General features: G+C 37.6%; 3 protein-coding genes and 4 long non-coding RNA genes across 72 annotated transcripts in view; 2 read left to right on the top strand and 5 right to left on the bottom strand.

Annotated features, from left to right (window-relative positions):
* Positions 1-8,804, bottom strand: part of LOC148864560 (uncharacterized) — a 22,578-nt gene extending 13,774 nt beyond the window's left edge. For 2 of the 5 annotated variants that reach the window (XR_016109342.1, XM_088975524.1), the window contains exons 1-2: positions 8,472-8,804; positions 7,415-8,321 (exon numbers count right to left, since the gene is read on the bottom strand). Coding sequence is in view for 2 of the 5 variants with exons in the window: in XM_088975524.1 (XP_088831650.1) it covers positions 7,422-8,267 (846 nt within the window). In the remaining 3 variants the exon portion in view is untranslated. Of the gene's footprint in view, positions 1-7,414; positions 8,432-8,471 lie in introns of those variants that run through there. The other 3 variants (XR_016109344.1, XM_088975525.1, XR_016109343.1) reach the window with 2 other exon arrangements.
* A 12,000-nt stretch (positions 8,805-20,804) lies between these two features.
* Positions 20,805-41,536, top strand: LOC148864558 (uncharacterized). 43 transcript variants are annotated; one of them, XR_016110123.1, is made up of 8 exons: positions 20,855-21,784; positions 25,162-30,330; positions 30,487-30,526; positions 30,636-30,689; positions 30,842-34,521; positions 38,329-38,431; positions 38,585-40,952; positions 41,083-41,536. It is a non-coding gene; the product is annotated as an uncharacterized LOC148864558 (long non-coding RNA). The 43 variants fall into 43 exon arrangements; XR_016110131.1 differs by having other exon boundaries at positions 25,162-32,557; positions 32,884-33,735; positions 33,892-34,094; positions 34,247-34,521; XR_016110138.1 differs by having other exon boundaries at positions 25,162-33,735; positions 33,892-33,931; positions 34,041-34,094; positions 34,247-34,521.
* LOC148864559 (uncharacterized) lies at positions 25,061-35,382 on the bottom strand. The gene is made up of 2 exons (XR_016110154.1): positions 35,236-35,382; positions 25,061-25,095 (listed from the first exon to the last, which is right to left on the bottom strand). It is a non-coding gene; the product is annotated as an uncharacterized LOC148864559 (long non-coding RNA).
* Positions 41,537-80,956: 39,420 nt separating the features above from the next.
* LOC148864557 (dual specificity protein kinase YAK1 homolog) lies at positions 80,957-128,201 on the top strand. Of its 11 annotated transcripts, none has more exons than XM_088977125.1 (17): positions 80,957-81,323; positions 93,401-93,554; positions 93,678-93,787; positions 93,922-93,991; positions 94,147-94,229; positions 94,336-94,400; positions 94,523-94,563; positions 95,055-95,177; positions 95,585-95,735; positions 95,915-96,029; positions 96,121-96,203; positions 96,309-96,383; positions 111,154-111,228; positions 111,423-112,252; positions 126,518-126,631; positions 126,871-127,172; positions 127,327-128,201. In XM_088977125.1, the coding sequence occupies exons 6-16, from the start codon at positions 94,368-94,370 to the stop codon at positions 127,127-127,129; spliced, it is 1,899 nt and encodes a 632-aa protein (XP_088833251.1). In that variant the 5' UTR covers positions 80,957-81,323; positions 93,401-93,554; positions 93,678-93,787; positions 93,922-93,991; positions 94,147-94,229; positions 94,336-94,367; the 3' UTR covers positions 127,130-127,172; positions 127,327-128,201. The 11 variants fall into 11 exon arrangements, with proteins under 11 accessions (XP_088833251.1, XP_088833248.1, XP_088833245.1 ...); XM_088977122.1 differs by having other exon boundaries at positions 126,458-126,631; XM_088977119.1 differs by having other exon boundaries at positions 94,322-94,400.
* A 2,224-nt stretch (positions 128,202-130,425) lies between these two features.
* On the bottom strand, positions 130,426-134,915 carry LOC148864556 (uncharacterized). Of its 3 annotated transcripts, XR_016110293.1 has the most exons (7): positions 134,713-134,915; positions 134,483-134,565; positions 133,791-133,872; positions 133,388-133,471; positions 132,103-132,193; positions 131,803-131,864; positions 130,426-130,642 (listed from the first exon to the last, which is right to left on the bottom strand). It is a non-coding gene; the product is annotated as an uncharacterized LOC148864556 (long non-coding RNA). The 3 variants fall into 3 exon arrangements; XR_016110294.1 differs by lacking the exon at positions 133,791-133,872 and having other exon boundaries at positions 131,803-131,867; XR_016110292.1 differs by lacking the exon at positions 133,791-133,872.
* Positions 134,916-135,103: 188 nt separating this feature from the next.
* LOC148864555 (uncharacterized) lies at positions 135,104-139,218 on the bottom strand. Of its 8 annotated transcripts, none has more exons than XM_088979591.1 (7): positions 138,463-139,218; positions 138,230-138,295; positions 137,679-137,736; positions 135,964-136,081; positions 135,689-135,873; positions 135,466-135,584; positions 135,104-135,342 (listed from the first exon to the last, which is right to left on the bottom strand). In XM_088979591.1, exons 1-4 carry the CDS (start codon positions 138,598-138,600, stop codon positions 136,011-136,013), a joined length of 333 nt encoding a protein of 110 aa, XP_088835717.1. In that variant the 5' UTR covers positions 138,601-139,218; the 3' UTR covers positions 135,104-135,342; positions 135,466-135,584; positions 135,689-135,873; positions 135,964-136,010. The 8 variants fall into 8 exon arrangements, 4 of the variants coding, with proteins under 4 accessions (XP_088835717.1, XP_088835716.1, XP_088835718.1 ...); XM_088979590.1 differs by having other exon boundaries at positions 135,513-135,584; XR_016110290.1 differs by lacking the exon at positions 137,679-137,736.
* Positions 139,219-139,826: 608 nt separating this feature from the next.
* LOC148864554 (uncharacterized) lies at positions 139,827-140,897 on the bottom strand. The gene is made up of 2 exons (XR_016110295.1): positions 140,469-140,897; positions 139,827-140,347 (listed from the first exon to the last, which is right to left on the bottom strand). It is a non-coding gene; the product is annotated as an uncharacterized LOC148864554 (long non-coding RNA).
* Between the last annotated feature and the right edge of the window lie 3,282 nt (positions 140,898-144,179).

Raw genomic sequence — 144,179 nt, 5'->3', positions numbered from 1 at the left:
CTTTTTCTGAAGGAGGTCAAAATTGTTGATTTTCTTTAAGCTGGCTTCCCACACAAAAAAATACCCTGGTAGGGATATGAGCACACCAGATTCTCTTGTAGGGGTACTGATCATTAGTTTGTTCTTCCCTAACTAAAGCTTTGAAGCAAGATTTGGTTGAAAACTTACCTGATGGGTGAAGGGTCCAAACAAGGTCAGGGGAATTTTGTGAGAGTAGACCTCTCTTCGGGTGTGCAAGAAGCTAGAGATTTCACTAATTTCTGGGTCCCTTAGAGGTCTCCTAAGGGTTAGATTCCAGTTGAAGTAAGAAGGGGAGGGGGGTAAAACCTAGGATATGGAAGCTTCTTGGTTTAAGGTAAGGCTGAATAGGCGAGGGAAGGAGTTAGCTAAAGTAGAATTACCCCACCACAGGTCAGTCCAAAACTTTATTCTGTCACTCTTTCCCACTTTGTGTCTGATAAAGGATATGAAAAAATTGTAAGTCAAGATTATACCTTTCCAAGGGTGGGTGTCTTTGATTCGATTCAAGTGAAGCTTGCTATCCCAACCGTTGGCGTGCTTCCCGTATTTGCTAGTGATTACAGCAGTCCATAGTACAGTTGGCTCTAGAGGAAATCGCCACAACCATTTACTAAGAAGAGCCGTGTTTCATTCTTTCAAATAACCTACTCCCAAACCTCCATTCTCCTTTGGTTTGCTAACCTGAGACCACTTCACAAGGTGTGAGCCCCTTCCCCCCCCCCCCTCCTTCCCAAATAAAGTTTCTCTGAAATTTTTCTAACTGAATGGCTATCTTGTTGGACATACGGAAGATGGAAAGGTAGTAGGTGAGGAGGTTTGCCAAGGATGCTCTAACTAGAGTGAGCCTCCCCCCTTTTGACAAGTAGTTTCTTTTCCATGTGGCTAGTTTCTTCTCACATTTTTCTAGAATTGGATCCCAAAAGCTTTGATTTTCCGGGTTCCTTCCAAGAAGCATCCCCAGATAGGAGAAGGAGAGATTCTCTGCTTTGCATCCCAAGATCTCTGTGAAGCTATTCAAGGTTTGAGCCTCTGCTAGATTTATGCCAGCAATACTGCTCTTTGAGAAGTTTACTTGCAGTCCAGACATCCATTCAAAACAGGTGATGACCCTATTCAGATTTGACACATAAACTTCATCAGTTCTAGAAAAAAGATAGTGTCATCAGCAAACTGAAGATGAGATATTTGGGTGGCTTCCCGTCCAATTTCAAATCCTATCAATAGTCCAAGAGAGACTGCCTTATTCACCAGTTGGCTGAAAATTTCTGTGACTAGAGTAAAAAGCAATGGGGAGAAGGGGCATCCTTGTCTTAGGCCTCTACTAGCATTAAAGTATCCTTTTGGCTACCCATTTATTAGAACTGAGAACCAGGTGGAACTTATGCATCCCTCAACCCACTGAATCCACTTGTTTCCAAAACCCATTAGTCTCATAGTTTCCATGAGGCACTCCCAATCTACTTTATCATACACTTTTTCCAAATCGAGTTTCACAATCAAACCTAGTTTTCCATTCATCTTCCTCTCTTCAACGCATTCGTTTGCTATTAGAGTGTTGTCGATTATTTGATGCCTTTTGATGAAAGCAAATTGATTCGGGAATATGATTTCACCTAAAACTTTCTTCAATCTTTCAGCTAAAACCTTTGCTAAAATTTTGTACACTCCCAATCAAACTGATAGGTCTATACTCTTTTGGTTCTAAAGTACCCTTTCTCATGGGAATCAGGCATATGAAATTGGAATTGTTTCCTTTGTTTACAATGGTTGAATGATAGAAATCATTAAATACCTGCAATAAATCTGAATTAATGATGCTCCAACATGTCTGGTAGAAAAGAATTGATGAGCCATTAGGGCCAGGGGCTCTATCTCCGTCCATGCTAAAAACTGCATCCTTTACTTCTTGTTCTTGAAACTCACTTTCTAGCCACAATTTGTTCTCCTCGGACAATTTTAGACCTTCCCAAGAGTTTAAAGAGTTTTCTGTTTTCTTTCTTTGCATAAAGATCTTTGAAGAAGTGTAAGAAAGTTTCAGAAATTTCCTCAGGGTTCTCCACTTCTCGATGCCCAAATTTTTATTTTGAAAAAATATTTCTTTTCCGCCTACCAGATGCATAAATATGGAAGAACCTGGAGTTATTGTCCCCCTCCTTTAATCATCTGACCCTAGATCTTTGTCTCCAGTAAACTTCTCTCCTTATTACCTTTTCTCATTCTTTTCTAAGCTCAAATCTTCTCCTTCTTTCATTTTCCTCTAGCTGGCCAATCTACTCCTTCTGATCTAAATCCTCCAATTTAGATAAGAGTGCTGATTTCTCTTCCTTGAGTACTTTAAACTCCTCTTTGGCCCATTCTTTTAATTTTCTTTTTACAAATTTTAATTTTTCTAGAAATCTGTACCCTGGCCACCCTTCTAACTTACATTCCCCCCACCATAAAGCAACTTTTTTGCAGAAGTCTTTGTGTTCCGTCCAGAAGTTTTCCAGCCTGAAAGGGGTTTTCCCTCTAATCTCCAAGTCTGTACTTAAGGTGATAGGCCAGTGGTCAGATGTACATCGGGGGCGGATCTCCTGACAGGTCAAGGGATAATGGGCTTCCTAATCTGAAGTAACTAGGAATTTGTCCACCCTACAACTTAAGGCATTCTCCTGCATGTTCGACCAAGTAAAGATACAATTCCTTAATGGGAGGTCATGTAGCCTATGTCTGGAAATAAAGTTGGAGAACTCATGCTTCTGTTGACCCTCTTCCCCTTTGAGTGTTCCTGACTGAATCTCATGACGTTAAAGTCTCCTCCCACAACCCAGGGAAACTCATCATGTTCATGCAAGGAATCCAACTCTTCCCAAAACCTTTTCCTATTTGATGGATCATTAGGGCCATAAATTGTTGTTAAAATCCAGGTGAAATCATCTGCCTTGTTTGTGAAAAGAATTGAAAGGGAGAATTCGCCTCTGTCCACTTCCACTCCTGTAACCACGTCTTCTCTCCACATGACAAGGATCCCTCCTGATGTGCCTATGGCTGAAAGGGCAGCCCATTTTCTGCCTCTTAAACCCCATGTTGCTCTGATTAACTTCCTGTCCTCCACTTCTTTTTTTGTTTCTTGTAACAGAATGATGTCAGGATTCTCTCTTCTAAGGGTATCTTTTACTAAGCTTCTTTTGTTTCGCCACCCAGCACTCTTACATTCCAGCTCAGGATTTTCATCTTGAAACTCTGTTGGTCTTACCCTTACCTATTCTTCTACTCCCTTCTCCTGCAAATTCCAACTTTTTTATCCCCCATTGTAGCCTCTTTAATTCCCTACTTAGTCCCTTTTTCAACTTTTTCTGTGATTCTGATAACTCCCTGTCAGCTCCCTTACCTCTTTTATTGATCCATCCTTTGTCGGAGGCCTTGCCAGCTTCACATTGCTGGAGGCTAGATTTTTTGCCATCTCATTGACTTCATCAGCATCCTGTTCCCTCCTAGGTCAACTGACTAGAACATTAGACAAAGATGTTGGACCCAAAACCTCCGCATAATCACCTTTGTTTGAGAGAGCCGTTTGATGGGATAGCTTGCCACCTGAACCTGGAACACAGCAGGGGTAACAGTAAGAAGGTGAGTTGCGATAATGATAACAGCAAGAAGAAAATTTTGGGTTTGACAAGGGAATGGAGTTAGAGAGGTTTGCAAGCTAGTTTTGAGGTAAGTTTCTTCCCCGTCTAGCCTCAAAGCTTTTGCTGGTGGAGAGAGTCCTGTAATCTAGATCTACCAAGCAGACGTCCTCCAATAAATCTACACTTCCCCACGCTTCTCTTTCTGAAAAGAGGGCTTTGGATCTGTTGAGAGCTATCTCCTAAGTGTCCACCTGTGATTTTGTCCTGTAAGTGCTCATGTCTTCATCCGACTCTGATTCTTCTTCTCTAGAAGAGCTTGGGTTTGAGTTCTGCAACGGTGTTGGGGGTCGGTGAATTTCCTTTCTGTGATTAATTGGACTTGGGGGAGTTGCATGAATGTTTATTTCGCTGAAGGTTGGTGTCGAAAGACAATCTCCCTGGTCCGAAGGTGAGGGACAGCACGATTACTTGATGGGTTTCTTGACCAAGTTGGGTTCGGGCATCCGATGGCGCTTCGCAGCACATGGGTCCATAAGAGATGGCTCTGTAGCGGGCTTTGGGGCAAGGGTCTCAGCTCCCTTTTAAAATTTGAATTTTTATCCATTTCGAGTTCTTGGAAAAAAACATATCTCCTCCTTTATATTTACCTGACAAGGAAATGTTATCTTTCTTCCTTGCTTTGTACGTCTCTGCATAGGTCACCACCTTCTTGTCGTTCCTATCACATAAGCTTCCTGCGGCGGCCACAGGCTCATCTACGACAACAAGATTACCCCAAGTTCACGAGTCAAAGCTCCAGGTTGACTCAGCAGTTGGAGAAGAAGCCTTTGTTTTTTCCTCTACATCGATCATGGCAAAAAACCACAAATTTATGTCAAGGATTGGTTTCAGTCGGGGTATGGAATGAACTCCCCTGTCTTTCACCTTCAAGCGAGCGCACCTCAGTTCCGACCAATCTTTGGTTTTGGGGTCAATCTCTTCTAACCCTCCACATAAGCTTCCAATCAAGGAGAAGACCTCATCCGACCACAAGTGGAACAGGAGGCCATGAACTAGAATCCACCCATCAAACTTTAATCTAGAGGGGACGGAGTTAAACGTCGGCCACCATCGATCAATCTTCACCCACCTGCCATAAACGAGAATCTTCTCCAACCTCACCCAAGTGGAAACCAAATCTTCAGAAGAAGCAAAACCCACTACTCTGTTACTGGAGAAGGGGTGGAGATGCAAGAGTTTTGGGGAGTGAAGTTTAGTTGTAATTCCTAGCTCAACCTCATTCCAAATTAGGTCATCTATTTTGGAGAATACAAAGGCATTTTTCCATTTGCCGAAGGGTCTCAGTTGATTGACTATGGATATGTGGGCTGAACCGCCGGCCTTAACGACTCTTGCTCATTGACGCTAAGGATGGAAGGTCTCCTTTTACGGAGACTTCAAAAGTTTGGAGACCAAGATGTTGGAGAACTAGGTTGAGCACTTCAACGAACGATTTCCACCCTGATTTTCTTGCTTTTCAAAGGATGCAAATGGTTATGAGTTTCTGAGCGAGTTCCTAGCAGCTTAAACGGATGAACCTACCCCATTTGTTTTCGTTTCGTTGAAGAAGAAGCACCTTCCCTCTATGTGCATGCTTACGATCTTTTACCATAGATTTTTTATCTTTGATTGCCTCTCAAAGGAAATTTTCGACCAAGCCCCTCTACCTCTCTCAGTTAAAACCAAACTACCATCAAGTTTATGGATTGTTGATTCAAATTCAAAAGTTTTAGATCCTATTGCTATTAAACGGCGCATGGTTCGGCGTCGATGTTAACAATCGCCGGGTTTGGCTCTGGTGTTAACAGTCGCCGGTTCACATGGATGCATAGGGTAATTGGTTAACCCTTTGCGAATTGCAAATTGAAGATGCTAATGAGCAAAAAAGATTAAGCAGCAGTTCATGAAACTTTCGAATTCGAATAGAAAGAAGTACTTCAAGATAAGAGTTGGCCCATGAATTCTGTTCAAAATCATGAAGCTGAATTTGCATATGGTGTTGGCCATATTAATCAAGTGAAGGGACTTGCCTTCACTAACAGTGAGAGAGATGCTCACTATTTGTGAGTTTGGGGCTAGGAGGATTTCTTGCCCCGGTTTTGTTTTCAATTCAAAGAAAACCTGATACAAGTAGATTGGTGAATTAAAGTAGAAAGCCAGGTGTACTCTATCCTATTTAGCATATATCTGATTTTTATTGAAATAATTCCCAAAACAAACATTGTTTTATTTGTTTATATGATACATGTGCCTTTGTATATTTACATTTTAAATAAGATAGGGCTCAAGAACTGAACTTTGATACATGAATGCTGGTTTTGTAATTTGTACTATTGTATTTGTGGTCTCCATTACATGTTTGGGAGTCTAAAGATACTGTTTTATATTCAATTTCTTTTGAATATCATAAATGTAGTCCAAGACTTATAACTGACAAGTAAGACACGGTGAGCTAATAAGCTCAAGTTAAACCATTGTTGCCAATGAGAGAAGGGGGCATTGTAAGGGTGAGTTAGAGGTTTTTCTATTGAACCAGTTAGGATGTAGCACAATTGTAACTTAACATACCCATTGAGCATTTGAGCACATCTTGGGTAAAGCAATAGTGATAAGAGTTGTGTTTCTTAACTTAATTTTCATAATATTTTGATGATTAAGTGTTCAATTCAAATATGAGAATGAGATTCTACTCAATTTTCTATAATCTAAACTGCAAAAGTAAACAGAGAATTCTACTATGTTTTTTTTTCAAATTAGAATAATAGTCTTGACTCTTGATACCCACCTTTGGGGTTCCGAGCTAAACTGTAATTTTGTATCAGCACTCATGTACTTTTTGCTTTAGCTTATGTGTTTTCTGTTTGGAGAGGCAGCACCTCGCACCTTTCCAAGGGACTGTTCATGTAATCTCTGTTTGATCTAATGAAAATAAGAAATTTTATCTATCAAAAAATAAAAACTCTCTGAATCTCTGATAAACAGCTGCAGTATGAACCCCCCCCCCCATTATTCTAAACCATTAGCATCTTTACCATGCAATGTGGCAATAGAAAGTGTTAATGGAGGACTCTGACCGTGTGCATTTTTAGAAACTCCAAACAATTTACCCATATGAACAGAAGTGAGTTTTGAGAGATTACTTAGGCGGACGAGACTCTATGATTGATGTATAAGCTAGCAAAACTCAATGCTGAAAAATGTGCACCCTAAGGCTATGCTTGGTTTGAAGGAAAAAGTAGGGAAAGGAAGGGAACCTTAGGGAAACCTATACAAGGCTTGTAAAGGTTTCCCTACATTTCCAATTTTCCATTCCTTTCCCTACTTTTTCATTCAAACCAAACACAGCCTAAATGAATATGAAAATATACAAAGTTTTTTAACTCATATGTAGAATATTTTTGTGGAAGAAGATAATTAAATGATCATTATTAGTCACAGAAAGAAAGTGAGGTGCCACCATGTACAACGGAGAGCTAAATATGGAACCCACAACCATATACACAACAAAATGATTAGTTGGTCACGATCACGAAGGAATTGAAATAAAGATAGATTATTAGAAGGTAGAGGTTTCATTTAATTTTCAGCACCTCACAGAAAGAAACTGAACTTCAAAGGTATTGGATCAAGATAGAATCAAACAATATAAACGTATGCACAAAAAGTAGAGTAAATAACCAGATAATAACCCTCCCACCGCAACCTTGTAAGAAAAAGGCATGCAATTGAAGAGAAAAGAAGCATACCGAATCACTATTGCTGCGGCTGATTCTGCTGTTGCTGCTGAGGGTTTGGCGGTGGCGGCATACCTGGGCGAGGTGGGCCAAAAACAGGAACACCGCCTGGTGGAGGAGGCATCCCAGGGCGTGGCGGCGGGGGAGCTGGCATACCCGGTCTAGGTGGAGGTGGCGGTCCTCTCATCATCTGCGGTGGTGGAACCATGGGCCGCTGCCCAAACTGTGGTGGCGGCATAGGGAACGGGCCAGGCGGTGCTCCACCAGGTCTTGCAGCAGCAAACTGAGCAGGCATAGGAGGTGGTGGTCCCCGTGCCATTGGTGGAGGCTGTCCAGGGAAGCCAGGCAGCTGTCCAGGAGGGCGAATCACAGGAGCAGGTGGATAAGTCATTGGTGGCGCAGACACCTGAGGAACTGGTGGTCGTGATATCTGAGGCTGCATCATTCCAGGAGCAGGCCCACCAACGCCACGAACAGGCCCAGCAAGCCCAGGCTGTGCCTGAACAAGCGGCGCAGTCGGAATTCCTCTGCCCGCAGCGCGGCCAATTCCGGGACCCGCCATTGCAGCAGCACCAACAGCCTTGGCACGATTCTCATCAGGAGGAGGTGGCCCTTCGACGGTCATGGAGACAACCTCTTCACCCCGGAGAAGAACAAGGCCTAGGGTTCTCCGTTCTTCACGCTCTTCATTCTTCTTTCCTTTTGCGGGTGGGAGCTTCCGAAACTCCTCACAATCGCCGAGGACAAGATTCATGTGGCGGTCGAAGGCCATGAACTTTCCAACTAGCTGACGACCATCATGAATCGTCACGCGCATCCTGTAGTTGATGTACTGGAGCATCTTTGAACTCTTGGACATCGACATTGTTACTCGATTGGGTTATTCTTCTTCTGCTTCTTCACTCTCAAATCCTTGCGCCTGTTGAAGTAATAGAGGATAAAACTAGAAATGAAAACTTGGAATTCTGCGACAAAAAAAGTTTTAACTTAAAAAAAAAAAAAAGTGTAGTACAAAAAAAGGGCGGGAACGAGATCTAGGGTTTGACAGAGAGAAAGAGAGACACTCAACAGTCTCTGCGGCAAGAGCCCAATGGCGAGGCCCCCCAGTAGCGTGACTGGAAAAATAAAAATAAAAACTCGGATCGATTTGCTGCAAATCGGACCGGTTTGGTCCGATCGAAATTCAATCAAAACTCGGATCGCATCACTTTTGCGACTCTCCAGGCTAAGCACCAAGCCACCAATCGGTTGGCGGGAGTGGAAAAGAGGAAAAGAGAAGGCCTCGATCCGCTGCAAAAAAAAGAAGCCTCGAGAAGAAAAGAGTTCTCTCCCCAGAAATCTCCATCTGAGTTTGACACGTGAGGGCGCTAATCCACTCACACGAGTAGATTTCATTTAGCGCAAAAAGAAAGTATCGATTCCATAATAATATATGTATACATAGATAGATTATATTATATAGTAATATAGGCCACATCAACAGCCATATCTTTCTCCAATTCCCTCTTTTCACATTTCTCTTTAATGTTCTCAATTCTATAATCGTGAGGGAGAAGGCAACTTCCTAATCTTACGAATATACAACCATAGGAAACCTATCACAATGGTTTCCTACTCCTTCCCGCTCCTAAACTCAAATTCATATAAAACTTGTTAACAATCTTTTTGAAGAAAATTACCAAGTACCAAGCATCCATTGTTTCATTTTGTTGCTGGTCATAATAGGCCAAGGGCAACATTGCCAAATCGTTTCCGAGTAGGGGTGTGGTTGAGTAATCCGAGGCCTAGGGTGGCCGAGGGTTGGTAGGCCAGTTTTGCAAGGAGTAAAAGAGAGAACGTCATAGGCCCTAGGTTGATGCCCGAGGTAAGAACTCCAACGGTCAAGTTAGTACGGGTGCAGCGCAAGGTGGACGAGGCCTGAGGTGGAAACACTTAGACGATGCCATAAAGAAAGTTAAGAGTTTTTAGGTCCAGATTCCATATGTTTACCTTGAGGGGTAGGAATGGCAACAGGGAAGGTTTGAGGCGGGGCACCACCTCCCCGTCCCCGCCCTGTCCTTGTTTAGGGTCGAGGAAAATCCACCCGTTCGGGGGGGAGGGGGGAGGGGGGCGGGGCCCCGGTTTTACGAGGGAAATTGCCATCCCTATTGAGCGGGTTGCCCCCTATTTATACTTGAGGCCGCCTGGAGGTAGGTGGGCTCGAACTATCAGGATGCGGTCCAACCCCAAAGGAGCACGGTCATCCGAGGTCATCAAGTGCGGCCACACCATTTGCTCTGGGTTGCATGTTGACATTTGCTCTAGACAAGCCCTGATTGGGTCCACTCTGAGTACCGCCACCAAATATGTGCACCGTGTTATTGGTCAAGACCATTTGCACCTACATCATTTGCCCCCCACTCTCGAGGCCATGATGGAGGTCTCACCTTGAAACCTCGGCTTCAGCTGAAGAGAGTGTGTCGTTTGTGCTCAGAGGTGTCACTAAGGCCTATCCGGTGAGGGCCTCGGTTGAGGTTAATACCATGTCCTCACTAGGGGGCGACGAAGGGCTCCCTTTGTCGAGGGCTTTGACCTTAGCCTCGACTTGTCGAAGATATCTTTATCACTACCTGCGGTGGCGTCGACTTGGTCTCCGTTCTTCTCCCCAAGGGGTGCCATGGAAGTATCCGCCATCAAGAGGTCTCGGCTTCGGCATCAGGTTCATCTAGCTCTGGTACGTACCAGACACGAATGAAAGGGCGTTTGCCCCTCGGTCCTATCTTATGCTAGTGCTGAGGTGAGTATACGTGAGGCGTCGGCCTCTGCTGAGGTTGCCGAGGGATTACTTATTGTCTAGTGATCATGATTTAGTTGTGTGTGGAGCGGATCTCACTTTGCTACTAATAGGTTATGACCCGTCAGGGGACGGATCTCGATGACCGGCGCAGATCGTGTGCATCACGGGTTCCTATGTTAGCAAGGAAGAACCGTGTTCAGGACGGGCTCCAAGTTGGAGCCATATGCAGGATGGGTCGTACCATCGTGCCCGTAGGAGAGACAAGAGTCAAGTGAGCCGGGTTATGAATTTCCTGGTTTGGTGTCACTAGGCGAACTGGTCGATGTGGCAAGGAGACTGGTCGGCTCGCTCGACGTACTTTCATCTTCCCAAGGTGAGCGACGTGTGTTGATCGCTAGATAGAACTACAAAGGCGGCCATTGTGTAGCTGTTGGATTAGAGGCAATTTGGTCGTCCATTTTCCTTTAAATAGGGGCCTTAGTGGCATTCGCTTCTACCATTTGCTTTCAGGCTCCCTTGCTTCCAAGTGCCCCTGTTTCCCAGTGCCTTTGCATCCGAGAGACCTCGGCTTTCCTTAGAGTCTTCTAGACTTCGTATCGTTAGGTAAAGAACCCCTTCAGCACCCATGTCTTACTCAGACTCCAACCCAAAATGCTATGAACTCCCAGACTTCTAGAGGGCGAGCTCCTTCCGAATTTCGTCTGCTGCCAATTGCAGAAGGGGCGCGCCAAGTGAGCCCGAGGCTTGAGGTTGAGGTGTTGAGAGAGAGGACTGCCCAGGTGGGTGTTGAATGCAGCCGAAGGGGGGGGATGAATCTCCCAATGAGAGCGTTGGATCTACGAGGCTGAGGGAAGTCGAGGGGTCTCCACGGTCACCTGATGTGGTTGAGGGCAAAGAAGTCCCTGAGGACGGCAATCGACTATTCGGACTGAGGGGTGAACATAGGGCATCTATCACGCTCGGAGCAGGGCAATGTTCTTGACTTTGAGCAGGTGAAGACCTATCGAGGAGGTACTACATCCCTCGGTCTTGCAGGCTTAGGGTTCCTGGAACCAATGATCGGTCGTGGACGTCGGAGGAGGGGGAGATTTGCATTTGCCAGCATTTATTAGAATTTGGCCTTAGGTTTCCTCTCATCCCCAAGCTGTTGAGGTGGTACGACATCTCCATTAGCCAACTAGATCCTAATGCCCTTAGGACCATCATTGCCATGCTGGTGGTGGCTTGGCTCCGAGACATAGAGCTTTCCCAAACGATCTTTCGTGCCATGTTTGTGTCGATACCTCACCCTCACGAGGACGGCATATACTATTTTTAGTCTTGGAAAGGCCAATCAGTTGACAACCCTTCGTTTGTGCACCACTGGAAGAGCAAACTCTTCTTTATCTGTTATCCTGAGGGTTGGTCGTTTAGGTCAGAATGGGGGAGATGCACTTAGCCACCGAGAAACCCATGCCTTTCCTTCGAGACAATGAAGCTGACGTAATGACCCACATTCTCGTGCTGGGGACGATCCAGGCCAAGCCTCTATTGGAGGAGGAGCTTCTCTTGGTTTTTGTCGAGCTCAAACCCGCCCACCTCGGTAGGAGAAGTCCTATTGTCAACTTTTAACACGTCAATCTTTCATTTTTTTTCTTAGAGGTACCGACACGTGTTTCGTTTTCTTGCAGAGATGCCAATTTATGAAAATCAGTTGTTGTTGAAGAGGGCCCAGGCTAAGAAGAAATCATAAGGCGAGGGCACGTTAAGGAGGTAGACGCTGAGAGGAACTGTGCCGATCGAGAAGATGCCTCGACCTCATGCTCTAACTAACACGGGAGCTGACCTGAAGAAAGGTGAAATCCATCATATGGATGATCGAACCATGCTGGATGGTTGGGCGAATTTTCAAAAATTTTCTTTCAACCTTACAGGAATTGCATTCGCAGTTTTAAAAAAGTTGCATTTTTTTATGATCGATCTTGCACCGAAATCGGATCAGATTTGAAATAAAACAAGAGGGAGAAGTATACTTGTAACGGATTCCACAAATGTAGCTCCCAAATTGGTAGTTCACGCCCAAATTGGATCCCAAAACCAGCTTCCACTGAAGATGACACAACTTGGAGTGAAGCTGGTTCAGCAAAGCAGTTTTCAGTCAAACTGCAATCAAACTGTATGGATCAAACAATGGAGGTGAGCACAGCTTTTCTTTGTAATTTTCTTGCAAAAATCATAGGTATAACTGATCAAGATCATTCCAAAGAATTGGAGGTCGAACTAGGGTTTCTAGGCGGCAAGAGCAGAGAGAGCTAAAAGAATAGAGTATTGAAGCAATTCAGTATCTCTTTTCTTAATCTTTAAGAAGCACCACTCCTAATGGAATTATGAGGTTTGTAATCAAAACTTTTATTTGGATTTGGACTCCATCAGTTGATTGGTCTTATCCTCTTATGAGAATGGGTGCTCCAAACCCATATTCGCCCAAATCACATTAAGCAGTCATGTGACCACTTGATTAATCATATTAATCAAGGGCTTTAGGCCCATTAACTAAGTAGCTCACATCCCAAGAGAGTTGCTATCCCATTTTAGTTCAATTTGTATGGCGTGGGACCCCAACAATGATCTCACATAAGCTCATATGGGTTCGACGCAGCCGAATTCACTGCCAAATGTAGTGAACCCCTAAGTCCATCAGTATGGGCTCAAAATGGGCCTAACATTTACAGTTAAATGATCATTGAGTTCAGTCATCCTATGAAACCCCAAAGATAATGGACTTAAGTAAGATATAGCCCATCAAGTAAAAACCCTTAATGGTCTCTTACACGTAACCTTTCTGCCCATAATGATTATACATTGTCCGATAGGGAAGGACATCTCCCCTGACTGCAAGGTGCAGTATTGCACTTTCTACTCGGATGGGTCCCGAGAATTTAAACATTTTTCTTAAAACATAATATATATACATACATATAAATATATATTTGAAAAACAAATCTCAAACACGGTTGAAATCAACTGCCATCAGTTTTGGTTTCTACTAGAGATAGTGAAGTTTCGATCATTCACTTTGTCCGACAAAAGGGCTGATCATATCACTATGATCACTCACTAAAGTTAATTTTCAGACTGTCCCAACAAACCCGGGTTTTGACCCCCAAAGGATCTCACTGATTAGCATATCAAAGACAACCCGATCTGACACCCAATTCAGTACCATAATCAAGTCTAGGGGTTATGTGTAACTTTTCAGTTTTGCCCATCAATCTCCAAGGTCCAGGGCATAATTGAAAAATGGTTTGGGTTCAATGTTAAAATCAAACACACACTACATGTGCTTCGGGTCTAACCCTAGAACATTAGTGTCAGCCTTGGCAGGATAAACTCTAAAAGTTTGTCAAACTGTTAAGAACATTCTAAACTAACATGAGTCTCGTAAGTGTCTAGTTCAAGGGATAATTTCACAGAAACATACCAATTACAACATGAAACAATAATGTACTTTTATTCATTTACAATAATTGTTTTTATACATCAAATTAATTGGAGCTAAGGGCATACACTATCTAACACAACCAAGGTAAGAGGCCGACCAAGGAGAGCCATCAGCAAGAGACTAGTTAGAAGAGGCCAACTGATGCACCTTAACTCCCTCCAGAGAAGAGGTTGGCACACAAGGACCTCCCAACCAAGGGCGTTGCGCGAGGGAGAGAGGTCACTGTTGCACCGAGGGGGATGCGATAGAGCCTTCTTCTACCCCTCCGTCTTTATCTGCCCCCAGAGATCTATCAAATAGGGGGATTCCCTTGACACTAAGGGGGTCGGGAGAGCTATGATCAAGGGAATGATCCCATAGGGGGATCGTCTGGCCATGATGAACGGGAATCCCCTCACCCTCCGAGACCACGACCTAGACCATTTGGTCAAGGTAAGCTTTTCTCTTCGTTACTTCTCTAGTTGGTGCTTTTTTCGTTATTTTTTTTGCTTCAATTTTCTACTGAGGATATTTTCATTGCATGTTTGTCGGTACTTCGTCGGTTTGGGTGACCGGGTCGGGCTCCTCCTCAATCACTTTAAGAAGGTTGAGGATAAGAAAGAGCGGCTCGAGGTGTGGGTCGTTGAAGTCGAGAGCAGTCGGGATGCCGCTGTTTCAGCTGCGAACGATGAGAAGGAGGTATGGGAGACGCTGAAGGAGGACCTCAAGGCCAAGAAGGCCCGCACGGTTGAGCTCCAAGAGACCCTGAAAAAGTCAGAGCTTAAGTGCGTCCACCTCGGCGAGGCCCTAGAGGCGGTTTAGGTGCGGTTGACAAAGGTCGAGGAGTGGGCTAAGGATGTCATCGCCATTTGGAAGACAATGGAGGAGTATCAACGCTGCCTTCCTGGTGGACCAATTGAAGGTCTCGGGGCATGTTGAAGCCCTTCCTGTTGAGGAGCGTGCCGCTCCCACTACTGAGGACACTATTGTCCCTACTACCGAGGTTCCTGCCCCGACCGCCGAAGATGTTGCTTAGGTTGTTCTACTCTTTGCTTTCTTTCTGTTTATTTTTTGTAAAGGGCTGGACCTCCCCATCCAAGGTCTTTTTTTGTAAAGCGCTAAATGAATACTTAATGAAATATACTTTTTGCATAGCTTGTGTCTTTGTTTCTTCTACTTTTTTGGGGGGGGGGTCCAGGGGTCTATGCCCTCTTTCGAGGGGCCAATGAGTAGCAAAAAGGTTATCACCCGAGGTGGCCTGTCACTTAGTCGCTCGCTGAGGAAGTCAAGTTGAAGGAGTTTGGCTGAGGTCGAGCCATGCCACTGAGGTGATCGGGGTCCCTTCCTCGGCGAGGAGGAAAGGGAGGTGAAGTCCTTAGCTCTCCTAGCCTAGTTTTCATCCTCGTAGGGTGTTGGCTGGGTGGGGTCGAGGTGAGCTGCCGAGGTGTTGGGGATATTCTCTTGACCTTTTACCTCGTTAAGTGAGTGAAGCCAAGGTGGCCAGTTGTCGCCGAGGTTGACCAAGGTCACCATGTTCTTCCTGTTTGGCGGAGCACCTGGATTATTTTTAGTGTTTGTTCATTATAGGCAAGGGTTGTTAGCCGATGGTTGCAACCGAGCTCCTTGTCGTTCCTTACCTTAGCACAAAGGTTGGTGGATATATGGTTCATAAGGAACCACGTATCTCGACCACTATCCAGTCCGAGCATGTATCCTTGAAGGAGGTTGTACGCATCAACTAGACGTGTGGCTGATGGGTCCTGGCCACTAGCAAAAATAAGAACTTGTACACTAAAACATTGATCCAAGGGAGGAGAAACTTTACACTTGTATTGACTGCTCAACTAATAGGGAGTACATTCATTAGTAATACATTCGAAGGTTTTTTGAGTTCCATGTATGAGGGACTGGTCTTCCATTTAGATGTTCGAGCCGAAACGTGTCGGGGCTGACAACTTGCTTGATTCAGTAGGGGCCAAGCTTGCCTACATCGGGCTCGAGGACCATGACTTTTATAAGGACGAGGTCTCTTTCTTTGTAACGACTTTCTTTCACCCTTGAGTACTTTGTTGATAAGCTACTCCCCTGATTTGTGCTTATTCTCGAACTTCTTCCAACAGGTCCAAGTTTTTTTCTAAGTTCTTCATCATTCTCAGCTTCGTTGTATGCCTCGGTTCAAAGCGTCGGCTGGTCGATCTTCGCTGGAATGAAAACTTTGGTGGCATAAGTTAAGTTGAATGGGGTTTCTCCCATGGCTATCTGAGGTGTCGTCTGGTAGGCCTACAAGGCTATTTTTAGTTCGTCAGCCCAGAGGCCTTTGGCTCTGTCAAGTTTGGTCTTCAGCCCTTCTAGGATAGACCATCAAGGTGTATTGTTGCTTGATGCTGAGAGAGGCACACCATTCTCAGAACCTCATGTTGTTGAACTACTTCCCGTTGTCGGTGACTGGCATGTGGGGGAGGCCAAAGCGGCAGATGATGGTCTCCTAGAAGAAATCTTGTATCATCCTAGTTGTGATGGTAGATAGGGGATCGACTTCGACCTATTTGGTGAAGTAGTTGATGGTGACACCGAGGTACTTTCTGTTTCTAGTGGCTTAAGGGGAGGAGCCAAGAAGATTCATGCCCCATTTGGAAAAGGGCCAAGGGCTAACAGAGTTTGTGGCTAGTCGGTGGGAGATGTTGTAGTGTCACTAGCATCGATCGCACTTCTGCACCAACTCGACTGCATCATTCTAAACTATCGGCCATAAATACCCTTGCCTTAGTGCTTTTTACGCCAAGGCTCTGCCTCCGAGATGGTTGTCGCACATGCCTTCGTGAATCTCTCGGAGCACATACTCGCCCTCCTCTTGGCGGAGGCATTGGGGGTAGGGCAAGGTAAAAGATCTTCGATACAACTTCCCTTTCAAGCAAATGTGTATTGGGCATCCTGCCATCAGATTCACCTGGCTTGGTTTCTGTCATCGGGTAGTTGCTCGATCAGGAGGAAAGCAATGATGGGATCCATTTAGGACGGCTCGGCCTATATTAGGAGTATTTGAACTTCTTCAATGATAAGACGAGCTAACTTCTCCATGCGGATGGTCGAGGGTTGCGTCGAAGGTGCTTGCTAATTTTAATAGGGAGTCAAACCCTCATGTTCTCGGATCGTGGGACTTGTCACAGGGAGAAGTGTTGGAAGTGGCAAGCAAGCTCTTGCACCTTGGCTAGGTATTTGGCCAGTAGTTGTCGTTGACTTGGTTTACCACCAATTGGGAATAGTTCGAAGCCTAGGGTGTGGCTGAGTAGTCCGAGGCCTAGGGTGGCTGAGGGCTGGTGGGCCGATCCTGCGAGGAGCAAAAGTGAGAGAACGTCATAGGCCCCGGGTAGTATGGGTGCAACGCAGGGTGGACAAAGCCTGAAGTGGAAACACTTAGACGAGGCCACAAATGAAGTTAATAGTTATTAGGTCCATATTCCATATATTTACTTTGAGGGGGTTGCCCCCTATTTATACTTGAGGCCACCTAGAGGTAGGTGGGCTCGGACGGTCAAGATGCGGTCTGGCCCTAAGGACCGCGGTCATCTGGGGTCGCCAAGTGTGGTCGTGCCATTGGCTCCGGGTTGCACGCCAACCTTTGCTTTGGACACGCCCTGATTAGGTTCGCTCTGAGTGCCACTGCCAAATACATGCACGTGTGTTATTGGTTAAGGCCATGTGCGCCTACATCACATTTGTTTCTTTGTCGTTCCCCTTTTTCCATCTCTAGTTTGTTTTTTAACCTACAAATTTTCTTCTCTCCCTTTTCATTTAAGGATTCTTTGCTTCATTCATCGCATCTTTCCCCCTTTCTTCAATCGTGGCAATAGTCGATGTAGAAAGGCAATGGTAAGTTCCTTGTTTGGAGCAAGGGACCAATAAGTTCACCGTTTGGAATTGAAGATTGATTATATGCCTTTGTTTTTTATCTATATCTTTTTTTTTTTGCTGAAAACCTACACTTGGAATACTTAAGGGGGTCCTTATAATGGTATGCTTGATGAATGAGAAAGTAATGGAAAACAAAAAAAAAATGAAGTCATTTGGGCCATCAACGATAAAAGTTCTAATAACAAAACATGCAAATGACTAACCATATTGGATGTTGATATAATTGACATATGCATAACTAAGGGATTATTAGGTGCTCAAGTCCCCATAAACCCGAACAAACACAACTTGACCGAGTTGGTTAAACAAACAGTGGATTTGCAAGTTGATGATGTTAAGTTGAAGGTCTCCAACATATAGAGACAACATGACAAACTGACCAACCATTCAGTGGACTACTATAACATGGATTAGTGGCTAGTGTGTTCACTAAAAGTAGCGAACACTGTAGTTGTAACAGTTGGTCTTGAAAATAGTACCCTATTGCTAGTAGTCGTCTACTTCATGAAGAGATTTCATAGTAGTCGACTACTATCAATATCTTGTTCCTAGTAGTTGACTACTAGACTAAAAGATTTCCGAGTAGTCGATTACTATCTCAACAGAACTCGGAATAGCATTAAGAATAAGCTAAAAGTAACAAAAAATATTAAGGCAACAAAGCAAACTCAAATAAAACAAGCACCACCAATAACACATAATTTATGTGATTTCACCTTATCATCTACATACATGATAAAGATGAAAAATACTATTTATTATAAAAAGAAACAATAAACAATATAAGTACATTGTGTTTTGCAACCCAAACCTTTGCTTATTTTTCAACCACCTTGGAAATCTAAGGTTTTTGCCTCCACTTGTTTGCAAATATCACAAATTTCCAGTGGCCTTGTAAAACACCCTCTCCTTTTAGTCATTTTCTTCACTTTTCAACAAAATATCACTTTATTTTGATATTTTTCAGTAATAATTATTTAATTATATTTCATATATTTTGGAAAATTCATATCAACTTTAATAATTAAACAATAATTCTAGTAAATTTATATTGATATTTTAAGTAATTAGTAATTAAGCACGTATGATCCATATATGATTTTTTTTATATTAATTACTTGAAATTTATATATTTCATAGTTAATATATAAATTTAAAAACAATAAAAGTAATATTATGGCTAAAAACAAAATTAACAATTCCATTATCAACATTTTTATTTCCTATAGTTTTTTTTCTGAAATAACAAATCACTTTTATATAAGTTTAAATTAGTGGATTTGATAAATTCAATTTAATATTATAAAAATTTATATTAATAAATGTGTTATTTTTAGTCTAAATTAAAATATCAAAGAATAATTTATAAACAATTATATAGAATTTGAAGATACATATGATGTACAAATTTATGAAATTTAAGTACTAAAATAAGTATCTATTATTAATATTTTTATTTGTATAAATTGATTGAAAGTAAAAAACAATTTTTTATATAAATTAATTTTGTTACGTTGTTTACTTTATTGATGTTTATAAAGTAATAATTTTTAATATTATAGAATTTAATGATGAGAGAAAACAAAAAAAAGTTAAATATTTGATTCAATGAATGTGAATGCAATTAATAATTCAAATGATGGATTTAATGAGAGAGGACTGAATGCATTGAATGTCTTAAAATTATATCTTTTCAACTCATTTAATATCAATAACCAACTACCTTATTTGCCCTCGTTTTTTATCAATAAATTTAAATATGGAGGTATAAATTTTGTCATCAGAAAATTACAGAAATATTGTTGTGGGTATTCATACTTTTTAAAGTAGTATAGATAGATTAATTATTCATAATGATTTTGATATATTAACTAGTTAATCATTCATAATTTCATAAAATTAATGAAAATACAAAGACCTACTGATATTTATTGAAGTCTTTTAATAATGAATGAAACACATTTTTTTATTTAATTAATTAGTGATACTAATTGAATAATGATTTATTGACATTTTTAGATATTTAATGAAAAATTCGATGAGAAATTAATTTCAATAAATATCAATTTAGTTTCTATATTTTTTGTAATTTTAATATTTATAGTAATTTATGAGCAATAATTATTTACCAAAAGTTTCTTTAGTAATCATGTATACCAAAATTAATAATTTGTTTAGAAGATATTACAAAATTTTTGGTAATATTGATAACTTATTTTGGTAATTTTGATAATTAAATATAATAATATATATATATATATATATATATATTTGTAAATTTCGTCTTTAATTTTGAAACAATTTTAATTTAATTAATTATTGACGTTGAGTTTCCCTTTGTGGAGGAAGGGTGGGGATGGGGATTATTAGGATCCTTAATCGGTTCCTGCAAGGACCCCGTCTCCGTCGAGGATTGGGGGTGGAAAATAACTTTTATCCTTGTTGATAATCGAGGTTAAGGACCAAAATTTATTTCAAAATCAATGTCTATAATGCCTATATGATCCCCACATAAAACCCGCTCTATTTACATTCAATTACTTATCATTAATAAGACATTATTTTTATCACACTATTAATTAACGACAATTATTTAAATTTAATCATGAATTAATATTATTTGTAATTTAATTAACCTTAAATTAACAATAATTATGCATTAATTATTTTTATGTGAAATAATTTCCTTTCATGTTATTATTTTAAAATTTATCGTGCATTAAGTCTAGGGGTCATTATTTTGGGTCAATATTTTTCATATATAAAATATTATATATCTATAATATTTTATATTAAATGACATAACATATATATAAACTTTTATTTTATATATTATATAATATAAAATATAAATTATACTTATCATATCATAATATTTATATATAAAATATATAATATAATATAAAATAATATATATATATATATATTATACATAAAATATATAAATTTTTATATATACGGATAATATCAAACTTAAAGTATTAAGCCTAAGCTTAATCTTAAAAATTATAAGTATAATATAGGTTTTGAACTTGAACACAAAGGCCCAAATGCAAAATTTCCGAGGAAGACTCCGAGCCGGGCTAAATGATCACCCCTAATTAGGTCCCACTACTAATATATTATGGACAAAAGAGCCAATCTGGCAAATAGCCAGCTGTATTGCGTAACTGCGAAGCGATTTCCAAATCGCACGGTATAGATAATGGAGTCAGAAGAGGCGGTTACACCGCTTAATCTCAACCGTCCATCTAATTTAATCGTGCCTATAAATATCTACCCCGTTCTTGTCACATACCTACTCGGCGTGAAGTTCAAGCAGGATCCGCTATTCGACCAGAGCTCGTGTTTTGGGTTGGTAGCTATAACAGCTTTATGATTGAAGTTTTATTTATAATGTGGTTCAGGCTTTTGGCTTTCTCGGTTAATTTGATCTATCATGGTTGTTCGCCTTGGTTCTGATCCGTTTTTTATTTGGATTTTGGGGAATCTTGTCTTTCCAAGAACATCGTTTCTTCCGTTTATCAAGATTCAAGATCTGCTCGCTTTCGATTTTGAATTCTTTATTGGCAGCGATCTAATTATTGTTCTGTAGATATGCCGATTTGGTGCATTGATGTTGAGAGTGCTAATACATCGGACTTGAGTTGGATTCTTCTCTGGTTCAACAATCTTTAAATCATTATTGAAGCGTAGTTTTGACTTTTCTGATTTAGATATGCCGATTTGGTGCATTGATGTCGAGAGTGCTGAGATAAATGGGTTTACATCAGACTTGAGTTGGATTCTTCTCTGGTTTAACAATATTTAAATCATTATTGAAGCGTAGTTTTGACTTTTCTGATTTAGCGATTTTTAAATCGGAGTTGAATCTTTGTGATGATTTTCTGTTGACCAGGGAGATTGGGTGTTTATAGGCTTTGGTTGATCATATCTGAAGAAGAACAAGTTCTATTTTCTTGTACGGGTGCACACATTGCAAGTTTGTAATGAATTTACAGGGTTCAAACGGTCAATAGATCGACATGGCTATTCAGATGTCTATAAATCCATCGACATCATACTCAAACTCACAAGGGGGTTTTCATGGTTATGCAAATTCAAGTTTAAAAGCATGACAGAAAGTTCTTTATGGGGTCTTAGTCTGGTTATCCATTCTTTGTAGGTAGACGGTGTGAATCCAATACAAAGGCCGTTGAAGCACATTGAGGTTTAAAGATTATGCTACATGGAGGTTTAATTTAATTTTCTTTAAATCAGTGTTGGGGCTTAGTTTTGATTTTTTTTTCTAACCTGCATATTTTTAAATCAGTGTGGGACTTTTTTTTTATTCCTTCTCCTGTTCATTTTAGGGAGATTGTTACATATTTTTTATATTTCTTATCTTTTTCTTTTTATTTATATAGATATCTAAATTGCTAGTGTGTTGAATTTATATGTTTTGGAAGGTTGAATTGATTCGGATGTGGCTATTCAAATGCCTATATCATAAGGGCTTTTTACGGTTATAATTATTTGAATGAATGCTTGTAAGCATGTGGATCATTGAGACGATATATAATATCTTAGCCTGGTTATCGTTCCTTGGCTGCAAGTGTGAATTTGAATACAAGAATGTCGAGGTTGGGCGAAGATTTTGTTATGCGACCTTCATTTTGTGAATTAAAGTGGATTTAGCGATATTTAACTCAATGTTGAGATTTTGCATTGCTTTCCCTCTAAATTAAAGGCTTTTAAATATGCATTGAATCTACGTGTTGGTTTTGTTGTTCATTATCGAGATTGGGTGTTCCTTGGCTTAGAAATTCAAAATCAAGTTTGTAAGCATGACAATCATTTAGTAGCTCTCTGTTAGATGTTAGTCTAGTTATCATTCTTTCTAGGTTGGCAGTGTGAAGCGAACATGAGGGTTGTTGAGGTTTGAGAATTTTGTAAGGCTCTTTCAGTAATTTCTAGATGATTTATTGATATTTAAATTATTTTTGAGGTTTATGTTTTAGTAGCTCTCTGTTAGTCTAGTAATCATTCTTTCTAGGTTGGCAGTGTGAAGCGAACATGAGGGTTGTTGAGGTTTGAGAATTTTGTAAGGCTCTTTCAGTAATTTCTAGAGGATTTATTGATATTTAAATTATTTTTGAGGTTTATGTTTGATTTCTCTCTGATTTTGAGGATGTTTTATCAATGTTGAATTGTTACGTTGGTTTTCTTGTTCATCATGGTGATTGGGCGTTCCCTAGTGTGCATTTATTGAATTAATCTATTTCACATAGAATAAGTTCTACTTTCTTATCACTTTTTGTTCTTGAATTGATTACCTTTTCTTTTCCTTAATTTTTCTTTTTCTCCAAGATTTATACGATTAATTTGAGCTGGAAATGGCCTCTTAAATGTCTTTTTCATTAGGGAGTCATATTCAAATTTAAGTTCATAAGCATGACGATCATTGAGAATTTCTATATAGGATCTTTATCTAGTTATAATTTTTACTTTTCGGTTTGCGGTGCCAATGTGATACAATGGTTGCATGGACTACTAGACTAGATGGAGGTTTAAGGGTTTTATTATGCCCCTTTCTTTTTTGTTAATAAGAGTATTTGATGATATTAAAATCAAAGTCAAATCATAAAGCTTATTCTTTATTTATATTTCACTTGTAACTTTTTATATCACTGTTGAATCTTTGTGATGGTTTCTTGTTCATCAAGGAGATTCAATGTTCCTTGGTTTGCATATGTTTGAAGGATCTATTGGAAGAAGATAATAAGTTCTTCTAAATTTCATTATTTTTTCCAAATGTCTTATCCTTTATCACTTTTTTTCTTCTATAAACGTTATAGAAGTATTGTGAACCGACATGATTCAGGAGGACGATTTTAGCTCGAGATGGCTATACAAATGGCTGATCTCCTGAGGGACTTTTATGGTTATGCATATTTTGATTAAAAAATATTGTTCATCTCATAAGGGTTTTTTAAATAGTTATGGAATAATGTTATGGAATTATGTATGGAATTGGATTTAGGGATCTTCAAATTAGTGTTGGGACTCTATATGGAATTCTGTCTAACTAAGGTCTTCTCAAACCACTGTGAATCCTATTGTTGTTTTTCTGATCAGTTGGGAGATTGGGTTGTCGCTGTTTCCTGTTTCCTTTGTTTACTTTCGTTTTTTGTTTGAGTTGCTCGCCTTTTTTGTTTTATTTACTTTTGTGTTGGTGATAAATAGCATTGAAAATTTAATATGGATTTACAGGATTTGGACGGATGATTCAAGTCGAACGACGCTATCTGCATTCTTCTCTCCTAGTCATTCATTTTAGGATGAGGATTTGAGATCGAAACTTGGGTTTTTGAGGCTCGAGGCAGGTCTCGCGATTTTGAAACACTACATTCATTTTGTTAATTGCATAGGGTTTTTGATATTTAAATTAGTGTTTTAAGGTTTTGAGGCTCGTTGGTATATTTAGTGGAATTTTGTGATGAACAATAAGTTCTTCTAGATTCCCGTCTTTTATGTTCCCAAATGTCTTTTATCTTTCCTTCTATTTCTTCAACACACATTGCAAATGTGTTATGATTCTACAGGATCAGGGAGGTTGATTTTAGTTGGAGGTGGCTACTCATGTATATGTCATAATGGCTTTTTTATGGTCATGAATATCGGACTGTATGTTTACAAACATGAAGATCATTGGCGAGAGTTATGTAAGATTTACTTGCGTTGTCATTGCTTGTTGGGTGGCGGTGTGACAGTGATAGAAAGAATGTTGAGGTTGGACGAAGGTTTTTAGATTTTGTTACTCCACCTTCATTTTGTAAATTAAAGTGGATCTAGTGATCTTTAAATCAGTTTTAAGCTTTAGCTTTGCTTTCTCTCTGAATTAGGGGCTTTTATGTCTGCATTGAATCTTTGTGTTGGCTTTGTTGTTCATCAGTGTAATTGGATGTTCCTTTGCTTGCATGTATTTGGTGGATCCTTTTCACGAAGAATAAGTTCTCCTAATTCTTAATTTTTCCTCGAAATTCTAATTTTTTGTAATATTTTTTACATGGATACATGCATTGCAAGATTGTTTTCAATAGACAAGATTAAAAGGCGAATTAGAGCATGAACACATCACAAGGGGGGGGTTATATTACCAATTCAAATTTAAGTCTAAAAGCATGACAAGCATATAATATATATATATATATATATATATATATATATATATATATTAGCCTAATCTAGCTAACATTCGTTTTAAGCTTGCGGTGCTACTCCTCTACTAGGGTGGTCGATAATGTGTGGAGGTTTGAAGGTTTTGCTACACTTCTTCCCTTTTGTTAGTTAGAGCCAATTTAGGGATCTTCAAATTAGTGTTGGGACTCTATATGGAATTCTGTCTAACTAAGGTCTTCTCAAATCACCGTGAATCCTATTGTTGTTTTTCTTATCATTTGGGAGATTGGGTTATTGCTGGTTTGCATATCTTTGGTGGGTCGTCTTCATTCTCGATAGGTTTTCCTTGTTTCCTTTGTTTACTTTTGTTTTTGAGTTGCGTACCTTTTTTGTTTTATTTCCTTTTGTGTTGGTGATGAATAGCATTGAAAATTTAATATGGATTTACAGGATTTGGACGGATGATTCAAGTTGGACGACGCTATTTGCCTTCTTCTCTCCTAGTTATCATTCATTGTAGGCTGAGGATTTGAGATCGAAACTTGGGTTATTGAGGCTTGAGGCAGGTTTCTCGATTTTGAAACACTACATTCATTTTGTTATTTGCATAGGGTTTTTGATATTGAAATCAGTGTTTTAAGGTTTTGATTACACAACTTTTTTTATTTGTTTATTGGAGTAGAACTAATGATCTTTGTATCATTGTCAAAGCTTAGTTTTCATTTCTCTTTGTTTTATAGATTTGAAATCAATGCTGAATTTTTGGATGGTTTTCTTGTTTTTCAGGAAGATACAATGTTCCTTAGCTTGAATAAATTCGTTGGTTTTAATGATGAATAATAACTTCTTCCTAATTCCTAACTTTTCTGCTCCAAAATGACTATCTTTTTTGTTTTCCCTCTTATTTTATTCATTATGTACATTCAAATGTTTTTATGAATCTGTACAGGATTCGCAACGCAGAGTTGAACTGGATATGGCTTTTCAAATGTCCATCTCATGAGGGAATTTTACGGTTATGCATATTGTAATTAAAAGTTAATTGCTTATCCCACCAGGGTTTTTTTTTACGGTTATTAATATTTCAATTAAAAATTATAGGAATGAATATAGGATCTTAGTCTACTTAATATTCCATCTAGGGTGTCAGTGTGAATTCGATGGCAAGGATGTTTAGGTTTGGCGAGGGTTTAAAGATTATCTGAAGCTAGTGTCCTTTTGTTAATTACAACTAGTCTATAAATCCTTAATCCGTGTTGAGGTTTGTTTTGATTTCTTTCGGAATGTGAGCCTTTTTTGGAATAAGCATCGAGTCTTTTGTGTTGGTTTTGTTGTTTGTCAGGGAGTTTGGGTGTCCCTTGGGCTGCAAATATTTTGAGGATCGTATTGGTGAAAAATAAGTTCTCCTAATTTCCTAAGTATTTTCTTCGTATATTCCTAACCATTTTATGCCTTCTTAAATGGATACATGCATTGTAAGCTTGTTTTCAATTTATATGATTGGATGGTCAATTTCGGTAGGACCTGGCTATTTAGATGTCTCAATGATAATGGGGTTTTCATTTTTATCCATGTTCTGAATTAGGTTTATGAGCATGGCAAACATTGAGAAGATAGGATCTCAGTCTAGGGTTTGTTCATTTTAGTTTGGCGGGTTGACTCAGATACATGCATGGGTTGTTGAGCTCGGAAGCAGGTTAGAAGGTCTTGTCACTATCTTTTTGTTAATTGGTGTCGATATAGCGATGTTTCAATTAGTGATTGGGGTTAACCTTGACATTCGCCTAACTAAGAGATTGTAAAATCAGTATTATATTTTGTGTGGGATTTCTTTGTCAATTGGAAGGTTGGGTTATCGTCGGACAACATACATTGGGCGGATAGATTTGACTCAGAATAAGTTTTCCTAGTCTCTTATCATTTTTTGTTTTATGAAATTCTCATCTTTTTTTATTTCCTTTCGTTTATATGGATATGTACATTGCATTTGTATTGTGAATTTACAGGATTCGGGTGGTTGATTTGAGTCGGACACGGCTATTGGGAGGTTTTCATCTCTATAAAAATTCAGAAGTTTCTCAGCATGACAACCATTCATCTCTATAAAATTTACAGGATTGGCGGTTTTAAACGGGTACCTGGGTTGTTGGGGTTCGAGGACTTTGTGGTGAACGTTCCTTAGGCAATTGCAGAGGATTTATTGGTATTTAAGTTTTTAACGAGGCTTATGTGTGATTTCTCCTGATTTAGTGGATTTTCTAACAGCGTTGGGTCTTTACGTTGCTTTTCTTGTTCCCCAGTATGATTGGGGTTACCTTATTACACACGGAACAAGTTTTATAATCTAATGATTTTCTGTTCTTGATTTGCTTAACTTTACTTTTCCTTTCTTTTCCGTTTCTATACAGGATTTAGGCCATCTGTTTGAGCTATCATGGCCATCCAGATGTCCTTGTCAACTTGGGTTTATATTCAAATTTAAGTTTACAAGCTTGGACGATCATTGGGTATCTGTGTTTCAGGGTCTTAGTCTTAGTTATAATGTTCGCTTTTAGGTTTTTTGCGTTGTGAAACCGATGGCGTGGTTGCGAGGACTGGATGGAGGTTTGTGGGTTTTATTCTGCCCCTTTCTCTTTTACTATTTGGAGTGGATTTAACAAAATTTATTTCAATGTTGAATCTGATATCTTGCTGTTTGTTTATATTAGAAATGTAATTTTTTGTATCGCTGTTGAATCTTTGTGATGGTTTTCATATTCACCTGGAAGATTCAATTTTCGTTGGCGTTGATATATTTAGTGGAACTTTGTGATGAACAATAAGTTCTTCTAGATTCCTGTCTTTTATGTTCCCAAATGACTTTTATCTTTTCTTCTATTTCTTCAACACACGTTGCAAATTTTTTATGTTTCTACAGGATCAGGGAGGTTGATTGTATTTGGGGGTGGTTAGTCATATGTATATGTCATCAGTCCTTTTTTATGGTCATGAATATCGGACTGTATGTTTACGAACATGAAGATCATTGGCGAGAGTTAAGTAAGATTTACTTGCATTGTCATTTCTTGTTGCGTGGCGGTGAGACAGTGATAGAAAGAATGTTGAGGTTTGGCGAAGGTTTTTAGATTTTGTTACTCCACCTTCATTTTGTAAATTAAAACGGATCTAGTGAATTTTAAATCAGTTTTATGCTTTAGCTTTGCTTTCTCTCTGAATTAGGGGCTTTTTTATGTCTGCATTGAATCTTTGTGTTGGCTTTGTTGTTCATCAGGGAAATCGGATGTTCCTTGGCTTGCATGTATTTGGTGGATCTTTTTCACGAGGAATAAGTTCTCCTAATTCTTAATTTTTCGTGGAAATTTTAATTTTTTGTAATATTTGTTACATGGATACATGCATTGCAAGCTTGTTTTCAATATACAAGAGTAAAAGGTGAATTAGAGCATGAACACATCACAAGGGGGGGGGTTATATTACCAATTCAAATTTAAGTTTGAAAGCATGACGAGCATGTAATATATTAGCCTAATCTAGCTAACATTCATTTTAAGCTGCTGGTGCTATTTCTGTACTAGGGTGGCCGATAAAGTGTGGAGGTTTGAAGGTTTTGTTACACTTCTTTCCTTTTGCTAGTTAGAGTCGATTTAGGGATCTTCAAATTAGTGTTTGGACTCTATATGGAATTATGTCTAACCAAGGCCTTCTCAAATCACCGTGAATCCTATTGTTGTTTTTCTGATCATTTGGGAGATTGGGTTATTGCTGGTTTGCATATCTTCGGTGGGTTTACGGGTTTTGTTACACTTCTTTCCTATTGTTTTATTTTCTTTTGTGTTGGTGATGAATAGCATTGAAAATTTAATATGGATTTACAGGATTTGGACGGATGATTCAAGTCGGAGAGGCTATTCCCATTCTTCTCTCCTATTTATCATTCATTTTAGGATGAGGATTTGAGATCGAAACTTGGGTTGTTGAGGCTTGAGCCAGGTCTCGCGTTTTTGAAACACTACATTCATTTTGTTATTTGCATAGGGTTTTTGATATTTAAATCAGTGTTTTAAGGTTTTGATTACACAACCTTTTTTTTTTGTTTATTGGAGTGGAACTAACGATCTTTGTTTCATTGTCAAAGCTTAGTTTTCATTTCTCTTTGTTTTATAGGTTTTGAAATCAATGCTGAATTTTTGGATGGTTTTCTTGTTTTTCAGGAAGATTCAATGTTCCTTGGCTTGAATAAATTCGTTGGTTTTAATGATGAATAATAACTTCTTCCTAATTCCTAACTTTTCTGCTCCAAAATGATTATCTTTTTTGTTTTCCCTGTTATTTCATTCATTACGTACATTCAAATGTTTTATGAATCTGTACAGGATTCGCAACGCAGAGTTGAGCTGGATATGGCTTTTCAAATGTCCATCTCACGAGGGAATTTCACGGTTATGCATATTCTAATTTAATGTTACTTGCTTATCTCACCAGGGTTTTTTTTTAACGGTTATTAATATTTCAATTAAAAATTATAAGCATGAATATAGGATCTTAGTCTACTTAATATTCCCTGTAGGGTGGCAGTGTGAATTCGATGGCAAGGATGTTTAGGTTTGGCGAGGGTTTAAAGATTGTCTGAAGCTAGTTTCCTTTTGTTAATTACAACTAGTCTATAAATCTTTAAATCCGTGTTGAGGTTTGTTTTGATTTCTCTCGGAATGTGAGCCTTTATTGGAATAAGCATTGATTCTTTGTGTTGGTTTTGTTGTTTGTCAGTGAGTTTGGGTGTCCCTTGGAATGCAAATATTTTGAGGATCGTATTGGTGAAAAATAAGTTCTCCTAATTTCCTAAGTATTTTCTTCGTATATCTCTAACCATTTTATGCCTTCTTAAATGGATACATGCATTGTAAGCTTGTTTTGATTTTACAGGATTGGAAGGTCAATTTCGGCAGGACCTGGCTATTTAGATGTCTCAATGATAATGGGGTTTTCATTTTTATCCATATTCTGAATTAGGTTTATGAGAATGACAAACATTGAGAAGATAGGATCTCAGTCTAGGGTTTGTTCATTTTAGTTTGGCGGGTTGACTCAGATACATGCATGGGTTGTTGAGCTCGGAAGCAGGTTAGAAGGTCTTGTCACTATCTTTTTTTTAATTGGTGTCGATATAGCGATGTTTCAATTAGTGATTGGGGTTAACCTTGACATTCGCCTAACTAAGAGATTGTAAAATCAGTATTATATTTTGTGTGGGATTTCTTTGTCAATTGGAAGGTTGGGTTATCGTCGGACAACATACATTGGGCGGATAGATTTGACTCAGAATAAGTTTTCCTAGTCTCATCTTTTTTTATTTCCTTTCGTTTATATGGATATGTACAATGCATTTGTATTGTGAATTTACAGGATTCGGGTGGTTGATTTGAGTCGGGCACGGCTATCGGGAGGTTTTCATCTCTATAAAAATTCAGAAGTTTCTGAGCCTGACAACCATTCTGTAGGTGGATTTTAGTGTAGTTGTCATTCTTTCAGGATTGGCGGTTTTAAACGGGTACCTGTGTTGCTGGGGTTCGTGGATTTTGTGGTGTGAACGTTCTTTAGGCAATTGCAGAGGATTTATTGGTATTTAAGTTTTTTTCGAGGCTTATTTTCTATGGTTTTCTTGCTCAGTATGATTGGGGTTTCTTTATTTCACACGGAACAAGTTTTATATTCTTATGATTTTCTGTTCTTGATTTGCTTAACTTTACTTTTCCTTTCTTTTCCGTTTCTATACAGGATTTAGACGATCTGTTTGAGCTATCATGGCCATCCAGATGTACTTCTCAACTTGGGTTTATATTCAAATTTAAGTTTACAAGCTTGGACGATCATTGGGAATCTATATATTATAGGGTCTTAGTCTTAGTTATAATGTTTGCTTTTAGGTTTGCGTTGTGAAACCGATGGCGTGGTTGCGAGGACTGGATGGATGTTTGAGGGTTTTATTCTGCCCCTTTCTCTTTTCCTAATTAGAGTGGATTTAACAAAATTTAATTCAATGTTAAATCTGATATCTTGCTGTTTGTTTATATTAGAAATGTAATTTTTTGTATCGGTGTTGAATCTTTGTGATGGTTTTCATATTCACCAGGAAGATTCAATGTTCGTTGGCGTTGATATATTTAGTGGAACCTTGTGACGAACAATAAGTTCTTCTAGATTCCCGTCTTTTATTTTCCCAAATGTCTTTTATCTTTCCTTCTATTTCTTCAACACATTGCAAATGTGTTATGATTCTACAGGATCAGGGAGGTTGATTTTATTTGTAGGTGGCTTGTCATATGTATATGTCATCAGGGCTTTTTTATGGTCATGAATATCGGATTGTATGTTTACAAACCTGAAGATCATTGGCGAGAGTTAATTTAGATTTACTTGCGTTGTCATTTCTTGTTGCATGGCGGTGAGACAGTGATAGAAAGAATGTTGAGGTTAGGCGAAGGTTTTTAGATTTTGTTACTCCACCTTCATTTTGTAAATTAAAACGGATCTAGTGATTTTTAAATCAGTTTTATGCTTTAGCTTTGCTTTCTCTCTGAATTAGGGGCTTTTTTATGTCTGCATTGAATCTTTGTGTTGGCTTTGTTGTTCATCAGGGAAATCGGATGTTCCTTGGCTTGCATGTATTTGGTGGATCTTTTTCACGAGGAATAAGTTCTCCTAATTCTTAATTTTTCGTGGAAATTTTAATTTTCTGTAATATTTGTTACATGGATACATGCATTGCAAGATTGTTTTCAATATACAAGAGTAAAAGGTGAATTAGAGCATGAACACATCACAAGGGGGGGGTTATATTACTAATTCAAATTTAAGTTTGAAAGCATGACGAGCATGTAATATATTAGCCTAATCTAGCTAACATTCATTTTAAGCTGGCGGTGCTATTTCTGTACTAGGGTGGCCGATAAAGTGTGGAGGTTTGAAGGTTTTGCAACTTTTCTTTCCTTTTGTTAGTTAGAATCGATTTAGGGATCTTCAAATTAGTGTTTGGACTCTATATGGAATTCTGTCTAACTAAGGTGGTCTCAAATCATCGTGAATCCTATTGTTGTTTTTCTGATCATTCGGGAGATTGGGTTATTGCTGGTTTGCATATCTTCGGTGGGTCCTCTTCATTCTCGATAGGTTTTCCCTGTTTCCTTTGTTTACTTTTGTTTTTGAGTTGTGTCCTTTTTTTGTTTTATGTCCTTTTGTCTTGGTGATGAATAGCATTGAAAATTTAATATGGATTTACAGGATTTGGAAGGATGATTCAAGTCGGAAGACGCTATTTGCCTTCTTCTCTCCTAGTTATCATTCATTTTAGGATGAGGATTTGAGATCGAAACTTGGGTTTTTGAGGCTCGAAGCAGGTCTCTCGATTTTGAAACACTACATTCATTTTGTTATTTGCATAGGGTTTTTGATATTTAAATCAGTGTTTTAAGGTTTTGATTACACAACCTTTTTGTTTTTTTGTTTATTGGAGTGGAACTAATGATCTTTGTATCATTGTCAAAGCTTAGTTTTTATTTCTCTTTGTTTTATAGGTTTTGAAATCAATGCTGAATTTTTGGATTGTTTTCTTGTTTTTCAGGAAGATACAATGTTTCTTAGCTTGAATAAATTCGTTGGTTTTAATGATGAATAATAACTTCTTCCTAATTCCTAACTTTTCTGCTCCAAAATGATTATCTTTTTTGTTTTCCCTGTTATTTCATTCATTACGTACATTCAAATGTTTTATGAATCTGTACAGGATTCGCAACGCAGAGTTGAGCTGGATATGGCTTTTCAAATGTCCATCTCACGAGGGAATTTCACGGTTATGCATATTCTAATTTAATGTTACTTGCTTATCTCACCAGTGATTTTTTTATGGTTATTAATATTTCAATTAAAAATTATAAGCATGAATATAGGATCTAAGTCTACTTAATATTCCCTGTAGGGTGTCAGTGTGAATTCGATGGCAAGGATGTTTAGGTTTGGCGAGGGTTTAAAGATTATCTGAAGCTAGTTTCCTTTTGTTAATTACAACTAGTCTCAAAATCTTTAAATCCGTGTTGAGGTTTGTTTTGAGTTCTCTCGCAATGTGAGCCTTTATTGGAATAAGCATTGATTCTTTGTGTTGGTTTTGTTGTTTGTCAGGGAGTTTGGGTGTCCCTTGGAATGCAAATATTTTGAGGATCGTATTGGTGAAAAATAAGTTCTCCTAATTTCCCAAGTATTTTCTTCGTATATCCCTAACCATTTTATGCCTTCTTAAATGGATACATGCATTGTAAGCTTGTTTTGATTTTACAGGATTGGAAGGTCAATTTCGGCAGGACCTGGCTATTTAGATGTCTCAATGATAATGGGGTTTTCATTTTTATCCATATTCTGAATTAGGTTTATGAGAATGACAAACATTGAGAAGATAGGATCTCAGTCTAGGGTTTGTTCATTTTAGTTTGGCGGGTTGACTCAGATACATGCATGGGTTGTTGAGCTCGGAAGCAGGTTAGAAGGTCTTGTCACTATCTTTTTGTTAATTGGTGTCGATATAGCGATGTTTCAATTAGTGATTGGGGTTAACCTTGACATTCGCCTAACTAAGAGATTGTAAAATCAGTATTATATTTTGTGTGGGATTTCTTTGTCAATTGGAAGGTTGGGTTATCGTCGGACAACATACATTGGGCGGATAGATTTGACTCAGAATAAGTTTTCCTAGTCTCATCTTTTTTTATTTCCTTTCGTTTATATGGATATGTACAATGCATTTGTATTGTGAATTTACAGGATTCGGGTGGTTGATTTGAGTCGGGCACGGCTATCGGGAGGTTTTCATCTCTATAAAAATTCAGAAGTTTCTGAGCCTGACAACCATTCTGTAGGTGGATTTTAGTGTAGTTGTCATTCTTTCAGGATTGGCGGTTTTAAACGGGTACCTGGGTTGCTGGGGTTCGTGGATTTTGTGGTGTGAACGTTCTTTAGGCAATTGCAGAGGATTTATTGGTATTTAAGTTTTTTTCGAGGCTTATTTTCTATGGTTTTCTTGCTCAGTATGATTGGGGTTTCTTTATTTCACACGGAACAAGTTTTATATTCTTATGATTTTCTGTTCTTGATTTGCTTAACTTTACTTTTCCTTTCTTTTCCGTTTCTATACAGGATTTAGACGATCTGTTTGAGCTATCATGGCTATCCAGATGTCCTTCTCAACTTGGGTTTATATTCAAATTTAAGTTTACAAGCTTGGACGATCATTGGGAATCTATATATTATAGGGTCTTAGTCTTAGTTATAATGTTTGCTTTTAGGTTTGCGTTGTGAAACCGATGGCGTGGTTGCGAGGACTGGATGGATGTTTGAGGGTTTTATTCTGCCCCTTTCTCTTTTACTAATTAGAGTGGATTTAACAAAATTTAATTCAATGTTAAATCTGATATCTTGCTGTTTGTTTATATTAGAAATGTAACTTTTTGTATCGGTGTTGAATCTTTGTTATGGTTTTCATATTCACCAGGAAGATTCAATGATCGTTGGGGTTGATATATTTAGTGGAACTTTGTGACGAACAATAAGTTCTTCTAGATTCCCGTCTTTTATGTTCCCAAATGTCTTTTATCTTTCCTTCTATTTCTTCAACAGACATTGCAAATTTGTTATGATTCTACAGGATCAGGAAGGTTGATTTTGTTTGGAGGTGGCTAGTCATATGTATATGTCATCAGGGCTTTTTTATGGTCATGAATATCGGACTGTATGTTTACAAACATGGAGATCATTGGCGAGAATTAAGTAAGATTTACTTGCGTTGTCATTTCTTGTTGGGTGGCTGTGTGACAGTGATAGAAAGAATGTTGAGGTTGGGCGAAGGTTTTTAGATTTTGTTACTCCACCTTCATTTTGTAAATTAAAACGGATCTAGTGAATTTTAAATCAGTTTTATGCTTTAGCTTTGCTTTCTCTCTGAATTAGGGGCTTTTATGTTTGCAATGAATCTTTGTGTTGGCTTTGTTGTTCATCTGGGAAATTGGATGTTCCTTGGCTTGCATGTATTTGGTGGATCTTTTTCACGAAAAATAAGTTCTCCTAATTCTTAAATTTTCGTGGAAATTTTACGTTTTTGTAATATTTGTTACATGGATACATGCATTGCAAGCTTGTTTTCAATAGACAAGATTAAAAGGTGAATTAGAGCATGAACACATCACAAGGGGGGGGTTATATTACCAATTCAAATTTAAGTCTAAAAGCATGGCAAGCATGTAATATATTACCCTAATCTTAACTAACATTCATTTTAAGCTGGCGGTGCTATTTCTGTACTAGGGTGGCCGATAAAGTGTGGAGGTTTGAAGGTTTTGTTACACTTCTTTCCTTTTGTTAGTTGGTGTCGATTTGGTGATCTGCAAATTATTGTTTGGACTCTATATGGAATTCTGTCCAACTAAGGTCTTCACAAATCATCGTGAATCCTATTGTTGGTTTTCTGATCATTTGGTTGCGTACCTTTTTTGTTTTATTTCCTTTTGTGCTGGTGATGAATAGGATTTGGACGGATGATTCAAGTCGGACGTGGTTTTTTGCTTCTTCTCTCCTAGTTATCATTCATTTTAGGCTGAGGATTTGGGATTGAAAGTTGGGTTATTGAGGCTAGAGGCAGGTCTCGCGATTTTGAAACACTACATTCATTTTGTTATTTGCATAGGGTTTTTTGATAATTAAATCAGTGTTTTAAGGTTTTGATTACACAACCTTTTTTTTTGGTTTATTGGAGTGGAACGATGATCTTTGTATCATTGTCAAAGCTTAGTTTTCATTTCTCTTTTTTTTTATAGGTTTTGAAATCAATGCTGAATTTTTGGATGGTTTTCTTGTTTTTCCGGAAGATACAATGTTCCTTAGCGTGAATAAATTCGTTGGTTTTAATGATGAATAATAACTTCTTCCTAATTCCAAACTTTTCTGCTCCAAAATGACTATCTTTTTTGTTTTCCCTCTTATTTTATTCATTACGTACATTCAAATGTTTTGTGAATCTGTACAGGATTCGCAATGCAGAGTTGAGCTGGATATGGCTTTACAAATGTCCATCTCATGAGGGAATTTTACGGTTATGCATATTGTAATTAAAAGTTAATTGCTTATCTCCCCAGGTTTTTTTTTTATGGTTATTAATATTTCAATTAAAAATTATAAGCATGAATATAGGATCTAAGTCTACTTAATATTCCCTGTAGGGTGGCAGTGTGAATTCGATGGCAAGGATGTTTAGGTTTGGCGAGGGTTTAAAGATTATCTGAAGCTAGTTTCCTTTTGATGTTTGTTTTGATTTCTCTCGCAATGTGAGCCTTTATTGGAACAAGCATTGAGTCTTTGTGTTTGTTTTGTTGTTTGTCAGGTGGTTTGGTTGGCAGTGTGAATATTGTTGTTTGTTCTTCCTAATTCCTAACTTGACTCAGAATAAGTTTTCCTAGTCTCTTTTTATTTTTTGTTTTATGAATTTCTCATTTTTTTATTTCCTTTCGTTTATATGGATATGTACATTGCAATTGTATTATGAATTTACAGAATTCGGGTGGTTGCTTTGAGTCGGACGCAGCTATTGGGAGGTTTTCATCTCTATAAAAATTCAGAAGTAAGTTTCTGAGCATGAGAACCATTCCGTAGCTGGATTTTAGTGTAGTTGTCATTCTTTCAGGATTGGCGGTTTTAAACGGGTACCTGGGTTGTTGGGGTTCGAGGACTTTGTGGTGAACGTTCTTTACGCAATTGCAGAGGATTTATTGATACTTAAGTTTTTATCGAGGCTTATGTTTGTTTTCTCCTGATTTAGTGGATTTTCTAACAGCGTTGGGTCTTTACGTTGGTTTTCTTGTTCCTCAGTATGATTGGGGTTTCCTTATTTCACACGGAACAAGTTTTATATTCTTATGATTTTCTGTTCTTGATTTGTTTAACTTTATTTTTCCTTTCTTTTCCGTTTCTATACAGGATTTAGACGATCTGTTTGAGCTATCATACCCATCCAGATGTCTTTGTCAACTTGGGTTTATATTCAAATTTAAGTTTACTAGCTTGGACGATCATTGGGAATCTAAATATTATAGGGTCTTAGTCTTAGTTATAATGTTTGCTTTTAGGTTTGCGGTGGGAAACCGATGGCGTGGTTGCGAGGACTGGATGGAGGTTTGTGGGTTTTGTTCTGCCCCTTTTTCTTTTACTAATTAGAGTGGATTTAACAAAATTTAATTCAATGTTAAACCTGATTTCTTGCTTTTTGTTTATATTAGAAATGTAATTTTTTGTATCGGTGTTGAATCTTTGTGATGGTTTTCATATTCACCAGGAAGATTCGATGTTCGTTGGCGTTGATATATTTAGTGGAACTTTGTGACGAACAATAAGTTCTTCTAGATTCCCGTCTTTTATGTTCCCAAATGTCTTTTATCTTTCCTTCTATTTCTTCAACACACATTGCAAATGTGTTATGATTCTTCAGGATGAGGGAGGTTGATTTTAGTTGGAGGTGGCTACTCAGCTGTATATGTCATAAGGGCTTTTTTATGGTCATGAATATCGGACTGTATCTTAACAAACATGAAGATCATTGGCCTGATTTATGTAGGTTTTACTTGCGTTGTCATTTCTTGTTGGGTGGCGGTGTGACAGTGATAGAAAGAATGTTGAGGTTTGGCGAAGGTTTTTAGATTTTGTTACTCCACCTTCATTTTGTATTTTAAAATTGGATCTAGTGATCTTTAAATGAGTTTTAGCTTTGCTTTCTCTCTAAATTAGGGGCTTTTATGTCTGCATTGAATCTTTGTGTTGGCTTTGTTGTTCCTTAGCTTGAATAAATTTGTTGGTTTTAATGATGGATAATAACTTCTTCCGAAGTCCTAACTTTTCTCCTCCAGAATGACTATCTTTTTTGTTTTCCCTCTTATTTTATTCATTACGTACATTGAATCTGTAACGCAGAGTTGAGCTGGATATGCCTTTTCAAATGTCCATCTCATGAGGGAATTTTACGGCTATGCGTATTCTAATTAAAGGTTATTCGCTTATCTCACCAGGGTTTTTTTATGGTTATTAATATTTCAATTAAAAATTATAAGCATGAATATAGGATCTTAGTCTACTTAATATTCCATGTAGGGTGGCAGTGTGAATTCGATGGTAAGGATGTTTAGGTTTGGCGTGTGTTTAAAGATTATCTGAAGCTAGTTTCCTTTTTGTTAATTACAACTAGTCTATAAATCTTTAAATCCGTGCTGAGGTTTGTTTTGATTTCTCTCGCAATGTGAGCCTTTATTGGAATAAGCATTGGGTCTTTGTATTGGTTTTGTTGTTTGTCATGGAGTTTGGGTGTCCCCTGGAATGCAAATATTTTGAGGATCGTATTGGTGAAAAATAAGTTCTCCTAATTTCCTAAGTATTTTGTTCATATATTCCTAACCATTTTATGCCTTCTTAAATGGATACATGCATTGTAAGCTTGTTTTCAATTTACTGGATTGGAAGGTTAATTTTGGCAGGACCTGGCTATTTAGATGTCTCAATGATATTGGGGTTTTCATTTTTATCCATATTCTGAATTAGGTTTATGAGCATGGCCAACATTGAGAAGATAGGATCTCAGTCTAGGGTTTGTTCATTTTAGGGTGATTCAGATACATGCATGGGTTGTTGAGCTCGGAAGCAGGTTAGAAGGTCTTGTCACACTATCTTTTTTGTTAATTGTTGTCGATATAGCGATGTTTCAATTAGTGATTGAGGTTCACCTTGACATTCGCCTAACTAAGAGATTGTTAAATCAGTATTGTATTTTGTGCGGGATTTCTTTGTCAATTGGAAGGTTGGGTTATTGCCGGACAACATACATTGGGCGTATAGATTTGACTCAGAATAAGTTTTCCTAGTCTTCCATCATTTTCTGTTTTATGTAATTCTCATCTTTTTTTATTTCCTTTCGTTTATATAGAGTTGTACATTGCAATTGTATTATGAATTTACAGGAATCGGGTGGTTGATTTGAGTCGGACACGGCAATTGGGAGGTTTTCATCTCTATAAAAATTCAGAATTAAGTTTCTGAGCGTGACAACCATTCCGTAGCTGGATTCCGTACCTGGCTTGCTAGGGTTCGAGGACTTTGTGGTGAATGTTCTTTAGGCAATTGCGGAGGATTTTTTGGTATTTAAGTTTTTATCGAGGCTTATGTGTGATTTCTCCTGATTTACTGGATTTAAGTTTTAAACTGGTACCTGGGAGGGTTTTATCGAGGTTTTTTTGGTATTTAAGTTCTTTAGGCATTAGCGGAGGATTTTTTGGTCTTTACGTTGGTTTTCTTGTTCACCAGTCTAATTGAGGTTTCCTTAGTTGGTCTTTATTGAGTGTTTTTATTTCACACAACAAGTTTTATATTCTTATGATTTTCTGTTCTCGATTTGCTTAACTTTACTTTTCCTTTCTTTTCCCTTTCTATTCAGGATTTAGACGATCTGTTTGAGCCATCATGGCCATCCAGATGTCCTTGTCAACCTGGGGTTATATTCAAATTTAAGTTTACTAGCTTGGACGATCATTGGGAATCTGTATATTATAGGGTCTTAAACTTAGTTATAATGTTTGCTTTTAGGTTTCCGGTGTGAAACCGATGGTGTGTTTGCGTGGACTGGATGGAGGTTTGAAGGTTTTATTCTGCCCCTTTCTTTTTTACTTCAATGTTAAATCTGATATCTTGCTCTTTGTTTATATTAGAAATGTAATTTTTTGTATCGGTGTTGAATCTTTGTGATGGTTTTCATATTCAACAGGAAGATTCAATGTTCATTGGCGTTGATATATTTAGTGGAACTTTGTGACGAACAATAAGTTCTTTTAGATTCCCGTCTTTTATGTTCCCAAATGTATTTTATCTTTCCTTCTATTTCTTCAACACACATTGCAATTGTGTTATGATTCTACAGGATCAGGGAGGTTGATTTTAGTTGGAGGTGGCTACTCATATGTATATGTCATGAGGGCTTTTTTATGGTCATGAATATCGGACTGTTTGTTTACAAACATGAAGATCATTGGCGAGAGTTATGTAAAATTTACTTGCGTTGTCATTGCTTGTCGGGTGGCGGTGTGACAGTGATGGAATGTTGTGGTTTGGCGAAGGTTTTTAGATTTTGTTACTCCACCTTCATTTTGTAAATTAAAGTGGATCTAGTGATCTTTAAATCAGTTTTAAGCTTTAGCTTTGCTTTCTCTCTGAATTAGGGGCTTTTATGTCTGCATTGAATCTTTGTGTTGGCTTTGTTGTTCATCAGGGAAATTGGATGTTCCTTGGCTTACATGTATTTGGTGGATCCTTTTCACGACGAATAAGTTCTCATAATTCTTAATTTTTCCTCGAAATTCTAATTTTTTGTAATATTTTTTTCATGGATACCTGCATTGCAAGATTGTTTTCAATAGACAAGATTAAAAGGTGAATTAGAGCATGAACACATCAAAAGGGGTGGGGGTTTATATTACCAATTCAAATTTAAGTTTACAAGCTTGGACGATCATTGGGAATCTGTATATAGGGTCTTAGTCTTAGTTATAATGTTTGCTTTTAGGTTTGCGGTGTGAATCCGATAGTATGGTTGCGAGGACTGGATGGAGGTTTGAGGGTTTTATTATGCCCCTTTCTTTTTTACTAATATGAGTGGATTTAACGAAATTTAATTCATTGTTAAATCTGATATCTTGGTGTTTATTTATATTAGAAATGTAATTTTTTGTATAGGTGTTGAATCTTTGTGATGGTTTTCATATTCACCAGGAAGATTCAATGTTCGTTGGGTGTTCTTCGGCTTGCATATATTTGGTCGATCCATTTCACGAAGAATAAGTTCTCCTAATTCTTAATTTTCCCCGAAATTCTGATCTTTTTTAAATGGATACATGCATTGCAAGCTTGTTTTCTATGTACAGGTTTAAAAGGTGATCTTAATCTAGCTAACATTCATTTTAGGTTGGCGGTGCGACACCCGTACAAGGGCGGTTGAGACTTGGTGGATGTTTGACGGTTTTGTTACACTTCTTTCCTTTTGTTAATTAGAGTCGATTTAATGATCTTTAAATTGGTGTTGGGGCTCAAAATTGAATTCTGTCTAAGAGCTTGCCAAATCATTGTTGGTTTTTCTGATCATTTGGGAGATTGGGTTACCGCTGGCTTGCTTATATTGGGTGGGTCGTCTTGATTCTCAATAGGTTTTCCCAGTTTCCTATGTTTCTTTTCTCGTTTTTGAGTTTCTCATCTTTTTTATTTCCTTGTGTTGGTGATGATGAGCGTTGCAAGTTTAATATGGATTTACAGGATTTGGACGGATGATTCAAGTCAGACGAGGCTATTTTGATTACTATCTCCTAGTTATCATTCATTGTTGAAGGTGTGAAATCGATATCTGGGTTATTGAGGTTCGATGCAGGTCTCGTGACGATAAATTTCAATTGGTCATGGCCATTAATTGAAATCGATTTCATTCTTTTTTTTTCCTTATATTTATCATCTTTAGTATTTGGGCGATAAATTTCAATTGTACATGGCCATTCAGCCATTCAGATGTCTATCTCATAAGGGGGTTATCATGGTTATTGATGTCCAAATTTAATTTTGTAAGCATGACGATCATTGAGAATATGATATCAAGGTTGATGAGATTAGATTGAGGTTTAAAGGTTTTATTCCAAAGCCTTTTTTTTGTGTTTATTAGAGTGTATTTAACGATCTTTAAATCAATGTTAAATCTCAGATTTTATTTCTCTTTGAATTATGGTTTTTTTAATCAACGTTGAATCTTTGTGATGATTTTCCTTGTTCAGCAGGAATACCCAATGTTCTTTGGCTTTGCTCATATTGGGGGGTTCTATTTGACGAAGAATATGTTGTAAATTCCTCTCTTATGTTCCCAAATGTCTTGTCGCTTTTTTTCCCTGATTTTATTCTGTGCGCACGTTTCAAATGTGTTATGAATCTTCTTTCATAAGGTGCTTTGATTTGGACATGGTTATGCAGATGTCTATTTCACAAGGTGGTTTTCGTGGTTGTACAAAATTACAAGTTTAAATTTAAAGTTTATAAGCACAATTATCATATATGTTGTTGTAAATTCCTGTCTTTTATGTTCCCAAATGTCTTGTCGTTTTTTTCCCTGATTTTATTCTGTGCGCACATTTCAAATGTGTTATGAATCTACTTTCAGACGGTGATTTGATTTGGACATGGTTATGCAAATATCTATTTCACACGGTGGTTTTCGTGGTTGTACAAAATTACAAATTCAAATTTAAGTTTATAAGCACAATTATCATTGATAAGTTTTTTATTGGGTCTTAGTCATTATTATTCCTTTTGGGTTTTGTGGTGTGAATTTGATACCATGGTTGTTGAGATTGAATGGTGGCTTGGTGATTTTTTTACGCCAATTTAATGATTTTTAAATTAGTGTTGAGGCTTAGTGTTGATTTCTCTCTGAATTAGAGGATTTTAATTCAACATTGAATATTTGTGTTGGTTTTCTTGTTCATCAGGGTAATTGGGTGTTCCTTTGCTTGCATATATTGGGTGGACCTATTTGTTAAAAATAAATTCTCTTAACTTCCTGTCTTTTTTTGTTCTTGAATTTCTTCTCTCTCTCTCTCTCTCTCTCCCCCTTTTTCATATAGATACATAGTTGACTAGCTTGCTTTCTATTTACAAGATCCAGATTGATTTGATCTGCACATGGCTATTCAGATATCTTTCTCATAAGGGGATTTTCATGGTTATACAAATTCCGATTTAAGTTTAAATAATCCTGGCAATCAGAAGTTCTATATAGGATCTTAATCTACTTGTTCCAGAAGTTAGTAATTGAGGAGGACTCAAAATTAGTTATTAAATGGTTGTAGAAGGAAGAGGAGGTGAGATAGTGGTGCTATATAAATGAGAAAAGGAGTAAATGGCTGTCTTGAGGAATGGAAATAATGTGCACTGGGTGGATGAAAAGGAATGCTAATTCCTTTGCTGGTACATTAGAAAAGAAAGGGGTGGGAATGGATCATTTAATTTGGGTTGTACTGTAGTTTTATCTGCACTTGGGAAAGCTAAGAGAGTTTCTCTCTCTCTACTCCCCTTTGTACACTTCTTTATTAATTTAATAAATCAGTTTCTGCTATTCATCAAAAAGGATCTTAGTCTAGTTGTTAGTCTTGTTAGGTTGGGTGTGAATACGATACTAGGCCTGTTAATCTTAGTCTAGTTGTTAGTCTACGTGTTGGTTTTCTTGTTCATCAAGTTTGTTATGAATTTACAGGATCGGGATGGTCTATTTGAGCTGGACATGGTTTTTCAGATGCTTATCTCAAAAAGGGGTTTTCATGGTTTTGCAAATTCAAATTTAAGTTTACAAGCATGACGATCATTGAAAAGTTCTACATTCTAGTTATTCTTTTTAGGTTGGCAGTCTGAATCCAATACCAGGACTTTGAGGTTGGATGGAATTTTGAAGATTTTGTTATGCCACTTCTTTTTTGTCAATTTGAGTGGATTTAACTGTAAGCAATCATGCATTCATTTATTCATTATGTGGTGTTGTTTCGTTGGCACCATCAAAATTTTCACCTTTGGTTGGTACGTTGTTTTTTAAAATTTTATTTGTTTTACCATGTAATTTTTAATATTAAAAAAAAAACGAATTCTGTGTTTTAATGAGGATGAAAAAAATATTCAAGCTAGAATTTTTCAGTTGTTTGTCTTTTTGGAAAATATACTTAATTTGACATGTTATATGCGAATTCATTTTCAGAACTACGTTGTGCATGTGTATTATGTCTTTAGTTGGTTTTAGGAATGTCGATTGTTCACGATCATTGGTTATTTGCATCAGAATGCGTTAGAATCTGGACCTTTACTCTTTCCGTTTTGCGTTAGAATCTGGACCATCACGATCATTGTTTTTGTTTTGATTGGGAGTGGAATGATCATTGCGCTGAACATTTGTGGAGTTCTGCATGGTTTTTGTGGGTGCTGAGATCTAAACTAGATTTTTAGTTTGGATTCATTTTTGATATGATGTTAAGTTTGTTTTGATATGTAGTCTTGATTTCTCTCTGGTTGAGCAGTCTATATCTTTGAATTAGCTTGCTTATTTGTGACTGAGTTTTTTGGATGAATTTTCTGGTTTAGATAGACAGATTGCAAGTTCTTGTATTGGTCTTTGGAATTCAGAAGGTTTATTTGAATTTGATTGGGCTTATAGATGCCTAATTCATAAGGTGGTTCTTACGGCTGCTTAGATTTCTATTTAAAGTTTTATGGGTGATATTTGAGAAGATCCAGATGGTATCTCAATCTATTTATTGATTTTTCAGGTGAGCTGGAAAATTTGTCGTCACAAAACCTTTTAGGTTGGTTTGAGGTATTGGAATGAAGTTCTGTTTGTTTTCTAGTTTGATTGACCACAATCATTATTCTTTTGCACATCGTTTTGTTGGTTCTTGGCTTTTGATAGTGCCGAGGTCATATGGATGGGATTGCGTTGGACTTTTTCTTTGGTTATGACTTTCAAATGAATGTTGATACTTTGGTTTTCATTTTTCTCTAATTTAGGTTGTGTTTGGATAAGCTACAGGTTTGTGTTTTCAAAGTCCAATAAAAGCACAAAACCTCAACCTTAGGCTTTGTGATTTGGGGCTTAAAATTGTTGTCTTCAAATTATAATGTTTTTAAAAGAAATTCTTACCAAATGCTCAAGACATTTTTTTTTGGCTCAAATTTGTTTTCCAAAGCCCAAAGCTCAAAAGTAAAAGCTTATCCAACAAGGCCTTAGTCGTTTCTAGAGCAGCTTTTGAATCTTGAATTGTTTTTTTTTTTCATTACACCTTATTTTCTTATCTCTGTTTTATTCCTGAATTTATCCGTGCCTTATTCCTTTTAGGGAGAATGACGGTTCAGCCCAGTGTCGAAATTTTAGGCCCAAAGTACAGTTGGGGTAGGTGCCAGCTCGGAATTGATGCCGATTCATGGGCCGTGTGTAGAGTGGGTTTTTTACATTTTGAATATTTATAGCTCTGCAGTAATCAGAAATCTGCATTAGGCCTATCTGCACTTCCTGTTCCTTTTATATTGGATAAATATATGGCAAGTTGAGGATTTGATTTGATCAGTGGGTTTTCGTGGTTATTTAGATTCTTATTTAAGTTTTCGTGGTTATTTGGATAAATATATGGGAAGTGATATGATCAGTTGGTTTTCGTGGTTATTTAGATTCCTATTTAAGTTTTGTACCAAGTCTATTATCCCGTAGGTTTGCTGTGGGTTCTACATAGGCTCTTGGCTCACTTCACAAAAGAAGGGTATACCAATAAGTCTTATAATGACTTATTTGTGGATTCTACGTAGGCTCTTGGCCCATTCATCAAATTTTTTTTAGCATTTTTTATTGTGTATTGATTTATTTTTGACATGGCTGTTAAAAGTAGCCCAATCAGATAGGGGACTTTAAGGTGGTGCTGAGCTGGCTGGAGAGAAAAAAATGAGGGTTCGTGGATGCTTCAACAGCTGATCTGATAAGAGAATCCATGCATTGGCATCCAATGTTAACTGCTCATTCAAATCAAGACCTGATCAACTAGGGAACGGCCTTTATGGGGGATTCTAGGTTTGGGCACTGATGTAAATCTGAGACAACAGACTCGAGTCAAAATTCCCTTTTATCCTCCTGGATATGGTCATTCTAGATTTGACATGGCTGCAGTGGTAAGTTGTAGTGGAAGTGCTTGAGCATACAGACTTGCATATATGCATTTTTCTATTATTATTCATTACAAGTTCTTTATAGACCGGTTTATGTCGGTGATATTTTCACTTGTTATTCATTGCATATGTATTTGACATCAATGTTTGAAGTGGGTGGCGAATTTCATTGTTTGTGCAATCAACATTATATCAGAGGAACATGTTCGTCTCAAGCTTTCTCATGAACTTTTTTAGTGTGGAAAGTTTATTTTTTGTTTGTGCAATCAACATTATAATGCGGTTTCAATCTATGAAGGGAAGGTTTTGCTGTGGTTCTAATTTGGATATTTCATTCTTCTCTTTTCCCATCCTCCTTTTTTCCATTGGACTCTGCAGCGTGGTTTACAAGCTAATCGTGAAGACCATGGTAAACAGACTGAAGTATACGTCGGTTCATCTCTAATTTTCAGCACACCTTTTCTCCCTGTCGTCGGATTGTTGGACCTGGTCCATTTATTCGTATTGGACTGGATCGGATTGGACCAAATCCAGTCCAATTGACACCCCTATAACTATGAGTATGCATCAACCACCTAACGTTCGTAGATCTTATTTTTGTGAGAAAGTGACGCTTCATTAAAGCTCTTGAGCTGTGGTGGCTTCTCGGTTTATACTGTTCGTGATCTGGGTAATCTGTAAACTATCAAAAATTTTTTTCACGTCCAGTACTCGTATCGCCACCTCTCTTCCTCTCTCTCCTTGAAGTAATACCTATTGGCAGCAACTAGAAATATCTTGGCCAGCCTTTGTCACAGAGTGGTTAGAAGTTTCTGATGGGCTTTCCATGAAGAGGGGAAGAAACAATCACGTATTTTTTGACGGGCCGTGTTAGATGTATTGCCTACAAATGGAACAATGCATATTGAAGTTGATATGGAGGTTTCTGTCAGATCCTAACTCTCAGTGGGTGCTGTTGTTGAAGGCTGAACGTGAAAGTATTCTTCATTTCTTGTTTCAATGCCCTGTTGCCAAGGCGATGTGGTTTGCTTCTCCTTGGCTCCACACTAATGATTGGGCCTCTCGATCTCTAGATGACTGGAACTTGAACTGGTTTAATGTGTCGTCTTCCTTTGACAGATTTGGAAACACGGAAACAATGTCATGTTCAATAATTATCAGCCCAACCCGAGCACAGTTCTCGCCTTTGCCCAAGCCTATGTTGCATTCCTACTATCCGACCCCTAGGTTCTGCTCTGGCAAGACACAATATAGTGACAGTCACCCCTGCTGCTTGAGTTTACCACTAGCTTCGCCCCCTAGAGACCTTCAACAAAATGAACATGGACGTTCCCTACTCCCGTGGTGCTGCTCTTAGGGTGGTTATTTGCGACTCTGCTAGTTCATGTCTTGTGCCAAGATTGTAGGTGTGCTACCTCACTGCCTCCCTCTGCGTCATTGAAGGTGATGCTTTGGAGATCGTTAGGGTTCTCTGTGAACCCTCTTGGACTCTTGCTGGCAAGCTTTGTATTTGGGTCAGTCCGACTCTTGGACTAGTCCTCATATCCCTGATCTTATGGCTGGGTGTAGTGAGATTTGGATAAGCATGATGGTTGATGGTTGAATGAAATTCTGTATTAATTGTTACGCATGGATTTCTTGAAGGTCTTGGCAAGTTCAGGTGGTGTTGGATGTTAACACACATGATGGTTTAGGATAATATTAGAAGAGTTTATATTTATCATGTTTCTCTGGAGAGTTCTGTTCTTTATTTAATCTCCCATGGAATTGTAACCCATCACAAATTCTTTAACACTATATAAACAACTTGGGTTTGGCTTGTTCTCTCTTGTTTTAACTCGGATTATGATTTTTGTGTACGAACAATATGATCCCATGATATAGTTGAAGTTACTTGATTTCCACCTTGTTTAGAACTTTAGATTAGATCTTTCATTTGGTTATAGATTGGACCAAAACTCGCCCGCCCTTACGTGGGAATCTGATACTGTGGTGCCTTTATCTCCTTATTCCAATTTGGGTTAACCTAAACCTTAAATTTTGTTGAAAACTGTTGACTTGTTTAATGACGTGCTGACCAATGCTGTTGAATAGTTGACACATGTCATAAGTTATCTATATTATATGAAGCGATACTTGCATTGGTTTTGGTACTGATCATAAAAGTTAAATTTCTTATATTTGTGTCCTTTATTTATACACATACCATGTGTCATACATTGTAAATTATAGAAAATTTTTAAAGCTCATAATTTTGTGCTTGATGGTTGGATTGGGGTGGTTTTTTTAACTTTCAACAATTTATGTGATCCAAGGAGTTGAAGGCACCTTAGCTGTTAGCCCACTATTTATACCAAAAAACTCCTTTATGCAGAATGATTGTATGTTTATATATGCAGAATAATGTCAAGGGTACATTGAACCGACTGTTGAACCATTGACCCATGACCTGAAAAAAAAAAAAAAAAAGCCTTGCGTCAGCATTCAGCATTTCAGCCCCAAGCTTGAGTCCGGTTTGACTATCGGACTTAGATCTTGAGCCATCCCCAAGCTTGAGTCTGGTCTAACCATTGGGCTTAGGTCTTGAGCCCAAGCATAGACCTTGTACAAATTTCGAAGCCCAATTAGGAAATTGAAAAAAGAAAAAGATTTTTTTTCACTCAACAACAAAACTGATTTATTTATATTAAATGATTTCAAAACCCACAAATATTGAAAAATCTCACAATGGCTTGAGAAAAGAGAAGAATAAAAGGTGCTACACTGGATTTGATGAATAGTGTGTATTCATTCAGTCTCATGCGATGCACATCCAATCAAGAATCGGCTTATGATGCACTAGATCTATATATTTGCTCTTCAGTTACCAATTATGAGGCACGCTCTGTGGGGTGCAGAACTGCTGATGTGATCTCCTTCTTTGGTCTGTGATCCAATAAACCATTCTGGCAAGACTCAAGAGAACATCTAGATTAACATTCATTAGTGCTGATCATTTGAACACCTTCTCCTCAGTGGATGGCGAACACTGCACCATCCACAAGAACATCTATGAATTGGCATCGCCACATCGGTGCCCCACACGTCCCACAGTCCATTCTAGCTGTGTATTGGGAATATCTCTTCATGACAAGTATGAGAAATGTTCTCAATGCACGCTGAGATGTGCATGTGGGATAATGCTCTGTGGGGCGACAATCTGAACTCAACCCTTGCTTACTCCCCTCAAACCCTATAGCGATTTCCTTCCGCTGTGCTCCTGAATCCACCCAGACTATCAGAAGACAAGAATAAGACACTTCAAAGTGGTTAATCATCAAGCCACATCAAGCACTTAGTACACCACCATTTCGAGCTTCTGTTTCCTCCTGGGGTTCAAATATCATCAATGGCCTAATATAAATATAGTAAATAGGTGGTGTCGGACCATCATGTACAGAGAGCCCATCTACAATGGCTTTACCCGTCATTGGCTTGAGGGAGTCGAATACGTAGTATATATCCTTAGTTCATTGTAAATGTGCAATTTGGGCAGGTCAATCTCATTTAAATATTATAATTAAATTATGTAATAATTTTAAAATATTAATTAAAAACATAAAAAATAATTATAATAGATTTAATAATATTTAATTTAGTAATAATTTTATATTTTATGCAATTCATAATGTAATTATGTAACAGCAATATAAATTACAATTTTATGGATTATTCAATTTAATATCTAAAAAGTATTTTAAAAATATAAATATTATAACAAAATATTTAACATTATGTAATAACTTTAAAAGAAATAAAATTTAAATAACAAAAAGAAATAAATATTTATATATTATTGAAGTATTCAAATTTTCAAATAATGAAATATTTAACATAAATAAGCTTTAAAAAGTTAAATTAACAAAATTATGTAATAATAGTATAAATTATAATTTTATGGATTATTAAATTTAATAAATAATTAATATTTTAAATATTTTAAAATATCAAAAAATTAATAACTAAATCATATTTTATATATTATTTCAAAAACAAAAAAATACTTCAAATAACGAAATCATGTTATATCTTTAAAAACATTATCAAAAACACAAAAATAATTCTAATAGATATAATAATATTTTATAATAAGAATATAAAATGTAAATAATTTAAAAAAACTAAATAATATTATAAATAACTAATTTTTAAATGATTTAAATATAAAAAAATTTTAATACTAACATATATTTTAAACTTTATTTAAAAAACAAAAGAAAGATTAAATAATGAAATTATGTAATAACTTTAAAAATTTATAAAAGATAAAAAATTAATTAAAATAGATTTAATAAGAATATAAAATATAAATACTTAAAAAAATTAACTATTATTGAAATACTGAAAGTATAATAAATAACTTAGAGATATTGAAGCTTTATTAGTTATTGTACTTTTCACTATAAATTTTTAATAATTGTTGGAGATTAAACTGTTGTTATTTTTAAAGATTAGACTATCAATTTAGTTGAAATTAGAAGTGTTCACTAGGTTGTTTTGTTCGGTTGCAGATTGTTTGGCCAGCCAAACTGATTTGGTCGGGTTGGGGAGACTAACCAACCATTAGTGAAAACCGACCAACTTGAGTTATACCGATCAATGTTTTAAAAACCAACTCGGCGACTAACCCGCTTTTGCATTTGTGTCACAGTCACCAATTCAACTGTCTTGGTCGAATGGGTTAGACCAACCATTCCACGTTAGCATTTTATATATTTAAATAAATATATATTTATATACATATACAAATGTGCATATATGTATATGTGTGCAAATACATATTTTATCAATAAATAGTATATAATTATGTTTTATATATAATATATGTATTATTTTACATTTTATTTATATTTTTAATTCATTTTTAATTTTTTTTTGTTTATAAAAATGTTAAAGTGCGATTTGAAGACAAAAAAGGTTGTTTTTTGCAAAAATAGCGGGACAAGGCACCCATGTCACCTTAGAATGCATAGATCTTGAAAAGTTACTCAAAATTTGGAAAAAAATATCACATCAATCAGACATCAGAGTGCAAAGTTATGGCCTCCAAAAGTTTGCACATGCACTAAGCATGCAATCTGTAACCTAGTGACCGAGTCAAATAAGTCAATAGTTGAACCCTCCAAGTTGGGTGGTTTTTTACCAAGTCAATAGTTTTTTACCAAAAGGCGAGTTTCAATAGAATTAGACACAGAATCAAGGTTAAGTGATGGTTCGAATGGTTTAATTGATCAAGTCAATGGTAGGTTGAAAACATTGGCATTGGTTTGGGCTAGTTTTCAATTTGGTTGGTTAGTTCAAAAGATTTAAACTTGAAAATTAAATCTATGTTATTATTTTTATATACATATACAAATGTGCATATATGTATATGTGTGCAAATACATATTTTATCAATAAATAGTATATAATTATGTTTTATATATAATATATGTATTATTTTATATTTTATTTATATTTTTAATTCATTTTTAATTTTTTTTTTGTTTATAAAAATGTTAAAGTGTGATTTGAAGACAAAAAAGGTTGTTTTTTGAAAAAATAGCGGGACAAGGCACCCATGTCACCTTAGAATGCATAGATCTTGAAAAGTTACCCAAAATTTGGAAAAAAAATATCACATCAATCAGACATCAGAGTGCAAAGTTATGGCCTCCAAAAGTTTGCACATGCACTAAGCATGCAATCTGTAACCTAGTGACCGAGTCAAATAAGTCAATAGTTGAACCCTCCAAGTTGGGTGGTTTTTTACCAAGTCAATAGTTTTTTACCAAAAGGCGAGTTTCAATAGAATTAGACACAGAATCAAGGTTAAGTGATGGTTCGAATGGTTTAATTGATCAAGTCAATGGTAGGTTGAAAACATTGGCATTGGTTTGGGCCAGTTTTCAATTTGGTTGGTTGGTTCCAAAGATTTAAACTTGAAAATTAAATCTATGTTATTATTTTTATATACATATACAAATGTGCATATATGTATATGTGTGCAAATACATATTTTATCAATAAATAGTATATAATTATGTTTTATATATAATATAATATATGTATTATTTTACATTTTATTTATATTTTTAATTCATTTTTAATTTTTTTTGTTTATAAAAATGTTGAAAGGTGCAATTTGAAGACAAAAAAGGTTTTTTTTGCAAAAATAGCGGGATAAGGCACCCATGTCACCTTAGAATGCATAGATCTTGAAAAGTTACCCAAAATTTGGAAAAAAATATCACATCAATCAGACATCAGAGTGCAAAGTTATGGCCTCCAAAAGTTTGCACATGCACTAAGCATGCAATCTGTAACCTAGTGACCGAGACAAATAAGTCAATAGTTGAACCCTCCAAGTTGGGTGGTTTTTTACCAAGTCAATAGTTTTTTACCAAAAGGCGAGTTTCAATAGAATTAGACACAGAATCAAGGTTAAGTGATGGTACGAATGGTTTAACTGATCAAGTCAATGGTAGGTTGAAAACATTGGCATTGGTTTGGGCCAGTTTTCAATTTGGTTGGTTGATTCAAAAGATTTAAACTTGAAAATTAAATTTCATTTAAAAAATACAATAATATTATTAAAAGAATAAATTTAAAAAATCAAGTTTATACTATAAAATATATTAGACTAAGAAATATGTGAATTTTCTACACTTTCTTGTATTAAAAAATTGTATTTGAAATATAAATAAATAAATAAATAAATAAATAAATAAATTTATTTATATTTATATTTGGGCCAGATCAATTTTGGTCAGTTTACAAATGGTCAAACAGAAACTAACTTGATTTGTTGGGAAATTGCTAAACTGAAACCGATTGAAAATACTAAAATTGACCAACTCATGTCGAGTTGGGTCAGTTTGGTCAGTTTCATTAGTTTGATGAACATACCTAAATGAAAATAGTTATTGCTATTTTTGTATTGTAAAAAATATTAAAAATAATAAATAATTATTAATTATTTAAAAATTAAATTATAAAACAATTGCCTGCCCTTATGTATTTCTATTATTTAACTTTCACTTAAGAAAGTTCGTGCACCGCAGGTCCCCACTAGTACTATTTAATTTCATTATTGTTTATTTATTTTTATAAATTCATACATTTTTTAATGTTAATTCACTTGATGCCAAGACAAAAGTTGTACCCATAACATATCAAAATGTAGAAATTGTAATGACTCGTCCATTAGTACGTCTACGCTTCCTTGTGGCATTTTCAATTTGTTCTAACTTTCCTTTTAAGTTGTACTTCTACATTTGAATAAAAAAATAACCTTAGGAATAAGGGTACTCAACAAAAACCAAAAAAAATTGAAAAATCAAACTAAACTGAGGAAACTGAACTAATCGGTGTGTGTGTGTGTCTAATTATGCATTTATAATAAATTATATATATTATATATTTGTAGTATTTATAAATATGACATGGATATTTATAATATATTATATATTATATATTATTTATAATATATTGTATTATAATATTTAAAGTATGTATATTACATATTTATTTTAGTATATATTGTAAATATAAAAAACCTAAAAACCAAAGAGTTGAACCAGTCAAAAAACTGAACCAATCAACCGGTTAACTGATTAGTCAGACCTAATACCAAGTTGGTAAAATAATAGGTTGCCACTAAAATAGACAATTTTGAATTTGCCATTTTTGTTATACAAGTAAGTGTGCACGTGTTTGATGATGATGATAATAATAAATAATATGTTTCCAACATTTGTCTATAAACTTTTTATATTTTTATGTCTATAAAATTATTCTTATTTGTCACACTTAATTTTGGTTAATATGATCAATATTTTAAAAAGGTTGAATTACTTGCCAACAAATAGGAGAACAACTCCATTTGGGTTGGTTTTATATTTGTATTTTATTTCTATCATCAATAAAATCAATTATTGTTTGTCACACTTATTTTTTTAATATGAGAATTAGTACCCTAAGGTTGTGTTTGGTTTGAAGGAAAAAGTAGGGAAAGAAAGGGAAACCTATACAAGGTTTGTAAAGGTTTCCCTACATTCCCCTTCCTTTCCCTACCTTTTTCCTTCAAACCAAACATAGCCTAAATATAAGACTTAATGAGAGGAAATTGAATAAGGCGAAATGTATTCAAATTACATTTTACACCCTCACAATTATAAAGGGGCCAAATTCATAAGGCTCCTTTTGGGAAGAGTGCAAATGCAATTTCTATTGGTTTAGGTAAATGCAAAGTTTAGGCTGGATGGCACCTCAATAACACCAATGGTGTTTGGCAAGGAAAAGGGGAAACCATCAACACATAAATGTAGACATTTGGAATTGATGTTACAATTTGCTTGCTCTCTACTTCTCAATTTAATTGGACAGAAGAGAATCACAAAGCCCTCTAACATGTTCTAGATTATCTTGACATTGTAGTGATGATCTACTATGATTCCAATCTAATGGATCCATCTTCTTACATGTGTTATTTGCAAACAAGTTCTAGTAATTTGTCAGAAAGATATGGCTAAACAAGTTCCAGACAAAGAGTGTTAACCTTGGCTTGTCAACTGTGATCAAAGCCTTCAAAGGATAGAGAATTATTGTTTGTCTCAACAAATGGGGGATTCTAGCACTTCTTGCAAGAAATTCAAGATCAGGAAAAGAAACCCATATCCGAAAACCACCACTTTCTTGGTAATCAACATGCATAACTACTTTTCATTGATGGGGAAGCTAATTTAACCCACCATCAACAAAACCATCATCGATCTCTGTTGAAGTGTTTTGGTGCCAGAAATCTTTACTGCCATTGCCACAAGTCACTATCAAGCTATGTCATGCTGGTGGGGGAGTGGTGGAACAATGATATAATCATCGATGGTGGAGACAGATGATGTCGAAGTTGGGATGAAAGGGCGGTGACATGGTGGTGGAAAAGAACACTTACTATGCGTTTTGAGGGATGGGTTGGAAGAGTATTTGGTGCATAGGGGGATTAAGGAGGTGATAATCATAGGGGTTATGACGAATTTGTGTTGTGAAACAATAGGAGATAAAATGCATTTGTGAGAGGGTTTATGGTTTTCTTCTTGGTAGAGGCAATGACCACTTTGATGAAAGAGCTACATGAAGGTAATTTATGGAACGGTTCTTGGTCACATATCAATTTTTTGGCTAAGTACCTCGTCATTTGGTCTGCTCCCAAGTGGTCTGTGACTCAAAGATTGAAGTGGAGCTCCCTAGTGTAGTGCAACCCAGCTGCTCCCTGCAGGAGATGATCTGCTCATCTTTGTAGACGGCGGGGACTAAGGAACCCATCCTCCCTACAGGAGATGATCTGCTCATCTTTGTAGACGGTGGGAACTGAGGAACCCATCCTCCCTACGGGAGATGATCTGCTCATCTTTGTAGATGGTGAGAGCTGAGGGACCTGCGGGATCTGAATCAGAGAACTCGGTGGTATTTACTCGGCGAGGTCACTCCGATGGCTAAGTAAGCACTTAATAGTGAGCTGAGAATGATATTAGAGAATGAGAGAGATAGAGAGCAAGGATCACCTCTCCTTTTTCCTTTGGGGGGTGAGGTATTTATATATTGGAGTCCTCGTGGGTTAGGTGGAGCAATTCCTGGATTCCCGCTGTGATGGGACCTGTTTCGTGTTAGGTGGGGATAAAGCCACCAACCAGTAATGTTGTCCACTTCCGCTTGACTCAGGGAGTGGGTGAGTTAATATAGTCGTTACAAGTCACAATCTCGTAAAATGCGGGATACGGTGGTGAGCTCCTCGGGGTTGTCATGCGGTGGTCGGTTTGACTAGGAGGTGAGCTGCCCGTAAGTGGCGAGCTGCCTAGTGTCGAACTGCCTAGTGTCGAACTGCCTGTGCAGTGCCGAGTTGTCTAAGTTGCCAGGCTACATAAGGGTGAGCTGTTTGTAAGTGGCGAGCTCGAGCTGTCTATTTGTCAAGAGGCTGCACTTAGTTGTCATGAGGTGTCAAGTGTCATAATGTCATTGGAGGGCCAAATCAGCTCTCATTAGTAATCATTGATGATGCTCAGCAATGGAGTTCCTTAGAGACAAGAGGTGATGAAGAGAGCAAACCAGTTCTATTACATTGATGGAAAATGAGAACATAGGTTTTCTTTCAAAATTTTGACGTACATCCAAAATCGAGGGAGATAATGACATGATTGCATATAAGTAGTAAAATAGAAAAAAATGATATAGTAATTGAAATATAATAGTTGTGTATGTTTTGTGCCTTGGACTTTAATATAAAATAAGATAATAATGGCATTGCACATGTATTAATTTGTAAAAATCTATATAATATGTTTCTTGAAATCTTGATTGATGCATATCAATAAAATTGTATGATATCTATGCATTATGTTATATTAATTGTAATATATTTTTCATATACATCGTCAAAATATACAATTCTTATGTATTTATACATTATTTGTAGACATTTTGACATTAAACCTATTGTTAGTAATATATTTATGGAATTAATATTCATTTTTCTAGCGTATCCAAGTATTTTCATGTTTTTCATCCGTATCCATGCATTTCCAAAGCGTATCCGTATCTGTATCTATATTCGAGTTATCCGATACGACACCCGATACTAATACTTTAATCCTTGGTCCTCTCACATCACACTCTTAACATCAATATCTTGACATAAGCCAAGAGGCAAATCTTGTGCCACTCCACCTAGTCATATGAAACTGGCATGCATCTTGGCTCTTGGGACTCTTTCATGGAATTCCAACAATTTCTTCCACTCTTCAAAAGCCCACATGGACAGAGTTGATGCTCCCACATCCATAGCATGAGTAGTTGAAGCAAGTGAATAATTTGAAATTCGAGTTATTTCAACCATTCAATGTCCCAAACTCCTATTATATGCCATTTCGGTAACCATCAAATACAATATAAAATATAAGGTGTATTTATCAATATTTTGAACCCTATATAGGGTCACAATAAGGCTGCAACTTGGGTCGGGTTGGCCTGAACCCAACCCGAAAAAGTTGGGTTGGGTTGGTGTTCAGGTTGAAATTCATGAACTTGACTTTACTTCGGATTAGGTTAGGATTGACCCCTTAGCCAACCTGGCCCAACCCGAACTTGACTCTATAGTACATACTATATATAAATATATGTTATATGTAATATATAACATACATTGATTTGTTTAGATGGATGATATTTATATAGCCCCCACCACATAGTATCATGTATTTCTTTTAAGATAATCACTTCATTTAATCTTAATCAGAAAGACTAAAACCTTAATAACATTATTTTATGTTTTTTGAAAATTTTATTCTTCATCTTCTCTATGTTGTTTGTCGCCCAAGAAAGATCTATTGCAAGTCATAACTCATAATAAACTATAGCCATTTCTAACACTTGTTTTTATGAATTTTGTACTAAAAAAAAATAACATCAACAAACAAATACTAATAAAACATAGGATTAATATATGTAGTGAAAGTTGAGTTAAGATGTAAAATTGAGAAATTCTATGAGGTTTTAAAGGATGGGAAGAAGGTTGGGTTGACCCGACCCAACCCAACCCGAAATTAACTTTGGATTGGGTTGGGTTGGTCGTATTGAAAGTCGAATTGGGATTTAAAACAACTAGGATTGGCCTCAACCCAACCTAATCTGGCCCAACTTACAGCCTTAGTCACAACAATACATTCAAACTTCAAAGGCCGTGATTTTTAGCCTAAAGGCTAAACTATATACATCACAAACAAAGTTTACTCTTTATTTAGGGTGGAGATGGATCAATAAATAGCATTGAGAACGTACACAAACAGGCACACATGCACACGCACATTATGTTCTCTACATTATGTAAGAGCTTAAAAAATTTGCAAGGCCATCACCACTTTGTCTCCACACCTTTGTCCACAAGACTAGCAGCAGAATAATCAATAACAACAGGTCAACAGCAATATGTCTATTGGGGAGGTGTCAGCATTTGCTAACAACAAGACAATGCTAGGTACATCACATTTATATACCACCTGTCCTTAATAAACACATGAATTTCGAAAAGACAATGTATACAAATACATTTTCTCATGTATTCAGGACAGGTGGCCCAAAATTTTGATGTGCCTAGAGCTGTTTTGTTACTATCAGATCTGGACTTTCTAGTAATTGTTTATTCGGTTTTGCAAATTTAAAGAAGGAAATCAGTGAAAATATGGAAAATTGAGCTGTTCTTTGCTCAGTCGTTTGAAGTTGAGCTTTCTAAAAAAATGTTTTTATAATTCCAGAAGCATATCAGATTGAATTTGGCATAATACTGGTTCACTAGAATTGGACCAAAACCCCGGTCCATTGACAGTCTTACATAAATATAGACCTTGGCACTTTGCAATATATGGCAGAGAAACTAATTCTTTTTGCAATGCGCTACAAGTGAAAATTACATTGCAAGAGGAAAAAGGAAAAGAGATAAAAAAAGTGGTAAGAGAAAAAAAATAAATCAAAGTATATATATTTTTTTTCAAGGTACCCTGGACGTGAAGATCCAAAGCAAGTATCATGGCACATATAATAAAAATAAAGATAATTTTTAATAAAGATTTGGGAAAAGTTAACTTAATTGAGAGGGTATTGACATGAACACCAACTATATATGTCACCCATCTGATGAGTGATAAATTAGGTTTTATTATGTTTAAGATAACTCAAAAAAATGTTGTTATGGCTGCAGGTGGTCAGTTTATAAGGGATTCAAGTGGTTAGTAGGAGCTCTTGTTGAAGCTATTTCTTTTGCTAAAAGTCAGGTGGATGCCGAGGGGAAAGAATCTCGATTTCTTTGTTTTTTAGAAAGTATATGTCGCACTTTACTTGTATTGTTCACGTAATTGTTCAAAAAGTATAATAACTTGGTTATGTTGTATGATCCAAGGTGGTCTGCACTAACAACATAGATAGCCTTGTCAATTGGATGAAACCAAGGTGGAAGAACAGAATTTACACAAAAAAGATTTGCAACTATATAAGGTGTTAGAGGTCCGAGGAATTATTCTCCGAGTTAGCACTCCAATGCTCAAGTTAGTAAGAGAACAGAGTCAATCGAGATGAATAAAAGGAAAGAATGCTAGTCCAAACCAAGGAAGTAATAAGAAAGAGTGTTGAATGAGTGGAAAGTCAAAAGTCGAGAACGTCTATTTATAACCAATCATATTGGACTTCGGATTGTCAGATGAGGTTAGTCTAGGGTTTTCTTTTCCTTGATAGAATTTGTTTCCTTATTCGTGTGAAACACTAATTCTAATTGTGTTCTTACATCACACGGTTCCCGCTAACAATACAGACATGGTAAAGGAAACGGTCCTAAAACCCACCATTTGGCATCCTTGGCCAGCTCAGATACCACTCGCATACTTTACAAGGTGATACTCGCAATCTATTTATCTGGAATGCCATTTGGCATCCTTGGCCAGCCCAGATACCACTCGCACACTTTACAAGGTGATACTCGCAATCTATTTAGCTGGAATGACATGCATATTCGTGTTTGGATACTTAATAACTTTTTATTTGATTTATTTATTTTTTAAATTGCTTTAATAAGCAGATTTTAGACCTGTTACCCTTAAAATTGATTAAAATCCCAAATATTCCTTATTCAGGGTTTTGGGTACCTGTTGATATAATAGAATACGCCCAAGACTGTCAAAATTTTGAACATTAGAACCTTATTCTAATAAAAAAACTAATAATGGAAAGAATCACTGTGAACGCTTTTATATCTGTTCTCTGTATTTACGATCGAGAGGAATTTTCTATAGTTCAGCGCAAAGAAAGGAACCAAATCCACTTCCAAGCTCCGAAGGTTTTTTTTTTGGAGGTTCCAAGCTCCGAAGTTTTTATCTAATTCTCGTCCCTCACATCATAAAATGTTTTTCTATCGATAGATCGGAACAGATTTCATTTGATAATCCAACGGCCAAAAGCGCCCTGTCTTCATGCATGGGATTCAATTCTGAAACCTGCCAGAAAAGTTTGAAGAGTCACTACTGCTCGCTAGGGTTCTCAGTTTCTCATCCAGTTAGAAAAATGGGTGAGGACGAGCTACCCATCGGGAGACAGGGATTATCATATTCGAGATCCTTCGACCTCTAGGCTTTAACCCACGTGAATCCATTTATTACGTCCTCTTCTAAGAAACACAAACATGTATCAGAGAGGGATTTTATTCTTGCCACGTGGCAAGTCATGAAACTCTACCTCTCCTGAAAAGTGAAAATAGATAGACATTGATATCCGCTTTAGCCTGGTGCCACGTAAACGACTCCTGGTCCTGGGTCGTGTAGACTACTGGGCTGGAGCTGGATTTCCAAATCCATCCAGATTTAGCAGACAAGGCGAATTGCCAAATTCTATCCAAGATCGGGCTTTGGATTAACCATGGTTGAGTTTGGGTAGGGGGTATAAATTGGTGGGAGGCGAGTTTTCAGATGTCAGCTGCTGCCCAAAGCCAAAATTCTCTCGGAGGAGTCGGAGGCGGATGATTTTCAACAGTTGTCGCTCCAATTTCCTCCATCGTCAATTGTCTTCAATCTCCTTCCCTTTGCATCACGTGCTTATTTCATTCTGTGATTCGGTCATTGTTTGCCGCCCAGTGATCTGAAAATTATCCGATTTTGATACTTGTACCAGATTGTTGTCCTTCAGTTATTTGGGTTCGTGGTTTTATCAGATTAGATTGTTTGAATTCTGTCTTGCATGTTGGCGGTCGTTCTTCGGTTGTTTGGTTTTCGGGGGTTTATTGAACAAAGATGGGATTGGAGTCTTCTGGGGAATTCTTGGTTGATCAGTGTTGGTGGGTGAGGGGCGGCAGGTGTGTATGCTTAATTTAATGGATGATTGTGAAGTTTTCGATCCATGGAGGTCTTGTGATTGATGATACCTATGGGTTTATCAACAAATGATACGAAAAGGATATAATTATGGATTTACTTTGGTGGTGTTAGATGTGACATTTTCTTCATAACTTTAGAAGAAACACGTGTGTGTGTGTGTTTTGATAAATGAAACATGTGTTTTTTTAATCAGTAAGAATAAGAAACAATCAAAAGACTCAAAGAGCTTTACTAACAATCATGAGAAAGATACCTCTGCTATTAAGAAAGTCTAACAACAGGAATAGTAGAAAATGACAATAAATGACAATGAATAAATACGCAATAAGAAGCCCTTATCCCTGTTACTTTCCCTGGGCCTGGGCCCCCAACTCAAGGACCTCTCCTCCAACTCCTCTAGTTAGACTGTCATCTCAGCTAGGGTATTATCCAATCCTCTGATACACCTGAAAGAGTTGTTACTTTTTAGAGAGGGAAGCTATGGCCCTTGCCTCCTAAAGTCTAAGGATAAATGTGAAGGACCAAGTACTCTTCATGAAAGAAGATGTCCACTTTATTAGCACTTCGTAATCACCTTCAATCATCAGCCTGCTCCAACTTGAAAAATAGTATAACTTTAAGCCTGGTAGGAAAGGAAAGTGGTTCAGCTCCAAGATAGGTTCCTTCTCCCAGAGGACCCAAGAATCTCAAGATGATGCTACCTCATGATTTCCAAAGACACTGCCTATTCCAGAGGGTCTTGGGTTGCCTATGGAGGAGCAATTGAAGCTGAATTTGATGACACCAAAGGCCAATGCAACATTTATGGTCACTTCCTTTTTGTGCAAAACCAGCCATCATCTTCCATCTTTTTGGTAAAGATTGCATGCATACACCCTGGAATTTCTCCAAAAGTTGACACTCAGTTGTCTACTCTAAGTTTCTAACTGCTATTAGATCAATTATTATACTGTTAACCTCATGATTTTTGTTGTCAAAAAGTCTGTTGATCCTTTCATTCCACACTGGTTTGCTGGCTTCCTATGAGTGGGATCCATTGCTGGATCTCTAATAGGACACACCTTCAATCGTGTAAATAGAAACTGCCACATGAATACAATACAGGATCTGCATTTACATGCTTGAAAGTGCATTTCTATTGGGGATCCAGCAATGTATCTTGCCAATAGGTAACCAGCAGATCCTGAGTTCCTGACTGTTCATTCCATATACTCTGAAGACTGCTTGGTTTGCCTATAAGAGAATTCATGCATAATGGAGGCTTTGATCCACATTGTTCATTTTTGTGAACTCAATGTCACCTGCATTCAGACCAACAAATTTTGCTGTGGAGAATAGTCTATATGTTTTTTATACTGGTTCTATCTCTTGCCATCATGGAGTAAGCATGTTTCAAGAAACTAGTAGGGTATTCTTTACCTTTTCTCAGAAAAAAAAATCCATGTTATCCCTATTAGGCTAGCACTCTGTGAGGTTGTTATGAAATTCTGAAGGCAGAAATCTCTTTGCAACACCCATGCTGATACCTGTTCTGTAGCTACATAAGTCCCGTTTGAATACTTCAAAGCTTTTAAAAATAGACATCTCCTTGGTATATTCTCCGTACACTGTCATTATATGTTCCATTTTAGTTGGATGAATCTCTTTTGAGAGCTGACTTCCCACATTATTTCTTGATTCTTTCTGTCATAAAGAAGATTTCTCATATTGTTGATTTTATTAGCAGTAACTGGATAGTTGCTCCCAATACCCAGAACTTATTATTGACATAAATAATATATCTAGAAAAGGGTAAAATTCTACTATAATTAGATACGACATCAAACATCTCAAGTGCTAAAGTAATTAGCCCCAAGATCCAACAAAAGAAAATCCAATGTACATAAGCCTCCCCTCCCCCACCCCACCCCACAGAAAAAAAGGAATAATAGGTTTTTGGTAGCAATACTCCTTTGTTCAATTGTTTCTATTCAAAAAAAACCTCAATTATTAGTCTTGCAATCTTTTGAGAATGAGCTCTCCATATTGAAGAAGTAAAAACAAATACGACGGTGCAAATGAATTTTCTGTGGGAGATATTATCATTGATGAAAGACATGAAAGTGAAAGATCTGTTGATTTGGTGGTGAACACAGAAATGGAGGTAAGTAAAACTTTGGATCTGGCAGATAAGCTGTTTGAGAAAAACGAGGTACTGGAATTAGAAAGGATAAATGCTAAGCCAAATGACTTACAAGGTTCGGAGAGGATACCTAACCCAGTCAGAAGATTCAGAAAGTCAGAAAAATCAAATAGCAGTTCAGGTTTCGTAGGTTTTCATTAGGCTGAATGGGGGTTTATTTGGAATGGGTCCATTCAAGAAAATGAAGAAATCAAAGAAGATCATTCAGGAAAGCAAAGAGGTTTCATTGCAAGCTTCTGGAGTATATGGATAACAGGTTCTTTGGTAGCGTAAGAGGGGTTTTGGGGTCTTTGCAGGAGGATGTTGGTTTTTGTGGGGTGGGTGATTAATTGGTAAAGTGTTATTAGAGGATCAAGTAGCAAGGATTTTTGGGCTTTGAATTTTGATTAGGGTGGGTGGTTGTTTCTTTTTGGTGTTTTTTCAATGCTTTATTGGGAGGGGGTGATTTCAATTTGTTTTGTTTTGGTTTCTTCTTTTTAGATTTGGGTGATTTCTTATCACCTCCTCTGTAGTCTTCTATTTCCTCTTGGATATTTCTTTTTTATTTATTTTCACATATGTATATTTATACTGACCATATGATGTAGGCTTGGGAATCACTCTTAGGGTTTCCAGAATCACTCTAGGGCTTCGGTAATCATTCAAAACAAGTCACACAAACCGAAAATAAGCTCCCAAATTCATTAGCCACATTTTTCAACTTCACAAGCATATATAGACTGTCTAGGCAATGTTTTAAGAGGTGCATAGCCAAGGCACATTTAAGACATGTTCTTTGCTTGAACCCAGGTGTGGTCGCTTTATAAAGGCACATTCCTATAAGTCTACTTTTTTTAGTTTTTTTTTTTTTGTATATTTTTATGCGTTTCACACCTTTGTTTTACACCTTTTATTAACGAGAAAAGGTGCAATGAAAAGAATACAGATATAATTAGTACAAGCTTCCCAAAGAGAGACACAAGGTGTGGCCTCTCTCACTCAGTAAAAGAAACAAAAACGGTTATAGTTGCACCCAATATAATTATGCAATAGTAATTGCTTAGCTAGAGTATTAGCAAAAGTTTTGGTTGTCCTCCTCACCCATTGGTTTCTCAATATCATGTTCCTTGTCAGCCATTTAAATTACATCTCATTGTCGAAACCCCAAATTACTTCTTCTAGTTCCTTTAACCACCTCACCACCACCTTAGAATCCCCTTCAATTACCAACTTCTCCAAATTTAACTCACTCGTGTAATCTGAAGAGCTATACTCAAAGTAGCAAGGAAGAGAAGAGAACCACAGAACTGAAGAGAATGTCGAATTGTACTATCCAGTCGACCAGTCCTTTATTTAGAGATGAATATAGTACAAGGTACAAGAAATTACTGGGATGCCCCTGATTAGTGATGGGACACCCAGATGACTTAAATCATTAAACAGGATTAGGCCCATTAACACAAGCCCAGTTACAAGATAAGTTAAACATAAGAATGGGCTAATAAGAACTCTTATCAGCCGAACATCACTCTAACATTCTAACACTCCCCCTCAAGCTAAGCATGAATATCAATCATGTTTAGCTTGCCAAGTATGTCCCTGAACTTCGTTGATGCCAGCCTTTTAGTTAATACATCTGCAATCTGCATCTCTGATGGAGTATAAGGCACACAAAGTTCTCTTGAAATAATTCTCTCTCTGACAAAGTGTCGATCAATTTCAATATGTTTTGTCCTGTCATGCTGCACAGGATTGTTGGCAATGTTGATAGCAGCTTTATTATCACAATACAACTTGAGAGGACCCTCAGTCTTGATACCAAGCTCATTAAGGAGAGTCCTGAGCCATAAGAGTTCAGCAACCTCGTGTGCCATAGCCCGATATTCTGCTTCTGCACTTGATCTAGCCACAACATTCTGCTTCTTACTACGCCATGTGACTAGGTTTCCTCCCAAGAATGTACAGTAACCTGAGGTTGATTTTCTGTCTCCAACGGACCCAGCCCAATCAGCATCAGTGTAGGCTTCAATTTCAAGTCTGCTGTTTTTTCTGAATAGAATTCCTTTCCCTGGTCAAGTCTTCAAGTATCTGAGGATTCTTTCCACTGCTCTCATATGAGGGGTCTTTGGTGAGTGCATGAATTGACTGACAACATGCACTGCATAGGCAATGTCTGGCCGAGTAAGGGATAAGTATATCAGTTTTCCTACCAACTTTTGGTACCTTTCCTTATCACAGTATTCCTCACCCATTGATTCTTGTAATCCATGGCTTGGTTCTATTGGAGTGTCTGCTGGCCTGCACCCCATCATGCCTGTTTCCTCTAGGAGATCTAGCACATACTTTCTTTGACATATGTAGATTCCTTCTCTTGATCTAGCAACTTCAATTCCAAGAAAGTATCTCAGATTTCCCAGGTCTTTGATCTCAAATTCTGAAGTTAAGAACTCCTTCAGCCTCTTCATCTCTTTCACATCATTTCCAGTAATCACCATATCATCCACATACACAATGAGTGCTGTAAGTTTGTCATCCTGTCTCCTTGTAAACAATGTATGATCTGCACTGATCTGAGTGTACCCCATTTTCTTCATGGCCATACAAAGTCTCTCAAACCATGCCCGGGGAGACTGCTTCAAACCATATAATGCTTTCCTTAGTTTATACACCTTCTTTCCAACATCATATCCAGGTGGGGGTTCCATGAATACCTTTTCATGAAGATCACCATTTAGGAAGGCATTCTTCACATCCAGCTGATGAAGTTCCCAAGAGAATTTTGCTGCTAGTGACAGTAGAACCCTGATTGTGTTGAACTTTGCTACTGGGGCAAAGGTTTCCTTATAGTCAATTCCTTCCTTTTGTGTAAATCCCTTTGCCACAAGTCTGGCCTTGTACCTCTCAATTGACCCATCTTCCCTGTGCTTTACTGTGAATACCCACTTGCACCCAACAGTGCCTTTCCCTTTTGGCAAGTCCACAAATTCCCATGTCCTTGCTTTCATTAGGGCTTTCATCTCCTCATTCATGGCTTCTTTCCACCTTGGACCAGATGCCGCCTCTGAATACCTGGAAGGGATACATACAGAGGAAAGAGCAGACACAAAGGAATGATAGGCAGGGGATAAGTGTGAGTAAGAAACATAATCGGCTATGGGATGCCGAGTGGTACAAGAACGAACAGGCTTACGGATAGCAATAGGAATATCCAAATCTGAATTGAGTGAATCAGAATTACCTTGGATTGCAGAGACAGATTGATCTGAGTTCAACTGGTTGCAATCATGAGGTTGAGGGGCCTTCTTCCTTCTACTGTATGTAAGTATCTCTTTCTCTTGTTTACTGGAACCTTCAGAAGCATCAGCCGAATCTGGAGAAGCAACTGGCACAGTGGAAGTCTCACTAGGTTGACCCGGAATGTTACAGCTAGTAGTAGTGGAAGGTGATGAATTGGGAACAAAAAAGAAGGGAGAATGAGAATCCTCTTCCAACCCACTACTCTCCCCCTGAAGAGGATTCTGAGAAGACTGGAAATAGGGTTGAGACTCAAAAAAGACTACATCCCTAGTGACATATTTTTTCTTGGAGATAGGATCATAACACTTATACCCCTTCTGCATAGGAGAGTACCCCAAAAATATTCCCTTTGTAGCCTTAGGATCCAGCTTGGTCTTTTTTGGATCTTTCACATGTATGAAGCATGTACAACCAAAAACCTGCGGGGGAAGAGGAAATTCTGGAAGAGTGGAACACAAAACAGAGAAAGGGGTCTTCATACCCAGTACCTTAGATGGCATCCGATTTATCAGGTATGATGCAGTGAGAACAGCTTGAGACCAATATTGCTTGGGCACATTGTGCTGGAAAAGAAGGGCTCGAGCTGTCTCCAATAGATGCTTGTTCTTGCGCTCAGCAACCCCATTTTGCTGAGGGGTGTAAGCACATGATGATTGATGTAACATGCCTGCATCTTCCATGAATGAGTTCAGGGATCTTTCAAAGTATTCAGCTGCATTGTCTGAACGGAATTGCTTGATCTTTTTATCAAATTGTGTTTCAACCATCTTGCAAAACATCATAGTTATCCGGGGAACTTCTTCACGTCCTTTCAACAGATAAATCCAAGTGCACCAAAAATAATGGTCGATAAAACTGATAAAGTAACGAAAGCCATCAATGGAAACAATGGGTGAAGGACCCCAAACATCAGAATGAACCAAATCAAAAGGGGTTTGAATTTCATTACTAGAAATTGGATACATTGATCTACATTGTTTTGACATTTGACACATCACAAATTAAATTCTGACTCGGAATGCCCTTACATAATTCGGGAAACAACATTGCTAAGGAAGAAAAGGACAAATGACCTAGCCTAGCATGCCACAAGTGCAGCCTAGCTATTGACTCCACACTTTCCGGACTAGTAGTAGAAGTTTGCAAGGCTGAGCTGACATTTTCATCAAAATAGTAGAGGCTCCCATACTCATGACCACTCCCAATCGTTTTCCTCGTCAATTTGTCCTGGAAGACACAATGAGAAGGAAAGAAAGTTATACTGCAGTTCAAGTTTTTTGTAAGCTTTGAAACAGACAACAGATTTGAGGTAAGACTAGGAACATGTAGGACTGATTTAAGAGAGAGATCATTGCTTAGGTCAACCACCCCCTTTCCAGAGATGGTGGAGAGGGACCCATCAGCTACTCTCATCTTATCCTGGCCAGACAACAAATGATATGTGGAGAATAAGGACATATGTGTCATATGGTCAGTGGCTCCGGAATCAATCACCCAAGAGGTAGAATTAATGGAACTAGATGCACTAAATGCAGATGTTGTACTTGATTTGGAAAGAGAGGTGGAAGCTAAAGAATTGTTCTTCAGACGGGCTAATGCCCGACTGAGAACCTCTACCTCACTAGCTGTGAAGCCCAAAATACTTGGTCTAGAGCTTGCCTTGCGGTGGAAGATGACACTGTCTGAATACTCTGTGAGTTGTCACTACTGTTGTTGGTGGCAAGATTCCCACTTGCTGTGTGGCCCTTATGTTGCCTTTTGTCCTTTCTCAGAGCAGCTGACTTCAGATGAGGGTACAAGACCCAACATTTCTCCTTTGTGTGTTTCTCACCACCACAATGTGTACACTTGAGGGACTTCTTGTCTGAAAATCTATTCCCCTTAGTGGAGACTAAGGCTGAGTGTTCTCCAGGTAGTTCTGTTGACTGTGTCTGGGAGTCAACTTGCATCTCCTTTCTCCTTACTTCTTCATTCCTCACCAGGTAGTAGACATGGTGAAGCTCAGGTAATTCATCTCTCCCTAGAATCTGTGACCTTATACCTTCATATACAGGGTCAAGACCCGCCCGAAACTTGAAGGCTCTGCCCTCCTCAATCTGCTTATCATGCCTCCCCTTATCATTAGCATTTTCCCAATCCAAAATCAAATGGTGGTCAAGCTCTTCCCAGAGGCCTTCCAGTGTTGCAAAGTAGGTTGCCACGGACATGTCTCCTTGCCTTAGGGCTGCAATGTCTTGGTTCAGCCTGTAGATTCTAGCATTGTTCTTTTTCTGGCCATATGTCTTAGATACTTTCTCCCAATTTTTAGCAGCTGTGGGGAAGTGATGAACAGTTCTGGCCACCCTAGGAGTCATAGAGGCCAGCAACCAAGACATGACTGTGGCATTTTCCTTGAGCCACACGATGTATTCAGGACTGCCAATTTCTGGTTGTTTCTTGTCTCCATCCAAATAGCCTGTGAGCTCACGAGAGGTAATGAACAGCATTGCTGAGACAGACCACTCTCTGAAGTTATACTCATCTAGCAACACACTTGTAATCTGCAAGCTGTGCAGATTAGGGTTTTCCAGGTTTGAGGACCTTGTAACAGGTCTGTTATCTCTAGAGGAAACTTCATCGGATAGTGAGGACATCCTGACTTCAGTCCAAGAGTTGTTCACAGTGCTGTAGGTGGTTCTGTTTAGGACTGGCCGAAGTGGTCACAGTGTTCACAGTGCTGGTAGAAGTGTTCACAGTTCGGGTACTGTGCAGTGCTGTTTAGGACTGGTCAAAGTAACTGAACCAGTTCACAGTGCTAGTAACTGAAGTTACTTCAGTTAGGGCTTGTTCTGCAACCTGAAGTAACTGTGCAGTGCAGTAACTGAAGTTCACAAAGTAGGACTGATAACCGACCTGAAGAGAATCTGTAACTGAAGTTACCACAGTTCTGCCCAAGTCTTGCTAGGGCACGAAGCTGCAACTGTAGAGAAGGCTAAGTCTTTACCACTTGTTCTGCGCAAGTCTTGCTGGAGCACGAAGCTGCAACTGTAGAGGAAGCTCTCCCCCTTTCGGCTAGTGCTAGGACTGCTGAAATCAGCCCTCAACTAGGTCTGTCCTATACAGACCTCTCTTAGTAGCCCAGTAGCTACTATTTGCTGGAGATAATCTAGTAGGACATCTACTTCTGGGTCTTACTTCCCTTGAGTCCTACAACCAAGAGAAACCCTAGGTTCGAACTTGCTTTACTCTCTTACACTCCTAGGTCTTCACTGCAGCAACCCAGAAAAGGAAGAGAGAAGATGAAAAGACAGCAAGAGAAAAGAGTGCGCCTGCTGAAACCAGGAGGGAGCTAATGCTCTGGTACCATGTAATCTGAAGAGCTATACTCAAAGTAGCAAGGAAGAGAAGAGAACCACAGAACTGAAGAGAATGTCGAACTGTACTATCCAGTCGACCAGTCCTTTATTTATAGATGAATATAGTACAAGGTACAAGAAATTACTGGGATGCCCCTGATTAGTGATGGGACACCCAGATGACTTAAATCATTAAACAGGATTAGGCCCATTAACACAAGCCCAGTTACAAGATAAGTTAAACATAAGAATGGGCTAATAAGAACTCTTATCAGCCGAACATCACTCTAACATTCTAACAACTTGCAGTTTCAATTCCTTGTAGAACTGCAAGCAGCTCAGCTCTAATAGAGTCTTCCATCCCTATCGGGCCTGAGAAAAAAGCTATAGCATGTCCTTCCTTATTTCTCAAGACTCCCCCACTCCATAAGGGCTTGGATTGCCCTGGCTGCTTCCATCAAAATTCAATTTTACAAAATCTTATGAAGGGGGTAACCACTCTAAGGATACTAATTCATTCCTGGAATATCTCCTTTTCAACACAAGCTAGTTCCTTCAAACGTCATCAAAGGAAAAGGATGAAAAGCTATCAAAAGTTTTCAACCAAATAATGGCCCAAGTCAAGACACACTCTTCCACTACCTTCTTGCTTCTCTCCTCTAGAAAAATTCTTGCATTTCTCTCCTCCCAAATTGTCCAAATCAATGCTTCTTGGAAGCTTCTCCACATGGTCCTTCCCCTTTTGTGATGAATATCACAAAAAGAAGGATTAAAAAGACCCTTAACCTACACTAGCAAATTCCACCATTGGATTTGCAGAGAACACACCAGCTAGGGGATAAACAAAGAGATAGCCTTCTTTTCTGCAGATTATCCAAAGTGTTAATCCTCCCCAAATACATTCCCATTAAAAGGCACCTACTTTTGGGGGCATGGAAAATAGAGAAAGAAAAAGGTATTTGGGAGAACTATTACCGAGCCAAGTATCTTCCCAAAAACCAAATAGTCCCCGGAACACACATCATACCTTGCAAAGTTGTGGAAAAGAGGAAGAATATTGTGAATTGCCTTCCAAAGTGACGACAATGTAGCCCTGTGAGATACACCTGCATCCCAGCCATTTTCCAATGTGCCACGAATGTTAGCAATTATCTCATGACATAGCTTCTCTTGTTTTAACCACCATCTCCACAACCATTTTCCCAGAAGTGCAAAGTTCTTGACAACATTCCCTATGGCTAATCCCCCTTCTTTTTTACTTTTGCACACTATCTCCTAATTGACCAAATGATATTTTTTCCCCTCTCATGGTTCCCAAAGGAAATCCCTCATAATTTTCTTTAAGTTACTAGCCTCCCTCTATTCTAATTTCTAAATACTGAGAGGTAGCAGAGAGGTAAGTTTGTTAGAGTTGATTTTATTAAGGTAATTCTACCCTCCAACAAAATGTAATTTCTCTTTCAACCTGATAGTTTTCTTGCACACCACTCTATAATTGGGCATCAAATTCTTTGGGATTTGCGCATCTCCCAAAGTAAGTCATAGGACAACTAGTGGTAGAACACTCCAAACAAGCTTCTATCGATGACACTTCTCCTTCCTCCAAATTAATTCCTGCAACAAAACTCTTCTTCAAATTGATTTTTAAATTTGAAACCCTTTTAAACATCTTGATCAGACCTTTCAGATTACTCACCTTTCTCAGATCATTTTCTTTGCAAAAAATACTTATGTCATCCACAAATTGTAAATGGGTCACTAAAACACTGTCCTTCCCTACTTTCCAACCCCTAAAATCCTCATCCATATCATCTTTGAGAATTAATCTGCTAAGCACATTTACTACAAGGGTAAAAAGGAAGGGGGAGAGGGGGTCACCTTGTCTTAAACCTTTTGAAGCTGGGAAAAGAATCTCTAACCACCCCATTTACTAGTGCAGACTAATGACAAGATTTTAAGCAAGCAAATACCTAATTACACCATCTCTCACAAAAATCGTAATTCTTCATCACCTTTATTAAAAAGCTCCAATCCTCCAAGTCATGAGCTTTTACCAAATCCAACTTATACACAAACCCTTTTCTTTTGGCTCGCTTCATTTCCTCCACATGCTCATTGACTATAAGAATTTGGTTTACAATCTCTCTCCATTGAATGAAAGCCCTTGAGGCTGGTTAATAAGAGTTGAGAGAATGACCTTTATCTTCAATGACATCACTTTTGCCAAAATTTTATAAATGCTAGTCACTAGACTGATGGGCCTGAAGTCCTTAGGTTGACCAACATTCGACTTTTTTGGTATCAAATCTAGAAAGGTGGTGTTAACCCCCGGACATATAAAATGATTATTTGTAAACTCATAGAAACCACACAGAGATCACCCTTTACCACTTCCTAGCAATCTTGATAGAAAGCCATGGTAAATCCATATGGACTAGGAGTTTCTGTCAATTGAGAAAACAGCTCTCTTTATTTCCTCCTCTTCAAAATTTCTTCCTAACCATCTCAACTTCCAATCTGGGCCATTCCAAATCGACCAAACTCTCCCTATCATTTAAATATAATCTAAAAGTGGCCTTAAAGTGGTCCACAAAGATTCTAGCTATATTCCCTTGGTTAGAAACCATCTCCCCATTAACCTCCAGTATGTCCACATAATTTTTGTGCCTTCTCTCATTTGCCAAATCATGAAAAAACTTTGTATTGCCATCACCTCCTTGATCCATTTATATCTTGATTTCTGCCTTCAATTGGTTTCTTTTCTAAATAACACTTCTTTGAACTCCTTCAACTTCCATTTTAGGCTTCTCTCCTCGTCATTCAGGTTCATTTAAGCCTTCTTCTCATCTAATTCCTTAATTCTATTCAATAAGTTCAACTTGCTCTCCTCTAGCCTTTCAAAACGTTTCCCATTCCAATCCTTAATTTTTAACCTCAATCTCTTCAACTTCTTATGGAATCTTACTTCCTTCTATCTTAGTCCTCTTGATTCTTCATTCCACTTTGTACAAACTCCGGGTGAGTTAACCATATATTTTCAAATTTGAAAGGTCTAGGGCCACTTAGGAAAGTTTCAAGACTCAATCTAATAGGGCAATGATCAGAGGTTACCCTAGGTAATGCTCTCGTAGTTATCCCTTGTCAAGGTTCTTCCCATTCCACATTAAAGGGGAATCTTTCCACTTTTGAGCACAGAGGATTTTCTCTAAAGTTGGACCAAGTAAAACTCGCTTGGAATAGGGGAGGCTCTTTTAGTTCACAAGATTCTATAAAAGCATTAAACTTCCTCATGCTAGTTGAAATCTGTTGAATGAAATTACGAGTTTCATTAGAAAATCTAATCACACTAAAATCCCCTCCCAAGCACCATGCTCCATCGCATAAACCCTTCATTGCATTCAATTCCTGTCACATCTTGTTCCTCTCCTTGTAGCTGTTAGGTCCATTCACATTAGATAACACCCAAATGCAACCATTTCCCCTATTTTTAAATTTTATTGATATAGAAAATCTTCCAATCAACTCATCAATCGGATCCATTGAATCTTCCTTCCACAAGGTGACCAAACCTCCAAAAGCCCCCCATGAGGGAGTGAAACACCATCTAATTCCCCTTGCCTTCCAAAAGCTCCTACTCCATTTCTTATCCACCTCTGCTAATTTTGTTTCTTGAAGCATTAAAATTTCTGGATTCTCTTTCCTAAGCAAATCCCTAATTACACTTTTTTTTCTTGCACCACCCAGACTTCTTTCATTCCAGCTTATAATCTTCATTATTCTTTTCTCAAGAATCTCCCTTTTTTTTCTGACCACTTCCTACTTCAGGCCTTTTCTTCTATCCCCCCTCCCAGTGAACTCAAGATCACCCTCAACATCTGAAATTAATCTCTCTACTTCTGACCTTTTCTTTCTCCTTTTTTCCTTTTTCTTCTCTTCACTCTTCCTGAAATTAGTCTCCCTAACACTTGTATCTGTTTGCTCCAATCCAGCATTTCCTTTTACCGGAGTGGATGTAAAATCCTAATTGCTTTCTATGCCATGAAACCTTACCCTCCTATTTTCCAAGTCATCTAATTCATTGTCCTTCACCCCCCCTCTTGAGATACTCCCTCCATTACATTTAATTCCTTGAAGTTTTCACAGATTAGTTTCCAAATCCTTCCAGCCTCTTCGAAATTCTCCTCTCTAATCTCTTTTCTTACATCTCCTTCCACTTCCAACAACTTATCTCTTTCTCCCACTTTTTCTGATATTGGCTGGGATGCAGCTGCACCTGTATCAGGCAAAGTAGCATAATCAGTAGACAAAAATGAATTGACAACCATACCTGTTCCTCCTGCAGGTTCTTGACTAGGGGTGTGAAAAGGAGCAGAGATAACTTCAGTATCTGTTCCTTCCATTCCCTACTTACCCCTTTTTGGTGAGTTGATGCATTTCTGTAGGTGAAAATTTGGAACTACTGACCGTACATCCTGTGGACAATGAGAATCTGGGAATCATTCCTCTTCAATGGGGGGTACAACCTGCTCAACTTCAGTATTTGAATCGACTTTGTTTCCTTCCTTATCTATCCTTACTGTAACCCCTAAATCTGACTGTTCATGTTCTCTAGGAGTGATATGTTCGGCACACCATATCCTCCTCAATGAAAAGAAGCTGTGTGAAATCTTTCCTGCACCCACATATCTATCTTTTCTACCACATCTATACTGTCAATACTCGAAGAATCTGAGAAAACCGACTTATCTTTCTCCTCACTTCCAGACCATCCAACATTCAATTCAGAGAGTTCTTTCTCCTTCAAAGCCTCCTTGCTTCTTGGATTATGTCACTCCACTCCTCCCTTTCTCTTTATAAAGGCCCACCTCCTGTCTCAATAGTCCTCCACATGCCTCCATCTGAACCATCAGTTTGTCAACTATCTGCTGGTTCAAATGAAGGCCGCCCCAAAGTTTGTCCACTATCTGCTGGTTCAAATGAAGGCCGCCCCAAGCTATTGATCCATCTGTCCAGAATTTAAAAAACTCGACTGACCATTGAAATTCCTAGCCACCACCTGTGCATAGGTTGAACCATGTGTGACCAAGAGTCTTGTCATTTCCCTCTTTGTAGTTTTCTTGTGGTAATACATTTGTGTTTCCAGTAAAATGTTTCACCACTTTTGTGTAACTTACAACTTCAGTTGACTGTCCCAGTCTCTTCATGTGATGTAAGTTATCTTCTTCAAACTTCTCATATCCTTCTGTGTGCTTCCCTCCACAACTCCGCTTCAATGGAGGTAACAAGCCACACTGAGTAGAAGATTTCATCTGAGAGGAATGGAACTTTCCTAGGAATATCTTCTGGTTTTGTCCCTACTAACAACATGGAAGCCGAGTGAAGGTCTCCAGTAAAACATTCCTTCTCAAAGCGGTAATGGTCTCAGTCTTCCACAGATGAAACGGTAAATCCAGCACATGAATTGTTATCTCTTTCTCCATGTTCAATGATTTCGAGTTTGATATTGGGGATCACTTTGCAACTAAAACTTGACCAGCCTCCATCGGTATATAAACAACTCTTAAATCCAGACTATCCTCCATTAATTCAAGCAAGGCTTTGTTTTTCTCAGAGGGGGTTACTATTATTGTACCTTTCAAGTCTTAAGTTTCTTATTATCGTCCGTGTAACCTTTTCTCAGTCCTCTACCTTATCCTTAGCTTGAGTCACCCATTTTTGCTCCCAGTCTTTATCCTATGTCAAGGCAATAATTCCCCTACCTACCATGCATGTAATCTTAGGAGCTGTACTCGAAGTAGCACAGAAGAGAAGATAACCTCTAAAATGCAGTGAATGTCGAACTGTACTTGCCAGTCGACCATGCTATTATTTATATATGAATATAGTACAAGGTACAAGAAATTACCGGGATGCCTCTGATTAGTGATGGGACACCCAGATGACTTAAATCATTAAACAGGATTAGGCCCATTAACACAGGCCCAGTTACAAGATAAGTTAAACATAAGAATGGGCTAATAAGAGCTCTTATCAGCCGAACATCACTCTAACATTCTAACACTCCCCCACAAGCTAAGCATGGATATCAATCATGCTTAGCTTGCCAAGTATGTCCCTGAACTTTGTTGTTGCGAGCCCTTTAGTTAATACATCTGCAATCTGCATCTCTGATGGAGTATAAGGCACACAGAGTTCTCTTGAAATAATTCTCTCTGACAAAGTGTCGATCAATTTCAATATGTTTTGTTCTGTCATGCTGCATGGGATTGTTGGCAATGTTGATAGCAGCTTTATTATCACAATACAGCCTGAGAGGACCCTCAGTCTTGATACCAAGCTCATTAAGAAGAGTTTTGAGCCATAAGAGTTCAGCAACCCCGTGTGCCATAGCTCGGTATTCTGCTTCTGCACTTGATCTAGCCACAACATTTTGCTTCTTACTGCGCCATGTGACTAGGTTTCCTCCCAAGAATGTACAGTAACCTAAGGTTGATTTTTTGTCTCCAACAGACCCAGCCCAATCAACATTAGTGTAGGTTTCAATTTCAAGTCTGCTGTTTTTTTTGAATAGAATTCCTTTCCCTGGGCAAGTCTTCAAGTATCTGAGAATTCTTTCCACTGCTCTCATATGAGGGGTCTTTGGTGAGTGCATGAATTGACTGACAACATGCACTGCATAGGCAATGTCTGGCCGAGTAAGGGATAAGTATATCATTTTTTCTACCAATTTTTGGTACCTTTCTTTATCACAGTATTCCTCACCCAATGATTCTTGTAATCCATGGTTTGGTTCTATTGGAGTGTCTGCTGGCCTGCACCCCATCATGCCTGTTTCCTCTAGGAGATCTAGCATATATTTTCGTTGACATATGTAGTTTCCTTCTCTTGATTTAGCAAATTCAATCCCAAGAAAATATCTCAGATTTCCCAGGTCTTTGATCTCAAATTCTGAAGCTAAGAACTCCTTCAATCTCTTCATCTCTTTCACATCATTTCCAGTAATCACCATATCATCCTTGTAAACAATGAGTACTGTAAGTTTGTCATCCTATCTCATTGTAAACAATGTATGATTTGCACTGCTCCGAGTGTACCCCATTTTCTTCATGGCCATACAAAGTCTCTCAAACCATGCCCGGGGAGACTGCTTCAAACCATATAATGCTTTCCTTAGTTTACACACCTTCTTTCCAACATCATATTCAGGTGGGGGTTCCATTCATGAAGATCACCATTTAGGAAGGCATTCTTCACATCCAACTGATGAGGTTCTCAAGAGAATTTTGTTGCTAGTGACAGTAGAACCCTGATTGTGTTGAACTTTGCTACTGGGGCAAAGGTTTCCTTATAGTCAATTCCTTCCTTTTGTGAGTCAGAATTACCTTGGATTGCATAGACAGATTGATCTGAGTTCAACTGGTTGCAATCATGAGGTTGAGGGCCCTTCTTCCTTCTGCTGTATGTAAGTATCTCTTTCTCTTGCCTACTTAAACCTTCAAAAGCATCAGCTGAATCTGGAGAAGTAACTGGCACAGTGGGAGTCTCACTAGGTTGACCCGGAATGTTACAACTAGGAGTAGTGGAAGGTGATGAAAGGGGAACAAATAAGAAGGGAGAATGAGAATCCTCTTCCAATCCACTAGTCTCCCCCTGAAGAGGATTTTGAGAAGACTGGAAATAGGGTTGAGACTCAAAAAAGACTACATCTCTGGTGACATATTTTTTCTTGGAGACAGGATCATAACACTTATACCCCTTTTGCGTAGGAGAGTACCCCAAAAAAATTCCCTTTGTAGTCTTGGGATCCAGCTTGGTTTTCTTTGGATCCTTCACATGTATGAAGGATGTACAACCAAAAACCGGTGGGGAAAGAGGAAATTCTGGAAGAGTGGGACACAAAATAGAGAAAGGGGTCTTCATACCCAGTACCTTAGATGGCATCCAATTTATTAGGTATGATGCAGTGAGTACAGCTTGAGACCATTATTGCTTGGGCACATTGTGCTGGAAAAGAAGGACTCGAGCTGTCTCCAATAGGTGCCTTTCTTGCGCTCAGCAACCCCATTTTGCTGAGGGGTGTAAGCATATGATGATTGGTGTAACATGCCTGCATCTTCCATGAATGAGTTCAGGGATCTTTCAAAGTATTCAACTGCATTGTCTGAACGGAATTGCTTAATCTTTTTATCAAATTGTGTTTCAACCATCTTGCAAAACATCATAGTTATCCGAGGAACTTCATCACGTCCTTTTAACAGATAAATCCAAGTGCACCGAGAATAATGGTCAATAGAACTGATAAAGTAACGGAAGCCATCAATGGAAACAATGGGTGAAGGACCCCAAACATCAAAATGAACCAAATCAAAAGGGGCTTGAATTTCATTACTAGAAATTGGATACATTGATCTACATTGTTTTGACATTTGACACACATCACAAATTAAACTCTGACTTGGAATGCCCTTACATAATTCGGGAAACAACATTGCTAAAGAAGAAAAAGACAAATAACCTAGCCTAGCATGCCACAAGTGTAGCTTAGCTATTGACTCCACACTTTCCGGATTAGTAGTATCAGAAGCTTGTAAGGCTGAGCTGATATCTGCATCAAAATAGTAGAGGCCCCCATACTCATGACCACTCCCAATCGTTTTCCTCGTCAATCTGTCCTGGAAAACACAATGAGAAGGAAAAAAAAGTTATACTGCAGTTCAAATTTTTTGTAAGCTTTGAAACAGACAACAGATTTGAGGTAAGACTAGGAACATGTAGGACTGATTTAAGAGAGAGATCATTGCTTAGGTCAACCACCCCCTTTCCAGAGATGGTGGAGAGAGACCCATAAGCTACTCTCATCTTATCCTAGCCAGACAACAAATGATATGAAGAGAATAAGGACATATGTGTCATATGGTCAGTGGCTCTGGAATCAATCACCCAAGAGGTAGAATTAATGGAACTAGTTGCACTATATGCAGAGGCTGTACCTGATTTGGCAAGAGAGGTGGAAGCTAAAGAATTGTTCTTCAGACGGGCTAATGCCCGACTGAGAATCTCTACCTCACTAGCTGTGAAGCCCAAAGTACTTGGTCCGGAGGAGTCGGCAGCCTGCCTTATGGTGGAAGAGGACACTGTCTGAGTACTCTTTGAGTTGTCACTACTGTTGTTGGTGGCAAGATTCCCACTGCTTCAGATGAGGGTGCAAGACCCAACATTTCTCCTTTGTGTGTTTCTCACCACCACAATGGGTACACTTGAGGGACTTCTTGTCTGAAAATCTATTTCCCTTAGTGGAGACTAGGGCTGAATGTTCTCCAGATAGTTCTGTTGACTGTGTCTGGGAGTCAACTTGCATCTCCTTTCTCCTTGCTTCTTCATTCCTCACCAAGTAGTAGACATGGTGAAGCTCTGGTAATTCATCTCTCCCTAGAATCTGTGACCTTATACCTTCATATACAGGGTCTAGGCCCGCCAAAAACTTGGAGGCTCTGCCCTCCTCAATCTGCTTGTCATGCCTCTCCTTATCCTTGGCATTTTTCCAATCCAAAATCGAGTGATGGTCAAGCTCTTCCCAGAGGCCTTCTAGTGTTGCAAAGTATGTTGCCACGGACATGTCTTCTTGCCTTAGGGCTGCAATGTCTTGTTCAGCCTGTAGATTCTAGCATTGTTCTTTTTCTGGCCGTATGTCTTGGATACTTTCTCCCAAATTTTAGCGGCTGTAGAGAAATGATAAACAGTTCTAGCCACCCGGTGAGTCATGGAGACCAGCAACCAAGACATGACTCTGGCATTTTCCTTGCGTCACACGGTGTATTTAGGACTGCCAATTTCTGGTTCTTTCTTGTCTCCATCCAAATAGCCTGTAAGATCACGAGATGTAATGAACAACCTTGCTGAGACGGACCACTCTCTGAAGTTATACTCATCCAGCAGCACACTTGTAATCTGCAAACTGTTCAGATTAGGGTTTTCCATGTTTGAGGACCTTGCGACAGGTCTGTTATCTCTAGAGGAAACTTCACCGGATAGTGAGGACATCCTGACTTCAGTCCTAGAGTTGTTCACAGTGCTGTAGGTGGTTCTGTTTAGGGCTGGCCGAAGTGTTCACAGTGCTGATAGAAATGTTCACAGTGCTGGTAGCACACTAGATAGACTTCACTTGGACTGAACCAGTTCGGGTACAGTGGCAAGTAAAAGTTCGAGGCTGCAACTGTGCAGTGCTGAAGTAGGGCTGGTAACCGACCTGAAAATAGGGCTCTTTACCACTGTTCTGTAAGAGTCTTGCTGGTGCACCGAAACTGCAACTGTAGAAGAGACTCTCTTCCTTTCGGCTAGTGCTAGGACTGTTGAAATCAGTCCTCAACTAGGTCCGTCCTATACAAACCTCTCTTAGTAGCCAGATAGCTACTACTTGCTGGAAATAACCTAGTAAGACATCTACTTCTGGGTCTTACTTCCCTTGAGTCCTACAACCAAGAGAAACCCTAGGTTCGAACTTGCTTTACTCTCTTACACCCCTAGGTCTTTACCGCAGCAACCCATAAAAGGAAAAGAGGATGAAAAGACAGCAAGAGGAGAGAGTGCGCCGGCTGAAACCAGGAAGAAGCTAATGCTTTGATACCATATAATCTTAGGAGCTGTACTCAAAGTAGCGAAGAAGAGAAGAGAACCTCTGAAATGTAGTGAATGTCGAACTGTACTTGCTAGTTGACCATGCTATTATTTATATATGAATATAGTACAAGGTACAAGAAATTACTGGGATGCCCCTGATTAGTGATGTGACACCCAGATGACTTAAATCATTAAACAGGATTAGGCCCATTAACACATGCCCAGTTACAAGATAAGTTAAACATAAGAATGGGCTAATAAGAACTCTTATCAGCCGAACATCACTCTAACATTCTAACAATGCATTTCAATCCCTGTTGACTTTCCATCCTCTTGATGGTCTTCACCTCTGATTCTTCATCTCTTTCTACTGTCTTCTCTTGCACTTAACCTAGGGCCTCAGCATCCTTTAGCACCTTTAACAACACATCCCAACATTCTCCTTTCTTGCCTTCAGGAAAAAAAATCATCTGCTTCCTCCCCAAGACTGAATTTCTCAACCAGAGCAATGAAAACTCCCTTTGTATTCCACCTCAACTCAGCACTGAACTGTTCCTTCTAACGACTTCATGTTGTGTCAATCCTTTTCTCCACTGCTTCCAATGACATCCATGAGGAAATGCTTGAACCAGTTTATCACCTCTTCTCCAACCAGTAAGACCATAGCTTTCTTCCCCTCTCTAATCTTTAGTGAAAACTTACTTGCCCCTTTGAGTTTGTCAAACAGAAATAGTTTGGCTTCGATCTTCAGGAATCTTCTCCAACGAGTTCTTTGTTCTCTCCAGTCCCCATTCTTCACCCCTTCTCCCAACTCAGACGTTCCTTTTAAAACGAATAAAATCAGTCTTTATTGTTGTTTGTTCACTAGTAATGGTCTATCAACTTTTAAAACAAATAAAATCAAATACCTTTTGGATACCTGAAGACCTACCAGTCTTTATTGAGTCACTTATCAACAAAGAAAGATTAGTATGAATCTTCTATTTCTATTTCTTTATTTAGAAATTCCTGGACTGTTGTTAGCTTTATTGTTCATATTAGGTGCTTGGAAAACATACTATGCATTCAGTTGGGAGAGATAAGAGAGTTTATCTCTCCTTTTTCTGCTGTGTACATTCCAGTATTGCTTAATGAATGAAATTCTTCTGTTATTGATCCCCAAAAAAAAAAATCTAGTGAAAGTGGGCTTGTCAAAGCCTATATATTTCTGTTGGTTTTCCTCCACTCGGATGTTGTAAGGCTGTTGAGATGTTGCATTATTGATCCATATTAATTTTTACTTGTGCAGCTTGTTACTAGACTAACACGGGATATAGTTGAGACATACCAAATATGCAACCCAGAATTTAAGTATTCTGAAGATCTGAATCCAAAACGATACCTAACAAGCCCATCAGTTGGAGTGCTAAATGATGGCTATGACAATGCAAACTCAGATCTTATCTTGACTGTGAACTTTGTCTTGGTCAATGTAGACTCACAAAGAAGGTTTGGTTCTATTACTTGATAGTTATGTATTTTTTTTTTTTAAATTTCCATTTAGATTCTCATCCATTTCCTGTGATGGTTTGCAACTAAAAGTATGCCCTTTAAAAAATTTGATATTGGAAGCAAAAGGAATTGAAGATTAAGGGGATGTTCGACAACATAGTTGGTTTTGTTTTTGAAAATAAAAAAGCAGTTGTTTTTTGTTTTCAAAAACAAAACCAACCATGTTGTCAAACATCCCCTAAGTTGTTAATGGCTATATATCTTTGTTTCTATCTGTATTGGTTTTTTTGGAACTATAAAAGTTTGTTGAGTTTTTAGATCTGTATTTGACAGTATTATGTGTGATAGTCATGTTGTCATTATACTATTACATTCTAAATACATGAATGGGATGACTGCCCAAGGATTCTTGTTCTTTTTTCTCTTCCTTCATCTCTTCTTTTTCTTCTTCTAGCTTCTACAATCAAGAGCTTTCGAATAAATAAAACCTTCGTTGGTACCAGACCATCAATCAGGACTGTTGATTGCACACCCAACTTTGTGCTGGTATCATCACTGCTGTATGGATGGCAATGATCCATGAAACAGAGAACTCTAGATTTTGCCCATGGGTGATTTTAGATGGATTTTGGTGTAGAAACCCATTCACTTCAAGTTATTTTTCTGTTTCTCAAATTTTTTCTTAGTGGAAATGAAAAAAATCAGTCTGAACATGTGACAATGTCTCAACCAAGATAAGATTTTTGTCAAGGGTTTGGCTGCAACTATTCAGTTTCCCTGATATTTGCAGAACCACAGAAAGTGATTTCACATGATTTGGAGCTGTATTGAGTGTTAAGTGAAGTTTCTTCTTCACCATATTTATTGCCCAACTAATGTCACTTGGATTTTTAGTTAATTTCCATTAGCTTCCTTCAAATGAAGAATTGTTACTGTTAGAGCTAGCTGAATAAGGGTAGATTAGTCATTTTATTTCTGTTAAGTTATGTGCTTATGTGGCAGTTTTAATAGAGACTTCTTGTCCCATACTTAAGTGGGGGCAGTTTAGTCTTTGTCCAACTAATCAGAGGCTAATCCACATTATGGTCGACTGAAAGGGTTTAGTTATCAAATTTGACTGTTCTTCTTCCTCCTCCTTTCTCCCTTACTCTCTACTGGTTCGAACTACCTAAACACAGCTGTCAAAACGTGGTATCAGAGCCATAAACGAAGGAGAAGTAGGCTGCGACTTCAAGTTCTTTCTCCTTTTTTCTTCTTCTCTGGGCTGCGAATCTGAGGTACACAATCTGAAAGCTGCGGCATCTGTTATTTATTTATTTTTAGGCTGCCACAATCCCTATTACAAGTATTAGGAAGGTGTGGCAGCCCTAGGATATCAGCCTAATACTGCTGTAACTGTGTGTGGCAGCCCTAGTCGTGTGGTGGTGCTTGTGGTGTTTACCCTCTACTGAACCATTTCAAGAGGGTTTGTGTGTGGTTGCTCGAGTTGTTACAGTGCTGTCATGGTTATTACTATTTCTGGGTTGTTAGTAGTGGTGTGAACAGAATTTTTTGTGTGGTTGCTTGAGTGTTGTGTTGTTGTAATGGTGCCTAATAATTCTGGGGTGTTAGTAGTGGTGTGAACGGATTTTTTTTTGTGCTGAAAGAAGTGTTCGAATACCTCAGCCTATTAGCCTTCATCAATGTTTTAATCTGGATGGTAGCTGAATCTGGTTAGAACATCTAGTTTTTAACCTGAGTGTTACTCTACATCTAGTGTTGATTGTGACTAGTTGTGAGATTGTTATCAGTGTGCTGTAGTGTTGCCTTGACAACAGTATTTGGTTGGTGATTGAGATTTCAGCATTAGAGATAGCAATGGGGGGACATAATGGCAGCAATGGGAGATGGTTCTAGTGATCAGAAACCGAGTGTGATGATCCCCGCCGACTATTTGGGTGTGCAAATGACTTCATTAAACTTAATGGTGAGAATTATGTGGCATGGGCCAAGTTAGTGGAAGTTTTCCTTAAGACAAAGGGGAAAGTGAAACACGTGAAGGAAGATAAACCATCAATTGACTCTCTAGGGTTTGATGACTGGGAACAGGAAGATGCCCAAATCATGACGTGGTTATGGAATATTATGGGACCCGAAATAAGTGTCAACTTTATGTGTTCCTAGAGACAACTAAGGACATATGGGAACATGCCAAGAAGCTTTATTCTGGGCAGGATAATACTACAAGGGTATATCAGCTCTATCAGGAGTATTTTGATCTATAACAAGGGAATAAAACCCTAAAAGAGTACTATGCCAGTATGAAGAACCTCGGAAATGAACTCAATGTTTATCATCCCCTCACCCCAGATGTTAAGGTTCAGCAACAACAGAGGGAACAACTGGATGTCACTAGGTTCTTAGTGGGGTTGAAATCAGAGTATGAACCAGTTAGGGCCCAAATATTGGGAGTCTCTACTCTTCCTACACTTGAGGAAGTTTTTGTACGGCTTAGCAGGATTTCTTTGGGATATGCAGAGAATCCCACGCCGCCTGATAGATAAGCATTTGTGATAGCTAGAGGAGGTGGACGTGGTACTAGAGGGGGAGGACATGCCTCCCGAGGAGGTCGTGGTGGTTTCATATTTGGCCGTGGTGGTGGTCGTGACTCAGGGGGAGGTCGTGGTAAAGGAAAAAATAACTCTACTAGGAAGTGTACCCATTGTGGCAGGGACGGACATTCGGTGAATTTCTGTTATGATCTCCAAGGCCCACCTTCTACATGGGCTAAGCATGTAGTAGCTGGCGGGGTTGATGTCAGTGATAACCAACAGGCAGATCTAACACCTTCTACATCTACATCTATTTCCGGGAAGGAGATGGTGAGTGTACCGCGCGATGAGTATGAGAGGTTCCTCCAGGTTACTTCACAATATACTACAACCACCCTTGCACAATCAGGTATAGCTTGTTTGGCATCCAAACCCTCTCCTTGGATTATTGACTCTGGAGCCTCTGATCACATGACCAAGACTCCAGGTGTGTTCTTTTCCCTCTCTGAAACTTCCACATCTCAAACTGTTACCCTTGCCAACGGTTCCTCTTCTCCCATTTGTGGTGTTGGTAATGTTGACACGACTTCTTTTTCTTTTATCATCTGTTCTATATGTACCTAAATTTCCATTCAATCTTATGTCTGTCAGTAAATTAACTAAGACTCTTACTTGCTCTATTACATTTTTCCCTTCATTTTGTGTTTTTTAGGATTTCAAGACGGGGAAGAAGATTGGTGGGGGGCATGAGGCCGATGGATTGTATTACCTTGACGGTGGTGGATGGGCAATTTACCATTAAAAGAACAATTCCCGTCTCTTTTTACCACATCCAATTGTAGGATGGAGCCTATTTCTTGTTTCATGGTCCCATCTAATTCAAAAATTGGTATTGATTGGGATTTGGGGTTCAGAAGAGGGTTATGTGAGAGTGAAATTCCTTGTGTTTTAAACCTGTTTCAAGGTCTTGAAGGGGTGTGCTTGGATAGTACAAAAAGGGATAGGAGGCTTTGGACCCCACTCCCTCTGGTACCTTTACATGTGCTTCATTTTTCTCTTCCTTGATTTAGTTGAGTGATAGTCTTGGGTTATCTTTTTCGGTAAAAGAAATTTAGAGTAATCCTATGTCTGCTAGAGTGGGTGGTTTCTGTTGGGAAGTGTATCTGGAACATGGTTTAAAATGTATCGAAATGTCGGAAATGTTGCCTGACATATGTCGGTGTCGAGACCCAACGACATAGATTTTACATGAATTAAAAAAAATACAATATGTCGGTTGATATTTCAACCATTTCGGTAAATGTCGACCATATCGTTCCCAAAAACAAAAAAATATATAATATATCAAAATATTTCCAAGTATATGTCGACAAGGGGAAAAAGAAGAAGGTTTTTTGATAAAAAAGAAGAAGAGGGTTTTACGTTTTAGCTTGTGTACTTGGAGCTGGAGTACAACCCCAAGATCTAACCAAGCACGAGAGTGCTCATGCGCTGAAATATCTTTTTCTTGGAGGAGGACGTTCAGCTTATGAAACCTTGAAGAAATTTCTCTCATCTTGATTCAGATATGCAATAACCCTATTTCTCTCTCACGATGAATAACCATGAAGAATCTAGGAAAAAAGAAGAGAGAGAGAGGGGGGGGGGCAGCGGAAGGTGAGGAGAATGCTCTTTGTCATCTTCTATTTTTTTCTTGAAGGGCTGGTTTGCTGCTCACTGGTTGCAGACACACTATCTCTTTGAGAGTTGAGGAGGCTGAAGTTCATTCAATGAAATTGAAACCTCAGCCTTAAGTTTATTTAAACTTTAAAGACTTGCTATAGTCCATGATGGTCTATGGAAGCCTATAGACCATCACAATAGCAAGCCCTAAAATGGGATCTTTAAAACACCTTTATATAAACATGTTACAATGCAAGAAGGTCTATTGTAATATTATAGACCTCATAAATGAAAACTTACAAATACAATCTTTATTTTACTCTTATCACAGTACATGAAGGTCTACAACAATAATGTAGATCCTCACTACAAAAGCCACTAAAATGGATAAATAATAAGAAAACTAATATTTGAGATAAAATTACAATATTCATTAGAAAACAAAAATAAAAAACAGAAAATGTTAACTAGTTAGTATTTTTATAAAATATTTATGAAAAAGAATTAACAAAAATAAAAACAAAAGAATAAATTAATTACTTTATAATATAAAACGTAAAATATTTTTCAAGTAATAAAATATTAACTAATTATTTTTAAAATATTTATTAAAATCAGAAAATGTTTATTAAATTTTATAATAAATCATATTCTACATTTAATATAAAAATAAATTTAATAAATTTTATTCTAAATCATAATTTATTATAAATTTAGTACTAAAAATCATAATAAATTCATTAGGTTTTATAAGAAATCAGAATTTATCATAATCTTAATACTACAAAAAGGAGAATCAGTTTATTAAATTTATAATAAAACATAATGTATTGGAACTTTAATATTTAAAAAATCAGAATAAATGTATTTCTATTTACTAGTGTGAAATAAATATATTAGAATTTATAATAAATCAGAATTAAAAATAAGAAAAGAAAATATCAGATAACCTTGTAAAAACATCAAAATGCATAATAAATCAGTAAATTGTCATTTACTAATTTGTTATTGATCTTAGTTTCTTAGCTTTATATAATGGTTGGGAATAAGATAATAGTCTAGAAATATGTATTCATGCTTCTTTTATCATTTTACAAAATATCTTTGCATATTTCCACATATTTCATAATATTTCCACAATGTCTCTAATTTTTACAATATTTCTCCTCGACATTTCCGACATTTCCGACGTATGTCATATACTTTGGTAGGCGACATTTCCATCGACATCGACATTTTAAACCTTGATCTAGAAAGAGTTAATACTTATGCCTTACTATAGAGAAAAAGACCTAACTGGTGCCTTTCCCCACATTGGTGCTCTCGTTGCCAAGTTAATGGTGAGGATTGCTATCACTTATCAAGCTCCTGCCCTTTTTCTTCTTCAATTTGGGATTGGTTTTTCTCTTTGTTTGGGTGCAGGTTGAACCCTTCGCCTAATGTACAACGTTTGTAAGTTGGCCAAAGAAGAGGAGAAGAATATTGTGGAGGTATATAAAAGCCGAGTCTATTGGTCGATTTGAGAGGAGAGGAACCAGATATTTTAGATGAAGAAAGATTTGAAGCCATTACCATTAGAGTGATTCATTAGGTGAAGATGCTGGACCTCTTTAAAGACATTCTAGGATGTGAATTGATGAGGAAATGGAGGGAGGAAGCTGATTCCTCTCCCACTAAGGAGGCTGTTAGGCATTGCTTGTTCACACCATATGGTGAAGCTATTAAGGCTCTGCTTGGTGAATAAGTGGTTGTTAAAATATGTACTTGTTGCACAAGTGCTTATTGTAAGTGCTTATTTTAATCACCACTTAAGGCCGCTTGGTGACCCACTTGCTATATCACTTATTGTGTTTTTTAAACACTTAATGGGGTGGGGATGTTTAGTGAGCTACTTTCCCCACAAGCGCTTATGTTGGCATAAATGACAATTTTAGTCCTCACTTCACTTATACATATAAACAATGCTTTTCACATATTATTCTATACATTTCAATGAAAAATTGCCACATCACCACATCTTGACATATGAGAGCCCACATGGGCCCACACGTGGGGTGCCATGTGGACCCAATTAACTTTGACGAAAGTAGTGAAGGTAATCTAGGTCCGTTTGACATAGGTGGGTTATTTAGAAATGAGCAAGGAGTGGTCATTGCTATCTATCTATTCATGCCCAATTGGAGTAGGTGACTTATTGAGGTTTGCAATTTTGGCTGTATTGGAAGAGATTCAAAAAGCAAAAGACTTGAACTTTCGAAAATTGTCAATTGAAGGAGATTGAAAGCTGGTGATTAATTGGCTCCGAAAGGATGAGGAATATGGAGGTGGTGCTAAGAAAAGGAAGGTGGTGATGTTATTACAAGGGGTAGAGGTGACATTCAATTTGGTGGGAAGGAACAATTTGTTTTGGGCTATATTGTAATTTGATACTTCCTTGGGGAGAGCCAAGAGAGTTTATCTCTCTCCCTATTCATTGTACTTAATTGCAAGGATTAAAATATCAGTGTTGAGTATCGTATCAGACCACTCAAATACGGATACGCTTTGGAAACACATGGATATAGATGAAAAATATGGACAGGCCAAAAAATACATATAAATTCCATAAATATATTAATAAATTATGTTTAAGATTAAAATAGCCATAATTAATGTATAAATATATAGAAAATGTATATTCTAAAGGTATATGTGAAGAAATATACTACATTTAATACAGTGGGATGCATAGAAATCATAAAATTTTATTGATAATGTATCAATCAAGAATCCTAGAACATATTATATATATTTTTTAGAAATTGATACATGCATAATGCTATTATTATGTTATTTTCTAAATTCAAAAGGCACAAAACATATGCAACTATTATACATAAATTATTATATTGATTATTTTCTATTTATTATTTTTAAATTTTAATATTAACCAAATGTCGACTAAGAATTAATTCTCGAATGTTTAGTTAACAATATTTTTATTTTTGTAAACACTAAACATGTTATTATAAAATGTAATTGAAATATCATTTAAAAATTTATAAGAATATATAATATTAACTTAAAATATATCAAGTATATTAAATTTTCTATACACATCGTATACAAATTCATAATTTTTAACTACTAAAATAATTATTCCATTATTAACATTTTTTCCATTAAATTTGAGATAAAAAATATCATTTTTTGATATAAATGCGGAATAATGGATTTGACAAATTCAATTTATGTTATATTCTTGAGTATTTTGTAAATAACATTTTTATTTTTGTAAATAATACTTTTATTTAATTCAAATTAAAATAGGAATTAATAATTTATTCTATTATTAATATCTTTATTCATATGAATTTCTTGAGATTAAAAACCACTTTTTTTTTTGTAGAAGATTAAAAACCACTTTTTGATATAAATGTGGATTTAAGAAATTATTTATTCTAGTAGTTTACAAAATATTAGTTTTGAATATTATTTTTTATTGAATTGGATTGTTCGCATTACATGTGGACACTAGAATTGATAAAATAATATTCTATTTCACTTGTTGTCATAGCACAAAATGTGGTCTAGTGGATTAAGAGCATGGATAAGGCTTCTAGCATTGGGTGATTTGGGTTTGAATCACTTTAGTCGCATTTTTACAACTAACGCGTGAATAGAAAGACATTGATCTGTATTGTTCTGTATCGACGCGTATTGCCGATATAACATGATATGGGCCAATACGAATGCGTATCGCTTCGATATGCGAAACTTAGGGGATACAGGTTTAGTCGTAGCGTATCCTATATGCCCTCTTGCTGATACCAATATGATACACCCTATATCGGATGTATCGTATTGATATTTATATCCTTGCTTAATTGTTCTTTATTAATGAAATTGTTTTTGTTATTAATAAAAAAGAGTTAGTTATTTTTATTGATTTATGAAATGTTTGAAGCATACAAATGCCAAGCATCTATCAGATCATATACTAGCTTTGTTACCTAAAGCACCTGTTAGTGTCTCTTTAGTTACCTTTAAAATTTGCAAGTTTTTTTAGTCTCCCAAGGAATGGTAAAACTTGACATCTCTTTAGTTAGCTTTAACTTTGCAAGTTTCCCTAGCTAAGTCAAAGCTTGAGGCTAGGAAAAAGGATGTGGGGTCTTTTCCTAAATTCAAATAGAAGACTTTTTTGCGGAGAGAAGAAGAGAGAATGGGATAGGAGGAGGTTCCAAGGGAAGACAATCCAGAAGAAGAGAAATTGTGGAGAATTAGAGAGGTAGAAAAGAAAGCAAAGTTGAACATCCTAGTCAAGCGCCCCATCCTAGTCAACGGGGTAGTCAATGATTTTTTCCCAGCTAGTAGCGGTCTGAGACAAGGTGATCCCATGTCACCTTTCATTTTCACTTTAGTTGTTGATGATTTTAGTAGACTCCTCTTAGAATTGGATAGAGCCGGATCTCTAAGAGGGTGGAGAATAGTTAGAGATAGAGTTTCAGTAACCCATCTTCATTTTGTAAATGACATAATAATCTTTTGCGAAGGTTGTGATCTGATGGAGGTAAAGAATCTGAAGGATTTAATAATTCACTTTGAGAGGGCCTCAATTTGAAGGTAAATTTTGAGAAGAGCTGTGTTGTGGGAGTTCCTTTGAACATAGAGGAGCTATAGCAGCCTTGTTAGAATGCACTTGCTCTCAGTGGTCTCTTTCCTACCTAGGACTTCCATTTGGTGCAAATCCAAAGGAAAGTAGGTTCTGGAACTTGGTGGTGGAAAAATTCGAAAAAAGATTGGCAGCTTGGAAGAGAAACTATATTTCCGTGGGGGGTAGAGTTACTTTGATTAAAGCAACTTTAGCCAACTTGCCTTTATACTTCCTGCCAGTCTTTAGAATTCCTAAAAGGGAGGCGAAGAGGTTGGAAAAACTGATGAGGGACTTCTTATGGGAACCTGGAGAAGAGAAAAAAGATCACTTGATTAGGTGGGAGGTGGTGAGTCGGAGCAAAAAAGGAGGCCTAGGCTTAGGGAATGTTGTGAGTAAGAATGAGGCTCTTTTAGGTAAGTGGCTTTGGAGGTGGCCCTTGGAGAGGGAGAGGTTGTGGCATGAAGTAGTGAAAAGTATCTATGGCTGTTATGAATTAGGTTGGGATGTAGGGGTATCCCGAAGGGCTATCCTCACAACTCCTTGGAAGGTCATCTCTTGTATTCTCCCTAAATTCCTCAGATTTGTAAGGTATGGTGCTCGTTTTGGAAACTCCATTCATTTTTGGGAAGATATTTGGGTGAGCACTCAACCCCTAAAGATCGTTTCCCTTCTTTCTATTCCATCTCCCTCTTTAAAAAGAAACCCATTTCTTGGTTCCTTTCCCCCCGGGATGGGTGAGCACTCAACCCCTAAAGATCGTTTCCCTTCACTCTGGGATTTTGGGTTTCAAAGAGGAAGGGATGGAGAATTTCATTGTGTTTCAGAGCTATTGTTGTTTCTAGATTCGGTGTGTTTGGACCCCCCTAACCCGGATAAAAGGGTCTGGTCCCTAACCCCCGGTTGGCTCCTTCACTTGTGCATCTTTCTATAAAGCCCTTTGCTCCAACCCCTCCTCTCAGGTCTTCCCTGTTAAAGAGGTTTGGTCAAGGCCAATACCCCCCAAAATAGCAGTGTTCTGTTGGGAAGCTTATTATGGTAAGATCAATACTGTGGAAAACTTGCAAAAGAAGAAACCTTTTATGTGTTTGTCCCCAAATTGGTGCTTTCTATGTAAAGTGAAGGGTGAGGACTGTAACCATTTGCTGATATCATGCTCCTTTGCTGCCAATATTTGGAACTGGGTTGCTTCCTTATTTGGGTGCAGGTGGAACTTGCCCTCTGAAGTAAAGCTGCTGTTCACTCTGGCTGCTTTTGGGAGATTGACAAAAAGAGGCAAGCTAATGTGGAAATGTATCAGAGCTGCTACCTTGTGGATATTATGGGAGGAGAGAAATGAGAGAAATGCTAGAATATTTCAAGAAAAGAAAAGAAGTCTTGCTGAAATCAAGGAATGCATATTGACAAGGATAATCTCATGGTTAAAATCTTCACATTTGTTGGCAGATTGCTCCTTTGATGACTTGAGGAGAAGCTGGGCAGCGATGGCTTCTACAGTCTCCACCAAGAACAAATCACAAGTTGAATGCAAACCCCCACCGAATGGAGTGGTAAAATTGAATTGGTGGGATTCTGAGAGACAAAGACAGCAATATGTTGTCTCAATTTTCAGGACCAGTGGGTGAAGGTGATTCTGTAAGGGCAGAGTTACTAGCAGCGGTACAAGGTATACAAATGGCTAGTTAAATTGGAGTGAACAATTTGTTAGTAGAAGGGGATTCCAAGGTAGTAGTGGGCTGGATGATAAGCCCAAAAACAGCTTGTTGATGCTATAGGGATCTGTTAAAGAAAGTTAAATGGATGACAAGAAATATGACTGTCAGGTTTCAGTGGGTCAGCAGATCAGCAAATGCAATGGCTGATTTTCTGGACAAGCAAGGCTTGGGTGTTTAGTGTACATGGTTCAGTCCTCAGGGCAGGTAATATCTTGTGCCTCCTCCTAGGCTGATTGTATTTTCGTTATTTGAATTAATAAAACTACTCTCATTTATCAAAAAAAAAAGCAGAGTTAAACAAGGTAGTGGAAACCGGAGATCAAGCAAGGCTTTTGGGTTTTTGGTGTTAAGACTTAGGCGGGGAAGAAATGAAAAGGAAATTGTCCTGGGATTTGGAGAAGAGATATCTGTTGAATGAAGAAAAGTCTAAAAGGAATTTTGAGTGGTGATTTTTGCCAATAGCCCAAAACTATAATTGGTTGGGTTCTACTAAAAGGGGTTGATGGTTCCTGTTTGGGTTGTGGGGATGGATTTGGACTTTGTTTCTTTTGTTTATTTGTAATTCATGAGAAATGATTTCTGTATTTAAAAAAAGGGTGAAGGGTTGTATTTTGGTGGGTCTTGGGGTGCTAAATCTGGGGGTGATATCCTGTCATCTGTTTGTTTCTTCTAATAAAAGTTTTCTTTCTTTTTTTTTTTTATTACCAAAAAAAAAAAAAGAAAAAAAATCACTCTCATTTCCAGTTTCATACTGAAAAACCATGAACAAACATGGACATGCTTCCAATTGAAATAACTTTTAACTAGAAATGATCCTCAGCATCATCAAAATCTGATGCAATCTGGTCAGCATAGATCAATGTCCACATCACGGAACATCCTAAGAAAGCAATTTTCAGCCTGAGCATGAAAACAATGAAGTGAAAAAGTCTTCACTACAATCTCAAAATTCCATTTAATCTAGTGAATCCAAGTTTGGCAGATTCACAACTGTCCTTTGGATTAAAAAGGACAAATCTGAATCCCCTTAGCAGCTCATCTGCCTGCACCAATCAAATCTACAGAAACTGATTTTTTTTTTTTTTTAATTTGAAAGAATAAAATCCAAGAAAAATCCTTGAATTTTGCACACAAGTTGGAAATCACCACCAATAAAAGTTAAAAATCATTGGGATTTAGTTTTTCTGGTTACTTGGGAATGACCGACCAGTACCATGCTGATGCCATTTGTATGGTCGGTTGATGCCAGCAGGTGTAGAGTTAGGAAACTCAATAGAAGATCACAATCAATCTGCTTTAATGCCAAGTTGGAAGAGGCACCAATATGAGGAGAACACAAATGTGGGTCTTCTGACACTATTCAAACTTGTTCATACTCAATGGTAAAATAATGGTAAATTACAAAGAGTACCCTGTGCTACAACTCAATATTACTAGACCATAAAATAACAAAGTGTGAAATTTCCTTATATGTCATGTTAAAACTTGGCTTAGCCCTCGTATATTTTATAGTTAACCTCATTTGATCATTTGCAGGTACATTGTTAAAGATGTTCTTGGCCATGGGACCTTTGGGCAGGTTGCTAAATGTTGGGTTCCAGACACCAACAGTTATGTTGCTGTTAAGATCATAAAAAACCAACCGGCATACTACCAGCAAGCACTAGTTGAAGTCTCCATTCTGACCACTGTAATGAAACTCTTTTAAATGTTATTCATAAAAAAAAATAGGAACTCTTTTAAATGGATTACTTGAAGCTAGATATCTTAGGAAACCTTTTCCACATGAGCTAAATTGCTATGCCCTTTGCAGTTAAACAAGAAGTTTGACCCCGAAGATAAGAGCCACATAGTTCGGATCCTTGATTACTTTGTATACCAACGCCATCTCTGCATTTCCTTTGAACTGCTTGGTGCAAACCTGTAGGTTATTCAACAACTAGTTCAAATTTGAAATCCATTGATTGGGCTAATTGATTTATTTTATTGTGTTTTTACCAGTTAATGTTTTATATTGTTTATGATGAAAACTTGACATGATTTTTGTGGCAATACAGATATGAAGTCATCAAGATAAACCAGTTTAGGGGGTTGTCTCTGAACATTGTCCAGTTATTATCAAAACAGGTATTCTTTTTTTTTTTTCTTTTTTCTTTAAACTCTGCTTATAAATGTAGTTGATGGAATATACAATTTAATGTTGGGTTCACACAAATATATGCCATTCCTTTAGTGCCCTTACCATGCATCTCTCTCTCTCTCTCTCTTCTCTATTTGTTTAGATTTTGCATGCGTTGGTTCTAATGAGAGATGCTGGGGTCATTCATTGTGATCTGAAGCCAGAAAACATTCTTCTATGTACAAGGTGAGCTAATTGTTTTGGCAATTTTGGAGATTAAGATTTTGAGGGATGCATACCTCTTCTTTAAACGTTAAATGTAGTCTTGGAATTAACAGTCTGAAGCCAGCAGAAATCAAAATTATTGATTTTGGATCCGCGTGTATGGAGGATCGTACAGTTTACTCATACATTCAGGTTTACATTTGCTTACATAGTTTGTCGTTATTTTAATGATGTGGTTGTTTTACAAACCTGTGGAAGTGTCACATCAGGGAATTCTCCATCTTTTGTTTGACTTCCTTGCCCTTTTGCTGCAGAGCCGTTACTACAGGTCTCCAGAAGTTCTTCTTGGGTATCAGTATCCTTATGGATGAAATGTCCAAATTTGCAGTTATAGAGGTCTATCTTTGTTAATTGAAAGTGAAAGGTAGACCATTTAAAGGCAAAGCATTTCACCTTGTAGAAACAATCTTCTTTTCCAGTCTTTATAGTACATTTTATTGTTTTAAGGGTATTTATATCTACCAATCAGAAAAGCATGTAACATCAGAGCTTCAAATTTTATTGATATATATTTATATGTTTATTCTTGATAACAACTTTTATAATCTTTGTAGACATGTATAGATGTAAGCGAGTGTGTGTATGTGTATTGGAAAAATGATTTTCTTGTTGGATAATTAGTGAAGCTTGTTAGATGATTCCCACCTATTTCTGCCACATGGAGAGCTTGCATTGGCATCAAGCATATAGGGGATTCTCTGGATCCATCACATGGAGAATGGTACATGTATACTTTGGTACTTCTGTAACATGTTTATGCTATCTGGTCCTTCACTGATCTGTCAGATATACTACTGCCATTGATATGTGGTCTTTTGGCTGCATTGTTGCGGAGTTGTTCTTAGGGCTGCCTCTGTTTCCTGGAGCATCTGAATTTGATCTTCTAAGGAGAATGATTGAAATTCTTGGGTATAGTCTGCTATATTCTGTTTGTAGGTGTGGTTAAGCAACTTATTTTTGGTAATTGATAGTAGGTTTAAATTTCCTTTCTTGATGTAACAAGAATTTGAACAAGATAGTCTGTTATTTTGATCTCTTCATTTAAATAATAATCGAAATATTTCAGTAATATTTATGGAATAAAAGAGAGACAAGATAATATTTGTTGTATGTCATATACAAGGCCTGTAGTTATGTATGAGTTTTCCATTTAACGTACATGGTTTGCATGTTATGCATGATTATTGAATAACGTACATGGTTTGCATGTTATGCATGATTATTGAATTTAATGGGTAAAACTATCTTACGTAGAAAAACATAGGCAACTTGATGTTGTTGGTTGCTAACTGTTGTGATCCTTTTCAACTTTGTAGAGGGCAACCTCCTGAAAATGTACTAAAGGAGGCAAAGAACACAAATAAGTTCTTTAAGTGTGTTGGGAGCATTTATCACTTTGAGAACATTGAGACCACCATGAGTGGTGAAAGTGCTTACCAAGCTTTGACCGAAAAGGAATATGAAGCTGTAAGTGTTCTTTTCAGTAAACAAAATAACTGGATTAAATACACAGTATACCGACTAGTTTGCTTCACATTCTACCTTATTCTTTATGTACCTTGCCTCTACAATTTTGGATATTGTATTGTTACAAAATTCTTTGTTATCCTAACCTTCTTTCCTTTGCTTCTGCCTTGACCGTTTAGAGGGAGTTGAAGAAACCATTAATAGGAAAAGAGTATTTTAATCATATGAAGCTCGAGGAAATTGTTACAAGCTACCCTTACAGAAGAAACTTGCCTCAAGAGGAGATTTCCAAAGGTTAGCCATTTCATTCTTTGCATGACTGGGTTGGACAATTAGTATAATTTTTCTAAGATTTGATAACTTCCTCATAAAGATCATTTTGCAGAAAGTCTAACTCGGTTAGCACTGATTGATTTCTTGAGAGGACTTGTTGAGTTTGACCCAGCAAAACGATGGTCACCTTTGCAGGTTATTGACTTATGTCAATTATTAGTATAGTTCTTCTAGTCCTTCTCTGTGGTTCTTGTTCTTCAATGTGGTAAGACATTCAAATCCAAGTTCCTTTCCTTGCAGGCTTCAAGGCATCCTTTCGTCACGGGAGAACTATTTACATGCTCATATAAACCACCACAAGAGACCCCTCGCATGGTAAGTATATTACCTGTATTGAATTGTTAAAGAAGCCTATAGCCTAGGCGATACCCCTAGTCTATTGTCTCCCTTCCACTTCTAAGTTCTAACCTTGCTAGCTTTGAGTGTCTGACTACCATCAGAAGCAATTTGAATATAAGAATCCAAGTCTATATACACACACAATAAAGAGAAAGGACAATTGTGTCCCTCTCACAAAAGCAGAAACATAAGTTGCACATATGATAATAGTGTATATACAATGTGTGATACAACTGCACTTCCACCTCATCAATAATGAAATACATCATAAACACGTAATCAGCCCTGAGAGATTACCTAATGGCCTTCCTCCCCTAAGAGATGTACAACATCATATAGATTTAGTGTTAGGAGCAGCATTGTCTAACTTACCCCACTATAGAATGAGCCCTAAGGAGCATGAGGAGCTCCAAAGACAAGTAACAGATTGTTGAAGAAGGGGCTGATCCGTGAGAGCTTGAGTCCATGTGCTGTACCAGCTTTGCTCACACTAAAGAAAGATGGTAGTTGGCGCATGTGTGTTGAAAGCCATGCTATTAACAAGATTACAATTAAGTACAAGTTTCCCATACCTCGCCTTGATGACATGTTAGACACATTGGCTGGCTCACAAGTCTTTTCAAAGTAGATTTGAAGAGTGGATACCATCAAATTCGTATCTAAGGGAGGGATGAGTGGAAAACCGCATTCAAGACTAAGGAAGGTCTTTACGAATGGCTGGTTATGCTATTTGGGTTGTCTAATGCTCCTAGTACCTTTATGAGGTTCATGAGACAAGTTCTAAGGCCTTTTATGGGAAGTTCGTGGTAGTTTATTTTGATGACATATTCATCCACAGCAAAGATCATGACAGCCACTTAGAACACTTAAGAGCAGTCTTGCAAGTCTTGAGACAAAATCAACTATATATAAATTTGAAGAAATGTAATTTTATGACGGATCAATTGGTGTTTTTGGGGTATGTTGTTTCAGCCAAAGGGATTGAAGTGGATCAAGAAATGATTCAAGCTATTTGAGAGTGGACAACATCCAAAACCTTAAAATGAAATTCGTAGCTTCCATGGGCTAGCAACATTTTACCGTCGGTTTATAAAGAATTTCAGCATTATTGTGGCACCCATTATTGAGTGGTTAAAAGGAGGTGAGTTTACTTGGACTCCCGCGGCTGCGAAAAGCTTCCAAGAGCTAAAGATGAGGATGACCAAGGCTCTAGTACTGGCTTTACCTGATTTTAACAAGCTCTTTGAAGTTGAATGTGGTGCATCCTGTTGCTGCCAAATATGAGGCCGAGGGAAACAAGGGAATTTCGCTGGTGTCGTAGGCCGATGGGTCCGACCTGTAAACAGGAGAAGAGTACACATCAGAGGCCTTGGTGTTATCCCAGGGGCAAAGACTCCAATGTTCAAGTTAGGCCAGTGCTAAAGAGGGGTTGGACCAGGTTGGAGATGAGGGCTCAGAGCTTAGTCCTTAATAGATAATGATAATTCTCTTGGGATTCTAAATGCAAGAGAGTAAGTATCTTTACCTTGAGATGAGCACCCCGTTTTATAGCCGGCCTTGCCTTGGAGTGGTTGGAGGTAGTTGGTGATGTGCGGCTAGGATTTAATCTGGCTGATGCCATGTGGCACGATCCGAGGCCTGCCAAGTATACCTTCATCAGCCAAGAAGGCCGTCTAGTTGCTTACTTTAGTGAGAAACTCAATGATACTAGTTGGTATTCCACTTATGATGTTGAGTTTTACCTTATCCAATGGGAGTTTGTGTTGTATTCATTGACACACCTTAACTCTCACTAGAAGATAAAGGGAAAACGTGCTAAATGGGTTGATTTTCTACAAGAATATCATTTTGTTTTGAAGCATAAGGTTGGACAGCAAAACTAGGTACCCGGTGCTCTTAGTAGGAGAGTTCACTTGGTGACTACAATTTTACTAATGTTGTGGGATTCAGCTCCATCAAAGATCAATACCAAGATGACCCTTATTTTGGCCCTATTTGTAGAAGCTAAGCAGTAGGTGACAAGGATATTCGAGCCGTGTTTGTGTGGAATGATGGTTACTTATTCATGGGCAATAGGTTATGCATTCCATCAAGGTCTTTGAGGGCATTACTCATTGCTGATTTGCATTGCAAGGGACACTTTGGTTGCAAGAAGACACTTGAACTGGTCTCCAAAAGATACTTTTGGCCAATGCTACAAAAGGATGTGTTTTACTATGTTGATAGGTGTCACAAGTGCCAAACATCTAAGGGGTAGTGTTTCGACTGCTGCTACAGTAGTCCGAACAGGAAGAAGAAGAAGAAGAGAAGAAGAAGGGTCAGTCGAAAATCTGATGGTTAACCCATCCAGTCGACCCCCTTAATCTATATTAGATTTTAATAATGTTTACAAAGATATAAATGCCCTTAAGTGTGGGGCAGAGTAACTCTAATAACACTGCCACATAAGCAAGTTACTTAATAAACAGAAGAAGACTAAACTACCCCTATTCGGCACATCTTAACACTCCCCCTCAAGCTGGAGAATATGTCATATAATCCCAACTTGTTACATAGATAGTTCACTTTCCCTGAGCTTAGAGCTTTTGTAAACAAATCTGCCCACTGGTCATTGGAGCCCACATGTTTTGTATTTATCTCTCCGGCAAGAACCTTCTCTCTCACAAAGTGGCAATCAACCTCTATGTGCTTTGTTCTCTCATGAAAGACAGGATTGGATGAGATATGGAGTGCAGCTTGGTTGTCACAGTACAATTTTATAGGTTTATCCATGTGAAACCCAATTTCTTGTAGGAGATTCCTCAGCCACACTAATTCACAGGTAGTGTGAGCCATGGCCCTATATTCAGCTTCAACACTGCTTCTGGCTACAACCGTCTGCTTTTTACTCTTCCATGTCACAAGATTTCCTCTTAGAAATGTGAAATAGCCTGTAGTAGATCTTCTGTCACTCACTGAGCCTGCCCAGTCTGCATCTGTATACCCAACTACTTCAAGTTTTTCTCCTGGTTTATACAATAGCCCACGACCTGAAGCTCCTTTCAGATACATCACAATTCTAAGGACTGCATCCCAGTGAGGTATACGGGGGTTCTGCATGAATTGACTCACCACAGTGATTGCAAAGGAGATGTCGGGTCTCGTGATAGTCAGATAGTTCGGCTTTTCCACTAGTCGTCTATACCTTTCAGGATCTTCAAATACTTCTCCTGTATCACTGCTCAACTTAACATTTGGTTCCATAGGGGTCTCAATCGGTTTTGCACCTAACAGTCCTGTTTCTTCCAATATATCAATGGCATATTTCCTTTGGCACAGATTCACACCTTGTTTTGACTTGGCAACCTCTATTCCTAAGAAATACTTTAATGTTCCAAGGTCCTTTGTTTGAAAATGATTTTGCAGAAATACCTTTAGTTTGCTAATCCCCAATTTATCACTACCAGTGATGACAATATCATCCACATAGACCATTAATAAAATCTTCTCAGCTTCTGAGTCATAGCTGAACACTGAGTGATCAACCTGGCATTGCTTCATTCCAAAACTCTTCATCACTTCGCTGAACTTTCCAAACCAAACACGTGGAGATTGCTTCAACCCATAAATTGCTTTCTTCAGCTTGCACACCTTACCACCCTCCCCCTGAGCAACAAACCTAGGTGGTTGCTCCATATATACCTCCTCCACTAGATCACCATGGAGGAAGGCATTCTTTATGTCAAGTTGAAGGAGAGGCCAATCATACATAACTGCCAAGGAAATTAGGACACGAACGGAACCAATTTTAGCCATCGGAGAGAATGTCTCCATGTAGTCCACACCATACAACTGTGAGTAACCTTTAGCAACAAGTTTGGCCTTCAGACGCTCCACACTACCATCTGGCAAGTATTTCATAGTATACACCCATTTACAGCCCACAACATGCTTACCAGGTGGGAGAGTAGTAAGTTCCCACGTTTGAGTATGTTGAAGAGCGGAAAGTTCCTCCTCCATTGCCCTCCGCCATCCAGGTGAACTAAGAGCTTCTTGAACATTGTTAGGTATGGAAATAGAAGACAAAAGTGAAACAAACTGGCGATGTGAGGTAGAAAGACGAGATAATGAAACAAAATTGGAAATGAGATAGAGTGTAGAACTACGTTTACCTTTCGTAAGGCAATGGGTAGGTCAAGATCTGAAGGTTCAGCAATAGGAGCCATGAGAGGATCCGCAGATGAGGTAGAAGCGGGAGGAGGGGCTGGTGTCGTTCGATGTGTATACACTTGCCGGATTGGTGGTCGTTCAGTGGTGACCTACACTGGATGAGGAGATGAGTCTACTCCAACAACAGCCTCTGGAACTGAATCAATGACAAGAAGAGGAAGATGAGGTAAGGGTGAGGACAAGGGTGCTTCATGGCTGGAGAAGAAGGGGACAGACTAAAAAAGGTGACATCATGGCAGACATAGCACTTTCGGGCAATGGGATTATAACACTTGTACCATTTTTGAGTCCGAGAGTAGCCAAGGAAGACACATTTAATTTAGCATGCATCTAGCTTGTCTATTCCAGGACTCAGATTATGAACAATGCACACATAACCAAATACATGAGGAGTTAATGGAAACGGAGATAAAGTGGGAAACAAGAAGGAGAAGGGGGACCGACCATGAAGAATAAAAGAGGGCATCCGATTAATGAGAAAACATGCAGTGAGTACAGCATCACTCCAAAACCGTTTAGGAACATTCATGTGGTGAAGCATAGATTGAGCAATTTCAAGAAGATGGTGATTCTTCCGTTCAGCCACCCCATTTTGTTGAGGGGTGAAAACACACGAGGTCTGATGAATAATGCCATGCTGTTCTAAATATTGTTGAAATGTAGTAAGAAAGTATTCACGACCATTATCTGAACGAAGAACTTTGATTGGGACACCAAATTGTGTGCGTATTTCAGCATGAAATTTTTGAAAAATGGAAAATAATTCACTTCTTTCTTTCATTAAGTAAATCTATGTCATTCTTGAACAATCATCAATAAAGGAGACAAAATACTTGTACCCATTATAAGACTATTGGACCCCAAACGTCTGAATGAACCAAAGAAAAAGGACTCAACATACGACTCTCAACTCTTGGACTGAAGGACACACGACGGTGTTTACCAAACTGACATGACTCACATTGTAAAACTAACAACTGGCTCAATGATGGAACCAACATCTTGAGAACCTTGAGAGATGGATGTCCTAGTCGGCAATGCCATTGTAGAGGAGTAAGGGAAGTCTAAAGTGCAATTGAAGATCCACCGCCGTTAAGGTAATACAATCCACCAGCTTCATGCCCCCCACCAATCTTCTTCCTCGTCTTGAGATCCTGAAAAACACAAGTGAAAGGAAAGAAGGTAACAGAACAATTAAGAGCTTTGGTTATTTAACTAACAGACATAAGATTGAATGGAAACTTAGGTACGTATAAAACAGATGATAAGGGGACAAAAGCCAAGTCAACATTACCGACACCATAGATGGGAGATGAGGACCCATTGGCAAGTGTAACAGTTTGTGATGTGGAGGTTTCAGAAAGAGAAGAGAACACACCTGGAGTCCCAGTCATATGATCTGAGGCTCCAGAGTCAATAATCCAGGAAGGAGTTTTAGATGACATGCAAGCAATACCAGATTGGGCATGTGGCAGTGGTATGCTGTGAAGTAGTTTGAAGGAACCGTTCATACTCATCACGCGGAAAACTCACCATCTCCCTCCCAGAAGTAGATGTAGATGTGGGAGGTGTTCGGTCTTCCAGTTTACTGTCACTAATAGCAACCTCACCTGCTACAACATGATTAGCCCATTTAGAGGGAGGACCATGTAGGTCATAACAGAAATTCACTGTGTGTCCATCCCTACCACAATGAGTACACTTCCTTGTAGAGTTGTTTTTTCCTCTCCCACGGCCTCCCCCTGAGTCACGGCCACCTCGACTAATCATGGGATTGCCACGACCCCCTCTGGAATGACCTCCCCCTCTTGTACTATGTCCACCACCTCTAGCTGTCACAAGTGCTGATCTATCATACTGTGTGGGGTTCTCTGTCTGGCCCAAAGAAATTCTATGAAGTCTTGAGAATACTTCCTCAAGTATAGGAAGAGTAGAGCCCCCCAATATTTGAGTTCTAACTGGTCCATATTCTGACTTCAGCCCCACTAAAAATCTTGTAACATCTAGCTGCTCCCTTTGCTGTTGCTGAACTTGAATATCTGAAGTAAGGGGATGATAGACATTGAGTTCATTCCTTATATTCTTCATGCAAGCATAGTACTCTTCTAGTGTTTTGGTTCCTTGTTGTAAATCAAAGTACTCCTGATACAGTTGATATACTCTTGTTGTGTTATCTTGTCTAGAATATAGCTTCTTAGCATACTCTCATACATCCTTAGCTGTATCAAGGAACATGAAGTTGGCACTGATTTTGGGTTCCATACTATTCCATAGCCAAGTCACGATTTGAGCATCTTCTTGTTCCCAATCATCAAACCCTGGAGAGTCAACCGGTGGCTTCTAATCTCTTACATGCTTTACTTTCTTCTTTGCCTTGAGAAAAACTTCCACATATTTAGCCCATGGAACATAGTTCTCCCATTTAGCTTAATTGAGGTCATTTGTACCCCTAGGTAGTTGGAGGAAATTACTACACTAGGTTTCTGATCATTGTAGCCATCTCCTATTGCTGCCATTGTACTCTTTCACAGTTGTCTCTAACTTTACTTCTCAGCTACAAGCTGATTGATGTTGTTCACAGTTTGATATTTCAGCACCTATTGCAGCCTCGAAACACCACAGTGGAAGCACACACTTGTTCTTATTCACACTACTGCTGACTTCACACACTTACGTCCCACATAAGCATTAGTTTACCATTCATTAATCACAAGTAGAGGCCCTCTTACAACCACTCAAGCACCACAACACAGCCAAATCTGCTGCACCCAATTCATACTTGTTTAACACACTTAAGAGGGCATTACACAACCACAAGGAGTTCGGCAAGGTCACTGCATTCTACCTTACACCACTCGGCCACTTACAGCAGCCCTAATACCATTCAACAACTTACAACAGCCCTACACCATTCGGCTACTGCACACACAACCCTTCCTAGGGCAACAATGAACCTAGTTCTTTAGGTTCTACTCAATACTAACAGCTTCTTGTAGGGTTTCTACCCAGAAATATAAGTAACACTAGAAGAAGAGAGAACCGACCTTCCTTTGAGAATATCAATCAACCATTCACTGCTGAAGTCACTTTCCTTGTTGAAGAAGGTTATGCGCAGCAGAGAGACAAGCTGTAATGTTTCTGACCTAAGGCGAACCAGTTCTCTCCATCGACTGACTAGAAACGAAGTGAAGAGTTACGAACATTGCTGAGGTGCTTTACCAACTGACATAGGTCAGGAGCATGGCTCTGATACCATGTTTCGACTACTGCTACAGTAGTCCAAACAGGAAGAGGAGAAGAAGAAGAAGAGAAGAAGGGTCAGTCGAAAATCTGATGGTTAACCCATCCAATCGACCCCCTTAATCTATATTAGATTCTAATAATGTTTACAAAGACAGAAATGCCCTTAAGTGTGGGGCAGAGTAACTCTAGTAACGCTGCCACATAAGCAATTTACTTAATAAATAGAAGAAGACTAAACTACCCCTATTAGGCACATCTTAATAGGTAGCATCAAAATACAGGTTTGTATCTTCCCTTACCCATACCAGAAGCACTATGGATTTTGTGTTAGGGTTGCCGAGAATAACTAGGGATAATGACTCTATTTTTGTCGTGGTTGATCGTTTCTCTAAAATGGCCCATTTTATTGGTTGCCAAAAGAATTTTGATGCTTCTCACGTAGCTAACTTGTTTTTTAAAGTTGTTCGGTTGCATGGATTGCGAAGATCTAGCACATCAGATCATGATACAAGATTTCTTAGCCACTTTTGAAGAACTTAGGTGTAGATTCGAGCCAAGCTGAGCCGAATATCTAGCTATTCGAGCTCGTCTCAGTCATAAACTATCAGGCTCAAGCTTGATTTGAACTAGAGACTTGAGCTTGAGCTTGACTTGGTTCAAAAGCTCGGAAGTTTGAGCTTGGCTTGGATGCCTCTGATTTTGGTCTCCCTCAGCTACTAAAGTGCTGAGCCAAGGTCTCCCTAGCATTTGAGGTGCCAAGCTGAGGTCTTCTCTAGTTGTCGAGATGCCAAGTTGAGCTCCCTTAGCTGTTGAAGTGTCGAGCTGAGGCCTCTCTTAGTTGCCGAGGTGCCGAGTCAAGGTCTCCTTCAGTTGCCGAGGTGTCGAGTCGAAGTCACCCTCAATAGCCGAGGTGCCAAGCCAAGGTCTCCCTCAATTGCCGAGGTGACACCCTTTGTACATATAGACTTGATTAGGCTCGTGAGCCTAACAAGTTGAGCTTTATTAAACTTGAGCTTGGCTCAATTAACAAACAAACCTATATATTGGGCTCGAGTTTGGCTCGAAGCTCGGTTTAGACCGAGCCTAGCAGAGCTTGAACAACTTGTGAACAGCTCGGATCGTGGCCACCCCTAGGAGAACTTTATGGAAGCATATGGGTACTACCCCACAATATAGTAGTACGTTTCACCCACAAACAGATTGACAAATTGTAGTGGTTAATCGAAGCTTGGGCAACTTGTTGAGGAGCTTACTTGGAGATTACTTAAAGCAATAGGATCTTATCCTACCACAAGTTGAGTTTTCCTTCAATGATTCAGTTAGTAGATCTAAAGGGAAGACTCCTTTTGAGGTTGTGTATGGTTGGTCACCTAAAGGTGTTGTTGATCTAGCTCCTATATTAGGGTTTTGGCGAGTGAGTGATGATGTCGAGGCCTTAGCTGAATCCATTCAAGAGATTCAAGAGAATATGTGGTAGAAGCTAAAAGTTCCATGAGGGTGATCTAGTCATGGTTTGCTTGCAGCCTGAGAGGTCTTGTTGGAACTTACCATAAGTTGAGGCAGAAAAGGATTGGGCCATGTAAAGTATTGAGACGGTTTGGTGACGATGCATATGAAATTGAGCTACAAGCTGATTTGTCCATTTCACCCATTTTTAATGTAGCAAACCTCTTTACCATGGGGATCTAGAACCAGCGACCAAGGTTGAGCAAAAACCATAGTTGTCAAGGCGTCGCCTAGGCGACTAGGCGCTCTTGGTTGGGTGCCTCACCCAAACGCCTTGACTTTTAGCAACTAGGCACCCGCCTAGGCGACTAAGCACCCACCTAGGCGACAAAAATGACAAGGCAGGTGCCTTTTATAATATCATTTATATTGCTATATCTTATTAATGTATGTGTTAATACATTTTATTATATGCTATATTTATCAATTATACTTTGTTTTCATGTTTTACTATTGAAATTTAAAAGATCAAAGGGTTTTGAGAAGAGAAAAAGAAAGAAAGAATAGAATAATAAAGTTATTTTTTCCATTCTTTCTCTCTCTCTAATTAAATAAAACAGAAACTCCATCCTTGTTTTTTTTTTTTCTATTTTACTTTCCATCTTGAATATTTATCATATAAAGTTGATAACCATCTTTAGCTGCTAATTAATATGAATTTTCTCTATTAAATACTTATTATAGTAGTATTATTTTTGAAAATAATGAAATTAATATATGTAGAAGATTTTTATCTTTTAGATGTGATGATTTGCCACATTTTTAGAGGAAATTTAATGTTCTTAATAAAGAGAATTGCTATTTTTTCAATTAACATACATGCTGAATGGTATATAAAACTAGGAAACTAGCCAAAAGTCAGATTTTTATATTATAAAATTTTATTGCCTAGGCGATGCCTAGGCACCCGCCTAGGTGGCTAGGTGACTAGGTGCCCTAGTGTCGCCTAGAATCGCCTAGACGCCTTGAAAACTTTGGCAAGAACAAGCACAAAGGGCCAGCAATTCTAATGAGTTTGGACAAGTGGAAAGGTTAACCAACAATTAAGAACTCTTGGATTAGTGAAGAAGAGTTTATGAAGCTAGATGGAGACATGTGCAAGGCTGCTTAAATTGCTGCTCGCATGGGATCGAGCCCTTTTTAACCTAGTGGGAATGATGAGGCCAAAAAGAGAAAAAAAAGAGGAAAAAGGCCAATGTATTCTGCTTTGCATGTTTTTGTAGTGGGGCCCCAAATTGTTGTTTTTGGGTAGCTTTGTTGACAGTTTGGGTCCAGGGGTATTTTCGTCATTTTATAATTCAGATTCTTGTGAGGACCAGTTGGGTGCACATCTGTTGCATTTTGGTCTCTTGGGTTTTTTTTGCAACAAAAGTTATCTTTTGGGGGGTTCATTGAAGTTAGTTTTGTTCTCAAGGAGTTGCTTGTGAGAGGGAAACATTCTAGGGGCTTATATGTAGATATTTTAATTTGCTTCTCCAGCAAGCCGTTGGGTCTGATAAAAGGGGAGGAGGTTGTTTCTAATAGGGGTCCTTTTTAGTTCTTTCTCCCTTGTTTGAGTTGTAGCTCAGCCCCAGATAGGGTTTTCAAGTATTGGGAGCTTGGGTTTTGAGGAGTCGACCCATTTTAGCACCTTCCAATCCCTCTATCAGTGTGTATCCGTGCGGGAGGCCAGCTTGCTGCCATTGTTACAGTAGCGGAACTGTTCCAAGAGGAGTTTTACTTCAGGTTCAGGTCTAAAATCCCTAAAAATCCAACATGCTTTGTTGTTTTCAGCTTGGTATTTCTTGTGCTTATTGTCATATACTTGAAGTGCTGCATGCAATTTGTTTTTCTATCCACATCAGAAAAAGAGGAAGACATACCAGTCATATGTGCAATTGCTCCTGAGTCATCAATCCATGGGTTATCAGTGGAGAGGCAAGCATGTGCAGTACCTGACTTAGCATATGCATTGGAATGATTACTAGAACTAGAGGATGTCCTATTCTTTTCCAAATACAACATGAGGCCTTTCAATTTATCCATTAGATCAGAAGGCGCCTGAGAGGAAGTCATAGGAATAGGTGGCTGAACATCATTACCAACTACAACCAAGTGTGCATTGCCCCTTCTTTCCTATCTTCAACTTTTCAGGCTTTAGGTGAGGATGAAGCTTCCAATATTTGTCCTTAGTATGTCTGGAGTTCTTGCCATATTTGTCCTTTGTTTGGGTTTAGAAGGCACGAAAGAAAAATATTCAACCATGGGAGATGGCATTATGGCTTCTCTCCTGCTCTCCTCACCCTGGACTAGGGAGTAGGCAGCAACAAGAGAAACAATGTCTACACTCAGGATATGTTGTCGAGTAAAGTCAAATTCAAAGCTTAACCTCGCCAAGAAATCAAAAGTCCTGTTCTTTTCAACATATTTCCTGTATTGCTCCCCATCTTCTGGATCTTTCCACTCTAAGGCCTCCAAATGATCCATTTCTTCCCACGGGGACTATAAGGAGAAGTACATAGCTACGGTCCTGTCCCCTTGATGCAAACTACAGGCCTCCCTATACAGCAACATGAGAAACAATGTTTTTCACTCAGGATATGTTGTCGAGTAAAGTCAAATTCAAAGTTTAACCCCACCAAGAAATCAAAAACCATGTTCTTCTCAACATATTTCCTGTACTACTTCCCTATCTTCTAGATTTCCACTAAGGCCTCCAAATGATCCATTTCTTCCCACAATGACTATAAGGAGGAGAAATACATAGCTATGGTCCTCTCCAATTGATGCAAACTACAGGCCTCCCTACAGAGCTAATAAATCCTAGTAGTGTTTTTGTCTTAACCCTATCCCAAATATTCTTATGCAGTGGATAAGAACATGTAGTCACAGGCTATATGTGGCTGCATGGAGCAAGCCAGTCACGACATTGCCATTAGATTGTCTTGCTCCCATTTAGAAAACTTCGGGTCTTCTGATTTAGGCTTGATTTCCTTTCCAGTGATAAAGCCCAGCTTACCTCTTCCTCCAATGGTGAGCTTAGCAGACTGGGATCATTCTAGGAAGTTGGTTTCATCAAGTTTCACAGTGGTTATCATGCCATTGGAGGTATCCATGTTTCCTGGAAGCACTTGGGGAACCAAGTGAACATCCTTATAAGCTTCCATTCCTTAATTGGGTATAATTTTAAGAGTCACAAAGATTTTTAATGCACCATCAGCACACAAGGCCAAAGGAAGAGCCAACACGACTAAGAAGCAAAAACAGCCCCAAGAATAGATTGGGGGACAGATATTGAAAGAAAAAAGCCCTGAAAAATTTCTAGGGTTCATAAAATTACAGGATCACATCTCGTCTTCCTAGAAATATAAAAAGAGCCAAATAAAATTGGCTTGAAGGAGAAACACTCCATTAAAGGTGCTGAAACGGCTTCAAACTCAAATCTAAATTTTCTGTGGATTTCCTTTTGGAAAAATCATAACAAACCACAGAAGTTTCACATGGAGGTCAAACCTATACCAAAAATCCCTAAATTCAGTGTGATTTGAACCATACTAGTTTCAAGGATGGTTTCCACCACTTGTATGGACTGCTGACATTAGCAAGCTGCCTCTAGGGTAACGAACACCAGCAGAAGCCTACCCTGAATCCATATGTACTCTGATACCAAGTTGTTTAAGGTGAAGCCAAAATAAGAAGGAAAGAAGAAGAGAATTATGAAAGTGTGTCTCAGGTTATTGTTCACACTGGAGACAAAGCCTTTATAATTTTGCTGAAAGTGAAAGATTGCCCTTACATGGGTGCCCAAATACAAAGAGGAAATAAAAACCCAAAAAAGCACTTTCATCATATTTCATATTCTCTACAAATTTAAATGGAAATAGAAGCATGATCAGGAGATGACCGAAAAGGTAAAATGTGACTCTTGCTCAAACAGCATGAAATGCAATATGTATTAATGCTAATAAATGAGGTAACTTGAGAATGCAAACATCCAAAATGAAACAAGAACTCTAATATATCAACATAAGGGTGACTAAGCTGTCTATGCCATATACGCCAAACATTATTACCATTAACGATTTCTAAACTGTCTATGCTCAGTTTTGTTAGTTCTTTAGAATCTTTTCCATTTTAATTTAAATCCTGAATTTTTGTCTTTATTAATAATACAAATATCAGATAAGGTGTTTTTGGATATGTTAATAGCTTGTATGCTTAGTAATGTTTTTCTTTTGGTTGGTAACTGTCAAAACTTTATTGAAAACATGGACAATATGTACAGGTAGGTACAACGAAGATGTATAGCCTGTGTAACAATCTACATCCAAATGGAGTTATACAATGGATTCCCTAGGAATCTCCCCCCATTACATTTGAGATCTGCTAACCCCTTGCCTATCTAAAGCATCAGCCATGATGTTTGCACTTCTAGGCACCCATTGAAATGTAATAATCATTACTGTTGCTGGCTTACTTATTTCCCTCAACATATACTTGTATGTCAATGTTCCTTGTGTATGTTTTCTTATCCAGTCCACCACTACTCTGGAATCTCCCTCTACTATTATGTTCCTGTTTTGGAGTCTTTTCCTCAATTTTAACTCATGTAAGACTGCCATCAGCTCTGCACTTGTTGAGTTCCTAAACCCAATTGACCCCGAATACAAAGCCATCACAGACCCATCTGTATGTCTGAAAACACCCCCAATACCTGAATTCCCAGTGTTATCAAGTATGCAACCACCAGAATTCATCTTGATTCAAGGAGACTCAGATGGTTGCCAAGGAATCCTTAATCTATCTATTGTGGAGGATGAACCACTACCACCTGCTAGTTCCTGCATCCTGCTATATCATCATATGAAACACCAGTGAAGTATCACTGTGTTCTTATCCAATGGGCCTCCCTTATCATAACAGTTTCCGTTTTGACTTCTGCACTCCATACAGAGTTCTTTATCCTCAAAAATACTCTTGTTCCTTTCTTCCCAAGTTGTCCACAAAATAGCTGTTCTTGTACATCTCCATGGAACCTTGCCCTTTTTCTTTGGTAGACAGAAGAATGAATTGCTGAACAAGCTTTTCAAATCAGCTGAGAGGAACCACATACAGGCAAACAAAGAGAAGAAAAATATCCCAAATAGCAGAGACAAAAGGAGAGGAGATTAGTAAGTGTCAAGGGTAACCCAGTTTGCTCTACACAGAAAGCACATATTAGGAGATTCACCAGTTTGGTCCTTTCTTTTGCTAGTTGCCACGTGACGATCTTTTCCAGAATCAATTCCTAGCAGAAAGCCTTAATTTTGAAGGGTATAGGGCCACATGAAACAGCTTAACAGGGAAACCACGACTTAAAGCAGGATTGACAACAAAGCACTGAAAAAAGATGCACACAAGAAAACCCTAAAAGCACAAAGCAGTCCAAACTCCGTGGTCTCTTCTTGACCTATCCAAAAGAAGACCATCCAAGGGTTGAATAAAGGTTCTAATATTTAAATATGTATGTTTAGTAATATTTAAATATGTAGAGGCTCTCATCTTTATAGGAGAGCTGAGCTCTGTTGTGTATTACTTTCTTCTGTGAGAACCACCTGTTTCTTCTCCCCTTTGCTACTCCCACTACCTTCTGCCTTCTCAGTAAACTAATGAGTTAAATGATGTGTTTTTTTTTCTAATCCTGACTTTGGGTACTCGTTTTATCATGCATCAAAGAATACTTTTCTTTTTCCTGAGTCTGAAATGTGGTTTACTGCGCTTTTTGGTTAATCAAGCATCAGACTGCTTACTTAACTATCTTTTTTCACAGTCTGTTGCCCAGAATGTTAACGTAGACCACCATCCAGGTGGTGGCCATTGGTTTGCTGCTGGTCTTTCCCCTCAGGTGAATTTGCTTTTCCTCTGTGGTCTTCAATATTATCTTTGAGATTGAGCATGTATGCAAAATAATTTCTGTTGCCATTTTCTTATATCAGGATTTTCCTTCCCATGTCTTCAATATTATCTTTGTTTCAGCTGTAGCATTTAATCATTATATTATCCTTTTGTGCAATAGTTTTAGATTGATTTGGTTTACAGGTTCCTAGTACGAACAGAGGTCCTCTACAGAGCAGCCAACATTTTCAGGTGACCTCATACTCTCATGCCAGTAGTTATGGCAGCTTAGGAAGCCATGGTAGCTATAATGACAATGCTGGGTTTGGAAGCAGCTATGGAAGCTATGGTGATAATCGTAGTATGTATGCATATTATTCACCTGTTGGTCCATCTGGTATGAGCATCCATGCACAAGGTGGAGTGCCAATCCTTGGAGCTAGTCCTGATACTAGGCGAAGAACTTCTCAAATCTCTCATGGGAATGGTCTTGGTGTCAGTTCATCTGCAGGAAATTTTGTGCCAATGTCCCTTGGTGCTAGTCCTTCACAGTTCACTCCTCCAAGCTCCCACATTCAGGTTTCTGCTGGTTCTCCAAAGTATGGTCCAAGTTCTCCAGTGAGAAGCAGTGGATTTCATGGTTCACCATTGAGCAAAATGACGGCAGTGTCCCAGTTTAATAGAAGAAGAAGTTGGGGATATCCTGGAAGTTCACAGTCTCAGGAGAGTGCATCATCTCCACACTCTCAAGGGTATCACACTGATGGTGCTAACTACAGTCACACTGACAGGAACTCTAGAGGACAGGGTAATTCTCCTCAGAGTGTGCAGTCAAGTTTTAATCCACCAAATTGGAGACAACAAAGGGGATGCAATGGGGTCAACTCAGGAAATTCCTCAACCATTCAGAATGTTCAAGGATCTCTTTTGCAGAGCTCTAATATACCGTTCCAACCAGCCAAAGAAGTTGCTTTTGACAAGTCAGAAAACAATATGTCACTTCCTGATCCTGGTGATTGGGATCCCAATTATAGGTAAATATCAAAGGCTTTTACCTTGTAACTTTAAGTTGGTATCTTCCATCTCCAGCTCAGCTTATAAATGATACCGAGGTTTCAATAATCTGTGTTAAAAAATGAAACAGAAAAGATCATTGTATACTTAATTGATCATACTTCATTGGTTTAGACATGCACAATTTTATCTATTCTGGGAAGAACCTATTTTAAATGGTTTCTAGAAGGATACAATGTAAAGTATGAGGCTTGTTCACAGTATAAACTTGCAGTATAGCTAATGAGAGGGAGAACCAGTTTTAGTTCATGATATTTGTCAAAACAGATCAGAACATTAACTAAGGTTGTGCTTGGTACCATTTCCACTTCTACTTGCAACGTTTTGTGTTGGTCAATACAATTTTTTTGAGAAATTGTCTTGTCACATCATATCAGATAACCACTTCCACAAAAAAAAAAAAATATAGGCATTGGATTAGGTATTGGCATTTATAGTAGAAACACCAAATTTGACTTTTCCTGAAGAAGCAGCAGTGGTACCTAATGTTGTATTGATAACTCAAAGCATTTGTGGTAGAAAAAAAATATATTCTCGTAAAGTTTGTATTGACCAACCTAAAATGTTGCAAGTGCAGTGGCAATGATACCAGACACAGTTCTGGACACATAAATTGAACTACCCTTCCGTAAGTAAAATTAGAGTAGATGGACAGAACTGCTTTGTCAACTACAACAATACATTCTGGCCACTTTTAAAACATTATTCACATGTTTCTGAGTTCCCTCAAGCAGAAGCATATATATATCATACAACTTCAGCTTGTTACAAATGTAGTCCTATATATTATATGTACGTTATAGCAAAAAAGCACTTGTCTAGGCAACTAGATTCCTCCCTAGGCAATAAGGTGCCCTCCTAGGTGAAAAAAATCTAGGTGAGCAGGGGTTTGGGTAGTGTAAGGAGGAGAAAACATTAGGTAAATGATTAGGAAAAGGAAACCAAATATATCATATTACAAGAAACAAAGTTGGCAGAATTTGATAGGAGATGGATTCTAAGTCTGTCGAAAGGTTTAGTTGAGCTATGACACCTTCATGGGGGGCCTTTAGCAGGAATAGTGACCATGTGGAAGAGTTAAGTATAGAAAATCTGGAAAAATTGGTAGGGATATTTTCTATCTTAGTAAAGTTCAGAAAAGGAGAAGATGGGTATGAATGGGTATTGAAAAATGCTTATGGCCCCAATGGGTACAAAGGAAGATATGAAATGTGGGAAGAATCTATGATATTAGAAGTTGTGGGAAAGGACCTTGGCGCCTGGGAAGAGATTTTAATGTTATGAGGTACACAGAAGAGATGAACAACCCTAGGCAACAAATAATCACTAGTATGGAGAAATTTAATCAACCCATTAATTAATGTGAGCCAAAGGAGCCCCTTTACTTCAAGCTAACAAACCTTCAAAGTAATCCCATCTGCTCCAAGATTGATAGATTCTTGTTTTTCTTAGATCAGAAGGAACATTGGGGAGGACTGGATTTTAGGTTTAAGAATATGATTTGCATCTGACCATTGACCTATCACTTTTAGATTGAAGAGTGGGTGGTGGAGGCTCGACTCCCATAAGGTTTAAGAATATGTGGCCTTGTCACCCGAGTTTTATCCAATAAGGAATGGTGGGAAGAGTGCCAAGCCACAATTAAATGGAAAGGAATGAGGCTTCATAATAAGTTATGAATGCTGAAAAGAAAAAAACAAGGAATCAAATTTGGTACATTATGGAGATTAGAAGAGAGGAAGGAAGAATTCAAATTGAGAAGTTGAACAACAAGGAAACTCAAGGAGAGTATGAGGAAGAGGATAGAGAGTTGAGGAGGGGGTTGAATAGGTAGTTGAAAGATATTTTATATAAAAAAGAGATTTGTTGGAATCAAAAGTCAAGATACAGACAGATTAGGGAAAGTGATGCTAGCACAATTTTTTCATGTAGTGGCTAGCTGAAGGTGTAAGAACTTTGCATTCAATTTAGAGTTAGGAGTTATAATTAATTGACAGGGGGATATTGTTATAATTCAGGTCTGCCTTAGAGTTCGGCCTGACTGAGTTCAGTTATGTAGAAGAAGAAAGAGTGATAAAGAAAGAGAGAAAGAGAGAAGAGAGAATTCTGGTTCGAACTGAAAGAGTCAACTTGACTTCTCCCAATCGGCCAGTAAGTATTTATATTATTATTAAAACATAATTGAAAAGACCTATGTGCCCTTACCTAAGTTAAGAGCACATGTTTCAACACAACGTTACAGATCAACAACATCAATCAAGGTATAAAGACAGAAATACCCCTACACTAACACTCCCCTTCAAGCTGGTGAGTATATATCATATACCCCCAGCTTGTTACATATGTAGTCCACTCTTCCCTGACTCAAGCCTTTTGTAAATAAGTCAGCCCACTGATTTCCTGTATTAACATGTGTAGTGTCTAGCTCTCCATTCAGCACCTTCTCCCTCACAAAGTGACAGTCAACCTCAATGTGCTTGGTTCTTTCATGAAACACTGGATTAGAGGAGATATGAACTGCAGCCTGATTATCACAATAGAGCTTCATTGGAGTGTTATGTTGTACCCTACTTCCTGTAGAAGGTTCCTTAGCCACACTAATTCACAAGCGGTATGCGCCATAGCCCTATATTCTGCTTCTGCACTGCTTCTTGCCACAACCGTCTGCTTCTTACTTTTCCATGTCACCAGGTTACCTCCCAGAAACGTGCAATAGCCTGTAGTAGACCGCCTATCAGACATAGAACCGGCCCAATCAGCATCAGAATACCCTTCTATTTCAAGTTTTCCCCCACTCTTGTATATCAGACCGCGACCCGGGGCCCCTTTTAGATACTTCACAATTCTCAGAACCGCATTCCAATGAGGAATCAGAGGTTTTTGCATGAACTGGCTTACCACACTAACTGCAAATGAGATGTCTGGTCTGGTAATGGTTAGGTAGTTCAATTTGCCCACAAGTCGTCGGTATCTGTCAGGGTCTTCAAACACTTCACCCATATCACTGCTTAGCTTGGTATTTGTGTCCATGGGTGTTTCAGCTGGTTTGGCACCCAACAAGCCTGTTTCTTCCAGCAAATCAAGCACATACTATTTCTGGCACAGGTTAATCCCATACTTGGATCTTGGGACCTCTATCCCCAAGAAGTATTTCAATTTACCCAGATCCTTTGTCTGAAAGTGATCCTGCAGATAAGTCTTCAGCCTATCAATACCAACGTTATCATTCCCAGTAATAACAATATCATCTACATACACCACCAATAGTATTTTTCCTCTCGGAGAGTCATGACTAAATACAGAATGGTCAACTTTGCACTGTTTCATGCCAAACTTCTTTACCACCTCACTGAATCTATCAAACCATGCTCGAGGAGACTGTTTAAGCCCATATATAGCCTTCCTTAGTCTGCACACCTTACCATCCTCCCCCTGAGCAACAAACCCTGGAGGTTGCTCCATGTAGACCTCCTCGAGTAAGTCACCATGCAAAAAGGCATTCTTGATATCAAGCTGATATAATGGCCACTCATACATGGCTGCAAGAGAGATCACAACACGAACTGACCCTATCTTAGCAACTGGTGAGAAGGTCTCTGTGTAGTCAATACCATAGGTTTGGGAGTACCCTTTTGCAACTAATCGCGCTTTCAGGCGTTCAACACTACCATCAGGTAGATACTTAACTGTATAAACCCACTTACAACCAACAGCTTGCTTCCCAGGAGGAAGAGCAGCGAGGTCCCAAGTATGATTATGATGAAGGGCTGAGAGTTCTTCTTCCATGTCACGGCACCACCCTGGAGAGGCAAGGGCTTCTTGTACATCTTTAGGAACAATAACTGATGATAACAAGGTAACAAACTGGCGATGGGAAACGGAAAGGTGAGTAAGAGAAACATAATTAGAAATGGGATGAAGGGTGCAAGTACGTTTACCTTTCTGCAAAGCAATGGGTAAATCAATCTCAGATGCTAAGTGGGGGTCTGGTGCCGGATCCATCGATGGAGATGTAGCCGGAGTAGTAGCTGGTGCACGTGGGCGATGTGTATACACATGACGGATAGGTGGGCGTTCAACAGGTGGTGGCACCGGAGGCAAGGATTTGGTCACAATTGGAACAAAGGGAGGAGGATCGACAACGGGAAGTGGAAGAGGAGGAGGTGATGAAGAGGAAGAAACATCACCAGACCCCAAAAAGAATGGAGTAGACTCAAAGAAACTGACATCAGTACACACAAAGGACCGTCGAGAACCAGGATGGTAACACCTATACCCTTTCTGGGTCCGAGAATAGCCAAGGAAGATGCACTTGAGAGAACGGGCATCAAACTTGTCGTTCCCAAGACCCAGATTATGGAGACACACCCAAAAACTCTCGGTGTAAGAGGGAACGGAGACAAAGAGGGAAACAAGACCTGAAACGGAGACTGACCATCAAGGATGAACGTGGGCATCCGATTAATCAGAAAACAAGAGGTAAGCACTGCATCACTCCAAAAAGGTTTGGGAACATGCATGTGATGCATTAGGGATCTTGCTGTTTCAAGGAGATGGCAATTCTTTCTCTCAGCCACCCCGTTTTGTTGTGGGGTGTAGGTACATGAGGTCTGATGTATAATGCCGTGTTGGTCCAAGTATTCCTGAAATGATGTGGATAAATATTCGCGGCCATTATCAGAACGAAAAACTTTGATGTGGGTACCAAATTGGTTACGAATTTCAGCATAAAATTTTTGAAAAATGGTAAACAATTCACTTCTTTCTTTCATTAAATAGAGCCACGTCATCCTTGAAAAATCATCCACAAAAATGACAAAATATCTATATCCATTATATGACATTACTTTATAAGGACCCCAAACATCTGAATGAACTAAAGAAAAAGGACTCGACACACGGTTATGAACCCTAGAACTAAAGGGAACACGATGGTGTTTCCCAAACTAACACGACTCACAATCCAAAATAGAAAGCTGACTCAAGGACGGAACCAAGTACTTCAAGACTTTGAGCGACGGATGACCAAATTGGCAGTGCCACTGGAGTGGAGAAAGAGATGACTGGAGAGCTGTTGAAGTTCTACTACCACCACCGTCAAGATAATACAGTCCACCTGCTTCATGCCCTCCACCAATCTTCATCCCTGTCTTGAGATCCTGAAAGACACACATAGAAGGATAAAAGGTAATGGAGCAATTAAGTGATTTGGTCAGCTTACTAATAGACATAAGGTTAAAAGGTAATTTAGGAACATACAGAACTGATGAGAGGGATACAGGATCTAGGTCAACATTACCAACACCACAAATTGAGGATGTGGAACCATTAGCAAGGGTGACAGATTGTGATGTTGAGCAATGAGATAAGGAGGAAAACAGACCTGGAGTTCCAGTCATGTGATCGGAGGCTCCAGAGTCAATGATCCACGGATTGGGTGTAGATGCCAGACAAGCCATACTTGAATGAGCAAAAGTCGCCGTGTTCTGCTGTGATTGGATAAACCTCTCATATTCATCACGGGGAACACTCACCATCTCCTTCATGGGACCATCTGTGGATGTAGGAGGCAACTGGTCAGATGAATGATTCTCTTTTTTAAAGTTGCAACTTGAGTCACCGGTCGCGGCATGATTAGCCTAGGTTGAGGGAGGACCATGTAAATCATAACAATAGTTGATGGTATGTCCATCCATACCACAATGAGTGCACTTCCTCGGGCCTGAGCTACGTCCTCTACCATGGGCTCCCCCTAAATCTCTGCTCCTAGTATGACCACCACCACGATTATAAGTAGACCCACCATTGCCACTTCGGCCATATGCAGAACCACTACCAACACCACGGCCAGACTGAGCTCCCCGAGCTCCACCTCTACCATCACGGCCTCTCGATGCAGCAAAGGCAGATCTATCTGAGATATTAGAGTTCTCAGTTGATCCGATAGAAATCCTCCGAAGTCGAGCAAATACCTCTTCTAGGGATGGAAGAGCTGATCCCCCTAATATCTGAGCCCGTACTGGTTCATATTCAGACTTTAGTCCCACCAAAAATCTAGTCACATCAAGCTACTCTCTCTGTTGTTGCTGAATCTTGACATCAGAAGTGAGAGGATGATAGACATTCAACTCATTACGTATGTTCCTCATGTTGGCATAGTACTCCTCAAGACTCTGATTGCCCTGTTGCAGATTAAAGTACTCTTGATAAAGTTGATAAACTCTGGTTGTATTGTCCTGCCCCGAATACAATTTTTTCGCATGGTCCCACACGTCTTTGGCAGTATCAAGGAACATGAAGTTCACACTAATCCTGGGTTCCTTACTGTTCCACGACCATGTGATGATCTGAGCGTTCTCTTGCTCCCAATCTTCATACTCGTGAGAGTCAGAGGAGGGTTTCTCCTCTTTGATATGTTTTACCTTCTTCTTTGCCTTTAAAAAGACTTCAACGGATTTAGCCCAAGGCACATAATTCTCTCCATTTAACTTAATAGAGGTCATCTGAACATTCAGGTAGTCTGTAGGCACCATCACACTAGGTTTATAATCATTACTGTCTCCCATTATGTTATCACCAATTCTGCACACTTGCTGAATTCTATTATCACTGAGATCTGCACACTACACACCACTAGGTCACACCTGTCACACTGATTGCAACACTAATTGTTGCTGGAATGTGTGCTCTTTACACCACAAACCCTGCTCCTACAACTACTTGAAATCTCACCACTATATGATCATATCTCTTCCTTCAACATGCACAAAGAAACCAGCATTAACCCTAGCCCTTACTGGCCGAAACACTAGCAAATGGTCTGAAACACACCTCCTATTTAATCCATAACAGATATCAAGAACTGAAATCTCTTACCTTATCGCTGAAGTAACACCCATGCGAGCAGGAGAGCAGTCCACACACAACAACCGCTTCACACACAACAGCCACACACAGTTCGACCCTCTATTCTTCCTCTACTAGGAGAGGGCGATCTCAGAAATCACAGCAACCGACCACATACGACCTGACTGGAGGCATAGAGACTCCCAAGGGAGGAGGGCGATCACTCCTTTTCAGCCCTTTCCCTTATCTCCAATTCAACACAGAAAAAAAAAAAGGAAAACCCTGGATAGGGTGCGCAGAGAATGAGCCCTAGGCAAGCAGAAATCTAGGTAGATTTAACCTGCTCTGATACCATGTTAGAATTCAGGTCTGCCTTAGAGTTCGGCCTAACTGAGTTCAGTTATGTAGAAGAAGAAAGAGTGATAGAGAAAGAGAGAAGGAGAGAAAGACAGAAGAGAGAATTCTGGTTCGAACTGAAAGAGTCAACTTGACTTATCCCAGTCGGCCAGTAAGTATTTATATTATTATTAAAACATAACTGAAAAGACCTATGTGCCCTTACTTAAGTTAAGAGCACATGTTTTGACACAACATTACATATCAGCAACATCAATCAAGGTATAAAGACAGAAATACCCCTACGCTAACAATCACCAATTCTGCACACTTGCTGAATTCTATTATCACTGAGATCTGCACACTACACACCACTAGGTCACAACTGTCACACTGATTTCAGCACTTGTTGTTGCTGAAAAATGTGCTCACACCACAAACCCTACTCCTACAACTACCTGAAATCTCACCACTATATGATCATATCTCTTCCTTCAAAATGCACAAAGAAACCAGCATAATCCCTAGCACTTACTGGCCGAAACCCTAGCAAATGGTCTGAAACACACCTCCTATTTAATCCATAACAGATATCATGCATTGAAATCTCTTACCTTATCGCTGAAGTAACACCCATGCGAGCAGGAGAGCAGACCACACACAACAGCCGCTTCACACACAACAGCCACACACAGTTCGGCCCTCTATTCTTTCTCTACTTGGAGAGGGTGATCTTAGAAATCACAGCAACCGACCACATACGACCTGACTGGAGGCATAGAGCCCTCCAAGGGAAGAGGGCGATCACTCCTTTTCAGCCCTTTCCCTTATCTCCAATCTAACACAGAAAAAAAGAGGAAAACCCTAGACAGGGTGCGCAGAGAATGAACCCTAGGCAAGCAAAAATCTAGGCAGATTTAACCTAGCTCTGATACCATGGTATAATTCAGGTCTGCCTTAGAGTTAGGTCTGACTGAGTTCAGTTATGTAGAAGAAGAAAGAGTGATAAAGAAAGAGAGAAAGAGAGAAAGAGAGGAGAGAATTCTGGTTCTGAAAGGGTCAACTTGACTTCTCTCAGTCGGCCAGTAAGTATTTATATTATTATTAAAACATAACTGAAAAGACCTATGTGCCCTTACTTAAGTTAAGAGCACATGTTTCAACACAACATTACAGATCAGCAACATCAATCAAGGTATAAAGGCAGAAATACCCCTACGCTAACAGATATAACTAAGGCTTTTGTGGATCACTTTATATCTATTATTGGAGGCCTTTGAAAAAGAGGCTCATGGTGGAACTGTGGAAGTATTGGATTGGCCAAGCCTAAGTGCGAATTGAAGGAAATGTTAGAATGGAAGTTTGAGATAGAGGAATTAAAGGAAGTTGTTTTTTCTATGGATAGATTAAAGGTTCTGTGGCTAGATGGTTTTACAATGGCCTTCTATCAAGACAACTAGTATATCTTGAAGTTGGATCTAATGGGTGTCTTTAGTGAATTCTTTGATAGGGGAATAATAAATTCAGGAGTAAATGACACTTTTTTGGACCAAATCCCCCAAAAACCTAGGATCTCTTAAAATTTTAGAACCATTATCTTGGTGGCTAGCTTATATAAGATCATTGCTAAGGTCTTGTTTTTGAGATTTAGAAAGGTACTTCCCTCTACCACATTGAATCAATGTGCTTTTTCGCAATATAGACAAATCACTGATCAAATCCTTGTAGCAAATGAATGTGTGGAAGAGATGAGAAGAACAAGAAAAAAGGAATGATTTGTAAGCTAGATTTAGAGAAAGCCTATGATCTAGTGGATTGGTCATTTCTATTGGAAGTACCAAGTAGATGTGATTTTGGGTATAGATGGTGTAAGTGGATCTTGGGATGTATTCTAACATGTGATTACTTAGCCCTAGTGAATGGAATACTTGAGATTTTTCCCAGCTTGTAGAGGGCTTAGACAAGGTGACCCCCTATCATAGTTTTCAAAGCATCTAGGCGATTTTGGGCGACACTGGGGTGCCTAGTTTCCTAGTTGCCTAGGCGGGCGCCTAGGCGATAAAAGTTTTGTAGTATAAAAAACTGACTTTTGACTAGTTTCCTAGCTTTATATACCATTCAGCATGTATATTAATTGAAAAAATAGCAATTCTCTTTATTAAAAACATTAAATTTCCTCTAAAAATGTGGCAAATCATCACATCTAAAAGATAAAAATCTTTTACATGTATTAATTTCATTATTTTCAAAAATAATACTACTATAATAAGTATTTAATAGAACAAATTCATACTAATTAGCAGCTAAAGAAGGTTATTAATTTTATATGATAAATATTCTAGATGGAAAGTAAAATAGAAAATGGATGGAGATTCTGTTTTATTTAATTAGAGAGAATAGAAAAAAAAGGAATTTTATTATTCTATTCTTTCTTTCCTCTTTCTTTTCTTTCTTTCTTTTTCTCTCCTCAAAACCCTTTGGTCTTTTAAATTTCAATAGTAAAGCATTAAAACAAAGTATATATATATAGTAAAATGTATTAACACATACATTAATAAGATACATCAAGATATATGATATTATAAAAGGTGCCCACCTTGTCATTTTTGTTGCCTAAAGGGTGCCTAGTTGCTAAAAGTAAAGGTGTTTGGGCGAGGCACCCAGCCAAGGGTGCCTAGTCGCCTAGGTGACGCCTTGACAACTATCCCCCCTATCTCCATTTCTTTTTACCCTCATAGGCGATGTGTTCAGTAAATTAATTTTAAGGGTAAATTGAATGCAATTGTTTGGGTTGGAGAGTTGGGAGATGGCCACTCATTTGCAATTTTAGGGTGACACTTTTGTTCTATGATGAAGAACAATGGGTTAAGTTTTGATAAGGGTTGCATGGTAGGAGTCAACATGGAGAGAAGAGAGATCGTAGCCTTTGTAGGATGCTAAGTTTCATCATGGCCATTGAAATATCTAAGCCTTTCTCTAGGTGCTAATCCTAAGGCTGTGTTTGGTTGCAATGCAAATAAATTTGAACTGATGCAAAACCTTGGCAGTGCAAATGATTTGAGTGTAAATTCTGACCTATTTTTATTTCAAATTTTAGCTTATTTTGTTTGATTGCAGTACAAATGAAGTAAATTAGGACATGAAGCAGAATAAAGTAAAATCCAAAACAAAATCTTGCATTATTTACATTTGCACTCCCATGCATTTGTACTAGTGCAAATAAATTTGCACTGCAACCAAACACAGCCTAAGGATCATAGCTTTTGGACCCTAGTAGTAAAAGGGTTATCCAAGAGATTGGTAATATGGAAGAAAGGATGTCTCATTGGGAGGTAGGATTCCTATAATCAAGTCAACATTAGCCAATCTCTTGGTGTACTACACGTGTTTAGGATCCCAAATAGGGTGGCAAAGAGTGAAAATAATGAGGGATTTCTTATGGGAACCTAGGGAAGAGAGAAAGGACCATCTAATTAATTAAGAAGTAGTGTGCAGAAGCAAAAGACTAAGAGGCTTAGGAGAGGTTGTATGGGATTTAGAAACTTGGCATTGCTTGGAAAATGGTTGTGGAGGCTACTTGTGGATAGGGATAAACTATGCCATAAGGTGGTAGTAAGCATTCATGGGCTAATGGACAATGGATGGGCCTGCTAGGGATACTTGGGCTTCTCCATGGACCATGATAGGCTATGCATACCATTTTATCATGTGTTCTCCCTTGTATCAAGTATGATCTTTTGGAAATTATGCAGGCATTAATGGATGGGATAATCTCCATTAAATGAAAAATTTCCTTCCTTAGCGTGCACTATCTTCCTTTAAATGGGAATCTATTTCAAAGTTTTCCGAGCCCATTTGCTTCAAAAAATGGTTTTGATTATGATTTGGGTTTCAGGTGGGATATTAGGCACTCTGAGATTCCAGACGTATTACAGAGGCATTGGAATTACCTAAATGGAAAAATGCTGTGTGAGGAAATTTCTGCCCTTCAGAAAATCACACGTGGGAACTTGTTGACCTTCCAAAAGGAAAGAAATCTGTTGGTTGTAAGTGGGTGTTTACAGTAAAGCATCATGCTGATGGGTCTATTGAGAGGTATAAGGAGAGACTAGTTGCTAAAGGGTTCTTTTAGACACATGGTGTGGACTATAATGAAACTTTTGCACCTGTTGTGAAGATGAACTCTATCCAGGTTCTCTTCTCTTACTGTAAATTTCTCTTGGCATCTTCATCAGTTGGATGTGAAAAATGCTTTTATGAATGGTGACCTTAATGAGGAAATGTATAGTCTCCTCTTCACTAAACATGGTCATATGATGGTGGAAAGATACACAGATGTTGACTGGACTGGCTCTATTGATGATAGGAGATCTACTACTGGTTACTGTACCTTTGTGGGAGGAAATCTTATCACTTGGAGAAGTAAGAAACAGTCTGTAGTGGCAATGTGCAGAAGCCGTGTATAGAGATATGTCTCAGGGTGTTGTTGAATTGTTATGGTTAAAAAACCTCCTTACCGAGCTAGGTATGTGGAAGTCAGATGCTGTCATTGTACTGTGATAACAAGGCTGCTATTAGTATTGCTCATAACTTGGTTCTCCATGAGCGAACCAAGCACATTGAAATTGACAAGCACTTTGTTTGGGAAAAAGTGGAAAGGGTGAAATTTGTATACGTTTGTTGAATCAAGAGATCAAGTGGCTGATGTATTTACGAAAGGATTGAATTCCATGCACCATGAAGAGCTATGTATCAAGTTGGGTATGCATGATATCTACAACCCAACTTGAGGGGAAGTGTTGCCAAGGGTGTTTTTTGAATATGTTCATGGCGCTAGGGGTTTTTCTGTAATTAGACTTATTTTGAGGGACTACTCTTTAAGTATTGTTAGTTAATATATATGGTGAAGTGGGTGCAGCCACTAACCTAGTTCGACTTCTAATTTTTTCTCTTCTTCCTTCATCTCTTCTCTCTTGATTATTCCATGACTGATTACAAGTACAAAGGGCAACAAACAAAATGGCTGATGCCTTGGCTAAATAAGGGGTGGGGTGAGATCAAATTTTCTACGCACAGTTGTAAGGAAAAGAGTAAGCGAGGAAATAAAACTTTTTTCTCTCTGGTGGGTGAATGTTTGTACTCTAAAATTTACTATTTTGGTTATAGTTCAATAAAAAAATATCTAGGTGGGCGCTTGGTCTAATTTCTAATATTATTACTATGGTACATCTTACTAATATGTGTATTAATGCAATTTATTATATAATATATGTTTATATTTCATTTTGAAGTTTCACTATCGAAACTTAAAAAATCCAAGGATTTTTGAGAAGAGAAAAAGAAAGAAGGGAAGGATAAAGATATTTCTTTTTCATTTAATTTTTCTATTCTCTCTCTTACACATTAAATAAAACAATGGTTCAAGTTTTGTTCTTTTTTCTCCTTGATTTTCTATCTTAAATTTCTAGAATATAAAATTGTATTCTTATTTAGTTGCTAACTTCATATGAAATTGCTCTATTTAAATATTTATTTTATTAGTATTAATTCTTGAAAACATTAAATTTTGTTATTTGTTTGCACCAATATTTTAAAATATAGAGGTGTGATGTGAGTCATTCTACCATCCTAAGGCAGGAGTTATAAACCAGAATACAAGAGGCATGAGCCTCCCAAGTCAATTAATAATTAATTAAAATAAGATAAAATACATGAAAAAATGTAGTAAAAATCCCATAAAAAAAAGAAAATTTATGAGAAATTAAAACATCATAATTGTGATTTCTAATAATAAAGCCATCACATTTAAATATAGAATTAAAGTATCATCGTCTAATTTAGTGTCATCAACCATCAATATATTATTTACAAAGTTGGGAGAGATTGTATTGGGTACAGTTATGACATATTCTTCTATAAAGTCGGGTGGTTTGTCACCCAAAATTGGGTTGTCCAACACACACACACACACACACATGTATATATGTATGACACTTCAATAAACAAGTGGATTGCCAAAAAGAACATAAGGGAAATCTCACTGAAACCCACCCTAGAAATTTTTACTTCACCCAACACCCCCACTTGTCACCATACCCCCTTTGTATTGGCTTCAATTCCCCCATTCCCATTGTCACTGTTCCCAACTGTATGGTGAAGTAAAAAATTGTGAGGTGGGGGTAAATGAGGATTCCCCAAGAACATAAACAAGTATTTCATCTCATGTTCAAATGAATGTAATGCATTAATCGAAATCAAAGCTATGGTCCTCCCACTTCTACATATAACATTTATTATAATATTACAATAAACAAATTTGGAGTGTTTCTATCCTCTGTTTCATGTTAATATGTTAATGGGAACATGATAAAATAGTTCCTCCACTTTTATTATTTTATTATAGAAAATTTACTAAAGTAAAAGCATTTGAGTGCATCTTGTATGCTATTGGAGGCATGTGCCTCTATATTGGAGGTGTATGCCTCAAACATCTCTATGCCTCCACTGTACTCATCCAGGCATTTTCTTAGCACCTCACCTCCATGCATATCCCTCCAACACATTTTAAAACACTGGTTTATATGTATTACGATCTCATGTTGTCATTATTCATATATAAATAAATCATAAATCTATTTAACTGAAGGTGGGCCTTAGGCTCAATGGTTGGGTTGCTCCATTGCAATTCAAATCTTGGAAACTGCCCCTCTGTATGTGCAGGGGTGAAGTTGTGTACATCTGTCCCTCCCCAGAGCCCACATTGGCAGGAGTGTTTTGCACTGGGATGCTCTTTATAAATCTAATTAACTCATGTGTGTTTGTATGCTTATTAGTATCCAAAATTTCATCTTTGCTGAGTCACCGGATACTCTTGGATAGGTGCCAAGAAATTGTGTTGGGTTCTACATATGTTCAGGCTTTTTGTTTAACCAAAACATGTAATTAGCTTGTGTTTGTTTGTTGTTGGATCCTCTCTCCATCAGTGATGAACTTCTTTTGCAAGAGGATGGCTCTGATTTAAGCTCTGTAACATCTGAATTCAGCAATGGATTGCGCCTTAGTCATGCTTCGGATTCTGCAGTTCCAATGACTGGAGTTGGAAGATTCAGCCACAATCCTAACCAGGCGCAGACAAGCTCAAGCTTGTCTATCCAAAGGTAACTGTGTCATCCTCGTCTTTATTCTGGCTCTTGAAGGTGCCTTTCACTCAAATTTATACATTTAATATTGCTTTTAACAAATAATTGCATATATGTTGCTTACCTGCATGTTGTGTATAATATTCAAATACTGAATGTAACACTGTATCAACTTGCAGTAGATTAGAAGTTCTCAATTTTTTCAATGAGTTCATTTTTTTCTAGTGTATATTCATGCTTTTCTGCAATGCATACAGAACAAATGGACCTGTCCGATCATATTCACATGTAGAAATGGGAAGCCCACTTTCAGCCCATGATATGTATGCTGGGTACCCACGTGCATTATCAAAGCCTTCACATCTCATGTCTCATTTCTCCTTAAACCATCCAAGTAGATTGGGGCAGCAACCTGCCCAGCGATTGAACCCTGGGCACTCAACATTTGCTCGTGGCACCGAGTGGGGTCATCCTAAGGTTCAGGCCCCTCTACCCAACTGTAACACAGGGACTTAAAACTCTCCTAGCAATAGCACGTTTACCGATGGGATGAATTGGGGTAAGAACTCTTACCCTTTAACTCCCATACTAGGAATTTTAATTATAGAGTTTATTGTTCTTTGATATTTTTTTAATGTTCACTTTTTTTTTTTTTAATTTTTGTGAGCATGGACTTCTTATGCCATTTTGGATGATACCGACTTCTATTGTAGGACGGAGGGCTCTGCATCCCATCACCACAATTCCACCATTGTCCTATGCAAGAAAGGAGTATGGAAGATTTACTTGATATGGAAAATCAGTTCCCTTCCTAGTATGAATAATGAATTTCGTTTTGGCAGGGAAATCTGTATTTGCTAGTTCCAGTTGCATTGTCAGCTTGTGCTATCAATGCAAATCTTTTTTTGGATCATTGTGGTTCATTGTGCTTTCATAATTATAATTTATGATTTATAAGGCATCCATATCTTGTTGGAATTTCAGTTGTGGTTGGTGTACATCCAATTAATTCTTCAAGGGCCTTAGCCACCACCTATTTCACCAGCTGCCAGATTTGTACTCAAAAGTTCTATATTAATTTTTTGCGTTACCTTCTTCTTTCTCAACGAAATGCGGTGTATCTAACATTTTCACGAAGTCCCTGCAGCTGGACAGAAATTTTTATTGGTTTCAGGTTCAATGCCAAGTGGTTAGGGCTATGTGCCAGGTATTGCACCAACAAATTCATATTGCTTGGCTGTTGGAAGTTGTCGTGCCAATGAAGGTTTTGGATGCACGTTGTTGAATTTTGACTGCAGATCTCCAGGTTCCCTGGTTTATTTTCTTCACTGGACCAGCCTACTTTGTGATGGAGTTGGGTCTTCTATATCCTTTGGCTAAGCATAGGGCTTTGGGTTTGAAAATGAAGCTTATTATTGGACCGTCAAATCATTTCCTTCTCACTAAGGTCGATGTAGCTCTGCTTCAATCGCACTATTTATAAAAAGTTATGACTTGTTCCATTAGAGTTTATCACTTTTTTAGATGTATATGTTTGAACGGGGGTATGAATGAATTTATATATGTGCAGCGGGACTTTTATCTTCTATGGGAATGTAGTGCGGAAGACACTGTTTGCACTTTACAGTGCGTTTCATTTGCACTGGTGTAAATGTGTAAGAGCGCAAATAGGACGAGTGTAAAACCTGGTTACCATGATTTTTCAGTATCTCTTAAATTTATCGTAACTTTTCAAAACGTCCAGTAACCCCATGTCAGTAAGCTTTTATTTTTCAAAACTCACTAATCCGTAACATTATCGATAATGTTCATCAGCAGAATTGTCCGGGCCAGCATAAATGCAATTTTCATAACCAAAATACCCCTAAATGCAAGGTTCAAAATATCGATTCATCCAATATGCCAGTAGGGGCGTATCGGGTGTTTTGATACCTTTTTTTTTTTTTACTTTTTATTTTATTTTTTTCAAAATCGGTTCGGGGGGAGGGGGGGGTTTCAGTTTAAGACTCCACCCCCTGAACTGGTCAGACCCCCCCGATACACTCACTGCAGGGGTGTATCGGAGGGTCCCGGGGTTGATATGGGCCGATACTTTGAACTTTGCCTGTTTATGGGTAATTACTGTTTATCGTCCCAAATAGCAATCAGCGATCTTCCCCTTTCTCTCTCTCCCCATGATGTAGTCTCCACACCTTATATAAGAGAATTGAGGTAAGAGAATGGTGATGCAAATTTTGCATCAATTTCTGGGATAAAGAATTTACCTGCTAAGTGAGTGCAAATAAGACAAGGCAAATAAGATAAGCATCCAATTATGAACAAATGCCGAATCAGGAGTAAAATTTTGTTATATCTGGTACCATTGCCATTTCTATTTGCAACCTTTTGTGTTGGTCAATACAAATTTTTGAGAAATTATCTTGATACCATCAAATTTCAAATCAAATAACCATTCATACTAAGGGGGCGTTCTTTTTTTTGGATTTTGAGGGGGGAAGTTGGTCAATGGGATTTTAGTTCCCATTAACCAAGAATCCCAGGGGATCATGAAAAGTTTATTTTCTTGGGTCTCCCAGGTGGATAAATTAACTTTCCTACCTATGGGAAAGTCGTCAATACTTGAATGGGACAAAAAGCCTTTTTTAATATTAAATTTTTATGACTAAAATGATTATTTACATGAGAAATAAAAGAATATGGTTAAGTGCACTTACTCGGATAAATATTAAATGGTTCATAAAAAAATATAAACATTAGATTAGGTATTAGCATTTATAACAGAAACACCAAATTTGCTGTTCTGTGAAGAATCAACAATAGTACCGAGAACGTTGCTAATATTGGTGGCAATAGACCAAACACAACCTTTGCATCCACTTTGGATTTACACTGCAAATGGAGCAGAAAAAATCTATATTGGGTTGCCAATTAATTGAGCATTTTACGGAGGCTTCTGATGGGTGATCTGGCTTGCATTAATTGAGCGTGACAGCATGTATGATGATTCGTGATGGCACAAAACGAAGCAACAACAAGATGATGAGAAGATAACACAACACACAAGTTAACGTGGTTCGGCCTTTGGCCTACGTCCACGGAGAAGGTAGAAATCCACTAAATAAAAGTTGGAATACAGAGTTGAATAACATCTCAAAGCCAAAAAAAAAAAAAAAGATGTGTTGTAGAGACAAAGTAAATCCACTGGATTACTTTGTAAAAGTAGATTAAGCTGGTTTAGTTGACGATAGGAAGTTCACATCTAGTAGAAAGCAAGAAATAATTAACTATTCAATCTAATGCAAAAGAGTATAGCATTGTAACACGGGGTACAGTGTAAGGGTTGTTAACAGACTTGTTTTTGTGTTATTTTATATTTTTTAATTACAGTAGTCTGCATATATCTTTTAACATGCACACACGTACTCATATCTCCCTCCTGCATTAATATAATAAAGATCCATAATGGTGTCTTAATTCTACACCAAGAAAGGCAAATAGTTCAGCAGATGCATTAGCCAAACAAGCGGTGAAAAAATAGAGTCGATTGTATTAGGGGATGTTGCTGAGGCAAAGCCTCCTATGGACTATGCTTGGGACATTTTGTAAGATTTTTTTTAGCAGATGTTGATGAAGTAGACAATTACCAATCAAAATAATTGCTATCCAAGAAGATAGACAAGCCAAATCACATGGGAATAAGGAAATAACATAAGAACACTTCCTTTTCGATTCAACTTCTTTTTCTTTTTTAAGCCTAAACTAAACCTACTCCTCTAAAGTAAATTGTAGTCACAAAAGATGAAATAAGGATATGGATAAAGCAACTTGGCATTTTCGTTGATTGATAATGAACTTCAATACAACCTGGTGATGAAAGTTTGCCCAGATCATCTAAAAATTTGATAAACATACTGAGATAGTATAGAGAAATCCTCAATTATCACACAGGACTTAAATAGGAATCTGAATTGCCACAAGAACTCACTTATTCATTATATCCATGTATAGTTTAAATCAAACTTCTGAATCCTGAAAATGTACAACAGAATTTGTCATATATCTATCCACACGTAAAAGGAATAAAGCATCAATAAATTCAGGAAGTGACATCGAAACCAAGACAAAACACTGATTAAAAGTTTATTAAATCAGATAAGAATCCAATGAGTAGTCTAATGCAAACCCAACCATCTGAGGGTGCTCAGATGAGAAGAAAGCAGATCTTGGCTCTGATACAATCTAATGCAAAGAAACTATGACCTTAAAATAAACAGGATTCCCAAAAATCAACAAAATAGGGATCAAACTCAGACAAAATGGAGGGCCAGCAAAGTCAAGACCTTCAATGATTTTTTGTAACCGCAAAATTTACTCCCAGTGGATGGGCCACCTAAAATTTTACTAAAATCATAGAAGAAACCAAATGAGGGAAAGTAAAAGCCTTACCGCAGGCGTATGTCAGCTCATATGCATGTCTGACAAACCACAAGAACCAATTAATAAACTCTGATACAAGGAAACTATAGTACCTTCTAGGATTTTTATTTAACTTAAAAAATACAATAGTTGGCAGACACATTAAATTGGTTTCACAATAATAGAGAGGCTTAAAAAAAGGTATGGAAATTGGGTATAGTTATATAAAATAATATCAATAATAGGCAAAGATGATCATTGATGGAACAAACATCAAACTCAAATTCAACCTCCCTCCAATAAAAACTGTAACCACAGATGTTAACCAGCAGACATGAACAATGCAGAAACTCAATATCCAGTCGCCAAACAAAAATAAATGATAGAGATTGGTTGAAATTAAATCTGCTAAAATTATCAAAAGGCAAATTGTACCAAGAAAAAACAACTAAGAACCTCCCAACAAACCAACACACTTTCTACCAAATTTGCCCAGTCCACCTGAAAACTTGATAAATGGATTAAAAAACCACTCAATCATGTATAAAACAAGACTAAGAAACTCAATAGCACCATGAAAATCCCCTATGGACTAGTTATCACTATCTTGATCATATCAGCCTTCTGAAACTGAAAATTAACAATAGAACCTGCAATTTGTCTGATGGGATTAAGGAGTGGAAAAATTCCCGAAAGAAAAAAGTCTCAACATTTGCTTGGAAATCATTATACAAGAGAATAATCCAAACTAAATGTATTGGGGAAACACTTACATATCAGAACCCTCAAAAGCCAAGCACTGACTCATCAGATCTACAAAGCAATAATCAATCCACTGCTAATCAAAATGAGAAGAGAAATATCAGCACTCTCGAAAGTAAAAGACCATGTACCATCTCACTGTATCTGTAGAGCAATAATAATTTTCTGCTTCCAATCGAAAAGGAAAGAGAAACTCTCTTGAATTCGAAACCAACAAAAGACAGGTCAAACCCACAGTAGAGGGGTTGCAAGCCACTGCCTTCTAGAATTTTGTTACAATTGGAATATTGAGATTAGGTAGTGAAACTGACTGGCAGATGAATAGGCTGTGGATGACTGGATGGACAACTGAGATTAGATAGCCACATCACATTTCATCCCATATAAGAACTTCTATTGTACCTGGATAATGTGCAACAATGAGACTTAAGTTGCTTCAAAGTGGCTGTCAGGATAGAGGTGATACAAGATATTTCCTCCAATAAAGTATGCATCTAGAGGGGCTTTTCTATGACTACTTTGATATACTTTATATGCCATAATAGCTAAATTATCCTCAATAACAATAAATTTGTATTAATTCAGAACAACTCCATATCCAGAAGCTTACAAGAAAACCGTACAATAAGCATGAAGCTGACAATTCAATGAATCTGTTAGTATTAACTCAGACTTACATTAGTGCCTGGACCAAGAATCCCCCATAAAAGTCGTTACCTAGTCAAATCAGTCTTGAGCCAAAAGATCAGATATTGAGGTAAATGATCAAGGTGTCCATTTGAACAAGCAGTTCAGATTAGATGGCAATGCAATGGATTCTTTGATCATCTGTTGAAGCATTCCAGGTACCCACATTTTTTTCCTCTAGCCAGCTCAAAACCATCTTACGGTCCCCTTATTCATCAGATTGGACCATCCTAGTGATTAGACTAATTTGACAACCATGTCATCTGTATTAGTCTTTTTTTCGCTCAATGGCTCAAGTAAACCTTCTGCATCCTACATAATCTACAACAGACCTACTATAACCTACTGAGTAGGTTAACAGACTGAGGTACCATATGGAAATTCTGAATTATCATGCATAAAACTTAAAGAGAATCTGAAAGCCACAAAAACCCACTTATGCATCGATCATCTATATAGCCATGTCCAGATCAAATCAACCTTCTGAATAAATTCAGGAATAAACCAAAGATACAACTAGAGGGCACAGACGAGCAGACACTCAGATAATATCCAATCTTTACCACCCGCTTTACTGCAGATATAAATAAATGACTGTGATTGCTTGAAATTAAATCCGCTCTAATTGGTAAAAAATACTCCAAGAACTCTAAAATACCTGAAATGTATTGTACCCAATAAAAAAACCCAGTCCACCTAAAAAGTCAATTAATATATTTAGACTATGTTTGGTTTGAAGGAAAAGGCAGGGAAAGGAAGGAAAAGGAAGGGAAACCTTTACAAATCTTGTATAGGTTTCCCTGCATTTCCCTTCCATTCCCTACTCTTTCCTTCAAACCAAACAGCTATGTAGTTCTCAACCATCATGCATAAAATTTAAATAGAAATCTGAACAGCCATGAGAATCACCTAATGAATTCGGCATATATAAGCCATGTCAAGTCCAAGTCAACGTGACGAATCCCAAATACAATACAAGAACCTGTAGTTTGTCTATATAAACCAGAAAATTCATCCAAAAATCTCAGTCAATAACAAGCAAGCAACTCAAAATCCAAAACTGATGTTAAAACTGCTCAATCCAAGTGAAATCATGAGAAATATCAAAACTAAATGTCAAATAAGAAAAGAATCCTAACTGAAAGTCTATCATATCTCACAATCTTAAAAAACCATGTACAACTCCATAGATGTGTAGTGCAGTAATCATTCACTGCTAATTAAAACAAAAGAGAACATGTTTTGATGATGACACAAGGAAAAAAAACGATTCATCTATATCAACACTCTTAATAACCATGAACCAACTCACCAACTAAAGACAAGTGAAACCAACAAAAGAGGATCTGAAAACCATTGCCTTCTAGGATTCCGATGCATTGGGCTATTGAGATCTGATAGTGAAATAGACCATAAGTGAACAGGCACACAAGTGAAACCCACAATAGAGGAGCTGCAAACCATTGTCTTCTAGGATTTATATGCATTGGACTATTGAGATCAGATAGTGAGACTGACCATAAGTGAACAGGCTGTGGAAGGAAGACTAGGTTGATTAAGTGGTGCAATTGATCAGACAGCCACATCATATTTCATCACATACAAGAACTTCCATTGCAATTGGACAGCATGCAACAATGATGGAGGGCTGCAATACTTCTCTGATAACATGTGGAACTATAGATTTTCCATGACTATTTTGACTACTTTATATCCTATAACGACTATATTGTCCTTGATGAAAATTACCAATCATGATAGTAAAATCTTGGGCTGACAAGCATGAGAATGCATGTTTCACGTCTGTGATAAGCCACCTCATGCCAAAAAAGAAACGTAACACTTGCATAACATAGTTCTGAAAATGAATATATATAACATGTCCAATTATACTGCTAAACATACACAGATAAACTATTAAAAAATTCTTGCCTGATTAATTTAGTTAATCCTCATTAAAACATTAGAGCTAGGGATGCCAAGGTGAATCCCCTTATGCAATACCTATCCATCTGCCTGTGTCCAATTGAAATCAAACTTCATGTCATGAGAGAAACATGGTTCAGAATTTATGTACATCCAATCCCCTGTCAAATTACAATTATCCATCAACTGCTCACAACCCAAGCACAAAAAGGCTACTTTTTATATCATATAATTAGGTTCCTTTCGGTTAAAACTTGCTAAGAATAAACATACACAAAAAATATCCCTGTATGGATGAATTTTCATACCTTTTCTTGTTTGATACAAGACACCTTTCATCACTTCAATATCCAGAGAATCCGTAACAGATTTACTATGTGTATCCCAAGTAATCTTTAGAAGAACTATAGGATAAACCAAGAGAGAATCATACGATAATGACAAAACTAATTAAATATAAGGGAACATGCACTTCCCATAAGACCGACCATGGCAATCCAATTATTTGATGCTGCTTAGGTAATGAGAAGCAGAAAAAAGCCGAATGGTAACAAAGATTGAACAACATTGAACGAAAACTAATTAAATATAAGGGAACATGCACTTCCCATAAGACCGACCATGGCAATCCAATTATTTGATGCTGCTTAGGTAATGAGAAGCAGAAAAAAGCCGAATGGTAACAAAGATTGAACAACATTGAACGAGAACTTCAATCTCTCATTTCAAGCTTTAGATGCTTTAGGATCCACAACAACAGAAGAAGCCCATTGAATCAGCCATCAAGAAATTGAAGGGAGATGGAGAACATGAGGAAAAAATGATAAAACTCATTGTATGTCAGATTAATGTGAGCATAGATATTTCTTAAGAACGGAATTTCTTGATCATTGTTTGTAAAACAGATCAAAGCATAAAGATAGAAATTCCCAATATCCCTGTAGAACAACAAAACCAAAACAGTTATTCAAAGCTGATCCAAAACTGACTAATAAAAAGATATAATAACTAGGACCAAATGCTGACTCATGAATTGTATATAATAATAGAAGAATCAATACTCATTGACATGGAAGCCCCCCCACCATCAGGTCTTTAGGAAACCAACCTTGACTCAGTTTTAGAACAGCAACCGGTCTATCTCATGTCAAAAATAAAACCAAACATGTCTTGATTCAACCTAAGACAAAAATATAATAAGGCAAGTTTTCAAAACCACAAAATGACATATTGGATCAAATCCAAGCAAATGGAAGATTCAAGAATTAAAATGGATCAAATCACCTAAGATATGCCACAGTTGATGGAGTTCTGATGCAATCTCAACCCAGCAATACATGAACATGGAAGGAACTTAAATATGCCCATAATTGACAATATAATGGAAATCAGGAAAGATTCAAAGATCCAAACTGGAGTGAAAATTAAACCTTTGCAGAACAGACTAGAACCACAAACGGTAATATGAACTGCACCAAAAAAAGCAGAAAGAATCCCACAAAGCTCATAAAAACCACGAGTAAGAATGAATTTCAACATCATCTTTAATGAATCTCTACCATTTAGAGGCATCCATTGGAACCATTTTAATCCAATGTAAACAGCACTAAGAAGCAGCAACTACCAAGAACCAACACTTGGCGTCAAGAAGCCTTGTGCACTGTCCATACTGATATCCTATAAAAAACCATAGTTAATAATACCAAAAAAAAAATACGGAAATGCTAGAATCTGTATGATCAAGTAAACTACCTCAAGTAGTATGGCTTATCAAAGCAGAAATGTCAAATAAAACCCAACTTCCAACCAATCTCAAAAATGAAATAACACACTTGAGAGGCATGGATTAAATAATCATCTGCCCGTTGTTTTTAAATTCCCTACCAACACAAAACAATCTGTAATACCATGAAAACCCTCTTCTGCAATATTCATTATCTGTGTAGCCACAAAAACCCTCGTCCATAATAGTCATTATCTGTATAGAGACTTCTGGCGCAAAACATCGGCAGAAAGGATTACCGACTGGAAAAATTGATGAATGGAAGAATCACCCAAAGTTCATAATACCAATTTAGTTGTAACGTTAGTGTCTCTGTATCTTTGTATTTTCTTTTTTCATTTCTTGAAGTTCTTTGTGACTCTTGGAAGATAAGTGTGTTTGTCCTCCACTTGTAAATTTTCTACTGATGAATTAATGAAAGTGTTATTGATAAAAAAAATATATATATAATACCAATTTAGTTAAAGATCTGTATAGCAATGAAAACCGACTTCTCTGTACCCACAAAAATCCTCTTTGCAATATCATTATCTGTATAGCCATGAAAACCCTCTTCTGTGTGGCCATGAAAATTTGATGAATGGAAGAATACACGAAGATCATCATACCAACTAGTTAGAGGTTCAACCATGGCTATTCAATTATTTAATATTGATTTATTAAATGGGAATCGGCACAAAACCAGTTTTGAGATGTGATGGGAACTTCAATCTCTCATGTCAAGCTTCAAATGCTTTAGAATCTACGACAACATAAGAAGGTTAATAAGAGGAGAATCGTGTTGGATTCTAATCAAGCCAATAAAGCAGGACAGCTAGTGGACATGAAAACGAGTAGGACCAATATGGAGTCTAGTTTTCATCGGTAGGGTGTCTTAGTTGTATGAGAGATGGATAGGGGTTAATGATTTTGGGAAGCCATTGTATGTTAGGTGAGTGAAAGTTGGAGTTGAAGATTGAGGGTGGATGAGGCTGTTGCTACTTTTGATTCTGATTGGTGACACAAGGATTTTCTATTTTGGCTTGGGGTTTTTTGCTTTCTATTGTGGGTGTATTGGATTTTTTTATTTGTATGAGTAGAGGTGAGACTTTGTTATTGAGTAGTTTTACTTTCTCCTCTGGGTGATTTCATGTCACCTTATCTTATTCTTTCCATTTTCTTTTAATCAATCATATTTTACTATAAAAAAAACCCAGAACTTAGGACATTCTCATGGAACCGATCATCAAGAAATTGAAGTGCCAAGGAGAACATATGAGGGAAGAAATTATAAACTCGTTTTGAGCATAGATATTGCCTAATTACAGGATCTCTTTATCAATATTTGTAAGATAGACCAAAGCATAAATACAGAAATTCCCAATACCCCTGCAGAACAACAAAACCAAAATGGTTATTCAAAGCAGATCCAAAACTGACTAACATGACGATATCATAACTAGGACCAAAAACTCATGAATTGTACATTATATAAGAAGAATCCACACTCACGAGTTTTAGAAAAGATACTAGTCCATCTCGAGTCAAAATAAAAACGTCTTGAGTCAATCTTAGACAAAGAAATAACAAAAAAAAAAAAAAAATAGTTGTCAAAACCACAAAATGACAGACCAAATCAAATCCAAGCAAGGCAGAAAATTCATCAACCAAAATGGATCAAATCACCTAAGATATGTCATAGACTGACAGAGTCTAATGCAATCACAACCCAGCAACACATGAACATTCCAGGAACTTAAAAAATCCCATCAGTAACAAGCAAATGGAAATAATAATAAACCAAATACATGTACCAATTTCTAAAGGCGAATGGCAGAGAATAAAGACTGAAAGAACCAAACTAGAATTAAAACCTCTACAGAATAGATTGGAACCACAAATGATAATGTAGCAAAAAAAGCTAAAGTCATCCACAAAACTCATAAGAAACCATAAGCAAGAACAAGTTTCGACATCGTAATCTCTACCAATTAGAGGCATCCCTAAGAACCATTTAATCCAAAGAAAACAGCACTAAGAAGCAACAACTACCAAGAACCTACACTTGGCATCAAGAAGCCTTTTGCACTGAAATTCACTACTATGTGAAATTTGAACAGACTGATATCCTATAAAAAAAAATCAAAGTGAATAAGAAAAAAATATAGAAATGCTAGAATTCATATGTTCAAGTAAATTATTTCATGTAGTATGACTTATCAAAGCAGCCATATCAAATAAAAAACAACTTTATAAATCCTACCAATACAAAAAAAAAAAAAACAACATAAGATACTTGAGAGGCAATGGAGTGCAGTAGAGACTTCCAACACAATACAACAGTAGCAAGGATGATTGAGATAAAGTTAGAGATCTGTATAGCCATGAAACCCTCCTCTTTCATAGTCATTATCTGTATAGCCACGAAAGCCATCTTCGGTAATAGTCATTATATGTATAAGCCACGAAAACCCTCTTTTGCAATAGTCATTATCTGTATAAGCCACGAAAACCCTCTTCTGCAATAGTCATTATCTGTATATCCACAAAAACCCTCTTCTGTATAGCCCTGAAAATTTGATGAATCAAAGAACCACTAAAAGATCCTCATACCAATTAAAAAGAGATCTGTATAACCAAGAAAACCCTCTTCTGCAATAGTTATTATCTGTATAGTTTCAATTACCATTACATGAAGATCACAAATATAATGCATTTTAAAACTTTGGATGTCGCAAAACAAACACATTTTCTTGGGCCTTGACCAATTGATTTATTGTAAGATTAAGTTGCAATTCAAAGTCTCCAACAGTGAGAACACCAAAAATAGTTCCTTGAATAAGGGACGGGAACAGCAACTTAAAGCCAACCAAGACCATTCAGAATGAGTTACAACACTTTCTCAATAACTAGGATTCTATGGTATTCCACATAAAACCTTGTTAAATTTCACTAAAAAAGAACTGCCAATCCAAGTCCTGAATGTTCAAGACAGACTTCACCATAACCCATTCAATGTACAAAATGATCAATCAGATATGAAGAGGATAAAAGGTGGAAAGTATAGATGAAAACTAGAAGTTCTATTACAGGGACAGACCTGTCTTAAACAACAAAGAAAAAAATCAAATGGTTAGGACATCAAACTAGTACCCAATCCAATTATCTTCCTCAATATATATTCTATCTTTTCATAAATAATTAATGCCAATTACAAAGGCTTCAGAAAATAAAAGTTTGGATGACAAAAGCTCCTCACAACCACAAGATGTGAAAATCACAGACCCAAAGCACTTCACATGCTCCTTAAAGCTCTTAGCATTACATAATTGTTCTTATGAAACCTCATTAAATGCATAAATTTGTTATTATTTGGGTTGTCAATCCTTTTTTCTTTATAAAAAGTCAAAAAACCTAAGCATAAGAAACCAAAAATACATTGAAAAGAGAATATTCTAGCCCCTCAATAGAGAATAATTTTTAATTGGTAAGCACATAATTTTCTTTTTTTTGATCGGTCACAGAAATTCTTTTGTGAGAAACCAAAGAGAACATCCACAACAAAGGCTTTGTTCATATCCCCACTGTATTGCACAGGAAATACAACCTCCGATTCAACCTCCCACCAAATGAACTGGAATCATAAAAGATTAACTAAAGTGAATGAAAAAGCATAAAGCATGCCAATCTTTAGGATTAGAATTTAGCTTATACAAACTTTACGGCAGAAGGTACTAGGAACATGAATAAATGACTGCATGATTGCTTACAGTTAAATCCACTAATTACAAAAAGGAAGTGGTGTAACAAAATCTTCAAACCTCCATCCAACCTCAACAATCCCAGTACCTAATTCGCATTGCCCTATAGAAGAATGATAACTGGATTAGGATCCTAATGTGGAACTTCTGAATGATCATCATGCTTATAAACTTAAATATGAACTTGTATAGCCGAGAAACACCCCCTTATGAAATAGGCATCTAAATAGACATGTCCAGTTCAAATTGACCTTCTGAATCCTGTAAATTCATGACAAACTTGCATGTATGTATCCGTATAAAAAAAAGAACACTTGAGAAATTCAGGAACAGAAAAGGCTAAGAGATGAGGAGAACTTATTCTTCGTCAAATAGATGATCCATCACCCAATATATGCAGCCAAGGAATACACAATCTACCTGATGAACAAGAAAACAACCACAAAGATTCAACGCTGATTTAAAAACCGCTAAATCAGAGAGAATCAAAACTAATCCTCAATACAAATTTAAAGATCGCTAAATCAGAGAAGAATCCAACTCTAGTCTAATGCAAACCCATCCATCTCAGGACCCTCTAAAACAATTCACCAAATAAGCACATCTTCAGGACAATAATCATATCACTGCCAATAGATAATCCAAAAATCGAAATCAAACAGGTCTTGAATCAGAGAAAGAAACGATGTTGTTGAACAGACAACATTCCCAAAAATCCAATAAAAGACTGATCAAACCAACTCAAAATAGCACTCCGTGCAACCACGATGGGTCAGATTATCTGAGAAATTAAAAAGCCTGAAAGAATCCTGCATGATCGAGATAATTATCGCCAAAATCGAAAGGAAAGGAAAGGAAAGGCTCATAGAACTCCAGGACATTTGATAAGGCGGTAATAGCCATCGACCAAAAACCAGGAGAGATGGGGAAGGAGCGGAGCCCGCTTGAGTTTCACGCGGGGAAGCAATCCAGAAAGTGGTTAGAAGGGGGTAACTATTTATAGGCACGAGGAAATTAGATGGACGACTGAGATTAAACAAGATTAAACGATGTAACCGCCTCTTCTGACTCCGTTCCCTGTCGGGAATTTGGTTAGCGACTTACCGTAAACTGCGAACGGATCGGATCGGATGCGAATGGATTCGAATCGAATTTGGAATGTCCGATATCGAATACTACTTTAAAAAACATAAATAGCATTAGTCTCAAGGATATTTTTGGATTTTTTAGGATAAAATTTATTTTTTATATTTAAATTTATTGATAAAAAATGAGGACAAATCGGATAACCAGTTATTGATATTAAATGAGTTGAAAATAAGTAAATTTAAGATATTTAACATATTTACTTTTCTTTCATTAAATTCAACATTTAAGGTATTAACTTGTATTCATCTTCATTGAGTCATAAATTTAAGGCATTTTTATTTATTCTCATCATTAAATTCTATTAATTAAATTCATACATAAAAAGTTAATAATTCCAATAACATAAAAATCTTATACTTTTAAAATTTACTTATAAAAAAGTAGTGTTTTCATCTTGGTGGTGGTAAAAAATTATACCATTTTGGATCAAATGGACCAATCCATATTGTCACAATTAAATAATAAAATTCAAAAATAGATCAAATGCAAAAAATATATATACATTAAAAAATGAAAATATTTCTAATATCACATATTCAACATATTAAACAATAATAATATGATAAATAAGAAATGTTTTTATTAATGATGAAAATGTAATGTAAAATTTAAAACCAACTAGAAATAAAACTATTTTCCTATTCTCTCTCATTAAATCTCATATCTAAGGTACATTCCTTCATTCCTTCATATGTTTAAGATATATTTTTTCATCATTAAATTCTATTAATTAAATCCACGACATTAATTTTAATAGTATAAAAATAAATATTTTGAAAAGTAATTGAAAACAAAACCATTTTCTTCCTTCTTGGTGGTGGATAAGCAATTCGACCATTTGGAGTCAAATGGGTTAATAAATAATGTCATAATTAAATAATAAGAAATTAAAATATATAAAATATATAATACAAAAAAATAATTAGGTGTGTCTCTAATATTGTATTTTTGTTATACTAAACAAAAATAAGTATGAAATGTAAGAAGTATTTTTGTTAATGATGAAAATGGAATACAAAATTTAATAATAATTGTTATTATAATTTAAAATTTCCATGTGCAATGCATATGCACATTTACTATAAGCATTTAAGTTTATTTTTAATCATATAGTTACTTTTGTTAATTTTCAATTTCTATCCTAATTATCATTTATCTAAAATTCAATTAATTTCTCTCTCTCTCTCTCTCTCTCTCTCTCTCTCTCTCTCTCTCACTTCTTGTTCTCTCCTCACATTCTAAGTAAGGATTTAAATATCGATACGATACATCCGATACAGGGTGAATCTTATCGATATCAGATTAGGGCGATACATGATGCATTATGAATGGAAACGTATCCTATAAATAGCGTGTATCGGACCGATACGAGTGCGCATCGGCTTGTATCACATTGTATCGGCCATTACGCACTAATACCGACCGACACATAGTGTCTTTGATTAAAAATGCAAACACTACTAATAGCATAATTTGAACCCAAAACACTACACGCGTGGTGCCGAGGACCTTAAACTCTTCATCAAACCACTTGATCATGCCATGCATTGTGATATTTCGTGAAATAACACAATTTTTATTAATGTCTATCCAAATAAATAATCAATATTTATGTTTAATAACCCTAATTAAAAATTAAAATAAATATTATTTAAAATTATTATTTTATAACCAAATAGAATAAATAATCTATCAATTGTATATTTACATCAAAAGTTGATTTTAATCTCAAGGAATTTATAAAAATAAAATATTAATAGTAGAATAATTACCTTACTACTTAAAATTTATTAATTTGCACATGATATATATCTTACAACTTTTATATATTTTTATAATTATTAATTAATATTTTAATTTACATTAAATGACAATATACTTATTATTTACAAAAAATAAAAATCTGTTTACAAAATATTCAAGAATATAATATTAAATTGAACTTATCAAATCCACTAATTTACATTTATATGAAAAATTGATTTTTAATTTAAAAAAAATTACAAATAAAAATTTTAATAATAAAATAATTATTTTAACAATTAAGAATTATGAATATGCATATGATATATATCTTAGAAATTTTAACCAATTTTATATATTTTAAGCTAAAATTATATATTTTTGTAAATTATTAAATGACAATTTAATTTATATTTGGGAATTTAATATTTGGCTAACTTTTTTTGTTAATGTTAAAATGTAAAAATAATAAAATAGAAAATAATTGATATAATAATTAGGATAAATATAATAGCTCCATCTTGGACTCTTAATTAATGCATTGTATGATATCTGTGCATTCTACTATTAATTATTTATATATTTTTATGCACACCATTAAATATATATTTCTTATATATTTATACATTATTTGTGGTTATTTGACCATAGATTTAGTGTTATTAATGTATTTATGAAATTTGCATGTGCTTCTCTATTGTATCCAAGTTTTTCATATTTTTTGTTCGTATCCATGTGTTTTCAAAAGATATTTGTATCCAAATCCAAATTCTTCATACAATACTCGATACCTATACTTTAATCCTTGATTCTAAGAGCTTTACTAGGATTAGGGCTGTCTCATAGCGCTTGGTGGATCCAAACCTTAGAAGAGCAACCAACAGAAAGGAACTTCATGATGGCCTCCGCTCGGTGTCGTAGATGTTCCTGAACCAGTAAAACCTTCTTCCCAAGTCTTATTAGACAATGTTATTGGTAGGGCTGAAGCTATGCTAGATGCACTCGAGAGAGACGAAACCTCTGTAACTTTTGATACAGTTAGCACACATATATATTAAAGCAAAGCTTCATGTATAAGCCAGAAAGAATCCAAAAACATTAAGGCCCCATTCGGTTTTCGGTAAATTACTTATCCAAGTAAAAAAGAAAATGACCATTTTAGCCATAAAAATCTATTATTAAACTGAGCATTTTTGTCCCATTTAAGTGTTGGAATTCCGCCCCCCCCCCCCTAGGTGAAAAAGTTATTTACCCACCTAGGAGATGGGCATCACTTACCTAGGAAAATAAACTTTCCCTAGTCCTCACATTAATCTGAAAAAAGAACATGATATTCTTGGTCAATGGGAACCAAAATCCC

Source organism: Nelumbo lutea, chromosome 3, assembly GCF_056320005.1.
Source record: "Nelumbo lutea isolate HS-2025 chromosome 3, American lotus-T2T, whole genome shotgun sequence".
NCBI classification, from domain to species: domain Eukaryota; kingdom Viridiplantae; phylum Streptophyta; class Magnoliopsida; order Proteales; family Nelumbonaceae; genus Nelumbo; species Nelumbo lutea.
The sequence above is the reverse complement of the archived record's forward strand: the minus strand, read 5'-3'. Positions and strand labels throughout refer to the sequence as shown.

What these genes read in the sequence shown, in the direction of transcription:
- LOC148864557 (XM_088977116.1), top strand. Translation starts at nt 94,168, where the DNA reads ATGAGAGATGCTGGGGTCATTCATTGTGATCTGAAGCCAGAAAACATT. An exon ending in CTGCTATATTCTGTTTGTAG is followed by an intron (nt 95,205 to 95,584) that starts GTGTGGTTAAGC and finishes TCAACTTTGTAG; the next exon opens with AGGGCAACCTCCTGAAAATG. An exon ending in AACGATGGTCACCTTTGCAG is followed by an intron (nt 96,204 to 96,308) that starts GTTATTGACTTA and finishes CTTTCCTTGCAG; the next exon opens with GCTTCAAGGCATCCTTTCGT.
- LOC148864555 (XM_088979591.1), bottom strand. Translation starts at nt 138,600, where the DNA reads ATGGCTTTCGTGGCTATACAGATAATGACTATGAAAGAGGAGGGTTTC. An exon ending in TGCACTCCATTGCCTCTCAA is followed by an intron (nt 138,296 to 138,462) that starts GTATCTTATGTT and finishes TTTTTTTTATAG; the next exon opens with GATATCAGTCTGTTCAAATT. An exon ending in TAGTATCTTTTCTAAAACTC is followed by an intron (nt 136,082 to 137,678) that starts GTGAGTGTGGAT and finishes GGTTTTTTATAG; the next exon opens with GATATCAGTATGGACAGTGC.